The sequence below is a fragment of the Salvelinus alpinus genome, chromosome 20 (genome assembly GCF_045679555.1).
Source record: "Salvelinus alpinus chromosome 20, SLU_Salpinus.1, whole genome shotgun sequence".
Lineage (NCBI taxonomy): Eukaryota > Metazoa > Chordata > Actinopteri > Salmoniformes > Salmonidae > Salvelinus > Salvelinus alpinus.
This window is the reverse complement of record NC_092105.1, coordinates 26,329,599-26,451,494: the sequence shown is the minus strand read 5'-3', so window position 1 is coordinate 26,451,494 and position 121,896 is coordinate 26,329,599. Positions and strand designations below refer to the sequence as shown.

The window sequence follows — 121,896 nt, the reverse complement described above, 5'->3', positions numbered from 1 at the left end:
TTTGTGCCTTTGACCTTTGATAAAACATTTATTACACAAAGACATAGCTCACTCGCTATTTGAACTTGGAGTTTGGAAATTCAGAGCTTATTTAAAAATAGCTTATTTATCTAAAGTTATCATTCACTTCATCATTTGTTGAGGAACACCCACAGAGAGGCTTCTTGCGTCTGGTTTGAAAAGGGCATTCATTTACCACAGAAATTTCAACGCAACATTAAATACAGGAAGTAAAGATATCCTCCAACCCACTCCTTGCTCAACAAGTTGACCGTTTTACAGCTGTGTTATTTCAGATGTCATACGACAAAAAGACTCAGGTTCAACCATGTCCTTCATTTTGGAATCATACAAAATGGTGAGTACTTTATAGTTTGACAGAGTATGAAATAGTTTCAGAGATTCTAAAGGGGATCACATCTGTGATTGTTCTGATGGTTTCAATACTACTTGTAGGTGTATCTTAACTTCAGTATAAATATAGGTTTGATGTCCCCATTGATATATTGTTCATTTGTAATATTCTAATGACAGTAAAAAAAATCTAAATATCCAAGTGATTATTATTAGAATAATTCTGTATAATTTCAGAAGCTCTACAAAGTCAATGTCCTTCATGTACATCCGTCAGTCAAACAGTGAGCTCTGACCTGCACTTGATTGTCCAACTCTAATATGGACTCACAGGATATCAAAAAGGTTGGTGTTCATGTGGAAATATCCCCCTTCACAATAGAGATATGGTTGTAATATTAATATATTTTACAACTTTTTATTGTATCTGCCTTAATGGGAAAGTGTCATATGAAGTCAAATCATCTGTCAAATGAACTTGTAATGTTGGAGATGAGAATATATTCTGTGAATACTAACTCAAACAATGCCACCATGCAAGTCTTATACATTTCAAGTTGGTCTGAATATATATTTTCTGCTGGTAGTTTCCATTCAGGAAGTATAACAAGAGCAGTTGTCTTGAAGGAAATTGAGGTATAATTGCGTTCATAAAAAATCTCTCTCTCTCTGTGTGAAGGTGGTCAGTCGAGGCACTGCCTCTCCTCTACGGAAGTCAAACTATGTGAGCTGGTATGTGGACACTGTCCCCGCATCCCCCTATCTAAGTCCACCACACGGACACTGCACCGACACAGAAAGCAGCGGGGAAGAAAAGAGCACAGAGCAGTCCTCTCATGATGATGATGATGATGAAGGACACTTTAAGAGTAATGAAGCACCAGGGAGTTACTCAAACAGGGAGGACCCCTCTCTGCTGACCCCAGGTGATGACCAATATCACCTGCCCAGAAGTAGCCCCGTTATCTCCCGCAGGAGGAAGTCCTTAACATGGCATGGAGATACAGGGCTGTCTCTGTCTGCATTGCCCCCTACTACTGTGGCCCCTCTGGGTCTTAGTAGTGACCCCCCATCAACATCTGACCGATATCATCTTCATCTTACTGAGCCCCCACTGGCAGCAGAGAGGTCAACTGGTACTGTAAAGGCAGAGTCTACCCCCTGTCCCTGTCCTGCTATATCTCAGTCAGATAAGCCACGCTGTGTCTCCATCTCTGCCAACCTGAACCGCCTGCTTACCAGCGGGCTCCATCTGCCCTTCAGGGGCTCCCAGGGGCCAGGGCTGGACCAGGAGGAGGGTCCCCGACTACGCTCCACCTCTGATGCCCATCCACAATTAGGTAACCTTTTCAGCTGTCCTGATATGGTAGACTTTACAGGTCTTTACAGGTGCAGAGGGAAAATAAGAAAGTGAGAACTCAAGGTTCCTTATGTCTAGTTCACTGATTGATATGTTTTTTCATTGTGCTTTGACATTAAAGTGCCTATTAAGGATAAAAGATCAAGTGATATTACACACTGCTCTGCAGACATTATCAAGACTGGCTGTGACCTGGACAAGGTAAAGTACCCTCTCTGAAACATATTTGATTATTTATATTTGCTTATTTATATTTTGTTTATTTTTGAAGCATCTACAGTGCCCTCGGAAAGTATTCAGACCCCTTGACTTTTTCCACATTTTGTTAAATTACAGCCTTGTTCCAAAATGGATAACATCTTTTTTTCCCTCAGCAATCTACACACAATACCCCAAAATGACAACACGAAAACCGTTTTTTCGAAATTTTTGCTAATTTATTGAAAATAAAAACAGAAATACCTTATTTACATAAGTATTCAGACCCTTTGCTATGAGACTCGAAATTGAGCTCAGGTGCATCCTGTTTCCATTGATCATCCTTGAGATGTTTCTACAACTTGATTGGAGTCCACCTGTGGTAAATTCAATTGATTGGACATGATTTGGAAAGGCACACACCTGTCTATATGAGGTCCCACAGTTGACAATGTATGTCAGAGCAAAAACTAAACCGTGAGGTTGAAGAATTGTCCGTAGAGCTCTGAGAGAGGATTGTGTCGAGGCACAGATCTGGGGAAGGGTACCAAAACATTTCTGGAACATTGAAGGTCCCCAAGAACACATTGACCTCCATCATTCTTAAATTGAATAAGTTTGGAACCACCAAAACTCTTCTTAGAGCTGGGCACCTGGCCAAACTGAGCAATCGGGGGAGAAGGATGGTCACTTTGACAGAGCTCTAAAGTTCCTCTGTGGAGATGTGAGAACATTCCAGAAGGACAACTAACTCTGCAGCACTCCACAATCAGGCCTTTATTGTAGAGTGGCCAGATGGAAGTCACTCCTCAGTAAAAGGCACATGACAGCCTGCTTGGAGTTTGCCAAAAGGCAGCTAAAGTCTCTCAGACCATGAGAAACAAGATTATATGGTCTGATGAAACAAAGATTGAACTGTTTGGACTGAATGCCAAGCGTCACATCTGGAGGAAACCTGGCACCATCCCTATGGTGAAGCATGGTGGTGGCAGCATCATGCTGTGGGGATGTTTTTCCGCGGCCGGGACTGGGAGACTATTCAGGATCGAGGCAAAGATGAATGGAACAAAGTAAAGAGAGATCCTTGATGAAAACCTGCTCCAGAGCGCTCAGGACCTCAGACTGGGACGAAGGTTCACCTTCCAACAAGACAACAACCTGAGCACACAGCCAAGACAATGCAGGAGTGGCTTCGGGATAAGTCTCTGAATGTCCTTGAGTGACCCAGCCAGAGCCCGGACTTGAACCCGATCGAACATCTCTGGAGAGACCTGAAAATGGCTGTGCAGCAATGCTCCTCATCTAACCTGACAGAGTTTGAGAGGATCTGCAGAGAAGAATGGGAGAAACTCCCCAAATACAGGTGTGCCAAGCTTGTAGCATCATACCCAAGAAGACTCAAGGCTGAAATCGCTGCCGAAGGTGCTTCAACAAAGTACTGAGTAAAGGGTCTGAATACTTATGTAAATGTATTCAGACCCATCCTTAGAATAAGGCTGTAACATAACAAAATGTGGAAAAGGTCAAGGGGTCTGAATACTTTCCAAATGTACAATATGAACTCTGACATTATGCTTTATGCCTGGTGTGTAGGAGAATGCTCATTTCATAGTGGTAGACATGGTGCTGGAGGCCTTGGAGGGGGTGAAGTGGGCTGTGAGTCTGAGTCAGAAGAGCTGTGGGGCTATGGGGAACCATACAGAGGCCTCAGAGGACTCAGGGGCCCAAATCTGCATCCACCCCTCAAAGACACACTCTCTTGTTTCCACTGACAGCGGATATGAAGGTAGGGAGCAAGAGGATGTAGTAATGGAAGAGGGCTTTAAAATAGTAATGAATTGTCATGAAATTGTCATTAACATTTTGAATGCTTTTTTCTCATCTTGAATGCTTTCCTTTCATTGCCAACCAATGTTCTTGGTGTGTAGAGAATTTATATAAACACAACCAACCCACCCGGTCATATCAGATGCGTGGTCATAGAGGATTTAGATATACAGCCATTTAGGGGTGTGGGAGACAAGGTCCTGACAGAGAAGGATGTGTCAGTGGGACCATGTGAGAGAAGAGTGTTCTCTGAGTTAATGTTTTTCATATCACCTCTGTTTGCATTGTAGGTTGCGGCACAAACAATAGACCAATAACCAGAGGCGCTAATATGTCCTTTAAAAGGTAGAAACAAACAAACAGCTACAACCATCACACCTCTGATTAACTGTCATAGTATTCATCATAGTCTTCATACAACAGCCTACAAAATCATTCCTATTCATCTTGAGTCTTGTTCTTACCCCCATTATGTCCATACTCAGTTCCCTGGGTTTTCCCATAATGCGCTGCTCTGCTGAGGGCCTAGCCCAGCAGCTGGTGTGTGACTTCAGGAAGCAGTGGTTTCCCACACAGGAGCTGAAACGTGGCCGTCAGAGCATCAGAACCTCGCTGCAGGAAGTGAGAATCCCTGTGGTTACAAAATGTGCCCCTGCAGTCAAACACACAAATACAAAAGCACATTTTAACAGGCATACTTTTTGTTGACAGTTCTATTCCGGCTAACTGGAAAATTGCAAAAGAGTAGATTTGTGAAATATCGTCACTGACACGAGGAATGACTGTGAGATGGAAATGACTTCAATAGGATGTTTACACCAGACAGGAAGAGTGTTTACCAATCAATGTAGCAATTTGACTGATTGTCCTACTCAATCCCCAGCTTCCTGGTGGGGTTTGTATGGTGAGTGATGTCCGTCTTAGTCTGAGTGAGGAGATCAGACAGAGAACCAGGATGAGGGGAACTCTGAACTGGGCCCCGCCCCGGTTCCAGATCATCTTCAGCGTCCACCCCACCCAGAGGTCAGTATAGTGTCACACTGACTTCACTGATGATGACTATTCCTACAGGGGATGGGCGTGTGCAAAAGTTTAACATTATTCTCATTGTGTCATGGTATTACTCCCTTTCACTCTCTGTACAATACATTTGTTCTCTTCATTTGTATGTGAATCAATCTGCAATAAAAAGCAATAATTCTGTCTCCTGCCCAGGCGCAGTGAGGTTGTTGCCTCCCAGCACTTCCTCTGTGCAGGCTGTGGAACTGAAATAGAACCCAGTAAGTACTACTCTAGTCCAGGGAGCTGGACACTCTGGGTGATCCACCTGGAGCCACAGCAAGCCCTTTAATGTCAAAACTGAGGCAGAGCTCTGTACATATTTCCTTTGCTGTGTGGCGCTCTGAGTTTTCATGTTTCTGGGTGGTTGTGGAGGAATTCTCTGACGTGTGTGACTGGATGATTTACGGAGCTCACCTGCTGTATATTACCTGTGAGAGGAACACACACACTTCATACAGTCTCACTCTTTCTCTCTCTCACACACACACACACACACACACACACACACACACACACACACACACACACACACACACACACACACACACACACACACACACACACACACACACACACACACACACACACACACACACACACACACTGCAGGGCTTTCACTGACAGAGGCCTGCTGGTCTGCTAGGAGATTATGTTGTTGTTATGGTTGAAGATCCAAGTTTAACTGTAGCCTTTTTACTCCACCTCGTGAATTAATTTCTGAACTAAACAAAAATCATACAGTGTTGCAGTTATCAAAGCCTTAGTATGATCTATCCTGTTGCTTTCTACATTCTACATTATATGAATATCAGTCCATCTAGATAGCATTGCTCTCATACCTCAGGATACATCAAGAAGCTGCGCTACTGTGAATACCTGAGCAAGTACTTCTGTGACTGTTGCCATGGCGGTGCTGAGTCTGTGATCCCAGGCCGGGTGCTGACCCAGTGGGACTTTGGAAGGTACCCAGTCAGTGATTTTTCCAAGCAGCTGCTGGACTCTGTGTGGCACCAGCCTCTCTTCGACCTGCCCTGTGTTGGCAAGACCCTTTACAGCAGGGTGAGAGAACTGGACAGGTTCAGGGTAAGTAGACTCCTATAGGAGCTAAGGTGCTGTATACATGGTTTCAACTAGTCTGGGGTCAGTTCTTATTATTGTGCTTGAGTGCGGTGTGACTGTCGACTGAGAATATAAACTGGGCAGGTCAGTGGTTTAGGTTCAAGCTAATAGCTGCAGGTTTATAGACAATGAGAGATATGGTCTGGGATCAGTTTTACAGCAGTGGTGAATCCTCTTCTTCAGCAGTGTCTGGGGTGCTCATGTCTGTACGAAGAGGAAACTCAGAATAGGGATCTCGGAGTCACTGGGAGAATGTGGATTAGTCTGTGTCTTTGATTAGTTCTCTAATGTTCAGTGGTGACATGCAGGGAATGTTGCCAAGGCAAATCCTCACACACATATTGATTACATTAACACTCTTTTCCCCTCCCTAGGACCTGCAGGAGCAACTACTAGGCATTAAGAGACTGCTGAAAGCATGCAGATTATCTGAGGGGTAAAGACATCCACCTAATGATTCTCCCTTCACCACTCTCTCTCACACTCTACTTTCTCATGCCAACCTCTCCACCACACATGTCACTTTTCGCCTTATTTAGAGATAAACTGCATCAATCTGTTGGCTGTTGGTTGCAGACAGCAACCTTCCAAGTATTAATCAATTGAGCCATAACTCGCTGTACAGATGAAGTTAAGAACGTTTTTATCTGGACAGATAAAAGGTTATGATCTAGCCTGGGTATTGATTTAGATTTATTATGAATAAATCTAACCCCCCCCCCCCCTTGTGCTGTTGTTATTATGCTCAGGGTCCTGAAGGAGTTTGAGCAGCTTCCTGATCACCTGACACAAGAGCCACACCTGTTCTCCATGGATGACCTCCTGAGGGTTAAACGGGGTCAGCTGGTGCCGCTGGCCAGGGCTGTGCTCCGGGTGGCCATCACCCATGTGGAGAACTGTCAGGTATATCCACCAGTTGCAAAATCACAGATGGACAAATAAAGTTATATTCTAATATCTTGACTTCACCTATAACCTCAGTAGTTATGCAGTGTTCAATTGTTGAGACTAAGATCTGTTGCGTTTTACCCCAGGTCTGCCTGGCTAGAGGCTTCATCTGTGAGTTCTGCAAGCAGAAGGATGTGTTATTTCCCTTCCAGAGTGAGACCTGCACACGCTGTCAAGGCAAGTGTTTTTCTGATATGACAGAGACAACCCGCTTTTCACCTTGACTTTTTTTTTTTTTATCCATATAAATCTGATAACGATGCATCTCTCTCGTTTTAGTGTGCAAGGCCTGTTTCCACAAAGACTGCTTCAGAGATGAGGAGTGCCCTAAATGTGCACGGATCCTATGTCGAAAAAAGCAGATGAACACGACCTGCCTCTAGAGTACATGTTGGAAGTGTGGGAAAATATCCTCACATTGTTACATGTGTTTGTCTTTTGAATCTGAATACAGAGTATTCCAAATAATAAAATGCTGTGCATTAAAATGTAACAGTATAATGTATATTTGAATTGACTAAGCATGTCACATGAAAGGAGCAGGTACTGAGTCAGGTACGGACCCTCCCCATTTTACCAAGAAGAGAAGATGCTGCTTAGACCGAATATTAGAATGGGTTTTATGAATCTGAGTGGTATTGTGTTTATCTATCATTTTCGGAATTACAGTACTGTACCTTCTGCTCAGTATTACAACAAAAAATGTGGAACATAGCGACATCTGTTGGACATTTGAGTGAATCACCTCACATTCTAATGGCCATAAAACAATGCCATGCACTGATGTCAGAGTGATATAATTTCTACCTCTATTCACTCATTATGCCGTATCCCAGGACTGTAACATTTGTATTGGGTGAAATAGCTTAAAGCAGTCTGCTGAATAACCCCAGTTGACATGCCCTGATATCAAGCTTTGAAATATCATCCACTTTACAATTGACATTGTCTTGTAACTATCACAATAAGACATGTCACCTACTGTATATTGAAGGATGAAAGGTCCAAAAGTATTGTCAGAAGTGGGATTCGAACCCACGCCTCCATGCAGAGACCAGAATGCTCCTTTCCAGGAAGGATTTTCACCTTGAGTCTGGCGCCTTAGACCGCTCGGCCATCCTGACAACTCTGAGAAGTGAGAGAAAACAGAGCATCTATTCATTCAACGATCAGTGATTATCGAGATAATTTCTTAAAGTTAATAATTTTCATGATAGCTACAGTATATTTTCACAGCCAAAATACGTGAACATTACGATATCGCTAGCTAACCATTTCCTTTTTGTTAGCAAATCTAGCTAGCTAGTTAGCATTTTGTTTGGAAATAGCTACCGTTAGCTAGATAACGTACTACTAGTGATATTGCAAACATACATATAACATATACACTGGAAATTAAGAAATAATATATTATAATAACTTAAGTTGTAGAATAACATTTTATTTGGTATGATGTATGCATTGTCAGTGGTTGAGCTTAGTTTAAAATCAATATTATTCAAGATATGTCACTTCATCGCCTTAGCTCTTAAGGGTTGATAAATTGTCGTTGGTTGCTGTTTTTAACTTTTTTTGTCCCCGAAAAAAAAGTATTGTCAGAAGTGGGATTTGAACCCACGCCTCCATTCGGAGACCAGAAACCCCATTACTATGGAAGGTTGAACCTTGAGTCTGGCGCCTTAGACCACTCGGCCATCCTGACAACTGAACTTTTAAGAGAGCAATATTAGTTATAAACATAAATATAGCAGCAGCCATTTTAGATCTTAGGTAATAATTAGATTTGTTCGGGTTCTAGGTTCGCTACACAGTTTACTGTTCATTAAACACGTACCAATATTTACACATTTGTTATTTTAGCTGTATTTAACTAAAGACAGAGGTTTGCGTTACCCCATGTGACTGTGTTTTCCCCACCCGCATTGGACGACGTAACGAGTCATTCTTATGAAACGTAAAAAGAGGCGTGTTTTGTCTAGTGTTGTTATGCAACGTTACAGTAGCTATATAACTCTACTTAAAATAATTATCCAGCTAACTAGCTAGCTATCTAAAGATGTCGTTTTACAGAAGTGCCGTTTGGTTCGTTAAAGGACTTCAAGAATACACAAAGTGAGTATCGGTTTTTGCTTGCTAGTGTTGCACAAAAATAGAAGGTTGGAATTTTAGAGGTTTGAGTGGCTAACAGGCACACATGCCTTCAAAGTACATATTGATGTTACGAAAGAATCCATGTATTTGTTAGTTAGTAGTCATACAATTACTATGCTGACAACCTCAATATAACTGCCTTTACTTTGCCTTTTTAAACATGTGTTTGCTTTATTTTATCTCAGTTCCTTAATCACCATTAATCTTATGTTGAGATTTTTATTTTGTTCAACAGAAGCGGATATGAAGCAGCAGCTAAGCAGTTTAATACTGGGGACCTGGACGTGAACCTGAGTGGCAGGTCTTTTGTAATCACTGGGGCCAACAGCGGCATTGGAAAAGCTACAGCCCATGAAATAGCCAAAAGAGGTAAGGCAAAGGCAATGCCCTATGAGTGTTTAAAACAACAATGAATATGGTTTTCACTAATCTGTAATATAACTGTTGCCCATTGTTTGTACACATTTTTAGATTCCATTACAGTGAGTGAAAGGCTAGTTGATGATTAACAGTAGATTTATGAGTGAGTGCTAGTAGGTGTGCCAGATGGCAACTAACCTCAAGGTGAGGTCTCAGAGGTTTATATAGAGACTCACAGACCAATCATGAGGACAATATGGTGTTCAACTCCTCAGGTGGCTGATCATTAGTTGTGAGAAGGGGTTCTTTGAGGTCACTATAGTTTACCCAGTGTTTGATATAGGGTTGTGGTTTTATTGCAGGAGGGATTGTCCACCTGGTGTGTCGTAACAAGGAACGGGCACAGGAGGCGAAAGAGGAGATAGTGGAACATAGTAAAAACCAGGTAACGAGGACTGAATGACACAAAGAAAGAATCAGTACAGAAAGAAACCCCACACACGTTTATTCATGCCCAGCAACTGTCTGGTGAGGGATGAAGAGCAAGCCATTGAGTAAATTGTGAACAGCTTTGTTCATGGGGTCACAATGTGGCATATTCATGGAGTCATCATGAGTTAGGTGCTGCACAGATTAGCTAGGCTAATCTAACAATGATAAGGATCTTTTATGCTCAGTTGGGTGGAAGTTGAGGTGATTTACAGATGAGATGATCTGATTCCTGCCTTGCTTAGACTGATTAATGTGGCCAAGCACTTAGTCAAACAGAAACAGAGGATGGTTTGATAATTCCTGCACAGTCATGTCTGGGGGTTGTTACGCCTCTGGTTTGGTAGAAAAGTAACACTGCTGTGTCTATACTCAAGTCCCCGGCTCACACTCCCAAAATTCCATGTTTGGCTTCTTTGTGAGCAAATTTGAATACTGTAATCAATCTTTCCAACTGCCAGCGTAATAGTTCAGAATCAGACTTAATGTGGTTCTGTTTATTTTTCTTTGACATTTTCTTTGTCTCTGCAGAATGTCCATGTTCACATCGTTGACATGTCTAGTGCAAGACAAGTGTGGGAGTTTGCAGAGAGCTTCTCAAAAAGCAACAGCATTCATGTACTGGTAAGGTATCTGTTAGGTGGGTGAATCATCTCCAAGCCCCACACATGGGTTAGTCCATTGAATAGATTAAAGGGTTGATGGGCTGCTAGTTTGAATAGGATGATATATGAATGATTCAATATGAGCGATTGGGTATGATTCAACATGAGTGATTAGATTCATTGAATTAATTCAATACAAGTGTATTAATTATGATTCTTTATCCCCCAGATCAACAATGCAGGGTGTATGGTAAACCAGAAAGAGCTGACAGAGGAAGGTGTAGAGAAGAACTTTGCTACTAACACTCTCGGTAAGTAAGATCAACCCAAGGGCAGTAGTCACGTCTCATTGGAAACAATGCACACCACTTACTTATATAGGTTGATATGTTTTCTCACAATGTTCTTCCTCATCATTACTGTTCACTTGGTTAGGTACCTTCATCCTAACCACAGCATTGATACCAGCCCTGAAACAGGCACAGGACCCACGAGTGGTGAGTAATGTCCTCCATTAGTTCTGTTTGTGTTTGTATTAATGTCTAATTGACCAGCAGAGGGCCTAGTGTGTCTGAACAAATGCATCAAAGGAATCTATTACATATTACAAAAACAACAAAAGGACATGTTCCATCTGTCTAGCAGTCTAACAGCCCATATCGTCATGATGATAATCACCCCTCTCCTCCAGATCACAGTGTCTTCAGGGGGCATGCTGGTCCAGAAGATGAATGTAGACGACCTGCAGTCTGAGAAGGGGACGTTCGACGGCACTATGGCCTACGCTCAGAATAAAGTTAGGACATGGTGCATCTCTACTTACCCCTGAGCAAATGCATTATCTAGCCTATGACTGCAAAATAAAACTGTAAAAAATGATGTTACAGTTCTGTTATATTCTCTGTGAAAGTGATGTGCTGTGTGTTGTGGTGACAGAGACAACAGGTGATACTGACCGAGAGATGGGCGTCCCAGCATAAAGAGATCCACTTCTCATCAATGCACCCTGGCTGGGCTGATACTCCAGGTACTAACACTTATCTTAAGTAAGAAATCTAGACAAATATTCATCAGTACAAGCCTCCATGCATTTCTAAATGATTGTTCTGTGTTGAAAAAAACTCCCTGCATCTGTGTTGACTTGCTAATGTATCTGTGTCTCTGTGTTCCCTGTAGCTGTCCAGTTGTCCATGCCTGACTTCCATGCTAAGATGAAGAACAAGCTGCGTACGGAGTCCATGGGGGCCGACACGGTGGTGTGGCTGGCCATCTCAGCAGTGGCCTCCAACCAGCCAAGTGGACTCTTCTTCCAGGGTGAGACACAGGGATGGAGAGGGTTGAGGGTGGAACAGGAAGGGGAGGGGGTATTTTTGCTTAGAAATGGCTCCTTGATAGATAGCTGTTCAGATACCGTCCTGCTATCTCTTACATCTACTCCTCTATTTCCTTTCCCATAATGCCCCAGACCGAATGGCGGTGCCCACACACCTTCCGCTGGCTTTATCCAGGTCCTCTCCGGCCGATGAGGAGAAGCTGCAGGCAATACTGGAGCAGCTCGCACACAAGTTCAAACCTTGACCTCTCCTACAGCCGTCAAAAGGTTATGAACAGACAGACCCTCCAGCCCACGTGTCCGTTGACAAACACTCCTCATTATAGATATGCACTGTATAAAGCGGACATAGCGGTAATATTTTTACAACCATTTTCTATTTATGATGATGATGATGATCTGTAAATGGATTGCTTGCTATTGCTATGATCAAAGTGTAGCCACACAGAACATTTTAATGGCTCATGTTTGGGGTAGAGGCCTTCACTGGTCGTTCTGAAATGGACCTGCGGCTTTCCCATCCAGACCTGATATGCATAAATTTCTCCCAAAAATAATAGAGGCCCGTTCCCGAAAGGACCCGTGGACAACTAGACCCGTTCCGTATAGACCTAGTCCGATCCAGACCCGGTCCGTTCCGAGTAAGACAAGCAGCAGAAAAGTCAATTTTAAGATACTTTATTAGCCGGAGCTGATAGAAAGGGGAGGTAGAGAGAGGTTACGCTCTAGCAGGGGCCGTGCTGTGTGTGTGAGCGAGTGACATGAGGAGGAAGGAGAGAAACCGCAACCAACCAGTTGTATTAGTACTGTACAAAGTTAGAGGTGCGCTATTTGATAGATTTCCCTGCTCCCCCTACCTCGGGCTTCCAGTGGGGATACCTGAGTCAACCTACCCCCGCCCCTTCCCCATCTTGTACTTCTGAGTGTGAAACCTTCCCAGGCAGTTGCCTGCCTAGCTCACAAACTAGAATCAGGGCGCCCACTCCCACACGGTGACATGATATCATTGACGTGACGTGCAAATGAGTGATAGAAAACCGATTGCGCAAATGTCACCATTCGGACTATTATTATTAAAATTAAATTGTGCGGCCGCCCCCGCAAGATGCTGGCCATATCGCCTATGCCTAAATCCGCCACTGAACACATGGTTTCCAGGTGTTTGATGCCATCCCATGCTCTGTTCCAGCCATTATTATGAACCGTTCTCCCCTAAGCAGCCTCCACTGCTCCATTCAGAATATAAAGTAGCAGCCTACCTGTGGGCTCTTTGTCGTTGTAGCCTATCCTTCTCCTTTTAACTTAATTCCACTTTAATTCAATCTTCTATTGATTAGATATCTCCTAACTTTTGCCCCACACGGAGGCTCTATGACTGTAGCCTATTGCCGCTTTGATTACTTATGATTGGCCAACAACAAGCTACACGCGCCACTCTCGTGAAGAGCAGCTGCATAAATTATACCATTTCTCTCTACTGCAGCAGTCGCGTTCAGATCTCTATGGGTCATTCTGGACAAGTCAGTTAACATTACACATACCCGAGACCAGTGACAGTCAGATCCAACCCAGACCCGTGACATTATTTAGAATTCTGGATCTGGACCCGTTCGGGTCCTGGATCGGGTATCAGGAATTCGGGTACAGGGGGATCTGTGAAGAACTCTAGTTTGGTGTCATCTGATGCTTCATAACTTTTTACACCATACTACTTCCCTCTAAAATTCTTCTACAAAGCCTTCTCCATTAGCTTGAATCTTGCATACTACGTACAGTTCAGTACTAATACAGTACATAGTGATTACGTCAGAACTTCTATGGAAACTGGACCTTCCGTTTCAGAATGTGCTCTAGCCAGGCTTAGGTTGATGGATGAATAAATCATGTTTTACTCAGATTTAGCAGTGTATACTGTCCACAGCATTTTTACAAAATCAAATTTTATTGGTCATATACACAAAGGTTTTCATCAGGGTTTAACAAGGGCTAAAGGTGCTTCTGGCTGTTGTCAGCAGTAATAGTGTCATTACTGTTTTGTATTCTGTTATTATTAGTTTACTGTACAACCAGAACAAACAGTCAGTCTTTATATTTGACTTGTCCAGAGAATCGTTGAGATACTGTTCTTAAAGCTACATGTTGTTTGTCTTGTTTTACACAGTTTAGTACTTTGACATACTTTCTTTAAAATTATTTTATCCTTGTTAATCAAACCAGGACCTGTGAGCAGAAATGTGTTTTATTAAGAGCACAAATAAAGCCAAGGCTATTATTACACTTTTTATTAACATACCACTGTACACACTCTAGTGTAGAATGTCCGGTGCATTAAAAACAGTTAATCAACTTCAAGTAAATAATAAAAGGCACCAATAAATATTTCAATCTTATATTTTCAGCATGCCTTCTAAAAGCTTGATTTGTGTCATGATTTGTCATGCAAATTACTTATAAAACATAGGTGTATATATTTTTTTGTGGGGGGGTTCTTTAAGCTAACATGAAATTAAACCTTAAATGTAGTGCTTAATTTAAAGTAAGTCAATCATTAACTTCAATAAATGTTGATTAAATCAATCTCAAGAACCTTCATCAGAACAACTTTGACAGCCAATTTAAGGCCATTCCTCCTACTTTGGGAATTATTCCCTGGAGAACCAACATAGCGCCATCCAGAGCCTTGCTCATAAATGAAGGCCTATTCTCTTCCTCTTGTGCATTTGCTTCCTTAAGAGCATCTATCTCTCTTTGCATTTGTGCTCTGTCATCAAACCCTTGCTGGAAAGGGTCATTCTGCTCCTGAAATGACAAACACAATGTCACAAAAACACTATATATACAGTAAATCACATACACACCACAAACAGTATACGCCTGACAAATACAGTGTACACATCACAGACAGACACAGTTGATCTTACTTCTATAGTTTTACATTTACATTTACATTTAAGTCATTTAGCAGACGCTCTTATCCAGAGCGACTTACAAATTGGTGCATTCACCTTATGATATCCAGTGGAACAACCACTTTACAATAGTGCATCTAACTCTTTTAAGGGGGGGGGGGTTAGAAGGATTACTTTATCCTATCCTAGGTATTCCTTAAAGAGGTGGGGTTTCAGGTGTCTCCGGAAGGTGGTGATTGACTCCGCTGACCTGGCGTCGTGAGGGAGTTTGTTCCACCATTGGGGTGCCAGAGCAGCGAACAGTTTTGACTGGGCTGAGCGGGAATTAAAGTTTTAAAGTGTTCTAAAAGTTTTTACCTTGAGTCTGGCCTGCAGAACTCTGTCATGCTATGCTATGGCATTTCTACCTTCTCTGTCTTTCCTCTCCATCAGCTGGTTCATATTCTCCTCAGAAGTCCTCTGTTGGTCCACTCTCAACTTCTCCTGGACTACCAGCTACTCCTCCATGGCTTGACTCCCGCTCAGAATCCTCCCTTTTTGTTTGCGCCGCTGCAGAGAGAGAGAGAGAGCAAAAGAGAGTTAAGACTGGTGGTCATTACAATGTTGTTGTCAAATCATCAAATTGTATTGGTCACATGTGCCGAATACAACAGGTGTGGACTTTACAGTGAAATGCTTACTTAGAGGCCCATTCCCAACAATGCAGTGTTTAAAAAGACAAATATTTGCTTACTAAAAAAGGAAATAGTAACACAATAAAAACAATAACGAGGCGATATACAAGGAGTACCAGAACCGAGTCAGTGTGCAGTGGGTACGCGGTAATTGAGGTAATACAGTATGTACATGTGGGTGGGGGTAAATGTGTATTGTCATTTGGATTTTATCACACTGATTTGGCAGATTTGAGTTATATCTATTATATCACCTTATGCTCTCAGCTTCAGTGAGGGACTGGTCTGCTTACAGGATGGCTTGGCCAATTCTGGCCTTCCTTTCCAGGTATTCCTTCAGTCTGGAACCACAACACACTGTATGTTTAACTTTCAACATCACATCAGTTCAACATATTTCACGTTTCTAATTTTGACAGAAAGTTGTTTTCATTTCATGTTAATAGTTTTAGCTAGTTAACGTTACGTGTATGATCTTATTATTCGTATCTCAGAGCCATTTGCGTTGCTAGTTAACATTGTGTGTTCTCATGATTTCTGGATAATCATATAGTTGTCCATCGTTATTCAATAATGTTTTAACCCAGATAATACTGTTATCAAACCTGTTCTAGAAAAATAGACTTCTTGTATATCTATGTGGGGGAAATTATTGTTGTACATGAGGTTCCAAGTTAGAAGTACTTGTTTATGAAAGTTAGCAAGTTTAATAGGGATCTTACCCACATCAAAGTTGCATTTGAGTAAGAATTCTAGACCACCAATCTGTTTTGAAAATTAAATGAGGGATTATATTCCAAATGCAATCCTTATTTCCTAAATAGTTTTGTGCGAAATTGTAATCAGTAACGTAACTTTTGGATTACCCAAACTCAGTAACGTAATCTGACTACATTCAGTTACTTTTAGTTTACTTTCCCCTTAGGAGGCATTAGAAGAATACAAAAATGTCTCATTGATTCGAGTTGAAAAATAAACGCTGTGCTCATGGAATGGCATGCTTTGAGCACTACTGAAAGTGCTATTTCCATGTGAAAAATGAATGCCATATGCTGCATTTGCTATAGGCCTATTGTTTACCTTTTTGTTGGTGACACTTTGATATCTTGATAATATGCAGCTGTTTAAAGGGCAAATCCACAAATGAAACAATAACAAAATGAACGTCTGCCTCTGTTTTGCTGAGGGATGGGCCTGGAGAAATGTAACCACTCTCAAATTAATATACAGCTACGGATGCAAGGACTGACCATCCATGATATAAAAAGTATTGTTTTAATCATTTTGAGGCTATACAGTGTTTGTTTACATTTACAATGTTTACAAACATTGGAATAAAAAACGCTTATATTTTGGGTTCTCATGGAGTGTGACAGTTGAACTAAGCTCATGAGGCATTTATAAGTTATATTATTCAAGAATCAATAGATATATATATGTCCAAAAATAGATGTAGCAACTACATATTGCCCCTTCAAGTCTATCAAAAGTGCGCAAGTTTGAGCATGTGTCCAACCACAATTCGTAATGCGCAAATAGCTAAATGAGAGAGCAGCAGTGTGACACATCAATGCGCTATGGAGATATCAATAATACGTGATATCCGTATCGCCGTAGACTACACCACTGCTGTCATCTTTACCTCCAAACGTTAATTCAAGTTGGATAATCTTTGGATGCCGACAGCAGTCGCACCATTGGAAGACATAGCTTGGACTTTAGCCTACATTAAGCTATTCCTGCTCTTTTCCAGCGATCCATCATGTGTCATCATAGGGGTCTCTGACTTGTGGTCAGACTCGCTCAGGTGGAACAAACTTAAACTTTCGCTTTTTTAAAATGCAGATTTTAATGTCATTGAGAAAACAGAGAAGTTTCAAATATTTTTTTTCGCAAACATCCTTAATGAATTACAAAGTAATCCTCGAAGTAATCTAGTTTTTCAAAAGTATCTGTAATCTAAATTCAATATTACATGTAATCCGTTACTCCCCAACCCTGTTCCTCCATATGAAGTTAAATAGTAAACCAGTTAGCTTTGGTGCTTGACTACTGTTGTTAGGACAGAACGCTCGGATCAACCGTTAAAGACATGGGTGAGGCTAAAGCTTTAAGAGGGTGTGAACGATGCTGAATGGGTGTAGACAAAGAGCTCTCCTATATATATATTTTTGTATTCATTTTTTTTTAAATCCCAGCCCCGTCCCCGCTGGAGGCCTTTTGTCTTTTGCTAGGCCATCACTGTAAAAAAATATATTTGTTCTTAACTGACTTGCCTAGTTAAATAAAGGTTCAATATTTTTATTTATTTTTATTGAAGTACCAAAACATTCAAGGCCATTTTCTCAAAAGTGAAGTTACAAGTTTATCAACTTTCAAAGCAGAATTACTTTCCCATTGTTCCTCAAATGCAGTGTATGTAGCTGTGTGTGTGTCTGCTTTTATCCAATGTAAAAAAAAAAAACGTTTCAAAATTTGCTACATAAGACCGAATCAAGGCGGTCGGTCACATATACTAAACAAAAATATTAAACGCAACACAAAGTGTTGGTCCCATGTTTCATGAGCTGAAATAAAACGTTTCTAAATACTTCTACATCAATGTGGATGCTACCATGATTACGGGTAATCCTGAATGAATCATGAATAATGATGAGTGAGAAAGTTAAATGCACAATACTCCCATGACATGCTAACCTCTCACCACTACAATTACAGGGGAGGTTGCATTTTTCTCACTCATCATTATTCACGATTCATTCAGGATTATCCGTAATCATGGTAGCATCCACATTAATGTAGAAGTTTAGAAACATACTCAATTCTTATTTACAATAAGTGACTCAAAATGACATACAATTACATTCTATTGGACAGAAAATAATCTGAAACACAATCATAAAAAAACTACAAATGTGTTGGATACATTTGCTGAGTCACAAGCTTGATGTAGTCAGTCATGCTATGTCTTTCCTAAATACTTTTGGTCCCCTAAAATGGGGGGAACTATGTAAAAAAAAAAGTGCTGTAATTTACCCTCAAATAAAATCTCCGTCTGCACTTTAACCTCATAGTCACTGTATCATTTAAAATACAAAGTGCTGGAGTAGAGAGCCAAAACAACAATAAATGTGTCACTGTACCAATACTTTTGGAGCTCACTATAATTAGAAAATATTTGACCAATCTCTTAAGTTGTATGTAAAATGCATATCAGTTTATGAATAAATTGTTTTGAATACACTTTTAATCTGTTTGTGTTTATGTAATTAAGTAGTAGTCTGTAATTGACTCACATCTGGAAACCTAATTCATGCCTTTGTGGCTTGACGTTCTTCTTACTATAATCACAGATAACGTTCCACAATTTGGTGTTCAAATAGTTCAGACTAATAATCAATCAGTTTGCACTCGAGAAATAGCCATTGGCTACTGTCTTTTCTGACAAAGAGGAGCAAGAGTGCCCTGGCTGAGCAGAAGTGAAGGTGGAGGCAGAGAAACAGCAACAGTTAGAGAAACTGATCCAGGAGAGGGAGAGAAGTCATCAGGAGGGCATCCGTCATCTTGAGGTATGGATGGACACTGGAAACCTATAGTATACCATGTCTCCTAAAATAATATTTTCTTTCTTTATTTTTACTATAACCACAGATTGCAGTAACTGAGGGAGGTGAACACAACAGTGTTTAGGAAGATGCCGCTTGTAAATCCATAACCAGGATGTCTGTATTGTGTTGTCCCTCTGTAATTCTAGGCTGAGATGGTCCAGGAGGCGAGAAGCAACAGAAGTTGGAGACAGCGATAGATAGCAATCTCCAGGAGCAGGAGAAGCTGTTGGCTAAGGGCTTCACAGAGAAAGAGCACAGGGTATCGTAGAGGGTGTAAGCAATGGCTTTGGTCACTACTTCAACTATAGGAAAGCCTGTGAGGAACTCAAGGCGCTTGTGTTAAAGTCGCAGGTCAGATCCTCTACTCCCAAACTCAAAACAGGAGCAGTTGTCAATGGCATTACCCCTGGCTCAGACAAACGGGTGTTACTGGCCCTTCCACCGCCCCAAACACTTTGAATTTGCACAGTTGAAAACTTCCAATTGATGCCCCCATTGTCATTGCTAAGAAATATCCACAACAATATAAACATCAAACTTGTTGACCTATCATACTGTTGCAGCTACTGAACCAATCATTGATGAGGTACACTGGGGCTAAATTAAAAGCCTCACTTCATTTGAGAATGTTCTTCAGTTTATAGACATACATTTTTCATACAGATTTTTAAAAAGAAACTTATATTGGCTCAAAGCGTGACTGGACAAAGCGTGATTGATTGACAGATTGAACAATGGAGAGAGCTGATGAGCTGAACAGCTTGTTTTAAATGAAGACTTCAGCTGAATCTCTACATGAATACTAGGCATTCACATGAAGAGACATCCTGTCTTTCAGTCACCTCATATACATTTTATGAAATACAAATATGAGTACATCAGCAGCAATACAACAAGGGGAAATACAATTATGGAATGATATGAGCACACATCTCTACTCAAATGACTTGTACCCAGATCAGCTTTAGGACTAGGATGAGACATGCAGGAATGATATTCTTAAAGACTAGAAAATCTCCAATAATCTGCTGCTTGGACAAACTGCACATTAAGACCGGAGGGAAATGGCACAGAGCAGGATCAAGGAGTTAACTACCTTGCTTTGATACAGATATACTGTAGCTCTTGATTTTCTGATTCCAGATCCTGCTTTGTGATAAACCCCCCTGGGTTACATACACACAGTACAGCACCAACCTGTGAGAATCATACTGCATCACATAAAACCGGTATGCCTAGGTGACAGACTGACAGTTCATCCATTTAACAATACTAGTATTAGTGTTTCCAATGACAACATGCTGATGAAAGCAGAGAAAGAGACTGGTATCCAGGCTACATAACATAACACGATAAACTTATTTCAAATCATATCAGCAGTCATTCAGATATTGTAAATCAGTCTTGGTTTATGAATCAACATGGAACTCATACCTTTTTGCCTCCCAACAATGATAACTGTAGAGGTCATTAAATGAGGAAACGGATAGGAATAGTATAGATCTCAAGTCAGTGATTGACTACTACAGTAAATAGCATTAGAGCCCCATACAGCCATTCTCCACCAGTAGATATGTATTAGCTTAGGCCCAAGATATGTGACGGATTAATCAACATGCTAGTATTCATGACAAATTACCATGGCTAATCATGGTTGTATAACACAAATATAAACATGCAGACAGGTTGTTGTGGTTGTGGTTTTACAATAGTGGCTCTGCCTAGAAAACAAATCCAGTGCATGCACTTAACTTGAACTGTAGTTATATCCAGGATATGACACCTATCATAACCATCAATACACTTTGAGAATGTTAAAGCATAAAAAACAGTATGTATCACACAAAAGTCCTGATTCATAGCAACACTATCAGTCAATGATAATGACCTTGATGACATGTGTGTGTATTACATGAGAGATGTCTATCTTGGAGGCTACAGTAACACACACACAGCAATAAATAAACTCATCATAACACAAATACATTTGACACACACATCCACTAACAACTGATCACCAGTCTGGTATATCCCTCACCTCAATGGAAAATACATATTTGTAGCCTGTAGACAACATATGTAAGTGTATGTATTGGACAATAAAAAGTGCTTTGTTATGATTTTGTTCTCTGAGAAATTGAACCGTAACAACTGAAGTGCAAATAATCTAGAAGAGACTACAAGTGGTAAATCATGTTTAAGTAAGGCTGCAACATTTCGGGAACTTTCATTAAATTCCCTGGTTTTCCCGAAATTCCGGTTGGAAGATTCCCGGAATAGGCAGGAAATCCGGTATCCAACAACCAACCACTATTTCTGGAAAACCAGAGAATTTATTGAATGTTTCTGGAATTTTGCCACCCTAAGTCCACTACCGAAGTCAAAAGTGTAGTAAGTGACATTTCAATAACTCTACAATAAAGTAAAGTAATGAACAGGTTCTTTATGATTTACAATTTCAATTGGCAAGCCTAAACTAGAACTTCAGTTTGTAATACAGTATTCATAAAAAATAAACAAATGAAAAACATTTATTTCTCCAAGTCCCCCACATCTGTGGCGGTCAACCATTACCTGACAGTGAGATACCACATGTAGACTTGTTCACCAGCTGTGTGTGTATGTGTGATGACTTTCAGAGAGCCTAGAAGCTATACAGTAGTACCCTCAAATTCCCCTCTGGACCTCATTGCTCCCCTATAATCAGGGACTGATTTAGACCTGGGACACCAGGTGGTTGCAATTAATTATCAGGTACAACAGGAAACCAGCAGGCTTCGTACCTCGTACGGTAAGAGCTTAATTCCCCTACATTAGGCTATGACCCTCCTGACACCAACTGAAACATGGTCCACCTAGAAACAGTGGTATTTTGCCCTCTGCAGACTGCAACAATGTTACAGCAGCTTAAAAGCAAAGAGTCAATCCAATGAGCCTTATAAGGTCAACTTTGGGACCTTCTGGAGTTTCATGAATATATTAGAGTACTCCATCTTGCTGCTGTACATACAAGTTACATATCTAACTGGTATTCACAACCCAGGTACATTTCGTGCTTCAATTTGTTTTAGAACTATTGGTTCATTCTTTCTGTTTACCGGAGGGAAAGCTATAAGAAGATAAGAGGAAGGCACTTCAATATAAGCTTTATATTTGCCCACCTAGCTGTATATGTTCAGTAGGTAAACTGAGTTCCCTTTACTACAAAACTATTGTTATAAATATAATAATAAATCAAAGAATATAGGGAATTAGTTATGCAGCCAGTGTAAAGCTTTTCACGTTTAGTCACCAAGAGGGACGAGGACAGGCAAGAAAGGCCTGGTGTTTCTAGGTTCTGTGGATGTTGCTCTGCTGTTGTAAGTTGTTTAGCTGTTGTTGTTCTTGTTGACATTCCCTCTTCCTCTCAGGATGACAGCCACCAGGCTGTAAGCTCTACCCTGATAGGTGGATGGAGCTCCATGTTGCTGACTGTCAACGATGACCCTCAGGAGACCACTGGAGTCATGTCCCAGAGCTGTTGACACACACACACAAACTGTATAAAAAAAACAGACTCCTTCATACACATATACGCACCCAAGAAAATACTTTGTATCTAATACAGGAGGATACATTTACACAAAGTGTCTGGTCGTGTCCGTCTCACCTTGACGACTTTGTCGGCCCCAGAGGTCAGCAGCCAGCCTGTGGTGGGCTCGTAGTGCATGTAAACTATGCTGTGCTTGCTGTCATGGAATGTCGCCGTGGGCGCCCGGCTGTAAGACGAGGGGAAACAGTTATCACCAAACGTATAGGATTTTTTTGGGGAGTACCTTAAATGACATTTTAGGCAAAAAGGCAAACTCTGCTCCATCCTTCATTGAATCAAATGGCTAATTCATCACAAAACCCTCTGATACTGCCTACTACTTGAATAACTTTATCTGTTACGAATCCCTTTGGCCCGGCAGTCTAGGGCGGGGATGGTAACGAGACCCGTAACATAACTCATGCAATGTATAATAGTGACAAAGTATCAGTGAGAACGAAATACCACAGACAACTTAAGTACCGTCAAACACTCAGGGTTTATTTGAAAACACACGGTAAAGGGGGGCAGGAAAAGGGGCTGAGCTGGACCCAAGGAAAGAAACAAATATCCAAAAACACCCCTAAGCTAGACTAGCCTACTACTATACAGCTGACTAACCAAAAATACAGTGGGTGGTCCGCCCAGTTCTACCTAGTGTTCTTAGACAAAGTAGTCCTACAGGTAGTGTATGCCCATGGACAACTTGTCTTGGTTCCCCCTTTTCCCAACATCAAACCACATAACAAAATAACAATACTCACAGGTGGGGACAAAGTGACATGTAGTAGCGAAAACTAAACCAGAGAACTACCGAGAGATTGACAGAGAGATGGAGCTCCAGAGAACACAACTGACAGGGTTTTTAAACCAAGGGAAAGGGGAATGATTGGGTAAGTGAAACAGGTGTGTCTTCTGATTAGCGACTGATTGATGACTGATTGGGGAATGATGATTGCCACCTGTGTGAAGGGGAGAAGGAGAGAAAAGAAACACACACAGGATACACACAGAATACTTGTATCCGTAACATTATCATTAGCCAAATTAGCAAACTTACATGCTGACCACACCGCTCGCGTTGCAAAATAAATGTACACATACATGTTATTCAATCATTGCACCCACGCTGCTCGCAGGCGTCAGCGAGCATCTACGTGGCCAGGCGCTAAAATAGAAATTGGTTTTATTTTATAATGCTCAATGCGTTGCAAGTCCGGCCTCTCCCATCTCCTCATTGGTTTTTAGGAGCATATACCCACTTGCCATCTCCTCATTGGTTTTTAGGAGCAAATACCCACGTGGGTGATTGAAAGATGAACTTAGGTCCACACTCTGGTTGGTAGGTTGTAGTAATGATGTAAAGTTGGTTGCCAACCGCAATAGAAAGTCCAAAGAAGAAAAATAAGCCTTAAGGAAGGAGGAAAGATGACGAGAAACTAATTTGGTTGACCGCTTTATCTGTGGATTAACTGTCGGAGTTGAGGACCATGTGCAGTTCAGGTAAAATAACAACCCAATGTTTACATACCAGGATAAATTAACTAGCAACAGCAAGCTAGCTAGCTAAATTGCCATAAATGTTTAATGCTTTTTCACCTGTCCCCAAATTAATATAATTGGTTCAGAGTTTGTTTTGATATTTCAACTTGCGTGTCCTGATCGCTTCTGGTGTGAGTGAACAAAATCAACGTGCGCACAATGGCCGGTTTGGTCAGCATGTTAGGCATGACATGCCAACAACAAACTCAGTCTTCATATTCATGCAGAACTGACCTGATAATGAAAGACAAGCTTTGTAATTTTGAATTCTGTAAAGTGAGTGTGGAAGAGGTGTGTGACCTCAGACCTGGAGAGAAGCAAAATTCATTCAGCTACCCAAGAATAGCAAAGCACCCTTTACCCGGTTCAAACACCCGACCAATCAGCCTACTACCGGCTCTTAGTAAACTTTTGGAAAAAATGGTGTTTGACCAGATACAATTTTATTTCACTGTAAACTGATTAACAGCAGCATGCTTTATGGGGAAGGTCGCTTAACATGTACAGCACTGACACACCGACACAAAAGACCGATGATTGGATGAAAGAAATTAATAATAAGATTGTGGGGGCTGTATTGTTAAGACTTCAGCTTTTGATATTATCGATCATAATCTGTTGCTGAAAAAAAGTAGGTGTTATGGCTTTACATACTCTGCTATATTGTGGATAGAGAGCTACCTATCTAAATAAGTATTTTGTTTTAAAATATACTTAAGCATCAAAAGTAAACGTAATTGCTCAAATATACATAAGTATCAAAAGTAAAAGTATTAATCATTTCAAATTCCTCATATTAAGCAAACCAGACTGCACTAATTTTTTTATTTATTTAAGAATAGTCAGGGGATACACTCCAACACTCAGACATAATCTTAACGCTACAGTATTCAATGACATTCTAGATGATTCTGTGCTTCCAACTTAGTGGCAACAGTTTGGGGTAAGGCCCTTTCCTGTTTCAGCATGACAATGCCCCCGTGCACAAAGCGAGGTCCATAAAGAAATGGTTTGTCGAGATCGGTGTGGAAGAACTTGACTGGCCTGTACAGAGCCCCGACCTCAACCCCATCGAACACCTTTGGGATGAATTGGAACGCCGACTACGAGCCAGGCGTAATCACCCAACATCAGTGCCCAACCTCACTAATGCTCTTGTGGTTGAATGGATGCTCCAATATCTAGTGGAAAGCCTTCCCCGAAGAGTGGAGGCTGTTATAGCAGCAAAGGGGGACCAACTCCATATTAATACCCATGATTTTGAAATGAGATGTTCGACAAGCAGGTGTCCATATACTTTTGGCAATGTATTTTTACTCAAGTACTTTACACCACTGATGTTATTAGCTTTTTTTGTGCACAGTTGTGTGTGTTACTCACTCCTCGTCTGTGATGGACTCATGGCAGCTGTCACACACCCGCACCTCGAACTCGAAGCCCATGAGAGGGATGGTGGAGCGCTTGGCAGAGCACTTTCCACACACAGCCTGCCCACACTTCCTGCAGTGGTGCTGGGGGAGAGGAGATAGGAGACACTGAGGCTTGTGTTGGGCCTACTCGGCTGGCAGATAACGACAATGTGCATATATCTCACTCATGTAGACTCACAAACAGGCGAGGCCACACCAGGGCTGTTTTTCTGTATTTCACCATGCCATAGGAAGAACATAAAATAAGGACTTCTCCTGCCCTTTTGTGAACTACACCCGAGAGTTATAGTGACAGTATGGAGCCCACTGTACCTGGCGCAGGCCGATCTTCTTACTGTCCCACATCTGTTTGAAGTTCCAGAAGAATGGTTGCTCACACTTCTGACACGAGTCACTGTCCAGCCACTCTGGGGTCTGTGGGAACACACAGATAGACAGGTTGCAAACAAACCTTAAATACAGTAATTCTCAGGAATCAGCTTTCCCTTTCTCAATCCTACCTTTAACCATTTGAGTTAATAAAGGGAACTGACCCATAATCAGTGCTTAGGTATAACCTAAGTGAGAGATGGTTAGAGCCAAACAAAGCCATAGGTAGTCTACACAGATTCAGCAAACTATCTGCCATGTTGGCACTGAACACCTCATTTGCATTCAGTACATGAACATTCAAATTTTCATTCAGAGTTTGTCATTATCTCTGTCTGTGCATCTATGGCTGTGGTTTAAAGCCACTCGGTCTGTTTCAGGTCTCACCCCCCCCCCCCGCCATCCCTCACGGCCTTGAGGTTTCTCTTCCTCCCTCCTCCTGCTCCATCCCTCTATCTTTATCAGTCCATCCCTCCCTCACCTCCTGTCTGGTCACGTCCATGTTCCAGATGACGATGCCTCCATCTGAGCTGCAGGAAATCAGTTGACGTGTGTGTGGCGCATAGCACAGGCCCTGGACCTTATCACTGCATAGTTAACACACACACACACACACGGATGCAGTATATAAAGCTTGATTTGATGATTACATTTCATACATTCTATCCACAAGTGCTCTCGGTTTTCCATTTTGCGGACTCAGACACCTTCTCCAACTGCATGACTATACATGTATCAGCCTAAAGTTATGGATCATTACTTAACAGAAACACCCCTTAGGAGACTACTAGAGGCATTTCAACAGTTTCTAAGACTGTATCATCCAGATGAATACATTGGGGTTTTAATACTACATTGGGATTACATTTGAAGACTATATTGGACGACCATGTTGACGTTCAGTGTGCAAGTCTTACTTGTGTCCCTGCAGTTCTATGGCGGTGCCTTTGCGTCCCCCGATGTCCCACATGATGATGGAGTGATCTGAGCTGCCAGAGAACAACACTCTCTGGGCCGGGTCCCAACACAGTGCCGTCACGTTGCCTAGAGACAGCAGAACACTTAACACACATTCTTTAGATCGTACTGGAGATAACAAACATTCCCAGCCACTGGATCTTTAACTTGACCTGGTCAAGGCTGCACCAAGTGGAACAAACTAAAGAAACAAACTAAAACGGCTCACTGAGTTTCTACTTCTTGGTAAGACAGCAAATGCACATCCACCCCCCCCCATAACAGAAGGACAACTTGATTATTTACTTGTAATTTTAAAATATGCTGCAAATTCATCACGTCAAATATAAGCCAGTACACCAGGCACCAAATATTATCTATTGTCCTCTTAACACCCACTCCCGTCCTGTAGCTCTTCCACCATCCCATGTACATACAACTGTTTATTATTGTGAAGTTAAATTACCACCAAAAAGTAAGAAAGAGCAGAAAAGTAGGGTCAAAATAAAAAAGTGGAGAAAGAGAAAAATGATTTAAAGAAAATAGGGAGAAGTCAAAACAGGACAAAACAAGAGACGACCAGACGGGACAGGAGGGGAAAACAAAGTACCAGACTAGTGGATAAGTTGCCAGTTAGAAGAGATATAATAATTAGGTAGGAAGTGCCATATTTGGGGTTGCCTGGGGGCAGTGTCGGATATAAATGGTTCCAAGATTGTGTAAAAGTCCTTCAGTTTGTTATTTAGTTTGAAGATGGATATCTCCAGGGAGGCTAGGTCAGACCATAAACTAAGCCAGTGTATGGTTGAAACATTGGATCTGCTTTTCGAGTTGAACAGTATCCCTTTATTTCAGATTGTTAATGAGATCAAAATAGTCATTAGAAGAAACACAGGGGTCGTCATCATCAAAATAGTGTAGTATACAGAGTGAAGGGGATGAAAACATAGTGTAGTATACAGAGTGAAGGGGATGAAAACATAGTGTAGTATACAGAGTGAAGGGGATGAAAACATAGTGTAGTATACAGAGTGAAGGGGATGAAAACATAGTGTAGTATACAGAGTGAAGGGGATGAAAACATAGTGTAGTATACAGAGTGAAGGGGATGAAAACATAGTGTAGTATACAGAGTGAAGGGGATGAAAACATAGTGTAGTATACAGAGTGAAGGGGATGAAAACATAGTGTAGTATACAGAGTGAAGGGGATGAAAACATAGTGTAGTATACAGAGTGAAGGGGATGAAAACATAGTGTAGTATACAGAGTGAAGGGGATGAAAACATAGTGTAGTATACAGAGTGAAGGGGATGAAAACATAGTGTAGTATACAGAGTGAAGGGGATGAAAACAGTGTAGTATACAGAGTGAAGGGGATGAAAACATAGTGTAGTATACAGAGTGAAGGGGATGAAAACATGGTGTAGTATACAGAGTGAAGGGGATGAAAACATAGTGTAGTATACAGAGTGAAGGGGATGAAAACATAGTGTAGTATACAGAGTGAAGGGGATGAAAACATAGTGTAGTATACAGAGTGAAGGGGATGAAAACATAGTGTAGTATACAGAGTGAAGGGGATGAAAACATAGTGTAGTATACAGAGTGAAGGGGATGAAAACATAGTGTAGTATACAGAGTGAAGGGGATGAAAACATAGTGTAGTATACAGAGTGAAGGGGATGAAAACATAGTGTAGTATACAGAGTGAAGGGGATGAAAACATAGTGTAGTATACAGAGTGAAGGGGATGAAAACATAGTAATATGGAGGATGACAGACAATGCTGAGAACTTGTTTCCAGTAATCCTCAATGATGGGACAAAGCCAGAACGCAGTCTTTTCTTTTTGGCAGAAAAGACACACAAGCGAATCAACAAGCCCCATCAGCCACCAAGTTCCATAGATATTGTGGAATTTATGTAGGACTTCATACTGGATAAGTTTAATTTTCTTATTACATGAGATGCTGTGGGCGGTGGTAAATACTTTCTTCTGGGCTTCCCTGTTAAGGGAGATGTCCAAATCGCTGGTTCCATTTCTCTAGGGAGGATAGAGCATCACCTACTCCTGTCAGTTTTTTAAACATTTTGGAAGTAATATTTATTGAACTCCGGTTGGCTAAGAGCAATCGGCTTAGCTCTGAGATACGTTGTTGCTTCGGATTGAATTGCAATTTAGATTTAAGTAGCTGTTTAATCTGTAGGTACTGAACACTTGAGGAGCTATTCAAATGATTCATTTTCTGTATCTATACTGAACAAAAATATAAAACGCAACAATGTCAACGATTTTACTGAGTTATAGTTCATAGAAGGAAATGAGTAAATTGAAATAAATTAATTAGGCCCTAATCAATAGATGTCATGACTGGGCAGGGGCGCAGCCATGGGGAGCCAGGCCCACCCTATCAGAATGAGTTTTTCCCCACAAAAGGGCTTTATTAGAGACAGAAATAGTCCTCAGTTTTATCAGCTGACCGGGTGGATGGTTTCAGACGATCCTGCATGTGAAGAAGCCGAATGTGGGGGTCCTGGGCTGGTTACATGAGGTCTGCGGTTATGAGGCCAGTTGAACATACTGCAAAATTCTCTAAAACGGCGTTGGAGGTGCGATACGGTAGAGAAATTAACATTAAATTCTATAGCAACAGCTCTGGTGGACATTCCTGAAGTCAGCATGCCAATTGCATGCTCCCTCAAAACCTGGAGACATCTGTGGCATTGTGTTGTGTGACAAAACTTCACATTTTAGTGGCCTTTTATTGTCCCCAGTACAAGGTACACCTGTGTAACGATCATGCTGTTTAATCATCTTATTGATATGCCACACCGGTCAGGTGGATGGATTATCTTGGCAAAGGAGAAATGCTCACTAACAGGGATGTAAACAAATTTGGGCTCACAATTTGAGAGAAATTAGCTTTTTGTGAGTATGGAAAACTTCTCGGATCTTTAATTTCAGTTCATGAAACATGGGACCAACACTTTACATGTTGCGTTTATATTTTAGTTCAGTACTTAAATTAAATGTCCTTTATCAAGTAACTGGTGGATGCTTGTCCATGCTTCCAGTGTATTTAATGTGAAGGGATTGGAAAAGGGCAGTTTTTCAACAGATTGAAAAATATAGGGAAGATCTTGAATTTTAAGTGGTTTTACGCAGGAGTCTTCTATATCAATCCAGGAAGGTGAGTTTACACTTATATAATTGAGCCATTTGGCTATGTTATTAATTTCAAAGGCCAAATAATAATTTAGAAAGTCTGGTGCTGCTAGTCTGCCTTTGGGTTTACAGTATTGTAATATAGTAAGTTTAATTCTCGCCTTTCTCTGTCTCCAATAAAATCTTGAGATTTTATGAATGGTTAAGGGTATCAAACCATTTCTGTGGGGGGGATACTGGAATCATTTTAAATGTATTAATACGACCGGCAAGAGACAGAGGAAGAGGTCCATCTTTCGAGATCTTCTTTGACCAATTTCAATAGTTGAGGGAAATTATATTCAAACAATTTATCTAGCCTGTGTGGTACTTAATTTAATTAAGTTGGAGTCTGGCCTGTAATAGTCGCTTAGGAATATCATTGGTTTGAATGGATGCAAGGAGGGTATCAAGAGCATTGACATTTTTCTCAAGTTCCTATTTTATTTTCCTTCTTTGCTGAGCAGAATGAGAATTTTTACTCTAAGTACAACTTTAGCAGTTTCCCAGATTAGCATTGGAAATTTGGGACATCAAAGATGCATTACCGATGGAAAGGTCTATACGGGAATACGTTTTATGATGAGGTGAGAAATAGGTATACTCTCTCTTGTCTGGATTGAAGTGAAGCCAAATATCCACCATACCTTGTTCTATCATGTATCCTTTAATGGTCCTGTGGCGCTTGTTGAATGCATGTGCCATGGGACCTGTCAACTAGTGGGTCAAGAACAGTGTTAAAGTCCACAATTTAGAATTCTTGTAAATGCTTGAAGATTAAATACAAAAATTGAGGACAGCCAGTATTGGGACCATATAAATTCAGTATGGTGTATGATTGATTGTACCATGAATTAAGATGAAGCGCCCTTCAGTCTTTAAAAAAAATACATGAGTTTAAATAGTGTTTATTTTTTGAGGATGGCAACCCCTCTGCTCTTGGGAGTTAAAGGAAGAATAGTAAAATTGGCCTATTCACTTTGTGTGTAATTTTTCATGTTCAAAGTCAGTTAGATGTGTTTCTTGTAATAAACATATCTGACTTGAACTGCCTGAGAGGGGAGAGGATTCTCAACCATTTTTTGGGGGGTGAATTTATTCCTCTAAAGTTCCAAGAGGATGCAGTTAGAGTTGCATCACTCAGTTTAGGTTGGCATTCAAATATATGTGGTATTAATACAGTATTATACATGTCTATGATCGTCAATGTAAATGTTGCTGAGAATATGGCATACCAGGGATCCCATTAATCTAACAGGCAGTTTGATCAGGCAGCAGCTAGAGAGTAAGACAAAAAGGATCGACCTTCGAAACATATAACGCACAACTAATGACATACACATTCAGTAAGCAGGACAACAGAAAACAAATACAATGATGCATTGAATGAATGTTGAAAAAACTTAAAGTGAATTGCCTCAGGCCACTGGGGGTTTACGCTCATGTAAATGATGTGAAATGGCTAGCTAGTTAGCGGGTACGCGCTAATAGCGTTTCAATCAGTTACGTCACTTGCTCTGAAACCTAGAAGTAGTGGTTCCCCTTGCTCTGCAAGGGCCACGGCCTTTGTGGAGCGATGGGTAACGATGCTTCGTGGGCGACCGTTGTTGATGTGTGCAGAGGGTCCCTGGTTCGCGCCCGAGTTCGGGGCGAGGGGACGGTTTAAAGTTATACTGTTACATTGATGCTGTTGACCCGGATCACTGGTTGCTGCGGAAAAGGAGGAGGTTGAAAGGGGGGTGAGTGTAACGGATGTGAAATGGCTAGCTAGTTAGCGGGTACGCGCTAATAGCGTTTCAATCCGTTACGTCACTTGCTCTGAAACCTAGAAGTAGTGGTTCCCCTTGCTCTGCAAGGGCCGCGGCTTTTGTGGAGCGATGGGTAACGACGTTCTGCTGCCTGCAACATCCTCCAGCATGACCGGTTTGGCGGTGGGTCAGTCATGGTGTGGGGTGGCATTTCTTTGGGGGACCGCACAGCCCTCCATGTGCTCGCCAGAGGTAGCCTGACTGCCATCAGGTACCGAGATGAGATCCTCAGACCCTTTGTGAGACCATATGCTGGTGCGGTTGGCCCTGGGTTCCTCCTAATGCAAGACAATGCTAGACCTCATGTGGCTGGAGTGTGTCAGCAGTTCCTGCAAGAGGAAGGCATTGATGCTATGGACTGGCCCGCCCGTTCCCCAGACCTGAATCCAATTGAGCACATCTGGGACATCATGTCTCGCTCCATCCACCAAAGCCACGTTGCACCACAGACTGTCCAGGAGTTGGCGGATGCTTTAGTCAAGGTCTGGGAGGAGATCCCTCAGGAGACCATCCGCCACCTCATCAGGAGCATGCCCAGGCGTTGTAGGGAGGTCATACAGGCACGTGGAGGCCACACACACTACTGAGCCTCATTTTGACTTGTTTTAAGGACATTACATCAAAGTTGGATCAGCCTGTAGTGTGGTTTTCCATTTTAATTTTGAGTGTGACTCCAAATCCAGACCTCCATGGGTTGATACATTTCATTTCCATTGATAATTTTTGTGTGATTTTGTTGTCAGCACATTCAACTAAGTAAAGAAAAAAGTATTTAATAAGAATATTTCATTCATTCAGATCTAGGATGTGTTATTTTAGTGTTCCCTTTATTTTTTTGAGCAGTTGTATTAAGTTAAAATAAAAGTGTTCATTCAGTATTGTTGTAATTGTCATTATTATATATATATATAAAATAAAAATCGGCCGATTATTCGGTATCGGCTTTTTTTGGTCCTCCAATAATCGGTATCGGCGTTGAAAAATCATAAATCGGTCGACCTCTACCCTATACAGTGCATTTAAAAAGTATTTTAGACCCCTTGACTTTTTCCACATTTTGTTATGTTATTCTAAAATGTATTAAATTATTTTTTCCCTCCTCAATCTACACACAAAAACCCATAATGATAAAGTAAAAACAAAGGAATTGTCCGTAGACTTCCAAGACAGGATTGTGTCGAGGCACAGATGTGGGGAAGGGCACAGAAACATTTATGCAGCATTGAAGGTCCCCAAGAACACAGTGGCCTCATCATTCGTAACTGGAAGAAGTTTGGAACCACAAAGACTCTGTCCTAGAGCTGGCCGCCCGGGCCAAACTGAGCAATCGGGGGAGAAGGGCCTTGGTCAGGGAGGTGACCAAGAACCCGATGGTCACTCTAACAGAGCTCTAGATTCCCTCTGTGGAGATGGGAGAACATTCCAGAAGAACAACCATCTCTGCAGCACTCCACCAATTAGAACTGTATGATAGAGTGGCTAAACAGAAGCCACTCCTCAGTAAAAGGCACATGACAGCCCGCTTGGAGTTTGCCAAAAGTCACCTAAAAACTCTCAGACCATGAGAAACAAGATTTTCTGTTTTGATGAAACCAAGATTGAACTCTTTGGCCTGAATGCCAAGCGTCACGTCTGGAGGAAACCTGGCACCATCTCTACGGTGAAGCATGGTTGTAGCAGCATCATGCTGTGGGGATGTTTTTCAGCAGCAGGGATTGGGAGACTAGTCAGGATCAAGGCAAAGATGAACGGAGCAAATTACAGCGAGATCCTTGATGGAAACATGCTCCAGAGTGCTCAGGACCTCAGACTGGGGCGAAGGTTCACCTTCCAAAAGGTGAACAACACTAAGCACACAGCCAAGACAACGCAAGAGTGACTTCGGAACATCTCTGAATGTCCTTGAGTGGCCCAGCCAGAGACTGGAACCTAATTGATCATCTCTGGAGAGACCTGAAAATAGCTGTCCAGAGCTTGAGAGGATCTGCAGAGAAGAATGGGAGAAACTCCCCAAATACAGGTAGTCCAAGCTTGTAGCGTCATACCCAAGAAGACACGAGGCTGTAATCGCTGCCAAAATGTGCTTTAACAAAGTACTGAGTAAAGCGTCTGAATACTTATGTAAATGTGATATCAGTTTAAAAAAGTATATAAATTAGCAAAAACTGCACTTTTTTTTTTTTTTTTTTTGCTTTGTCATTATGGGGTATTGTGTGTAGATTGATGAGGGGAAAAACGAGTTAATTAATTTTAGAATAAGGCTGTAACCTAACAAAATCTGGAAAAAGTCCAGGGGTTTGAATACTTTCAGAAGGCACTGTATCCTAGCCTACTCTTTCAGGTAATACATTCAATGTATTAGCCTTATGTTGAGCTAATTAATAATGGGTTATGCATTATAAGCTTCTAACTTTTAGCCTCTGTCTCTTGCGCAATACGCAAGCACCTGTGCTGTCACGCCCTGACCTTAGAGATCCTTTTTATGTCTCTATTTTGGTTTGGTCAGGGTGTGAGTTGGGGTGGGTATTCTATGTTCTATTGTTTTGTATTTCTATGTTTTGGCCGGGTAGGGTTCTCAATCAGGGACAGCTGTCTATCGTTGTCTCTGATTGAGAACCATACTTTAGGTAGCCCTTTTTCCCACCTGTCTTTGTGGGAAGTTGACTTTGTTTATGGCACATAGCCTTTAGCTTCACGGTTTGTTTTGTAGTGTTCATTGCTTTGTTCGGCGTCTTTTCTCATAAAATAAAAATGTACGCTTACCACGCTGCACCTTGGTCCAGTTCTTACGACGGCCGTGACATGTGCTCCGCTGGCCTCTCCTTAAAAAACACTCCTTAACTCTTGGAGTCCCATGCAGGAACAGCTACACTAGAATAGCTTGCTGGACATCATTTCTTTAGCATTTCTTATACCAATAGACTATTCGAGGAGAGATGCAAGCTGTTTTTTGCTGAATGTTAAATACAGCAGCCAATAGAACTCATGGGTAGTTTGAAAGAAGAGTGAATGCACGATGGCGGTAGGCTATAGCAGTTATTTATTCAGACCCATAACCATTCAATCTTCGTGAAGAGAAGTGAATGCCTTCTGCATCTAATACTAGTCCTATATTATTCAAAGACCCCATTAGAATGATGAAGATAAGGACAACGAAATGTATTTCATTTAAATGTTGAAAGCAAGGAAGGAATGAAGCAAGAGAGAGAGAAAGGTAGGCTAATAACATTAGAGGAAATATTATGAAAGGTATAAATGAGTCAGCCTATTAATTATACAAATAGGCCTTATTATATTTCAAAATTTAAATCAAATTCACTAGCCTATACTTGTAAATTTGTTGGCAGCGTGTTCTCTTCTACTTTATCATGGTTTGAACAATGTGCGTAATTTCAATCCATATAATTCAGCATGTTAATGTAGGGCTCATAAAATGTATTTAATTACTGGATCATCAGACTCAGGTAGCATCAGGTTTGAATTTTCATGCTGATCAAAGCCCCAATAAAACCCAGACATATTTATATGCTTCATAATGCTTTTGAATGACACTTCCGGTTTTGTTGGGAAATACTTGGTTACCCAGGAGAAAAGTGATTTATTCTCAGGATGGAACATTTGTAAAATATAGGGAAAATATTCAACCCTAATGTGTAACTCTACTGATAAGAGACAGGCCTGGAATAGTGGTGCTGTCAGCAGTTGTCAGTCACACGCTCTTCTGTCAATATAGGAAGTAGGAGATGTGACTATGCTACAACAGCTGACCCCAGATCAAAACATAGGGTTTGTAAATAGCTGTGAGGGCTCATTAGCTCTGTCACTGCTAGCAGGGGATTGAGTGGTCGGAGGGACAGTCAGTAGGTAACAGATCTACATGATTTTTCCAGACCTGGGTTTAAAATAGTATTTGTGTTTTCTTTCAAATATTTAGGGTCACTTTATTTGGTTTCCACTGCGTAATGAACCAATGGAGTAGTCCAAAAAGGGCAACCCCCCCAGCTGGAGTTTTAAGGCTGGTGGAGGATGGGATAGTAGAGGACGAGTGTTGTGTTCCAACGTGGGATGTAGTAGTAGTACCTGTGTGTCCTTTGAAGGTGGTGACCAGACTACAGCTGTCCTGCTCCAGCTTCAGGATGGTCACCTGACCAGAGTGGTCACCCACAAAGGCGTGCCTTGTCTCCACATCAAACCTGGGAGAGGTTGTGTCAAGGACGGTCTCCAGCAAAAACATGACAGTGGCAATGACTGATTTAAAGAGGCAATCTGCAGTTGCTACATTCATTTTTGGCTATATAAATGAATGATATGTACCCATAGATTATTGAAGAATATAACGTACAAATGCCTCATGACCTTAGTTCAACTATCGTACCACATCAGAACTGAAAATAATGAGCTTGTTTGACTCCAATGTTAGTAAATAAAGTAAATGTATTTGTTTTTTAAAGAACATGGTTAAAACTATAATTGTGATATCATCAATGGTCAGTCCTTGCATCCATAGCTCTGTCTATGAATTTGAGAGTAGTTACATTTCTAATCTTTTTACCTAAACATGGGCGGGAAAATACTTTATTGTTTAACTACAGATTGCTACTTTAACTGAACAATTTGCATCTGAGCAACTTCACACACATTTACTATATTCTCAAAGTGTTACCTTGTTGAAACCTACTGGATCTGATCTGAATGTGGTTCATTCTAGTCAGAGAAAGGTTGACTGCATATCCAACAAAAACTAAACATCCCATTTCAGTAAACTTACCACAACAATCAACTGTTCATTAGCTACAAAATCATATATACTTAGTCTCTGAGCTCAAGAGAGTCCTTTCAGTGACCTTCTGAGGGCGCAGCCAGGAACACAGTTCTCCCTGTGACCTGGATACAAGAGGCCAGAACAATTAGTCAGAGAGAAAAAAAGACAAATCTTCTCACTTAGCATAATGTAATTTCTCCTTCTTCTGAAAAAGGTTGCTGTACTAATCTGACCCTAGGCCAACTCAGAACTGTGGCTGTTATGGAGAATTAGCTGGATGACATACTAAAGAAAATACACGTTCCAAGTCGATTTCTTTAAATTTCAACAATTTTGGACAGTGCCTCCTTTAGGTTTGTAATAAGGCAAACAAAGCAAAAAAAATGGCTGCCATATGAATGATGTCAGCTGAAATCCAATGTCGTTTTGCTGTATTTAACATGGGAAGTGTTTATCCCTGGCTTTGAAGAAGCAGTCAGTCTTATGACCTCACAGAGCTGGTTGGTATTGAGTGCCCTCCACAGTGGAGTGGACTCAAACCTTTCCTCTCGCCATTACAGAAAACTCTCTGGACCGTTGCCTTGGTGACCGCATGACTGAAGGCTGTTGTTAGCATCCCCCAATAAGAAAAACTACTTGGACGCTAATCTGGCTCCCTCTCTGGTCTACCCCACAGCGCTTCGTTGTTATAAAAACATACACTTGTTTGAGGTGAAGGAGACAGTCAAAAGCCATTACCACTTGAAATATGTTTTGTGGCTTTACATTTCACTTAAGTATCTGTTAAGATAAAGTGCCTTCAGAAAGTATTCATACCCCATGACTTATTCCACATTGTTGTGTTATAGCCTGAATTCAAAATGGATTAAATGTATTTATTTTTTCCTCGTCCATCTACACACAATACCCCATCAGTTCCAATTGGCTCATTCACCCCCCTCTCCCCTGTAACTATTCCCCAGGTTGTCAACTTACTGGGTAAAATTTTAAGGGTTAAATAAACAGGTGAAAACATGTTTTGACATTTTTGAAAAAGGTACTGAAAATGAAATACAGAAATATCTCATTCACATAAGTATTCACACCCGAGTCAATACATGTTAGTCTGCGTAAGTCTCTAGGAGCTTTGTACAGCTGGGTAGAAAGATATTTGCCCATTCTATTCCAAATACTTCAAGCTCTGTCAAATTGGTTGTTGATCATTGCTAGACATTAGACAACCATTGAAGTCTTGCCATCGATTTTAAAGCAGATGTACAGTACCAGTCAAAAGTTTGGACACACCTACTCATTCAAGAGTTTTTTATTTTAACTATTTATTTTTTTACCTTGTAGAATAATAGTGGATATCAAAAATATGAAATAACATATGGAGTCATGTAGTACCCCAAAGAAGTGTTAAACAAATCAAAATATATTTTATATTTGAGATTCTTCAAAGTAGCCACCCTTTGCCTTGATGACAGCTTTGCACACTCTTGGCATTCTCTCAACCAGCTTCACCTAGAATGCTTTTCCAACATTCTTGAAGGAGTTCCCACATATGCTGAGCACTTGATGGCTGCTTTTCCTTCACTCTGCGGTCCAACGCATCCCAAACCATCTCAATTGGGTTGAGGTCGGGTGATTGTGGAGGACAGGTCATCTGATGCAGCACTCCATCACTCTCCTTCTTGGTCAAATATCCCTTACACAGCCTGGAGGTGTGTTGGTCATTGTCCTGTTGAAAAACAAATGCTAGTCCCACTAAGCACAAACCAGATGGGATGGCATATCACTGCAGAATGCTGTGGTAGCCATGCTGGTTAAGTGTGCTTTGAATTCTAAATAAAATCCCTGACAGTGTCACCAGCAAAGCACCCCCACACCATAACACCTCCTCCTCCATGATTCACGGTGGGAAACACATATGCAGAGATCATCCGTTCACCTACTCTGCGTCTCACAAACACACGGCGGTTGGAACCAAAAATCGCAAATTTGGACTCAGACAAAAGGACAGATTTCCACCGGTTTAATGTCCATTGCGCGTGTTTCTTGCCCCAAGCAAGTCTCAGCTTCTTATTGGGGTCCTTTAGTAGTGGTTTCTTTGCACCAATTCGACCATGAAGGCCTGATTCACGCAGTCTCCTCTGAACAGTTGATGTTGAGATGTGTTTGTTACTTGAACTCTGTGAAGCATTTATTTGGGCTGCAATTTCTGAGGCTGGTAACTCTAATGAACTTATCGTCTGCAGCAGGGGTCTTCCTTTCCTGTGGCGGTCCTCATGAGAAACAGTTTCATCATAACGCTTGATGGTTTTTGCGACTGCACTTGAAGAAACGTTAAAAGTTCTTGACATTTTCCGCATTGACTGACCTTCATGTCTTAAAGTAATGACGGACTGTCGTTTCTCTTAGCTTATTTGAGCTGTTCTTGCCACAATATGGCCACGGTATTTTACCAAATAGCCCTATCTTCTGTATACCACCCCTACCTTGTCACAACACAACTGATTGGCTCAAACACATTAAGGAAAGAAAGAAATTCCACAACGTACTTTTAACAAAGGCACACCTGTTAATTGAAATGCATTCCAGGTGACTACCTCATGAATCTGGTGGAGAGAATGCCAAGAGTGTGTAATGCTGTCATCAAGGCAAAGGGTGACTCAGCCACTCAGGAACATTCACTGTCTTCTTGGTAAGCAAATCGTGTAGATTTGGCCTTGTGTTTTAGGTTATTGTCCTGCTGAAAGGTGAATTAATCTTCCAGTGTCTGGTGGAAAGCAGCCTAAACCAGGTTTTCCTCTAGGATTTTGCCTGTGCTTAGCCCCATTTCTTCTCCCCAGTCTTTAACAATTACAAACATACCCATAACATAGCCACCACTATGCTTGACAATATGGAGAGTGGTACTCAGTCATGTGTTGGATTTGCCCCCAACACAACACTTTGTATTCAGGACAAAAAGCTTTATGCTTTGCCACATTTTTTTCAATATTACATTAGTGACTTGTTGCAAACAGGATGCATGTTTTGGAATAATTACAGATAATTGTATGTGTGGGGTACAGATGAGATAGTAATTCAAAAGTCATGTTAAAAACTTATTGCACACAGGAGTGAGTCCATGCAATTTGTGAGATATTATTAAGCACATTTTTACTCCTGTACATATTTAGGCCTGCCATAACAAAGGGGTTGAATACTTATTGACTCAAGACATTTCAGCTTTTCATTTTTAATTCATTTCTAAACATTTAAAAAAAAACATTATTCCACTGACATTATAGGGTATTGTGTAGGCAGGGATTTTTATTTTATTTAATACATTTTAAATTCAGGCTGTAACAACAAAATGTGGAAAAAGTAAAGGGGTGTGAATACTTTGAAGGCATTGTACAGTCGTGGCCAAAAGTTTTGAGAATGACACAAATATTAATTTCCACAAAGTTTGCTGCTTCAGTGTCTTCAGATATTTTTGCCAGATGTTACTATGGAATACTGAAGTACAATTACAAGCATTTCATAAGTGTCAAAGGCTTTTATTGACAATTATATGAAGTTGTTGCAAAGAGTCAATATTTGCAGTGTTGACCCTTCTTTTTCAAGACCTCTGCAATCCGCCCTGGCATGCTGTCAATTAACTTCTGGGCCACATCCTGACTGACGGCAGCCCATTCTTGCATAATCAATGCTTGGAGTTTGTCAGAATTTGTGGGTTTTTGTTTGTCCACCCGCCTCTTGAGGATTGACCACAAGTTCTCAATGGAATTAAGGTCGGGGGAGTATCCTGGCCATGGACCCAAAATATCTATGTTTTGTTCCCCGAGCCACTTAGTTATCACTTTTGCATTATGGCAAGGTGCTCCATCATGCTGGAAAAGGCATTGTTCGTCGCCAAACTGTTCCTGGATGGTTGGGAGAAGTTGCTCTCGGAGGATGTGTTGGTACCATTCTTTATTCATGGCTGTGTTCTTAGGCAAAATTGTGAGTGAGACCACTCCCTTGGCTGAGAAGCAACTCCACACATGAATGGTCTCAGGATGCTTTACTGTTGGCATGACACAGGACTGATGGTAGCGCTCACCTTGTCTTCTCCGGACAAGCTTTTTTCCCAGATGCCCCAAACAATCAGAAAGGGGATTCATCAGAGAAAATGACTTTACACCAGTCCTCAGCAGTCCAATCCCTGCACCTTTTGCAGAATATCAGTGTGTCCCTGATGTTTTTCCTGGAGATAAGTGGCTTCTTTGCTGCCCTTCTTGACACCAGTCCATCCTCCAAAAGTCTTCGCCTAATTGTGCGTGCAGATGCACTCACACCTGCCTGCTGCCATTCCTGAGCAAGCTCTGTACTGGTGGTGCCCTGATCCCGCAGCCAAATCAACTTTAGGAGACGGTCCTGGCGCTTGCTGGACTTTCTTGGGCGCCCTGAAGCCTTCACAACAATTGAACCGCTCTCCTTGAAGTTCTTGATGATCCGATAAATGGTTGATTTAGGTGCAATCTTACTGGCAGCAATATCCTTGCCTGTGAAGCCCTTTTTGTGCAAAGCAATGATGACGGCACGTGTTTCCTTGCAGGTAACCATGTTTGACAGAGGAAGAACAATGATTCCAAGCACCACCCTCCTTTTGAAGCTTCCAGTCTGTTATTTGAACTCAATCAGCATGACAGAGTGGTCGCCAGCCTTGTCCTCGTCAACACTCACACCTGTGTTAACGAGAGAATCACTGACATGATGTCAGCTGTTCCTTTTGTGGCAGGGCTGAAATGCAGTGGAAATGTTTTGGGGGGATTCAGTTCATTTGCATGGCAAAGAGAGACTTTGCAATTAATTGCAATTCATCTGATCACTCTTCATAACATTCTGGAGTATATGCAAATTGCCATTATACAAACTGAGGCAGCAGACTTTGAAAATTTATATTTTTGTAATTCTCAAAACTTCTGGCCACAACTGTATGTGGCATAGCAACATCATGTGAATAGCATAGAAAGAGTAGAATAGGTTGTTTCTAACTGATGAAGGATACTGCAGTCCAGAGACCCAGGCGGTGGTGCGGTATAACCCCAGCTGTGTTCCACTCTCAGAGCAGTGCCAGGTGAGGTTCTTGTCCTGTCCTGTACTAAGGACCCACTCCATCTCCAACACAAACAGCACCACTGTCACTTTGCCCTGGTGGGCTAAAAAACACACACACATGAAACACGTCATGATAATAAAACAGTTTTAAAAATACAGGTAAATATGACCAAACATAGTATACAGTAGATGGACTGGTTCTTTGCATCCTCAATCTTAGCTTATTGCTTTTAGAGGTCTTGCAGATAAAACCAAGCAAAGTGCCATGAAGATAAAAAAATCCATTATTTTGACTGGTTTAATCCCTTCCTGCCATTGACCGGAGTCAGCTGAGTCACACAGAGAACACAGCCTGTGTCTACACTTCCCTTCTCACCCTCATAGGTTCTTTCCGGGGTCATCTTGTTGTAGTCTTCAGACAGGATGAACTCCTGAAACACAGGAAGTATGTCACTCACTGGTTTTCCCAATAAGTAGTGCAATATTTATTTCATATGGGACATACTTTTGGGACAAAATTGCCCAGCGCTTAAAATAACCTTACGATGAGCCCTAAGCAAAAAGTGCTTAGCTTTAAAATGATATCCATGTTATTTTTAGACAGGCAATGTATTCTGCAAATAAATCCCATAATCTACACATAATGACAAAGGTTTTACAGCACCCCAGGCCTACACATCCAATGAGATCACCAATTACAAAAATGTGAGGGCAATTATTCTATAACTCGCTTCAATTTCCCAGTGAAACTGCCTGGGTGACCAAGCCATTCCTGAAGATGAAAGCATATTTACTATCCCAGTGTTGATTGATCCACCTAACTGCTTAGCCAATCATGCAAGAGATTACTCAGAGATGCAAACCCTCTGGGAGTATCGATCAGTGCTGGGTGTCTGGAGAAGCAAAGACTCGGTGAAAGATTAACACAGTAGCTACTCAGTGACCCGCTGATGTGAAACCATGACAACCAGCCCCCAATCTGACCCTGGCACTGGGGTACAAGCTTTGGTAGCCATATGCGTGTCAGGATTGAGGCTGGATGCTAAGTAGAAAAGTATGTAACGCCCATTCTTGAGTGTATGTTAAAACTACAGAAAATGTCACTTACAGAGATGGTTCCATTCTCCATTCCCACAGACAGCCTCCTGGTCTCTGGGTTAAAGGACATACAGGAGCATGAAGCTACAAAAAGAAAGAAATGACAAGTCTAAGAAAAGTTGGTGTGTATATAAGTGTGTGGGGGCAAAAAGGCACCCAGCAGGGCGTTACAATGAAATATATCCTAACCGGTTGTGTACTTTATTAAAACGAACAGATGCTAAAACAGATTCCATACAGACAGAATAGCTAACGACAGCTCACAAAATGAGGCCAATGGAGTTGCTAGGCCTAGATGCTTAACTCCATGCATGCATAAGTAGCTAATGAGAGATGAGTACTAACCTGGCATAGTGTGATAGATGCTGGGCCAGTACTGGCCACTGTCTCTCTTCAACCATATCCGGATCGTCCTGCGGGTCAGATGCAAACTTTGGTAACGATATTACGGTAAAATCTACCTTAGGTTTTTATGCGACCACGTTTCCCAAAAACTCTTAAATATCTGCTCCGAATTAATATTCAAAAGATGTCTGCAGAAAGAATGGGGTGTCAGCTATAACATGGCACCTTGAGTTTGGGGGAAAAAAACAGCAATTTTGTTGAAGTGGATTTAGACCCGGTAACGAAATTGCATCATGGGTCCCTGATCTGTACTACACAGAAACTCATATTTACAGATCATCACCGATCCGCCACCAAATTTCACAGTGGGTGCGAGACACTGTGGCTTGTAGGTCTCTCCAGGTCTCGCACCCACGGTGAAATTTGGTGGAGGATCGGTGATGATCTGGGGGTGCTTCAGCAAGGCTGGAATCGGGCAGATTTGTCTTTGTGAAGGACACATGAATCAAGCCACGTACAAGGTTGTCCTGGAAGAAAACGTGCTTCTTTCTGCTTTGACAATGTTCCCCAACTCTGAGGATTGGTTTTTCCAGCAGGACAATGCTCCATGCCACACAGCCAGGTCAATCAAGGTGTGGATGGAGGACCACCATATCAAGACCCTGTCATGGCCAGCCCAATTTCCAGACCTGAACTCCATTGAAAACCTCTGGAATGTGATCAAGAGGAAGATGAATGGTCACAAGCCATTAAACATAGCCGAGCTTCTTGAATTTTTGCACCAGAAGTGGCATAGTCACCCAACATCAATGAGAAAGACTGGTGGAGAGTATGCCAAGACGCATGAAAGCTGTGATTGGAATAACCCTGATTTTCACCAAATATTAATTTCTGAACTCTTCCTAAGTTAAAACATTAGTATTGTGTTTGAAAATGAATATAAACGTATTTTCTTTGCATTATTCGAGGTCTGACAACACCATATTTTTGTTATTTTGACAAGTTGTCATTTTCTGCAAATAAATGTTCTAAATGACAATATTTATTTGGAATTTGGGAGAAATGTTGTCAGTAGTTTATCCAAACACATACCTATAAATAGAAAAACCAGAGAAACTGATAATTTTGCAGTGGTCTCTTAATTTTTTCCAGAGCTGTATGTGAAAATGGAGCGTTTTCTATGTTTTGTGGAAAAAATGAGGGGAATATAAGTGTTAACAATTTCATCCTGTTATTTTAACCAATTAGAGTAGGCATTGCCTACTAAATTGGTTGATTCTGTCATTGGAAACACTTATCTTCCTCTATCTTTTTTAATACCAAACATAGAAATGTGCAATTTTCACATACTGTATAATGTTGGGCTGGTGAGATGATGAATATGAAGTTGAACATTTTTGAAATTTCCCTTTAATAATTCATAAAGAAAATGAACACGAGTAAAATCACAATAACTAATTGATAGGTCTATCATTACTTGTTACTTATGTGACCTTTGAATGACTGGAATGAGCATGAGGTTGAAAATGTGGGAATTTTATTACACACTAGAGAGAGATGACCAGTGGGCTTTCATGTCAGCTGACTGACAAGCCCGGTTGTTTTTATACAACGTTTGCATGACAGTATATCAGTGGTCGATAAACAGACATACAGTGTAGAAGTCAGGTTTCTGATAAGATACATCTCTCTCTCTGCCTCTCTCAGCGGGGTGACATTGGTACACATCAAGACCAATGTGTACAAGTCTAACGGATCAAAGACACTAGGTGACCATGACCAGCCACAAAGAGCCATGACGACATGCTGCAAATAAAATAAGCTCAAGCTGACTAAACTCCATGGTGTAGGAAGTTTTTGATGACCTCAACCAACGGAATTGAGCAGAGACCAGGCTTTGTGGAATTCAGCTTTGGATACAGTGATTTCACCCAAGGTCAATCCTTTTTTTAAATTATTATGAAAATGCTTGTGCCTAATTTTGTCTTCTGTAGTTGCATGCCTTTGTTTGCTGAAATCCATACTTTTTCAATAAATGCTACTCAAATATAGCATCTTGGGAAAAAGATATTTGCCCTTTCAGATTCTGCATATTTTTTTATACTGAATGTAACCAGATCTTCAACCAAAACCTAATATTTGATAAAGGGAACCTGAGTTTACAAATAAATAAATAAAATAAGTGTTTTTTTCTGTTAACAAATTTCTGCAACACCCAATTTCCCTGTGTGAAAAAGTAATTGCCCCCCTACACTCTCAATAACTGGCTGTTCCACCTTTAGCTGCAATGACTGCAACCAAATGCTTCCTGTAGTTGTTGATCAGTCTTTCACATCACAGTGGAGGAATTTTGGCCCACTCTTGCATGCAGAACTGCTTTAACTAATTTTTGGATTTTCAAGCATGAACTGCTCATTTTAAGTCCTGCCACAACAACTCAATTGGTATTAGGTCTGGACTTTGAATAGGCCATACCAAAACGTTACATTTGTTGCTTTTTAGACATTTACATGTAGACTTGATTGTGTGTTTTGGATCATTGTCTTGCTGAATGACCCAGCTGCGCCTCAACTTCAGCTCACAGACAGACGGCCTGACATTCTCCTGTAGAATTCTCTGATACAGAGCAGAATTCCTGGTTCCTTCTATTAAGGCAAGTCGTCCAGGTCCTGAGGCAGCAAAGCATCCACAAACCATCACACTTGACCATTGGTATGAGGTTCTTACTGTAGAATGCTGTGTTTAGTTTTTGCCAGGCATAAATGGGACCCATGTCATCCAAAAAGTTTACAAAAAAAAAAAAAGCACCTGGACTATTGGAAGAATGTTCTATGGACAGATGACTCAAAAGTATAACTTTTTGGACAATATGGGTTTTGTGGAAAAATATACAGCAATTGATACTGCATTGATTCCATGTGTTATTTCAAAAAGTACAAATAAAGAAAAACCCTTGAATGGAGTAAGTGTCCAAACTTTTGACTGGTACCGTGTGTGTGCTATATATATTATATAAAACATACACAGTTGAAGTCAGAAGTTTACATACACCTTAGCCAAATACATTTAAACTCAGTTTTCACAATTCCTGACATTTAATCCTGGTAAAAATTCCCTGTATAAAGCCAGTTAGGATCACCACTTTATTTTAAGAATGTGAAATATCAGAATAATAGTAGAGAGAATGATTTTTCAGCTTTTATTAATTTCATCACAATCTCAGTGGGTCAGAAGTTTACATACACTCAGTATTTGGTAGCATTGCCTTTAAATTGTTTAACTTGAGTCAAACTTTTCGGGTAGCCTTCCACAAGCTTCCCACAATGTTGGGTGAATTTTGACACATTCCTCCTGACAGAGCTGGTGTAACCGAGTCAGGTTTGTAGGCCTCCTTGCTCGCACACGCTTTTTCAATTTTGCCCACAAATTTTCTATGGAATTGAGGTCAGGGCTTTGTGATGGCCACTTCAATACCTTGACTTTGTTGTCCTTAAGCCATTTTGCCACAACTTTGGAAGTATGCTTGGGGTCATTGTCCATTTGGAAGACCCATTTGCGACCAAGCTTTAACTTCCTGACTGATGTCTTGAGATGTTGCTTCAATATATCCACCTAATTTTCCTTCCCTCATGATGCCATCTATTTTGTGAAGTGCACCAGTCCCTCCTGCAGCAAAGCACCCCCACAACATGATGCTACCACCCTCGTGCTTCACAGTTGGGAGGATGGCTTCTTCCCTCGTGGCTTCTTCCTTGCAGAGCGGCCTTTCAGGTTATGTCGATATAGGACTCGTTTTACTGTTGATATAGATACTTTTGTATCCGTTTCCTCCAGCATCTTCACAAGGTCCTTTGCAGTTGTTCTGGGATTGATTTGCACTTTCCGCACCACAATCGTTCATCTCTAGGAGACAGAACGCGTCTCCTTCCTGAGCGGTATGACGGCTGCGTGGTCCCATAGTGTTTATACTTGTATACTACTGTTTGTACAGATGAACGTGGTACCTTCAGGCGTTTGGAAATTGCTCCCAAGGATGAACCAGACTTGTGGAGGTCTACAATTTTTTTCAGAGGTCTTGGCTGATTTCTTTTGATTTTCCCATGATGTCAAGCAAAGAGGCACTGAGTCTGAAGGTAGGCCTTGAAATACATCCACAGGTACACCTCCAATTGAGTCAAATTATGTCAATTAGCCTATCAGAAGCTTCTAAAGCCATGACATCATTTTCTGGAATTTTCCAATCTGTTTAAAGGCACAGTCAACTTAGTGTATGTAAACTTCTGATCTACTGGAATTGTGATATAGTGAATTATAAGTGAAATAGTCTGTCTGTAAACAGTTGTTGGAAAAATTACTTGTCATGCACAAAGTAGATGTCCTAACCGACGTGCCAAAACTATAGTTTGTTAACAAGAAATTTGTGGAGTGGTTGAAAAACAAGTTTTTATATGACTCCAACCTAAGTGTATGTAAACTTCCGACTTCAACTGTATACACACACACACTAGTCTAAGTGAAGGAGGGGTAAACGGTGGGACAGATGTGAATGATCATTATGCTCAGAGCTTAAATTTATCAATCTACACATTGGTTGTTGTATGACAGTACAGATGCTCATTCTACTTTGTTTGATATTCTCCCCATTGTTATTTATTACTGCATTGTTGGGTTTACAGATTGCAAGAAAGGCATTGCACCGTACTTGTGGACGTGACATTCAAACTTGAAACATGTTTAACAGATATCTTGCTTGTCTGGATGGCCTCTTCTACTCCTCTTCTGACCAATTAGTCTGTATATAATGTAATCACACACACAGTTTAATGTTGTGTGAAAAGCACAGATGCTCATTCTGTTTTAGTTTGATATTAATAGGCATTTTTTTTGCCACTTAAGATATGCACCTACTGTAATGACACCTGCTTGTATGAAATATTATACCTTCGCTGCTAAAACAAAAATTGGGCCAACCAAGAATCTATTTTGGGGAAGTGGTTTGTTGTACACATTTATGAACACCTGCAATCTCACCTTTGCTAGAGTAGATCGGGAAGGTTAGCCGCCACCACACACACTTTGTGTAGCCTAAGGGAGGGGTAAATCTAGTGAGTCTAGCATAGAAGGTGTGGGAGGAGCTGCGAATGGAAATTTCCCCATTGAAAGTCTATGGCCTTTGGAATGCATTAAATTGTATGCATATTTTGCTATGGTTTAAAAAGTAGAAATAGTATCAAAAATATTTTGTCAGATAATCTAGTCTGAAGTAGTCAGTAATGTTAGCTTGGTGTCTCTAGCTTAAAGTTTTTTGAGCAGCGGTGGGCAAAAGAAAAATAATATGAGTATGTTGACTCAAATTACATAAGAGTTGCTGTTATAAACACACTAAAACCCTAAAAGTATTACCTCTGGTTAGTTCAGTAGCATATGTGTGTGATTAAATGCATTAGATCAAAATAAATAACTTGAATGTCAATGATTTATTGTGTACAACATGAAATTTGCATAAATTAACAGCTAATTTGCATATTACATGACAATGTGCACATTTCATTTATTTATCCTTTATTTAACCAGGCAGGTCAGTTAAGAACAAATTCTTATGTACAGTGACAGCCTACCCAAGCCAAACCCAGATGACGCTGGGCCAATTGTGCGCCGCCCTATGGGACTCTCAATCACGGCCGGATGTGATACAGCCTGGATTCGAACCAGGTACCAGGTCTTGCAATGAGATGCAGTGCCTTAGACCACTGCACCATTTGGAAGCCCAAATGCATACATATATGTGTTTAATCCCAATTAATTTTAAAATGCACATTGTATAACCCTGAATGTCATTTTGATAGGAAATTCATATCCTGAAATGTTTGTTAGTTAATCTGAGCCCACCTGTGTCATTTTGGTGCCATTTTTGTTAAACACTTTCTCTAGCGACCTTCGACCCAGAATTCAGACACACAAATTGTATTATCACAGCAATGGTAAGATTTTCTTCAACTGTATTATTGACTGTATCTTTTGTTTATTCCATGTGTAACTCTGTGTTGTTGTATGTGTCGAACTGCTTTGCTTTATTCTTGGCCAGGTCGCAGTTGTAAATAAACTTGTTCTCAACTTGCCTACCTGGCTAAATAAAGGTGAAATAAATTACATGCATGAAGCAAAGTGTACTATGCTTCTGAGATTCTGTTGTATCATTGGGTATGCTCAGTTCAAGCGATGTTCATTTTACCCCCCCAACACCCTACTACAGAGGACAAACATAAGAACAAGGTAAGCGTTATATATATATATATATATAAAGTATTAACCTTTACCGAATCGATGTCGTCGAAACTGAATTACACAAAGCCTGGTCTCTGCTCAGCTCAGTTTGTGGAGTTAATAAGAAATGTTATTCACCATGGAGTTGAGTTTAGTCAGCTAACGTCACATAAATAAACTAGAGCAATGACCGAGCGGTCTGTTCAGAGGGAAAACCCACTGAGCGATAGGGATCTTCTAGCATCAGTAGCGACATGTTTGCATAGAAATTGTGCAAAATGCATGTAACATTGTAAGGTTAGCTAGTCACATATTTGAAAACATGGCCTCATAAAAGGGTATAGTAAAGCAGTATCATCCTACCTGTCATCAGACACGCTGATCACCCCGTCCTCCTTTGGAATTATAACCGCCGTGTTCACAACATCTTGGGAAGCCTCGATTTTATTGAGCAGAACAGGCGTCCGAGTCTGCGGTTTGGGTTGTATTTCTGCCGCCATGCTGGAGGTATAGCTCCTTCGCCAGTTTTGGCTCTCCGTAACATAACACCCTAGTCGAGCCGCATAGGTATTCTAGGTTGTAGTAGCTAGAAACTGTTTGAACACAGCGACCCGTGTGTTGCAACAGCCAAAGATGCTGCTAGTCAGCTGACAAGACATTCACCTACTACGACGCCCATGTTCGAATCATAGACATGCGCGAAAAAACTAGAACGCAAGGCTACCGGAAGTTGCAATATTATGAATGTTTTACTTGTTACTGTATATACAAATGATTAAAACAAAATAGAAATCAGCACATACCGATGAAATCACATCAGTTATGTGATATTCATCATTCTTACTATGTAAACAGTTCTGCAAAAAAATGCTAAACAGAGAGCAATATTAATGGCGTATTTTTGTAGGCACTAACGGAGGCAGGCTAACATTTGCAATGGCTCATAGGTCAAAGCAATGACGTTTCAAAGCCTATGGGGAAATGCAAAGCCGGAGGTATTTAGCTCCTTCGTAACATAACACCCTAGTAGAGCCGCATAAGTGTTCGAGGTTGTAGTAGCTAGCAAGCTAGAAACTGTTTGAACACAGCGACTCGTGTGTTGTAACAGCCAAAGATGCTGCTAGTCAGCTGACAGGACATTGAACAACGACGCCCATGTTCGAGCCATAGATATCGAATGTAAAGGCTACCGGAAAATCAATATTATAAAAGTTTTACTTGTTACTGTATTTGCAAATAGTACAAATTATTAAAATGATCACATACTGATGAAATCACATCAGTTATGTGATATTCAGCATCCCTACTATGTAAACAATTCTGCAAAAAAATGCTAAATAGAGAGCAAGATTATTGGCGTATTTTTGTAGGCACTAACGGAGGTAGGCTAACTCCGTCTGCCATGGTCAAAGCAATGACATATGACATTTCAAAGCCTATGGGGAAATGAATGGGGGTTTTGTAGGGTTTTTGGATAAACGCCGAAAATAATGTCAGTGTTAAACACAGGCTTAGGAGATCTTATACGTTTTGATCTATGAGATAATCTTCATCAGCTAACATCACTTTTTGTGAATTTTGAAGCATTTATGTAATCAAAACAAGCACAAAGGATTCATAAAGGTCATGTTAACTGAATGCTATTGTCTCATATAAAACAAAACGTATAAAATCTCCTAAGCCTGCAGTTAACCTCAAACCTAATTTCTGGTGATTATCCCAAAACTCCATTATTTTCCCATTAATTTCACCTATAGGAATGTTCAACGAACCAGAGGTAGAAAATGCTAACTAATTTCCGTTTTTTAGGACTACAAGCTGGCAAGGTCTATTGATTGGCTTGAATAAAACATTTCTGAATAAATTAGGCTAAGCAGCTGCAGTATTATTATCCCATTGAAATAACTAAAAATATGAAATTTGAAAATTATGCACAAAAGAGAACATCACAATCGTATGGTAATGAGGAAACCTTCAAAATAAAATCTAGCATTTCATCACATTGCAATACTGATATTGCATTTTAATCAATGGCCACTTTTTTAAGACCAGTAATGAAAGTTACAATGTTGAGACTGGTATGTTGATAATATTGGGCTGTAGAGGAAACATCTGTCTTAGCTAAAGTGGGGTGGAAATTATTCAGTATGGTCTCTAGTTCTAACCAAATATGTTTTTAAAATTATATACGTGTATATTTATTTTTTTACAAAGACATATGTTGTTGTTTTTTAGTGGGACTGTGTGGCAAGGCCTGCTGCGGCTTTATACTCCGCCCCCTCCATTGCCCCAATGTAATACTGTATATGGAATACATATTGGGCTGTAGAGAAAAAACCTTACTACCTATCCCAGCTAAAGTGTGGGTCTCTACTAACCAAATATGTTTTGTTTTTGAGGGGGACCGTGAACTGTGTCATACATATCCAGCAGTACTCCGTACTCTGCTCCCTCCATTGCCCCCAATGCAATACACATATGGAATAGGCTACATGGGTTGTAGAGAAAAAACGTTACTAACTATAGCTAGGTTTCCATCCAATTGGCGACAGATTTTCATGCAAATATTGTAAAATCTACATAAAAAAGAGCACTTTCTCACCAGAAACCACGTTTCCATCCAGTTTTTATGTGGGTAGTCATACCCTATATAAAGAAAATAATGACAGCTGTGATGAACAGGTCGTTTTGGTACAATAAATGCAGACAGATAATTTTTACATTCCAAGGTAAACAAGGTGACTTTTCACAGAGTACACCTACTTGGAGCTCGGATCGACAAGGCCAAGGGTTCCAGACCTATCATCAAAAAATTTGAACACTACCAACAAAAGGAGCTAAAAGGGACCAAATTCTGTCTCAATTAACAATTTCCACAGGAGATAAACGAACGTCGCAAGAGACTGTATCCTGTACAGAGGCAACAGAGGGAGAGGGGTAAGCGTGCCTGCCTCATTGTGGACAAACTCTTTATAAATGGACAGCTATTCTGAGACAGCTCCATAACACCATGGCTGTACTAAATTCTACAGTGACTTCAGGTTACGAAAAAAAAAAGAATGTTAACTGTAAAAATGTGAACACTATGAAGTTGATATGAACACACACACACTCAATTACATGCTCGCTTACACATACGGACTTATACATACACATACACACCTGATCTCTCTCTCTTTCTCTCCCTCTCTCCCCTCTCTCTATTGCCGAGAAGTTTTCTATAATTTAATGTTTTTTATTTGTCTATCTTTTCTATGTCTTTGTCTACATGTTTATCTATGTTTACAACAAGCCAGGGGAAGATATCAGAATGGGGAAGATATCAGAACAGGAACGTTGTGGAATAATAACATATTGTACGGGATACATTTGTACTGTAGTGAAGCCGTCTCTATAGTAATGCAAGGTCTCTTTCATGATCATGTAAAACGTCAATTGCTATGGCAATGCTGGGATGTGTTTTTCTATGAAAATGATGTTAAAGGTAATTATGATGCAACTATGATGGTGATATGATATGGATTACAATTATCACCCTATAGGCTATACTCACTTCATGTTACACACATAGACACTCAACCATGCAAATTGTCTGGGTTACTATTTATTTGGACATCACACATTATAGTCTTACTCTAATCCAGACATCATACACACTCTCACTAAATCACATCCAATATCATACACATCAACCTACTCAGATTTACTACACACATAATATCTTGACCCAATTGTCCAACATCTGTGGCATTGGCTCACAGGCAAACAGGCAAGGGAATAAAACAAATATTGCTAGAACCTGTTTCTTGAATTCTAAATATCAGACATTTGAAATCTCAAATTTTGACTGTCATAATACCTCTTATGGCAGTAACTTTACAAGCACTAATTATGGTCAATTTAGACTGAGAATAGTATCTAGTTATGGTAAGAGGTGAAATAAGTATAGCCAGTGATAATTGTAACAGTTTAGCAGATTATTAAAAAAATAAGATCGGTCTTTATGTGGCTAAAAGAAAAGGAATATAACATATACTGTTTACAGGAAAATTGCTCTACAACCTTAGATGAAGTTGCGTGGGAAAAGGAATGAGGTGGTGAAATAATTTTCTGTCATGGACAAAGGAACTCAAAAGGTGTGATGATATTAACAAAAATGTTGATCTGAATGTGCAAATAGTCAAGAATGATTCACAAGGAAGGTGGATCTTTCTGAATATGAAAGTGGATGAAAAAGAGATTTGGCTCATTAATTTATATGGTCCAAATCAGGATGATCCATACTTCTTCGAAAATATTTATACCAATTTATTGAACTTACAAATCAAATCATTATGGTGGGAGATTATAACACAGTGTTTAAGTACCTCAATGGACCGAAAAGGAAATCACTCTACAAACTATCATCACCGTGCCCTTAAGGAAATCACAAATATTATGGAAATAGTGGATATTTGGAGACTATAAAAACCCGACCTAGTGAGATATACATGGAGGAGACTTAATCAAGCTAGTCGTCTTGACTACTTTCTTGTCTCTTTCTCTCTTGCATCATAGGTTAAAAAGTTTTAATAGGAGACAGAATGCGATCGGATCATCTAATTGGCCTTCACATAACTCTTATAGAGTTTCCACGTGGATGGGGATATTGGAAATGTAATCAACGTTTACCGGAGGACAATTTATTTTTAACGAAGACATAATAATTTATCACTGAATTCTTCCAGTATAATATAGGTTCAGCAAATCCCCTTATTGTTTTGGATACCTTTAAGTGTACCTTCAGAGGTCATTCAATTCAATGTCCATCAATAATAAAACAGCAGTTTCTGGCTAAAGAGACAAGACTAACAAGGGAAATCCATGAACTAATAGTACAGGTAGATATCAATAAAAATGATACTACAGAGATACAAAATAAGTTAGAAGAAAAACAAAAAGAACTGGAGAAACTTATTCAAGAACGATCTAATGTAATCTATTACATAAATAAAGCAAACTGGAGGAAATATGGAGAAAAATGCACCAAATTCTTCCTGAATCTCCAACACAGGAACGCTAACAAAAGGAATTTGCAGAAACTCGTTACTGAAAAGGGAGTCATCTATGATTCTCCGAATTATATTTTAAAAGAGGAAGCTAAATATTTTAAGCAGATGTTCTCTTTTCCTTCTCATCCTCAACCACTGAATTATGATTATTGTAAGGAAGGATTTCTTTCCAAATAATAATAACAAAATAAAAATTAACAAATGTACACAAAAATCAGTGTGAAGGCCAAATTACAGAGGAATAACTTTGAGGCTATTAAATCCTTTCAATCTGGAAAAACCCCAGGACTTGATGGATACTGGTAGATGTATATCAAGCCTTTTTTGATAAACTCAAAGCTCCATTGCAAGCTTGTTTTAACTACTCCTGTAGAAATGGTAGTCTGTCAGGTACTCAGCAGTAAGGTCTGATTTCACTATTATTAAAACAAGACCCAGATGGCAAATATAAAGACCCAGTCTATATAGAAATCTGGAGGCCTGTCACGGCCGTCGTAAGGAGGAGACCAAGGCGCAGCGTGGTAAGCGTACATTCTTCTTTATTAAAAGAACGAACACTGAACAAAACGAACAAAATAACAAAACGAACCGTGAAGCTCATATGGATAGTGCAGACAGGCAACTAAACATAGAATAAGAACCCACAAAACCAAAAGGGAAAATGGCAACCTAAATATGATCCCCAATTCAGGCCACCATAGACATACATATGCCTAGACTTACCAACACCCCTAGACATACAAAAAACCCTAGACAATACAAAACAAGCAAACCCACCCTGACCTAACCAAAATAATAAAGAAAACATAGATAACTAAGGTCAGGGCATGACAGTGGGGAGGGTACGGGTGGGCATCTACCCTCGGTGGCGGCTCTGGTTCTGGACGCCGCCCCCCCTCTTTACACCGATCTCTCCGCCTATGTAGATCCGGACCGTGGATCATCGCCGGAGGCACCGGACCGGGTACCCTCGCTGGAGACCCCGGGGACCTTCGCTGGAGACCCCGGGCCGGGGACCGTCGCTGGAGACCCCGGGCCGGGTATCGTTGCTGGAGGCTCCGGACTGGGGATCGTCGCTGGAGGCTCCGGACTGTGGCCCGTCGTTGGCGGTTCCAGACTGTGGCCCGTCGTTGGAGGTTCCGGACTGTGGCCCGTCGTTGGAGGTTCCGGACTGTGAAACGTCGCCGGAGGCTCTGGACTGGGTACTGTCGCCGGAAGCGCTGGACTGGGTACTGTCGTCGGAAGCGCTGGACTGGGTACTGTCGCCGGAAGCTCTGGACTGGGTACTGTCGCCGGAAGCTCTGGACTATGGAAGCGCACTGGAAGCCTGATGCGTGGTGCCGGAACTGGTGGTACCGGGCTGAGGACACGCACCTCAGGGCGAGTGCGGGGAAGAGGCACATGCCGGTACTGGACTGTGGAGGCGCACTGGAGGCCTGTTGCGTGGTGCCGGAACTGGTGGTACCGGGCTGAGGACACGCACCTCAGGGCGAGTGCGGGGAAGAGGCACAGTCCGTATAGGACTGTGGAAGCGCACTGGAGGCCTGATGCGTGGTGCCGGAACTGGTGGTACCGGGCTGAGGACACACACCTCAGGGCGAGTGCGGGGAAGAGGCACAGGCCCTACTGGACTGTGGAAGTGCACTGGAGGCCTGGTGCGTGGTGCCGGCACTGGTGGTACCGGGCTGGGGACATGCACCTCAGGGCGAGTGTGGGAAGGAGGCACAGGATACACTGGGCCGTGGAGACGCATTGGAGATCTGGAACGTAGAGCTGGCTCAATGCGTCCTGGCTGGATGCCCATTCTAGCCCGGCAAATGCGAGGAGCTGGAATAGATCGCACCGGGCTATAAATGCGAACTGGAGACACCGTGCGCATTTCTGCATAACACGGTGCCTGACCAGTCACATGCTCCCCATGGTAAGCACAAGGAGTTGGCTCAGGTCTCCAACCTGACTCAGCCAATCTCCTCTGTGCCCCCCCCCCAAAAAAACTTATTGGGGCTGCCTCTCGGGCTTCCGTGCTAAACGTGTCCCCTCATATCGTCGCCGTTCATCCCATGCTATCGCCACCTGCCTCCATGGTAGGCGATCCTCTCCTGACAATATTTCCTCCCACGACCAGGATCCTTTACCGTCCAAAATCTCGTCCCATGTCCATGCTGTCTGCTCCTCCTGAACACGCTGCTTGGTCCTTTTATGGTGGGTTCTTCTGTCACGGCCGTCGTAAGGAGGAGACCAAGGCGCAGCGTAGTAAGCGTACATTCTTCTTTATTAAAAGAACGAACACTGAACAAAACAAACAAAATAACAAAACGAAACGTGAAGCTAATATGGATAGTGCAGACAGGCAACTAAACATAGAATAAGAACACACAAAACCAAAAGGGAAATGGCAACCTAAATATGATCCCCAATCAGAGACAACGATAAACAGCTGCCTCTGATTGGGAACCAATTCAGGCCACCATAGACATACATATGCCTAGACTTACCAACACCCCTAGACATACAAAAAACCCTAGACAATAGAAAACAAGCATACCCACCGTCGTCACACCCTGACCTAACCAAAATAATAAAGAAAACATAGATAACTAAGGTCAGGGCGTGACAAGGCCTTTTACACTTCAATGTTGTGATGCAAAAATACTAGCGAAATGCATAGCACTCAGAATTATAAAGGTTTTACCAGGTATTGTTCATCCTGATCAGACAGGTTTTTTACATGGACAATGCATTGGCGATAATATACGACAACTACTAGAAATAATAGAACATCATGAAACATCTAAGAAGCCAGGCCTGGCATTTATAGCGGATTTTGAAAAGGCCTTTGATACAATAAGACTGGATTTTATTTATAAATGCCTGGATTTTTTAAAGTTGGGTGATTCTCTTATAAAATAGGTAAAAGTAATGTATAACAACCCCAGGTATAAAATAGTAAATTGTGGCTACTTCTCAAGAGAGTTTTGAATTGTCAAGAGGAGTTAAACAAGGGTGTCTGCTGTCACCATATCTATTCGTTATGGCCATTGAAATGCTAGCTATTACAATCAGATCAAATAACAACATTAGAAGATTAGAAATCCAAGGCTAAAAACAAAGGTGTCCATGTATGCCGATGACTCAAGTTTTATATTAAGTGTACAAGCTAGATGTTATTTTGTTCAAGTGTTTTTTTGAGAATAAATCATGAACTCTTACCATGCTGCGCTTTGGTCCACTTCTTCATGCAACGATGACCGTTACACACATGCGCCGAATACAACAGGTGTAGGTAGACCTTACAGTGAAATGCTTTACAAGCCGTTAACCAACAATGCTTTACGAAGTTTAAAAAAAAAAGTGTTAAGTAAAAAATAAAAATAAAGTCACAAATAATTAAACAGCAGCAGTAAAATAACAATAGCGAGGCTATATCCAGGGGGTACCGGTACAGAGTCAATGTGCGGGGGCACCAGTTAGTCGAGGTAATTGAGGTAATATTCACATGTAGGTAGAGTTAAAGTGACTATGCCTAGATAATAAACAGAGAGTAGCAGCAGTGTAAAAGAGGGGGTAGCCCTTAATTTGCTGTTCAGGAGTCTTATGGCTTGGAGGTAAAGCTGTTAAGAAGCCTTTTGGACTTAGACTTGGCGCTCCGGTACAGCTTGCCGTGCGGTAGCAGAGAGAACAGTCCATGACTAGGGTGGCTGGAGTCTTTGACAATTTTTAGGGCCTTCCTCTGACACCGCCTGGTATAGAGGTCCTGGATGGCAGGAAGCTTGGCCCCAGTGATGTACTGGGCCGTACGCACTACCCTCTGTAGTGCCGAGCAGTTGCCATACCAGGCAGTGATGCAACCAGTCAGGATGCTCTCGATGGTGCAGCAGTAGAACCTTTTGAGGATCTTAGGACCCATGCCAAATCTTTTCAGTCTCCTGGGGGTGAATAGGCTTTGTCGTGCCCTCTTCACGACTGTCTTAGTGTGTTTGGACCATGATAGTTTGTTGGTGATGTGGACCCCAAGGAACTTGAAGCTCTCAACCTGCTCCACTGCAGCCCCGTCGATGAGAATGGGGCTGTGCTCGGTCCTCCTTTTCCTGTAGTCCACAATCATCTCCTTTGTCTTGATCACGTTGAGGGAGAGGTTGTTGTCCTGGCACCACACGGCCAGGTCTCTGACCTCCTCCCTATAGGCTGTCTCATCGTTGTTGGTGATCAGGCCTACCACTGTGTCATCTGCAAACTTGATGATGGTGTTGGAGTTGTGCCTGGCCATGCAGTTATGAGTGAACAGGGAGTACAGGAGGGGACTGAGCACACACCCCTGAGGGGCCCCCGTGTTGAGGATCAGCGTGGCGGATGTGTTGTTACCTACCCTTACCACCTGTGGGCGGCCCGTCAGGAAGTCCAGGATGTAGTTGCAGAGGGAGGTGTTTAGTCCCAGGGTCCTTAGCTTAGTGATGAGCTTTGAAGGCACTATGGTGTTGAACGCTGAGCTGTAGTCAATGAATAGCATTCTCACATAGGTGTTCCTTTTGTCCAGGTGGAAAATGGCAGTGTTGAGTGGAATAGAGATTGCATCATCTGTGGATCTGTTGGGGCGGTGTGCAAATTTGAGTGGGTCTAGGGTTTCTGGGATAATGGTGTTGATGTGAGCCATGATCAGCCTTTCAAAGCACTTCATGGCTACAGATGTGAGTGCTACGGGTCGGTAGTCATTTAGGCAGGCTACCTTAGGCAGGTTACCTTAGTCTTGGGCACAGGGACTATGGTGGTGTGCTTGAAACATGTTGGTATTACAGACTCAGTTAGGGACAGGTTGAAAATGTCAGTGAAGACACTTGCCAGTTGGTCAGCGCATGCTGTGGTTACATTCCCAAGTAGCCTACCGAATAAGAAATACTAGTTAATTGGGTTTCCATCTCATTTTCAACTCCACTGATGGTTTGTCTCAAAAATGTTTGGCTTATATAGGCTAGTGAATGTGCCCACCGGTATTGGTGCTGCACTAGCCAACAGCTCACAGATAGGCTACACTGCATATATAGCCAATAGTATACATGATAAGATTATTATGGACAAAAGAGAGAGATTATTTATATTTTTCAAACGACTGTCAAGCATCGACATTATGTCAACAGAATAAGACCCTCGATATTTCTTGGAAAGGAGCATCGAGCTAAACAGCGTGCAATTTCACCACCGTGAAGTTCATCATAACATATTTTATATGTAGCCTAATAAACTCCACGCTTGACAGAGTCAAGTGGGAGGACCACACAACATATTATATCAACATTTGTTCTTGTATAATTTATTTTACCTACACAAAAAGAACCCACCTTATCTAGCATATTTTGTTTTGTCAACATTTGGAAATTTTACTGGCAAATGTGCTGTTTCTATCAGGCCTCTTTTAGGCCTACTTTACTCGCATATAATGTAGGATGGAAACCTGGTTTAGTCTCAGCAAAACTGGGGTGGTAATTATTAATTGAGGTCTCTACTAACCAAATATGTTTTGGTTTTTGAGGGACATTGTGTCACACGGTCTGCTGCATGGCTTTTTACTCTGCCCCATGCCCCAATGCAATACACTGAATATAGGCTATTGTATAGAATAGGCCTACATATTGGGTTGTAGAGAAAAAACCTTTCAACCTGTCTCAGCTAAGGTGTCTATTTATATGGCCCCTGTGCCCTATGCCTCTGTCATAGAATTAGATAGAATATATTGGTCGAATTAATAATAGAATGTATGATTTCTTTGATTATTCTTTTTTGATTTTTAAAGAAGAGACTTCATCTCTGAGTTGCCATGGAGATTCCTCTCGGAATTTGCCGCCCAGGACGGCATTCTGGGATTACTGGGTCTCCCCAAACTATCATGGCGTCCTGTGAAGATGGCGACTACCATTAAACAGGCGTTGCTGGATTTCCTAACTATTTAAATTCAAGGAATTGGAGCCATAGGTAAAAAAAAACAAAAAAAAAAAACGGTGTACATATGTGTTATAGCGCAAGCATCGGTTGTCTGCATACATATTGTTGGTTTTGTGCGACGAGTCAAGTAATCTACCAACTGCTATCAAGCTAGTCGAATGAATGAGGCCGCGGGTGCTGATACGGCGTGTCTTTGTTAGATAACCCGTAGTGGCTAACTAGCTAGTTACGTTAGTCATTTTAAAGTTCACAAGTATTAAAAGTTGTTACGCTTAAGACTGCTAACTTTTTTGGGGTTTAAAAACGACACAATCCTCTCGTTGATAACTAGCTAGCATTAGCGTGCCACGCTAGCTAACTATACGCCAACTAGCTAACGTTAGTGCTAGCGGGGTAACGTTACTTTACTTAGCTACTTTGGTTGCTATGTAGCTGCCCAGCAAAGTACCTTTCTAACTATTAGCCAGTGTCCAGCACAGTTGTTTTTATGTAACGTTACCTAGCAAGTGTTATTGCCAGTTGAGATGGACGATTACAAAAAGGTTGCATGTAAGTGGGTCATTGGTTATGTAATACTGCTGCAGTGTGTTTCTTTTTGTTGTGTGCTCAGACTCAGTGTAACCAAGAGGACATTTATGGCTGTTTGTTTAACGGTAGTAATGTAATTCATTTGTATTGTCTTGACATTCTGAAACAGCCAGGGGTACATTCATTAGTCAGATTCAGTTGCAAAACGTTTTGCAATGGAAACCGTTTATTCTAGAAAGTAGGAACCACAGAAAAGGGAGGGGCCTACCTGAATTTGTCCAATAGAAACACTCATTTTCGTTGCAAAGGGTTTCAGTTCAGAGTAGGCCTATAAATGGTTTTGCAACGGAATCTGACTAATCAACACATCCCTGTTGAGTGCCCTGGAGTAACTACTGTTTTTCCTTATAGAGTGAGAGACGAGGGCCAGGAGAACAGTGCTTGGGGCCAGAGGTTTTCAGGCCATCACTCACCCCCACACAGAGCTGATAAAATGGAGTGTGCGATGGACACTCGGCAAGGTGTGTTATCAAGATTTACTATAGATATATGCCTGTAATGCGATGGATGGTTATCCTCACATAGAGGGTTATACCTAAATACTGGAAATTCATGACCAAAACAATTTTACTTGGCAATGCTTCTTAAATTCTCATTTGGAAAGCACCGGTGTCTTATAAACGCCTGTTTCTAGTTGCTGGTGGAACTCCAATAATTAGGAAATATTCAGAAGTATATTAAATCCACGTTTTGTACCAAGTGAGAGATGCTTCTCGTGTGTGATGTAGATCTTTGTTTGGGTTGTGCTGTCTCCTATTTATACACGTGGCCACATCTTTTAGAAATAACTAGTTCCAGCTTAGATGTTGGGAAATGTGATATGTCTGGCAGCTAAGATGACGAGGGATCTCCTCACTCAGTACAAAAGGTGGATTTAATATCTTTCTGAATATTCTCTGGTTATCAGAGTTTCACCAGCAACTGGAAACACACCCATGCCCAGACATGCTCCGAAACTTTGGCGGTTAGTAAGTATTTTTTAGACCTCCCGCTTTGGGCTGCATGTGTAAATGTGCAGTATATACAGTATCAGTCAAAAGTTTGGACACACCTACTCATTCTAGGGATTTTCTTTATTTGACTATTTCCTACATTGTAAAATAATAGTGAAGACATCAAAACTATGAAATAACACATATGGAATCATGTAGTAACCAAAAAAGTGTTAAACAAATCTAAATGTCTTTTATATTTGAGATTCTTCAAAGTACGTAGCCACCCTTTGCCTTGATGACAGCTTTGCACACTCTTGGCATTCTCTCAACCATCTTCATGAGGTAGTCACCTGGAATGCATTTCAATTAACAGGTGTGCCTTGTTAAAAGTTCATTTGTGCAATTTCTTTCCTTCTTTTAGAATTTTGAACGTTAGCTTGCTAAGTTAACGTTACCTGCCACTCTTGTCCCTGCTCCCCCTTCCTCTTCTGCTGCGGCTGGAAATATTTCAAACTCACCCGAGGGAAAAAATTAAATTGAAGACAGATAAATGTAGCTATCTTGCTTGCACTTTATACAGTTCCAAACAAACTAGCTAGCTAACTTGCTAGACTAGTAATGTTAGTTAATCATGTTTCTATCATCAACATACTTGTGGATATTTGATAGCTAATTGCCATTACAATTGTGGCAGCAATATTATAGAGCTAAATGATGTTAGTTTTTAGGTTATATCTAGCTTATGTAGTTAACTAGTTGGCTAGCTAACGTTAGTCAAACAACCTAACTTACCTTTCTTGCAGTTTCTCATGCAGGATCACTGAGGGGATTCAAGTGAATTGTGTTTCACGCCACAGAGCTTCTGTACTGCGCACTGGTCACTCACGTACTGGTCCCTGGCGTGCCGTTTCTCGCACAGGTGCATTCTGAAGTGATTCAAGTGAATTGTGTTTCGCGCCATACAGCGTCTGTATCGAGCATGGGTCACTCGTGCACTTTCTTGAGTTGTAGGCTGCCTGCCACTGCTCACAAAGCTAAATAACCTTCAGAACTGTGTTGAACCCAGACAGATTATCTTTTTACGAAGAAAAGTGAATGTGCTTTACAGAACTTGATTGAAACTATGTTTGGTAGAAAGTTTATTTTGGTATGGTGGATATTATTCTGCCGTGGAGCAGTGCAACACTTAAGTGAACCTAGAGGAAACACTGCCGCAAGTAAATGTTTGTTGAAAGTTTCTTTGCCGTGCTTTCAGTAGACTATCGTCTCGACCTCAAGATAGCTATAGCTATGCTGCTGGAGGTGCGAGCTGGATTGGCTAGATCGTGAAATGCCAATGACACACCCACCAGGTTGCCAATTCTCTTCCTGGCCACCTTTTATTAGGAATGTATGTCCTATGTTGCTGATGAAATTCACCATACTCGTAATTTATCCAGACAAAGAAATGCGATTGGTTAATCTGTAAATAAGGAATATGATTGGTTAATCTGTGCAGGTGTGGACGAGGCAGCAGAGAGTGAACACACTCTAGAGGAAACGTCTGCAAAAGAAGGAAGTGAGATGCCGCACAAGAAGAACAAGAAGCACAAAAAACACAAGGTCAAAAAGAAGAAGAAGAAACGCTGCAAGGGAGAGCGGGAGACCAGCTCAGAGTCGGTCCCAGAGTCCGACGTAGAGAAGCCACCAGTCAGAACCAGAGCAGGGTGAGGCTCCTCCCATTAGAACCAGAACATTGTTTGACTCCTCCCATTAGAACCACAACAATGAGGAAGTTAGATTAAGCTTAAATGCTGTGCACGTGCTTAACCTATGTCACTTTTGTTTTGAGAAGACTTCATCGTCAGCCAGAGCAGGGCACCTGGCTCACGCCCGGGAGGCAGCGCAGTTCCAAAACGAATGCAATTACTTTTCACCCGGCGCATACTCCTCCCACCAGAGCAACATGGGCCAAATAATTGAATGCACTCACTGCTAGACTCTGCCCATTACACCCAGACCTGTGCTAGACAGAACAGGGTGTTGCCTGGTCACCTCTAGATGGTTCCTTCACTGGAATATAGGAGACAAAGCAGCAGAAATGTTGCACTAATCAGCCAACAGGCTCTTGTTTGTCTTTATACTACTGGGACAATTGTGAATATTTGCTGTTATAATAAATGTTTTCTTTGTTGTTTTTAGCTTGAGGACTCATGGCCTAGTGGCTTCTGATGCAGGAGCAAGCACAAAAGATGAGGCAACAAAGGGCTTGATCACAGGTAAGGAGTGTGGCTCTGGGTTCAGGTGTAGGAAATTAACAGATGCTAAAGTTATTTGTTGCTAATGCCTGTGTACCGGTCCAAGCAGGTAAACCTGAGGTATGTGATGCTAAAGCCAGAAAACACAAAAGACATGTTGGGAAAAAGAAGAAAAAGAGGAGGAGAAAAGGGGAAGAGAAGCAGGAGAAGAACTCACCTTTACACTCCCCATCAGAGAGCGAATCTATGTCAGGGTCAGATTCTGAGTCTGAGGAGAAGCCAGCTGGCACGGTTGTGCAAGCAGTTCCCATCCTGTCTAAGGCCAGACAAGAGGAAAGGGTGTCCTCCCTACGCCTAACTCTCGGCCAAAAAGAGGGATCTCTGAAAATGTGTCAAACCTCGGATGAGCAGTCTGCGGATGCACGAGGAAAGACAGAAGAGAAGGCGCCCCCTGCTGACAGCGAGGAACAGACAGTCTCTGTCATAAAGGCAGACGATTCACGGAGCGACAGGTGCTTCAGTCACACCCAGGAGCTTCCGGACATCATCCCCAAGCAAGGCGGCCAGAGAGAGGAGACAAACGCAGGGCAGAGGTCAAAGGTGAATAACCATGCTCCCTCACGGTCAAGGTCACAGTCACTGACGGACACTAAAAAAGCCAGATCGAGTCTTAGTCATTCGACAAGCTCCAAGCAGTCCAGATCAAGCCGCAGTCGTTCACAAAGCCCCAAGCGATTGTCTGGTCTGCCTGTGTCTAGCAGGGGCAGGTCTCGATCCTTCTCAAAGAGCATGACTCCCAAGAGGAAGCAGTCTAAGTCCCTTAAAAGGACAGGACGTAAGTCCCTTTCTTTGTCCCCTAGGAGAGGATACAAGTCTCCTCTGTCCCCCAGGAGAGGAAGCAAGTCCCCTTCTCTGTCCCCCAGGAGAGGATGCAAGTCCCCTTCTCTGTCCCCCAGGAGAGGACGCAAGTCCCCTTCTCTGTCCCCCAGGAGAGGACGCAAGTCCCCTTCTCTGTCCCCCAGGAGAGGACGCAAGTCCCCTTCTCTGTCCCCCAGGAGAGGACGCAAGTCCCCTTCTCTGTCCCCCAGGAGAGGACGCAAGTCCCCTTCTCTGTCCCCCAGGAGAGGACGCAAGTCCCCTTCTCTGTCCCCCAGGAGAGGACGCAAGTCCCCTTCTCTGTCCCCCAGGAGAGGACGCAAGTCCCCTTCTCTGTCCCTCAGGAGAGGACGCAAGTCCCCTCCTCTGTCCCCCAGGAGAGGACGCAAGTCCCCTCCTCTGTCCCCCAGGAGAGGATGCAAGTCCCCTTCTCTGTCCCCCAGGAGAGGACGCAAGTCCCCTTCTCTGTCCCCCAGGAGAGGACGCAAGTCCCCTCCTCTGTCCCCCAGGAGAGGACGCAAGTCCCCTCCTCTGTCCCCCAGGAGAGGACGCAAGTCGTCTCCTCTGTCCCCCTGGAGAGGACGCAAGTCGTCTCCTCTGTCCCCCAGGAGAGGACGCAAGTCGTCTCCTCTGTCCCCCTGGAGAGGACGCAAGTCGTCTCCTCTGTCCCCCAGGAGAGGACGCAAGTCGTCTCCTCTGTCCCCCAGTCTGTCCCCCAGGAGAGGACGCAAGTCGTCTCCTCTGTCCCCCTGGAGAGGACGCAAGTCGTCTCCTCTGTCCCCCAGGAGAGGACGCAAGTCGTCTCCTCTGTCCCCCAGGAGAGGACGCAAGTCGTCTCCTCTGTCCCCCAGGAGAGGACGCAAACTGTCTCCTCTGTCCCCCAGGAGAGGACGCAAACTGTCTCCGTCTCCAAGACGAGGGCGGCGGTCTGCGTCCAGGCCTCGCGGTCGCGTCAGGAGGTCGAGGACCAGAACCCCTCCCCCTCGTCGTGGTAGACCCTCGAGGTCCCGCTCGCCTGTGAGGCTGACTCGCCGCTCACGCTCCAAATCTAGACGGCTCCGTCATTCCCGGTCGCTGAGAAGAGGCCGGAGCTCCAAGAGCTGCTCCCCGTCTCACAGGAAGAGGTCCCCCCCCAGGACACGACGGTCCCGGTCTCCGGTCAGGAGAGGCAAGCGTACTCGCTCCCGCTCTGTCGTGATCCTGAAGAGGAACAGGAAAGGCTCACTGTCCAAATCCCCAACCGGCAAGAACACCAAGTCCCGCTCCAGGAGCTGCAGGAAATCCAGTTCACCAGTACAGAAAATACTTTCCAGATCACCAAAGCGGGGCAGGACAAAGTCCAGATCCCCAAGACGCAGTAAACCATCAAGATCACCATTGCCATGTAACAGGTCTTGTACTCCTAAAGCCAAATCCCTGAAAAGAAACAAGTGTTCACTGTCAAAATCGCCCAAAAGAGACATATCGAAATCCAGGTCTGTCTTAAGCGACAGGCAATCTGACAGCGTATCCCCAGAACGCTCAAGATCCAGGTCTACTGCCAAAGACCTGAAGTCTCTGAAATCGGTCAAACATACTGCAGACAAAACTGTGAATGATGAAGCACCTACCAAGCCTGTTGGGGAGGCTGTAGCAACAGCTGCAGCAGGGCCCTGGAAGCCCCTCCCTTGGGCTGCAGCCTCCAGTTCTATCATACAGGGCAAGCCAGTGGCTGGGCAGGCTGACGAGAGTAGCTCTGAGATTCCATCTGAAGACCACGACTCTGCAGCAGAAGAGCCAAAGGGAGCAAGAAGCACAACAAGCTCCTCTGAAGAAGAGCCAGATGAGCATGCTATCTCCAGGTCTGTGTCACCAGAGACCGTTTGTGCTGATCGCCGCTACAGGGCATCATCTTCTAAATCCTCCATCAAGAAGGCATCATCCTCGAAGCAACGTCAGTCCTCAAAATCAGCATCTCCTGCCAGGAAGTCCCACTCACCTGCCGGCAGAAAGACGTCCACCTCTCCCTCACGGAGGTGCTCCCGGTCCAAGTCTATCTCTCCTTCTCAGTCCAAGTCTGCCTCCAGAAGGAGGCGATCTATGTCCCCATCCAGGAAAAGGAAGTCTGTCTCTCCGCCTGCCAGACGGAAGAAGAGGTCCAAGTCCAGAAGTCCTGTCCGGCGCAGGAGATCACACTCTAAGTCACCAGCACGGCGCAGGAAGTCACGTTCCAAGTCCAGGACCAAGCACTCAAAGTCCCGCTCCCCGGCCAGAAGGAAGAGGTCCAAATCCACAGACAGGAGCAAACGCCTCAAGTCTCGTTCTCCAGGCCGGAGGAGAAGGTCCGGGTCGCGACGGCGCCGACCCATCATGCGAAATCGCTCATTTGACCGCCGCGACCGATGGAAACGGGAACCAAGCCATTCACCCATCCTCATCCTCCGCAAGCGCCGGTCCACATCTCGAACCCGCCGCAGTGCCAGCAAGACCCCTCCTCGTCTCACTGAGCTGGGTAAGACTACAAGTATGGAGTTCTTTGGAACCCTCTTCCCGACAGCTAAAGCTACGAAGCTTCTGCGCATGTGCAGGATCCTTTATTTTCCACACAATCTGTGCTCTACTTGTTCAGCTGTCCAGAGAACAGGCTACTTTATTAAACAAGCACCATTTGCCAGAGTAGCCTGTTCTCTGGACAGCTGAACAAGTACAGCAGAGACTGGGTGTAAAGTAGAGAATCCCACACATGCGCAGAAGCTTAGGACCTTTAGCTGTCGAGAAGAGGGTTCCAGAGAACTTGGATCCGCAGCCACTCCGTATATACATACACCAATCCAATGTATTGTCATAGTTAAGTACCCTCAGTTTAATGGTGGCTATTCTAGGCACCTTAGAACAGATTAGTTGATAGTGATAATGTAGTCTAAAATTCCACTGTTGACAGATGTGTATTCTCCCCTTTCCTCTCCCCTTTCTCTCTTCACAGACAAAGACCAGCTCCTGGAGATAGCGAAGGCCAATGCAGCAGCCATGTGTGCTAAAGCAGGTGTGCCCATTCCAGAGAGTCTGAGACCCAAGGCCATCCTCCAGCTTCCCCTGCCCAACCCAGCCCCAACCCCTCTGAATCTGCCTCTTCCCCTGCCCTTGCCTCTCAACATGCCCGGCATGGGAATGCCCAACATGAACATGCCCAACATGAACATGTCCAATATGGCCATGAGTGCTGCCATGGCCAGTATGAAAGCTGCCACCATGACTGCAGCCCTCACCAACATGGCCCAGATGTCAAACATGCCCCAGATGGCCCCCCTCCCCACCATCACCAACAAGCCCCCTCCTAGCCAGGCTCCCCAAACAACCCTTCCCCCCCTCAACCTGGACCACATAGAGGAGGTGAAGAGGAAGGTGACTCAGCAGGCCAACATCTACAGCATCAAGGAGCTCACTGAGGTAAGACTTACAAGAGACTTGTACTGTATGTAATAACAAAGATTTACTTTATCAATTGTGGATGTAGACCCCCCATAATGTATTACAGCTAGCGTCAAACTTTAGCTCAGACTCCCATTTTGTATTCTTTTATGTAATGATTTTGGCCATTAAGCCCTTTATCTGCTTCCCCAGAGTCATGATCTTGTGGATACCATTTTTATGTCTCTGCATGCAGTTTGAAGGAATTTGCTAACTGTGCAATTGCTAATTAGTGTTACCGTCATGCCTGGAAGTCTATGGTAACTGCTAGCATGCTAGTAGATGCCATAGTCTTCCAGTCCATTGCGCTAATGCTAGTTAGCATTGGCTCCCAAAACCACCTCTAACTTCCTTCATACTGGATGCAGAGACCTGACCCTGGGGAAGTAGATAAAGGGCTTCATTGCCAAAATTGCGAAGTATCCTTAAAGGTTACAAACATGAAGAGAATGAACCTGCATCTTACTGACGAGTCAACCGCTTCCAGATGTATTATGTAGTGTCTTGAGGTTACAAGCACGACAAGACTCGAATGTGAAGACAACTGTGTTGTTTGGGGTGTTCTCTTGTATTATTCTGACTGTGTTGACTTCACAATGATTTGTGTGTAGAAATGTAAGATGATAGCGGCGAGTAAAGAGGAGATGGCCATAGCGAAGCCGCATGTGTCTGATGACGAGAATGAGGACAGGAAGCCCTGTGGCAAGAGCTTCTTATTAAGTGTAAGAACTCCCAAGCTTCATTCTAGCATTCACCCACCATACATTCAAACATTCACGCATATTAGATGAATGATGAGTAGTAGAGTGATTTAGTAACTTTTCTCTCTATTCTGCAGTAACTTTCTTTGGGGCACATCAGAGGTACTCCCCATGGATACCATCACCAGGTGGACAGAAGTCAAGGTTGTTGTGGTTATAGAGCAGGAACCTCATCAGATACTGCCAGCCCTTGTTCTCTGGACAATCGTTCCCTCCCCAGCCCCTCCCATCAGTACTCTAGCTGTCTGGGGAAGTGTTTGAAACGTCAGTGATCCTGTGTCCCATTGGACAGACTGGCCTGAGTGTTCTTGTGTGTCATTGGATGGATTGCAGTGTGTACAGTGTGGTTATCCCTAGCTTCTACACTCTGCTCAGACAGAGCTCTCTGGACAATGACTGAAGCAAAATGATATAGGAACATATTTTCAATGTTTTGTCAACCCTTTCTAATGTTAAACTTCTGTTTCTTTTTTATTGTGTTCAGTAATAATATTTCCACCTCATGGTTCCTTTAGTGACATTTTAACCTGTAATTAAGTGAACTGCTCGGTCTGCCCTCAGCACGCACGGGCACACAAATACACACATCAGTAATATGATGGTCAGGTGTGTCTTTAGTGACGGGCAGACCGACCAGGTCTCTCCATTGAGAAGACAAACTTATCAGGTCTTTGTAGGATCCACTCTAAATGTTTTGTCACTTCTCTATATATTAACTGATGTAATCTTTAGCTATTTTAATGACAAATACATTTTAGGATTTCCTTGATCAGTAGTAGAATATTATTTGTCTGACTTTGTACATAATGTGTTGATTATTAAAGGAAACCAGAAAATCACCTGTTGTCTAATGTTCTTTATGTAGGAGCCTAACTGTTAAGGTCCCCGTTTTTTTTCTAAATCTTTACCTTGTGGTCAGTACTGCAGGGGTGTATTCATTACGCCGATTCTGTTGCAAAACGTTTCTCCAATAGAAACTTGTTTTAATTGTTTGGATTAATTACCGCCGATGTACTATATATTCTTTGATTCTAATCAGAGACTGATTCAGACCCGGAACACAAGTTTTTTTTAGTTTGCTTGAATGCTTGCTACATTTTGAAACAGTTTCTAGTGAACGATACTTTACACCAAAATGTTCTTGAACAGACTTTGAGGTACGTTTGCTCTCGTTTGGTGAGTGTGGCGAGGTGTGGCTTGAGGCAATGAGTGGCGTATTTAAAGGGCAGTGGCCATGCTGACAGTATTCCCCAACCCACAACCCCTCCCTGTTTTTCATCTGGTTGTTCAGTACAGCACCATTTCCGTTCAATTTAACTTTCCTAACTTAAAAATGTATTGAACGTAGCTCAGGTTTGTTATTTCTGACCTCGCAGCTATATGACTAACTCTGAGCTGTGTAAGTAAGTTTAACCTCGTTCCCATTGCAATGTACAACACTATTGACCTCAGTAAGGGATCTAGTGCTAATGGGTCCTGAGGCACTGGAGGTCCTTCTGCCGGGCACTTCGTTGGGTTCTAAAGATCCACAGTTCATTGTTTTACTGGCCCTTATTTGGGCTTTTCAGACCGCACTTTCAGAGCAGGGCCAGGGGTGTATTCATTATTCAGACTGTTGCAACGATAACCATTAACCGTTTATTCTAGGAACCAAGAACGGAAGCAAACGGAGCAAACAAAATAAAATGTTGAGGGACCTACCTGAATTTGTCCAATAGAAACTTGTTTTCAGTTTGGGAAAAAACGGTTTCTGTTGCAAAATGTTTTGCAACCGACTAAATGTTTTGCAACAGAATCAAAGTAATGAATACACCCCAGCTACGATCATGCCGTTGTGACCATGGTGGCCCAAAGGCTCATGGAAGCTCTTTAGTATAAAAAAAAAACGATGATGGTGGAACACTTTCGACATCCGGACCATAGTGCCAGGAAAACAGGTCACACACACTCATTAGTCAGCTCCAGTCAGTCCGCTAAATTCTGGTGGAGAGATCAGAGCTGAACTGTTCTCAGAGTTAGATAGTGAAAATGACAGACTTCTGAGGAAGGGCTGGACCACTACCTCTTTAATCAAGTGAGGGTCATATGCTGCTACGTAGTGTGTGTGTGTGTGTGTCGTGGTTATCGTGTGTGTTGATTATTGTGTGTGTGTTAGGTGGACCTAGTGGTACCGGACAGTGGACAGGCGTGTTGAGGTTCTGAAGGTGGTCAGAGATCTGACCGCTAAGGTCAGCAAGATAGATGGATGCCTCCAGTCCATTGCCCACGCTGGAGTCAACAACGAGAACATCAAGATAACACAACGACTTTGATATCTTTCACACAGTAGCCTTCAATATGTCAATCTCAGAATTATGGGATCTCTGTGTGTGTGTGTGTTCAGGACCAGCCTGCCGTGGTGTCTAAATGGGGCCACTGTGCTTGTGTGTGTTAATATTGTGTGTGTGCCTGTGAGGGGTCTGATGATTGTGTGTGTAGGTCCTGACTCCCAGCCTGGTATTGGTGAGTGTTCCGGTGAGAGGGTTGATTGGATATCATGAGCATGTGACTTGTCAGTGAAGATCACAGGAGGTTGGTGGCACCTTAATCGGGGAGGACGGGCTCGAGGTAAAGGCTGGAGTGGAATTAGTGGAATGGTATCAAATACATTAAACACATGACTTTCATGTGACTGATGCCATTCCATTTACTCCGTTCCAGCCATTCATGAGCCGTCCTCTCCTCGGCAGAGATAGTATTCTCTGACTGGCTCACTCCTCCCTACTCCTATCCACGAGCCAGAGAAACTCTACCAATGGCTGAAGCTGGAGAGCTTCACAAGACCCGCCCAGGACTTGCAGGTAGGATGTCTTAAAGCAGTTCAAAGAGTTAGCCAGTAAAATGTTTTAAATATTCTCAAATAACTCTATTGATCTGCATGCGTTTGTATGTTTGTCTTTTATAGGATGCCAAAGTGTGTGGAGGGAGACATTGTTTGTTGTTGCCATAGAGACGGTGGAAGGTGTGATGGAGGCGGAACTTGTTCCAACAGTGGAGCTGATCAACTATTATCAGAAGAAGGCCCACTGGCCCCACCTTCTGCAGCGCTGGCCAACCACAGAGAGAGCTCACTGCATCAAGGTCAGCTGGGAGTCATGCTTACTAACTCCTACTTCCCTACACCTAAAGGACTCTCAGACCATGAGAAACAAGATTCTCCGGTCTGATGAAACCAAGATTGAACACTTTGGCCTGAATGCCAAGCATCACGTCTGGAGGAAACCTGGCACCATCCCTACGGTGAAGCATGGTGGTGGCAGCATCATGCTGTCGGGATGTTTTTCAGCGGCAGGGACTGGGAGACGAGTCAGGATCGAGGGAACGATGAACGGAGCAAAGTACAGAGAGATCCTTGATGAAAACCTGCTCCAGAGTGTTCAGGACTTTGGACTGGGGTGAAGGTTCACCTTCCAACAGGACAATGACCCTAAGCACACAGTCAAGAGAACACATGAGTGGCTTCGGAACAAGTCTCTGAATGTCCTTGAGCGGTCCAGCCAGAGCCCGGTATTGAACCCAATCAAACATCTCTGGAGAGACCTGAAAATAGCTGTGCAGCGATGCTTCCCACCCAACCTGACAGAGCTTGAGAGGATCTGCAGAGAAGAATGGGAGAAACTCCCCAAGTACAGGTCTGCCAAGTTTGTAGCATCATACCTAAGAAGACTCGAGGCTGTAATCGCTGCCAAAGGTGCTTTAACAAAGTACTGAGTAAAGGGTCTGAATACTTATGTAAATGTGATATATCCGTTTTTAAGTTTTATACATTTGCAAAAAAATCTAAAAATCAGGTTTTGCTTTGTCATTATGGGGTATTGTGTGTAGATTGATGACATTTTTTTTTTTTAATCAATTGTAGAATATGGCTGTAACCTAACAAAATGTGGAAAAAGTCAATGGTCTGAACATACTTTCCGAATGCACTGTAAAACCAATACAGAGTGTGTTGAATGTCCTTATTAAACAAGTCACAAGTGTATTTTTTCTTTACTGAATCAAGTTTTGAGTTTATTATGTTGCATACATTATTGCGTCTGTTGAAATGTCAGTTAAAAAGTTTCATAGATTTGAATTTTCATGTAACACATATCAACTGCTTCTACGTTTATGATCCAGCAGAGTGCAGCATCGCTCCACTCCCTGTGTGTCAGCAAGTAAAATGTTATTTGTCACATGCTTCGAAAACAACAGGTGTAGATGAACAATGAAATGCTTACTTCCGGCTCTTGCCTACAATGCAGAGAGTAAAATAATAACACAAGGAAGAAATACACAATTGTTAACAACACCTTGGCTATATACACAAGGTACCAGTACCGAGTTGATATGCAGAGGTACGAGGTAATTGAGGTAGATATGTACAGTACCAGTCAAAAGTTTAGACACACCTACTCATCCAAGGGTTTTTCTTTATTTGTACTATTTTCTAAATAATAGTGAAGACTTCAAAACTATGAAATAACACATATGGAATCATGTAGTAACCAAAAAAGTGTAAAACAAATCTAAATGTATTTTTGATTCTTCAAAGTAGCCACCCTTTGCCTTGATGACAGCTTTGCACACTATTGGCATCCTCTCAACCAGCTGCTCCTGGAATGCTTTTCCAACAGTCCTGAAGGAGTTCCCACATATGCTGAGCAATTGTTGGCTGCTTTTCCTTCACTCTGCGGTCCAACTCATCCCAAATATCAATTGGATTGAGGTCGGGTGATTGTGGAGGCCAGGTCATCGGATGCAGCACTACAACACTCTCCTTCTTGGTCAAATTGCCCTTACACAGCCTGGAGGTGTGTTGGGTCATTGTCCTGTTGAAAAACAAATGATAGTCCCAATAAGCGCAAACCAGATGGGATGGCGTATCGCTGCAGAATGCTGTGGTAGCCATGCTGGTTAAGTGTGCTTTGAATTCTAAATGAATCACTGACAGTGTCACGAGCAAAGCACCATTATACCACCTCTGCCATGGTTCACGGTGGGAACCACATATGCGGAGATCTTCCGTTCACCTACTCTGCGTCTCACAAAGACACGGCAGTTGGAACCAAAAATCTCTAATTTGGACTCATCAGACAAAAGGGCAGATTTCCAACGATCTAATATCCATTGCTCGTATTTCTTGGACCAAGCAAGTCTCTTCTTATTATTGGTGTCATTTAGTGGTGGTTTCTTTGCAGCAATTTGACAATGAATAATAAAATTTTTAATAATGAAGCCCTGATTCACGCAGGCTCCTCTGAACAGTTGATGTTGAGATGTGTCTGTTACTTGAACACTGTGAAGCATTTATTTGGGTGGCAATCTGAGGCTGGTAACTCTAATGAACTTATCCTCTGCAGCAGAGGTAACTCTGGGTCTTCTTTTCCTCTGGCGGTCCTCATGAGAGCCAGTTTCATCATAGCGCTTGATGGTTTTTGCGACTGCACTTGAAGAAACTTTGAAAGTTTTAGAAATTTTCCAGATTGACTGTCCTTCATGTCTTAAAGTAATGATGGACTGTCGTTTCTCTTTGCTTATTTGAGCTGTTCTTGCCATAATATGGACTTGGTCTTTTACTAAATAGGGCTATCTTCTGTATACCACCCCTACCTTGTCACAACACAACTGATTGGCTCAAACGCATTAAGAAGGAAAGAAAATGCACAAATTAACTTTTAACAAGGTACACCTGTTAATTGAAATGCATTCCAGGTGACTACCTCAGGAATCATGTTGAGAGAACGCCAAGAGTGTGAAAGCTATCATCAAGGCAAAGGGTGGCTCTTTGAAGAATCTAAAATCAAAAATATATTTTGATTTGTTTAACACTTTTTTGGTTACCACATGATTCCATGTGTTATTTCATGTATTTATTCAACAATGTAGAAAATAGTAAAAAATAAAGAAAAACCCTTCAATGAGTAGGTGTGTCCAAACTTTTGACTGGTACCGTACTTATACAGTTGAAGTCGGAAGTTTACATACACCTTAGCCAAATACATTAAAATCAGTTTTCACAATTCCTGACATTTAATCCTAGTAAAACTTCCCTGTCTCAGGTTAGTTAGGATTGCCACTTTATTTTAAGAATGTGAAATGTCAGAATAATAGTAGAGAGAATTATTTATTTCAGCTTTTATTTCTTTCATCACATTCCCAGTGGGTCAGAAGTTTACCTACACTCAATTAGTATTTGGTAGCATTGCCTTTAAATTGCTTAACTTGGGTTAAACGCTTCGGGTAGCCTTCCACAAGATTCACACAATAAGTTGGGTGAATTTTGGCCCATTCCTCCTGACAGAGCTGGTGTAACTGAGTCAGGTTTGTAGGCCTTGCTCGCACCCGCTTTTTCAGTTCTACCCACAAATGTTCTATAGGATTGAGGTCAGGGCTTTGGGATGGCCACTCCAATACCTTGACTTTGTTGTCCTTAAGCCATTTTGCCACAACTTTGGAAGTATGCTTGGGGTCATTGTCCATTTGGAAGACCCATTTGCGACCAAGCTTTAACTTCCTGACTAATGTCTTGAGATGTTGCTTCAATATATCCACCTAATTTTCCTTCCCTCATGATGCCATCTATTTTGTGAAGTGCACCAGTACCTCCTGTAGCAAAGCACCCCCACAACATGATGCTGCCACCCCTGTGCTTTACGGTTGGGATGGTGTTCTTCGGCTTACAAGCCTCCCCCTTTATCCTCCAAACATATCAATGGTCATTGTGGCCAAACAGCTCTATTTTTGTTTCATCAGACCAGAGGACATTTCTCCAAAAAGTACAATCTTTGTCCCCATGTGCAGTTGCAAACCGTAGTCTGGCTTTTTATGGCGGTTTTGGAGCAGTGGCTTCTTCCATGCTGAGCGGCCTTTCAGGTTATGTCGATATAGGATTAGTTTTACTGTGGATATAGATACTTTTGTACCTGTTTCCTCCAGCATCTTCACAAGGTCCTTTGCTGTTGTTCTGGGATTGATTTGCACTTTTCTTACCTAAGTACGTTCATCTCTAGGAGACAAAACGCGTCTCCTTCCTGAACGGTATGACGGCTGCGTGGTCTCATGGTGTTTATACTTGCGTACTATTGTTTGTACAGATGAAAGTGGTACCTTCAGGCGTTTGGAAATTGCTCCCAAGGATGAACCAGACTTGTGGAGGTCTACAATTTATTCAGAGGTCTTGGCTGATTTCTTTTGATTTTCCCATGATGTCAAGCAAAGAGGCACTGAGTTTGAAGGTAGGCCTTGAAATACATCCACAGGTACACCTCCAATTGACTCAAATGATGTCAATTAGCCTATCAGAAGCTTCTAAAGCCATGACATCATTTTATGGAATTTTCCAAGCTGCTTAAAGGCACGGTCAACTTAGTGTATGTAAACTTCTGACCCACTGGAATTGTAATACAGTGAATTATAAGTGAAATAATCTGTCTGTAAACAATTGTTTGAAAAATTTCTTGTGTCATGCACAAAGTAAATGTCCTAACTGACTTGCCAAAACTATAGTTAGTTAACAAGAAATTTGTGGAGGTGTTGAAAAACAAGTTTTAATGACTCCAACCTAAGTATATGTAAACTTCCGACTTCAACTGTAGGTAGGGATAAAGTGACTAGGCAACAGGATAGATAATAAACCGTAGCAGCAGCGTATGTGATGAGTCAAGAGTTAGTGCAAAAGGGTCAATGCAGATAGTCTGGGTAGCTATTTGGTTAACTATTAAGTAGATTTATGGCTTGGGGGTAGAAGTTGTTTAAGGTCCCGTTGGTTCCAGACTTGGAGCATCGATACTGCTTTGCCGTGCCGTATCAGAGAGAACAGTCTAGGACTTTGGTGGCTGGAATTTTTGAAAAAGTTTTGGGCCTTCCTCTGACACCGCCTGGTATGGAGGTCCTGGACGGTAGGAAGCTTGGCCCCAGTGATGTACTGGGCAGTACGCACTACCCTCTGTAGCGCCTTGCGGTCATATGCCAAGCGGTTGCCGTACGAAGCGGTGATGCAACCAGTCAAGATGCTCTCAGTGCTGCAGCTGTATAACTTTTGGAGGATCTGAGGACACATGCCAGATCTGTTCAGCCTCCTGAGGGGGAAGAGGCGTTTCTTTTTTATTGAACCTTTATTTAACTAGGCAAGTCGGTTAAGAACAAATTCTTATTTACAATGACAGCCTACCCCGGCCAAGCCCTAACCCGGACAACTCTGGGCCAAATGTACGCAGTGCTATGGGACTCCCAATCACGGCCGGTTGTGATACAGCCTGGAATCAAACCAGGTCTGTAGTGATGCCTCTAGCACTGAGATGCAGTGCCTTAGACCGCTGCGCCACTCGGGAGCGTTGTTGTGCCGGCTTCTTCTCAACTGTGTTGGTGTATGTGGAACATGTTAATTCCTTAGTGATGTGGACAGCAAGGAACTTGAAGCTCTCAACCCGCTCCACTACAGCCCCGTCGATGTGGATGGGGGCGTGCTCGGCCCTCTGTGTGTGTGTGTGTGTGTGTGTGTGTGTGTGTGTGACACCTGCAGATGAGATGAGCTTTCCTAAAAGGCCACAGCAGGGAGCTAGTCCTCACATTGCCTCATAGCAGACACCTGAGGCAGGCTTTATATTGGGAGACATACTGAATGACAAGGACTGCACTCGGTCCTCCTAGGCACCCTTTTTAGGGATTTGTGTGTTTATAAAAGTACCCTCATGCACTGTACTGTTTTGGGCTTATGTTTGCATACACTGTTTTTGGTTAATGTTTTTCTATGTTTGCTGAGAAGGTGAAGAGAGGATGGCGGGAACACAGGGAACTGAGCGGATGGAGAGAACGTGTGGAGGAAACTAAATGTGTCTGACATGGTGAATGTTCCCAAACACACACAACGGTACACACAACGGTCCCAAACACACACACACACAACGGTATTTCTAGTATAGCTGTTACCATTTACACCTCTACGTCTTCAGGATCCCATCCATACTGAGGCCTACTGCTCCTACCAGCGTTCTAGCTCTTGGGGGCCGCAAAGTCAGATTTGTGCAGTGTATAATTTGTTTATAGAACCAGATCGTCTATGTAAGGAGAATCAGCTTTGTTGTGTGGCATCGTGGGTTAGGGTTAGAGTTAGGGTAGCGTCATGGGAGGGGACATGAATCACTGAGCTGACATTAAGGGTTAGGGATTGAGGTGACTGGGTGAGTCATGTCATTTCTCTCTCACTCAAACACACACACACTGTCCACCGGAATGGCCTCAGAAAATAATACAGACATAGGGTAGTTATTGGAGACAGAAAAACACACTAATGTGATGTCATCTTGTGACTTAGTTTGATTGTTTGATTGAAGGTTTTTTTGTCACGAAGCTGTGTGTGTGTGTGATTGTATGTATTTTACCGTGGTGCTGCAATGATACAATGTGTGGTTTTAGTATTTTGAAGATATTCCATTTATGTTCCATCTTGTCTGAGACACAGTTCTCCCAACATGGATTCAGAAGCTAAGATGGGCTGTGTTGTTGTGATTACTGATAGCCTGTCCTGTGGTGTGTGTGTGTGTGTGTGTGTGTCCCAGCTGATGAGGGTGCATGAATCTATTGGCTGCAGGCTCCATTCAACACTGTCCAATAGCATCTGGAGAGAGACAGAGAGAGAGGGAGAGGGAGAAAGAGAGCGAGAAAGATGTGAACGTCGTAGTTTTTTCTTCTGTTAACGATAATCACGTCCTGTACCGTATTCAGTTGTTGCGGGGTTCAGACCACAAATACTTAGCCTATTACCGGGAGCTTACGGCAACGGTGGAATTTACCCCAGGCACGTCGCTGGTGCACGAGGCTCTGCAGTCATCGACACACGGTCCCAGGATTTCTCTCACCGCTCTCCTGTCCTCTCTCCCCATCTTCTTTTCAGTTTTCTTCGCAGTGAGGGATGAAACGCTCTGTCAGCTGACATTTTTACTGCAGCAGCTGCGTGAACAGACCAATGGAGCAATGACGTGTGTCGGTGAGTCTCATTTATCACCATGTTCTACTGTGTGTGTGTGTGTGTGTGGGGGGGGGTCCTGTGGGCTACAGTACGCTCATTACTATTCATCTGATGTTGCGCTTCACAGTCAAATTGTTGTGACTAAAACCCCGCTATCGAATGTATTTCACTGTTGGCTGTATATAATAGATATATAGCTGGATTTCAGATGGATAACAGGTTGATTTTCTTTAGACATGTCCTGAGTCTAAACGTCATGATTTAAGCAACACAACCGGTGTCATGGCCCCTGTAGCACCTGGGGGTGTCACTGCAGCGAATGGAGAGGAATGGGCTCTGATTTAAATATCCAGCCATATGCAGCTGATACAGGTCCAGATATAGGATACCTGATGATGCAGCTGCAGTACCAGTCACAGCCAAGAGATAACATTTAAATGTTACATATTAATTTCTCTCTCTCGCGCGCGCGCTCTCTCCATCTCTTTCTCTAAAATCGATTCAATTCAAATTACCTTTATTGGCACGAATGGGAACGACCAATACAATATCAATGCTATAGCAACAACAACTACTTGTGCGGACGTTTTAAACATTCATACTAATTTCCCCAAAAGGGCAGGGGGGTTCTGTGATTTAGAAACCTAGGACTGATATTTAACAAAAATTACAATAAGGAAATTACATTAATGACAATTGCAATAACTAGCACATACTGTGCTGCTAGCGCCAAGACTGTTGGCATGTCGATTTTGAATGTAGGCACAAATTATTATTCCACTGAAATAATAATATAGATCATTACACTGAAGTTAAGTGGTAAATGGGCAAAACAATGCCCTAATGATGAGTAACTATAACTTGTTACCATGATATTGCAATGCTATAACCATTTTATCCTGTGCTGTAGTCAGTGGCGATTTAAGCATGTAAGTCTTGGTGGGGCTAACTCCCCACATTTTTTTTTAGATGCATGCCAGCAAAGCCACTACACAACACAACACTAAACAATACATTAATTGCACTATAACGGTGACAAACGGTGCCCACAAACTGTTAGGGCCTACATAAAACTGTCGCAACAGCAGAGCTTTCTTTCCAGCACCATGGAGTGAATCCTTACCACTGCTACACCTGGCTATCAGTGGAGCCTTGTCTGGCAGCGAAACAGTTCATTCAGCCTCATAGTAAATGAGTAAAAAATGCCTTTTTAAAAACATAGCTGATATGGTTGACTTGCTTAAACAAATGTGATTTCTACTGACAATTGAGATGTACAAACTATGGCATAAGGGAACGATGAGCGGATAAGAGGTAATCCGTAATTTCGATTAAGACATTTAATGAACGAGCTAAGACGGACGTAGTCAATACAACTATTTGTTCAGCACTTTTGAAATGTACAGCGACAGAATACAGATCATGGGCCGTTCTTAACGTATTCTCCCTGTACACCAAGTCAGAACCTTAGGATAAATAAAGGGGGCATATAAGCAGACAATGAAAGCTATTTCAATATTCAATGATGACATTTCTCTAAAACAGGTTATAGGCTACATGTGCACCACTAAGTCAGAACAGTAGGCTAAGTTCTGAGGGGGAAAGGGACCAAATCATTAGGGTGTGGCACATGGGCTACTAACAGCTTACTACACAACATACACTTAGTATTACTTTCTTAGCTACAGTTTACATATCTCCCTAGCAAATTACATTATTTATGCAGCAACGTACAATACATTTTTGGAATCACTGTTGTGCTGTGCTCACTTGAACAGGAATGTGGGGCGGCGGTCCTTCTTGTGGGCAAATTTTGTCATGATGATGACTGCTTGTCTAGCTTGCTAGCTAAGATTTTGAAAGTATTATGTTGACATGATCAGTTCAATCAAAGCTACGGTAGATATAATGTGATTTGACGTCATTTTATCTGTGGCCAATGACCTTGAGCCTTCTTGGATGTGCACTTCAAATGTAAATCAATGACAGCACCCAAGAGGGCTTGAAATTTCTAGCTCTCCCTGTAGATTTTGAGGTGATGTAGTGTCCCCATGAGTGACAGAACACTTAGCCAATCACGGCACAACTAGAGAAGATGACCAACCCCTATGCTCTGTATTTTCCGCTAGCTGCCCCTACACCACAGAAAGCACTGAGCTAGGCTGAAGCACTTGCATGTTTGTATGTGGCTTTATTAACTCAAATTTTTTTTATACATTGTTTGCCAAAATAACATGCAAAACAGGCAACAAAAAAACAAGTGGGGCTCAAAATGACAGGTCGCCACTGGCTGCAATGTAAAATTATACCAAGATTGCTCTCAGTTTCTCTTTAGTTGGAGCATGAGAGGAGAAAATGTCTCTCAGTTTCTACCACTCTGCACCTTGAGAGGTTGCAGCCTGTTCTCTCTGGCCAGTCATGTTGTTTTAATGGGGTCTTCATGTCTATACTTTAAGTCCGCCTTTATTTGTGGTATTGTACTCTTTCAGAGTAGGCTGTGTCAAAAATGTTCCCAGTTCAGCCCACACGCTTGGAGGAGAACCATTGTACATGCAGTATGTATATATAATTCAAGCTCTGTCTCTGCTTTTTCTCTCTCTCCGTCTGTCTCTGTCTCTCTCCCTCCATCTAGGCAGAACAGTGTGACTGTACGAAGAGAACCGGAAGGTGACTGGCTGACCCAGGGAGGAGAGAGACATATTCTGAGACAAACACACACAAAAAACTGAGCAGGGCTACGTGAGTGTGTGTTAGACTCTCAGACGGAGTCCTGGTCTAAACCGAACGCAGACACTCCCACATGTCTCCCCCGTCTACCCCCACCCCTATCCCCTCTCTGCCCTCCTATCTACTGTGTGTCCTCTCCATGTTCCTGTCCCTGTCCAGACTGAGGGGCATCCTCCCCCCTCTCCTCTCCCTTGTCCTGTCCCTCCCCCCTGCTGCTAGCCAGTCAGTCATCACCACGTCCCAGGGCAGACTGAGGGGTCAGTTGACCCCCCTGCCTTCTGACCTGCTGGGCCCTGTGGTCCAGTACCTGGGGGTCCCCTACGCCCGCCCCCCCACCGGGGAGAGACGCTTCCAGCCCCCCGAGCCCCCCCTGTCCTGGCCAGGGGTGAGGAACGCCACCCAGTTCTCCCCCGTCTGCCCCCAGCCTGTAGAGGAACACAGCCTGCTGACAGAGATGTTACCTCTCTGGTACTCTGCCAATCTGGACATAGCCAGCACATACCTGTCACAGCAGAGTGAAGACTGTCTCTACCTCAATATATACGTCCCTACTGAGGAAGGTATGTAGTGTATACCACACACACACATACACACACACACACACAATCAAATCAAAGTTTATTTGTCACATGCTTACTTACAGGCTCTAACCAATAGTGCAAAAAAGGTATTAGGTGAACAATAGGTAGGTAAAGAAATAAAACAACAGTAAAAAGACAGGCAATATACAGTAGCGAGGCTATAAAAGTAGCGAGGCTACATACAAACACCGGTTAGTCAGGCTTATTGAGGTAGTATGTACATGTAGATATGGTTAAAGTGACTATGCATATATGATGAACAGAGAGTAGCAGTAGCGTAAAGAGGGGTTGGCGGGTGGATGCATCCATCTCTACATATTTATGCATGCGCCCACATATGTTTCTTTGCATATTGCAAGAGCTGTTGAACGCTCTGCAAATCTGGCTTGTGTGTGTGTGATTCCAGACATCCATGATGAGGGCGGTCTGCGGCCAGTGATGGTGTATGTCCATGGAGGTTCTTATTCTGAAGGGAGCGGCAACATGATGGACGGCAGTGTCCTCGCTAGCTATGGAAACGTCATTGTCATCACAATCAACTACAGGCTGGGAGTACTGGGTTAGTCAACTTCTTCATCAGCGTCGTCGTCATCTTTACCATCATCATCGTGAGATTCCGCCTAATCACCTTTCTGGCTTACTCTCTCACTGGTTGAAATGTCACCGGTCTGTGTTGCCACTGAGAAGCTAGCAGCCTGTACACAGCCAGATTCACTGTGTGTACGCCTGGTTAGAGGGGAGCCATCAGCTTTGTGTTTATGGCTCACAGTAGGTAGGGTTAAATTAAGCTTTATGAGAGAAGGAGGAGAGAGAGAGACTAGACACATTGGAAAGAATTAACTAAAAAACTGAGCAAACTGGAATGCTATTTGACCCTAAATAAAGAGTACACAGTGGCAGAATACCTGACCACTGTGACTGACCTAAAATGAAGGAAGGTTTTGACTATGTAAATATTCAGTGAGCATAGCCTTGCTATTGACAGAGGTCGCCGTAGGCAGACCTGGCTCTCAAGAGAAGACAGACTATGTGCACACTGCCCACACAATGAGGTGGAAACTGAGCTGCACTTCCTAACCTCCTGCCAAATGTATGGCCATATTAGAGACACATATTTCCCTCAGATTACACAGAACCACAAAGAATTCGAAAACAAATCAAATTTTCATTAAAAAAAACTCCTTTATCTATTGGGTGAAATACCAGTCTGCCATCACAGCAGCAAGATTTTTGACCTGTTGCCACAAGAAAAGGGCAACCAGTGAAGAACAAACACCATTATAAATACAACCCATATTTATGTTGTTTTATTTTCCCTTTTGTACTTGAACTATTTCCGCATCGTTACAACACTGTACATAGCCATAATATGACATTTGAAATGTCTATTCCTTTGAAACGTTTGTTAATGTAATGTTTACTGTTCGTTTTTGATCATTTATTTCACCTTTAAAAAATCTATTTCATTTGCTTTAGCAATGTAAATATATGTTTCCAATACCAATAAAGCGCTTTGAATTAAATTGAATTGAGACAAGAGAAGCAGGGTGTGAGGCAAGGAAGGGGAGGGAATAAGAGAGAGGGTAAGAGAGGAGGAGAGGAGGTGATCTAGGGAAAGAGGTAGTGCGGGAAGGGTTAAGAGGAAAAGAGTGGGAGGGGAGGAGGAGGAAAACAAGAGGGGAGAAGAGGAGGGCTAAGTGATCGGATTTATAATCATTGAAGGTCACATGTATCTTGTGGCTCAGCCCTCAGTAACACACACACACTCCAGCTCATCCTGTTAGTGACACACTCATGTCTCTAGTGTGGCGTGTGAATTAGTGACACACTCATTTTGCGTGTGCATGTGTTCAGTGACACATGGATGTTCTGCTGTCCCAGGTCTACCCCAGGTCTGACTGAGGGTGGTGAGCAACGGTCACATGACATCATCAGTCACTGAGTCATGTCACCACATTACCCAGGGTACTCAGGGTTTGGCTACACTGTAAAACATGTCTGTCAATCTGTGTGTAGACAATTAATTTGTTCTACAGTATAAGGGTTAGTGCGCAACTTTAGCCACTTACTGGATTAGGTTTAGGTTATAACGGAATACTGTAATACTTGTTATTATTTATTTATTAAGTTCATTAATGAGAGATTTATAAGTATCTGCCGTATTAACCAATCCCCAGTGAGCCTACTAGTCCCATAATTGTAAGGAATCAAATCTAGTTGGAGATCTAAGTGGAGATCGGCCTTTAGTTCCAAGTCCATATTTACATCCTGCTGTTCATGTCTTTGATGGAAAGTATTTTTTAAATACGATACAGTGCATTCGGAAAGTATTCAGACCCCTTCACTTTTTCAACATTTTGTTACATTACAGCTTTATTCTAAATTGGTTTAAATAAAATGTTTCCCTCATCAATCTACACATAATACTCATAATGGCAAAGCAAAAACAGGTTTTTAGAAATGTATGTAAATTTATAAAAACAACCAAACAGAAATACCTTATTTACATGAGTATTCAGACCCTTTGCTATTAGACTCGAAATTGAGCTCAGGTGCATCCTGTTTCCATTGATCATTCTTGAGATGTTTCTACAACTTGATTGGAGTCCACCTGTGGTAAATTCAATTGATTGGACATGATTTGGAAAGTCACACACCTGTCTATATCAGGGCCCACAGTTGACAGTGCATGTCAGAGCAAAAACCAAGCCATGAGGTTGAAGGAATTGTCCGTAGAGCTCGGAGACAGAATTGTGTCAAGAACACAGTGGCCTCCATCATATTAAGTGGAAGAAGTATGGAACCACCAAGACTCTTCCTAGAGCTATCTGCCCGGCCAATCGGGGGAGAAGGGCCTTGGTCAGGGAGGTGACCAAGAACCCTATGGTCACTCTGACAGCGCTCCAGAGTTCCTCTGTGGAGATGGGAGAACCTTCCAGAAGGATAACCATCTCTGCAGCACTCCACAATCAGGCCTTTATGGTAGAGAGGCCAGAAAGAAGCCACTCCTCAGTAAAAGGCACATGACAGCCCGCTTGGAGTTTGCCAAGTAGCACCGAAAGGAATCTCAGACCATGAGAAACAAGATTCTCTGGTCTGATGAAACCAAGGTTGAACTTTTTGGCCTGAATGCCAAAAGTCACGTCTGGAGGAAACCTGGCACCGCTCATCACCTGGCCAATACTATCCCTACGGTGAAGCATGGTGGTGACAGCATCATGCTGTGGGGAAGTTTTTCAGTGGCAAGGACTGTGAGACTAGTCATGATTGAGGGAAAGATGAACGGAGCAAAGCACAGAGCGAACCTTGATGAAAACCTGCTCCAGAGCGCTCAGGACCTCGGACTGGTGCGAAGGTTCACCTTCCAACAGGAGGACAATGACCCTAATCACACAGCCAAGACAACGCAGGAGTGGCTTGGGGACAAGTCTCTGAATGTCCTTGAGTGGTCCAGCCAGAGCACGGACTTGAACCTGATCTAACATCTATGGAGTAGAGGTCGACCAATTATGATTTTTCAACGCCGATACCGATACCAATTATTGGAGGACCAACAAAAGCAGATACCGATTAATCGGCCGATTTTTATATATATATTTGTAATAATGACAATTACAACAATACTGAATGAACACTATTATTTTAACTTAATATAAAAAATCAATGAAATCAATTTAGTCTCAAATAAATAATGAAACATGTTTAATTTGGTTTAAATAATGCAAAAACAAAGTGTTGTAGAAGACAGTAACAGTGCAATATTTGCCATGTAAAAAATCGAACGTTTAAGTTCCTTGCTCAGAACATGAGAACATATGAAAGCTGGTGGTTCCTTTTAACATGAGTCTTCAATATTCCCAGGTAAGAAGTTTTAGGTTGTAGTTATTATAGGAATGATAGGACTATTTCTATACCATTTGTATTTCATTTATCTTTGACTATTGGATGTTCTTATAGGCACTATAGTATTGCCAGCCTAATCTCGGCAGTTGATAGGCTTGAAGTCATAAACAGCGCATTGCTTGAAGCACAGCGAAGAGCTGCTGGCAAATGCAGGAAAGTGCTGTTTGAATGAATGCTTACGAGCCTGCTGCTGCCTACCACCGCTCCGTCAGACTGCTCTATCAAATCATAGACTTAATTATAATATAATAACACACAGAAATACGAGCCTAAGGTCATTCATTTGGTGAAATCTGTAAACTATCATTTTGAAAACAAAACGTTTATTCTTTCAGTGAAATACGGAACCGTTCCGTATTTTATCTAACGGGTGGCATCCCTAAGTCTAAATATTGCTGTTACATTGCACAACCTTCAATGTAATGTCATAATTATGTACAATTCTGGCAAATTAATTACGGTCTTTGTTAGGAAGAAATGGTCTTCACACAGTTCGCAACGAGCCAGGCAGCCCAAACTGCTGCATATACCTGTCACGTCTTCTACCGAAGGTAGCTCCTCTCCCTGTTCGGGCAGCGCTCGGCGGGCGGCGTCGCCGGTCTACTAGCCATCACTGATCCCTTTTTCCTTTTCTGTTTGTTTTGTCTTTGGTTCTTTTTCATGCCTGGTTTCATTTGTGTTAATTTCTGTGTGTATAATTGTAACCTGTTGCCTGCCTAAGTTTGTGCAGGATTAGTCTTTTATTGTGATGTGCTCGGTTAGATTATACCGTTATTTCTTTTCACGGATTCTTAAGTGTAATCGTGTCGGAACTTTGTTTGTTCCTCCGTGCGTTTGTACGGGTTCTCTGTTGTCGAGGGCGTTGTACCTTTTCGATTGTGCCATTCCTGTGTTGGTGGACTTTCTTATTAAAACACGCTTCTCAGACATCCCTGCTCTCCTGCGCCTGACTCCTACACCTACCACCTAGACGCACATTATCACAATACCCTGACTCTGCTTGCACAGAACGCAAGAGAAGTGACAATTTCCCTAGTTAAAAGAAATTCATGTTAGCAGGCAATATTAACTAGATATGCAGGTTTAAAAATATATACTTGTGTATTGATTTTAATAAAGGCATTGATGTTTATGGTTAGGTACACATTGGTGCAACGACAGTGCTTTTTTCGCGAATGCTCTTGTTAAATCATCACCCGTTTCGCCCATTCCGATTAATTGGTCGACCTCTGCTCTGGAGAGACCTGAAAATAGCTGTGCAGCGACGCTCCCCATCCAACCTGACAGAGCTTGAGAGGATCTGCAGAGAAGAATGGGAGAAACTCCCCAAGTACAGATCTGCCAAGCTTGTAGCGTTATACCCAAGAAGACCCAAAGCTGTAATTGCTGCCAAAGGTGCTTCAACAAAGTACTGAGTAAAGGGTCTGAATACTTATGTAAATGTGATATTTCAATTTTTAATTTGCTAAATTGTAAAAAAAACTGTTTTTGCTTTGTCATTATGGGGTATTGTGTGTAGATTGATGAGGAAAAACAACAATTCAATCGATTTAAAAAATAAGGCTGTAACGTAACAAAATGTGGAAAAAGTCAAGGGGTCTGAATACTTTCCGAATGCTCTGTATTTCTGTTTGTTGTGTTATAATAATTTTTTACTCTAATATCTACTAGACTTTCCTTCTATATTGTTGTGTATTTTATATGTGTTATTCCCTCAGGTTTCCTCAGTACGGGTGACCAGGCAGCTAAAGGCAACTATGGTCTGTTGGACCAGATCCAGGCTCTGCGCTGGGTGAAGGAGAACATTGCTGCATTCAGCGGAGACCCAGACAGAGTCACTGTGTTTGGCTCCGGGGCTGGAGCCTCCTGTGTCAGCCTACTAACTCTGTCCCACTACTCTGAGGGTAAGTAACCTCTAACCCCTGAACCCAACCTCTGAACCCTTACCCTTGACCTTTAACTTCTAACTGTTAGCCTGGTCACACTTCTCAAAGAGTCACCTCCAATTCTTGACCCATAACCTCTGACCTCTAACCTCTGTCAGCATGCTGTGTATCAGATCTGTTCCAGAAGGCGATCATCCAGAGTGGGACAGCCCTGTCCAGCTGGGCGGTCAACTACCAGCCAGGGAAGTATGCAAGGCTGCTGGGGGACAAGGTGGGCTGCAGCCTGGAGGACTCATCAGAGCTGATCGTCTGTTTGCAGGGGAAGACCTACCAGGAGCTGGTGGAACAGAATATCACTCCAGCTAAATACCACACCGCCTTCGGACCTGTCATCGACGGTGATGTCATCCCTGATGACCCCCAGATACTCATGGAGCAGGTGAGAAAATATAGAAGCCTCTATGGTTTATATATATTATACATGTATTACAAGTTATTCTTAAAATGTTAGACCTGGACATAGCACCATTTCAGCAGCTACGTTTGTCTTAAATTATATATTAAATTGCTTAGATCATAGGAATAACTGTGTTACCATATTTATAGACCTATCCAAGGCTTTTGATACTGTTGACCATCGCTTACTCATTCAAAGGTTGTCTGTAATGGGCCTTGACCAGGTGTCTTGCAAGTGGTTTAGGAACTATCTGTCAGATAGGACACAATGTGTGCATTCTGATGGTGTCAAGTCAAGTTTCCTCGATATTACTAAAGGTGTCCTACAGGGGTCGATTTAAAGCCTAGGCAGCAGCTACTCCTAGGGTCTGGCAAAATGAAAGCAGTTTTACCATTTTAAAAACATTACAATACATTCATTACAGAATTCACAACACAATAAGTGTGGGCCCTCAGGCCCATACTCCACTACCACATATCTACAACCCAAAATACATGTGTACGTGTGTGTGTGTATAGTGCGTATGTTATCATATGTGTGTATGCATATGTCTATGTCTATTTGACCATGCTGGTCATTTATTAACATTTGAACATCTTGGCCATGTTCTGTTATAATCTCCACCCGGCACAGCCAGAAGAGGACTGGCCACCCCTCATAGCCTGGTTCCTCTCTAGGTTTCTTCCTAGGTTTTGGCCTTTCTAGGGAGTTTTTCCTAGCCACCGTGCTTCTACACCTGCATTGCTTGCTGTTTGGGGTTTTAGGCTGGGTTTCTGTACAGCACTTTGAGATATCAGCTGATCTAAGAAGGGCTATATAAATACATTTGATTTGATATGCCTATGTTTGTGTTGCTTCACAGTCCCCGCTGTTCTATAAGGTGTGTTTTTTATCTGTTTTTTAAAATCTGATTCTACTGCTTTAATCAATTGCCTGATGTGGAATAGAGTTCCATGTAGTCATGGATCTATGTAGTACTGTGCGCCTCCAATATTCTATTCTGGACTTGAAGAGACCTCTGGTGGCATGTCAAGATTTAGTTGAGGTTTAGGGTTTAGTGAATGATTTCTCCCAAATACAATGCTTTTATTTTTTGAAATATTTAGGACTAACTTATTCCTTGCCATCCATTCTGAAAGCTCTTTGTTAAGTGTTTGTTAAGTGTTAAGTGCAGTCATTTCAGTTGCTGTAGTAGCCGACGTTTATAGTGTTGAGTCATCCGCATACATAGACATACTGGCTTTACTCAATATCGTTAGTAAAGACTGAAAAAAGTAAGGGGCCTAGACAGTTGCCCTGGGGAATTCCTGATTCTACCTTTATTATGTTGGAGAAGCTTCCATTAAAGAACACCCTCTGTGTTCTGTTAGACAGGTAAATCTTTATCCACAATATAGCAGGGGGTGTAAAGCCATAACACATAAAGTGTTTCCAGTAGCAGACTGATTGATAATGTCAAAAGCCGACTAACAGTCGAACAAAACAGCTCCACAATCTTTTTATCATCAATTTCTCTGAGCCAATCATCAGTCATTTGTGTAAGTGCTGTGCTGGTTGAATGTCCTTCCCTATAAGCATGCTGAAAGTCTGTTGTCAATTTGTTTACTGTAAAATAGCATTGTATCTGGTCAAACACAATTTTTTCTTCAACTTTACTAAGGGTTGGTAACAGGCTGATTGGTTGGCTATTTGAGCCATGAAAGGGGGCTTTACTATTCTTAGGTAGCGGAATTACTTTTGCTTCCCTCCAGGCCTGAGGGCACACACATTCTAGTAGGCTTAAACTGAAGATATGGTAAATAGGAGTGACCATATCGTCCACTATTATCCACAGCAATTTCCCATCCAAGTTGTCAGACCCCGGTGGCTTGTCATTGTTGATAGACAACAATAATTGTTTCACCTCTTCCACACTCACTTCACAGAATTCAAAAGTACAATTCTTGTCTTTCATAATTTGGTCAGATATACTTGGATGTGTAGTGTCAGCGTTTGTTGCTGGCATGTCATGCCTAAGTTTTCTAATCTTGCCAATGATTTTTTTTTAAATAGTTGGCAATATCAGTGGGTTTTGTAATGAATGAGCCATCTGATTCAATGAATGATGGAGCTGAGTTAGCTTTTTCCCCCAACATTTCATTGAAGGTGCTCCAAAGCTTTTTACTTCTTTGTCATTTATCTTTCATAGTGTAGTTTCTTCTTCTTTTTATTCAAATCAAATCAAATCAAGTTTATTTTATATAGCCCTTCGTACATCAGCTAATATCTCGAAGTGCTGTACAGAAACCCAGCCTAAAACCCCAAACAGCAAGCAATGCAGGTGTAGAAGCACGGTGGCTAGGAAAAACTCCCTAGAAAGGCCAAAACCTAGGAAGAAACCTAGAGAGGAACCAGGCTATGAGGGGTGGCCAGTCCTCTTCTGGCTGTGCCGGGTGGAGATTATAACAGAACTATGCCAAGATGTTCAAAATATTCATAAGTGACAAGCATGGTCAAATAATAATCATGAATAATTTTCAGTTGGCTTTTCATAGCCGATCATTAAGAGTTGAAAATAGCAGGTCTGGGACAGGTGGCGGTTCCATAACCGCAGGCAGAACAATTGAAACTGGAATAGCAGCAAGGCCAGGTGGACTGGGGACAGCAAGGAGTCATCATGCCCGGTAGTCCTGACGTATGGTCCTAGGGCTCAGGTCCTCCGAGAGAGAGAAAGAAAGAGAGAATTAGAGAGAGCCAAGATTTTCAAAATGTTCATAAATGACAAGCATGGTCAAATAATAATCAGGAATAAATATCAGTTGGCTTTTCATAGCCGATCATTAAGAGTTGAAAACAGCAGGTCTGGGACAGGTAGGGGTTCCATAACCGCAGGCAGAACAGCTGAAACTGGAATAGCAGCAAGGCCAGGCGGACTGGGGACAGCAAGGAGTCATCATGCCCGGTTTGCCGTGACGTATGGTCCTAGGGCTCAGGTCCTCCGAGAGAGAGAAAGAAAGAGAGAAGGAGAGAATTAGAGAGAGCCAAGATTTTCAAAATGTTCATAAATGACAAGCATGGTCAAATAATAATCAGGAATAAATATCAGTTGGCTTTTCATAGCCGATCATTAAGAGTTGAAAACAGCAGGTCTGGGACAGGTAGGGGTTCCATAACCGCAGGCAGAACAGCTGAAACTGGAATAGCAGCAAGGCCAGGCGGACTGGGGACAGCAAGGAGTCATCATGCCCGGTTTGCCGTGACGTATGGTCCTAGGGCTCAGGTCCTCCGAGAGAGAGAAAGAAAGAGAGAAGGAGAGAATTAGAGAGAGCCAAGATTTTCAAAATGTTCATAAATGACAAGCATGGTCAAATAATAATCAGGAATAAATATCAGTTGGCTTTTCATAGCCGATCATTAAGAGTTGAAAACAGCAGGTCTGGGACAGGTAGGGGTTCCATAACCGCAGGCAGAACAGCTGAAACTGGAATAGCAGCAAGGCCAGGCGGACTGGGGACAGCAAGGAGTCATCATGCCCGGTTTGCCGTGACGTATGGTCCTAGGGCTCAGGTTCTCCGAGAGAGAGAAAGAAAGAGAGAACGAGAGAATTAGAGAGAGCATACTTAAATTCACACAGGACACTGGATAAGATAGGAGAAGTACTCCAGGTATAACCACCTGACCCTAGCCCCCCGACACATAAACTACTGCAGCATAAATACTGGAGGCTGAGACAGGAGGGGTCAGGAGACACTGTGGCCCCATCAGAAGAAACCCCCGGACAGGGCCAAACAGGAAGGATATAACCCCACCCACTTTGCCAAAGCACAGCCCCCACACCACTAGAGGGATATCTTCAACCACCAACTTACAATCCTGAGACAAGGCCGAGTATAGCCCACAAAGATCTCCACCACAGCACAAACCAAGGGGGGGCGCCAACCCAGACAGGAAGATCACGTCAGTAACTCAACCCACTCAAGTGACGCACCCCTCCCAGGGACGGCATGAAAGAGCACCAGTAAGCCAGTGACTCAGCCCCTGTAATAGGGTTAGAGGCAGAGAATCCCAGTGGAGAGAGGGGAACCGGCCAGGCAGAGACAGCAAGGGCGGTTCGTTGCTCCAGAGCCTTTCCGTTCACCTTCACACTCCTGGGCCAGACTACACTCAATCATATGACCTACTGAAGAGATAAGTCTTCAGTAAAGACTTAAAGGTTGAGACCGAGTCTGCGTCTCTCACATGGGTAGGCAGACCGTTCCATAAAAATGGAGATCTATAGGAGAAAGCCCTGCCTCCCGCTGTTTGCTTAGAAATTCTAGAGACAATTAGGAGGCCTGCGTCTTGTGACCGTAGCGTACGTATAGGTATGTACGGCAGGACCAACTCGGACAAATAGGTAGGAGCAAGCCCATGTAACGCTTTATAGGTTAACAGTAAAACCTTGAAATCAGCCCTTGCCTTAACAGGAAGCCAGTGTAGGGAAGCTAGCACTGGAGTAATATGATCAAATTTCTTGGTTCTAGTCAGGATTCTAGCAGCCGTATTTAGCACTAACTGAAGTTTATTCAGTGCTTTATCCGGGTAGCCGGAAAGTAGAGCATTGCAGTAGTCTAACCTAGAAGTAACAAATGCATGGATTAATTTTTCTGCATCATTTTTGGACAGAAAATTTCTGATTTTTGCAATGTTACGTAGATGGAAAAAAGCTGTCCTTGAAGCTGTCCTTGAAACAGTCTTGATATGTTCGTCAAAAGAGAGATCAGGGTCAAGAGTAACGCCGAGGTCCTTCACAGTTTTATTTGAGACGACTTTACAACCATCAAGATTAATTGTCAGATTTAACAGAAGATCTCTTTGTTTCTTGGGACCTAGAACAAGCATCTCTGTTTTGTCCGAGTTTAAAAGTAGAAAGTTTGCAGCCATCCACTTCCTTATGTCTGAAACACAGGCTTCTAGCGAGGGCAATTTTGGGGCTTCACCATGTTTCATTGAAACATTATTCAGTTTAGTCACATGATTTCTCAATTTGCAGTACGTTTGCCAATCGGTTATGCAGCCAGACTTATTTGCCATCCCTTTTGCCTCATCCTTCTCAACCATACAATTTTTCTATTCCTCATTAATCCACGGGGAGTTAACCGTTTTTACAGTACTTTTCTTAATGGGTGCATGCTTATTAGTAACTGGGATAAGCAATTTCATTTCAATTTTAAGTGCAATGTCTGTTTGCTCCTCATTACACACCACGGACCAACAAATATTATTTACATCAACAACATAGGAATCACTACAAAACTTATTGTATGACATCTTATACACTATATTAGGCCCAGCCTTAGGAACTTTGGGTTTCCTAGATATGGCTACTATATTGTGATCACTACATCCGATGGATCTAGATACTGCTTTCAAGCATATTTCTGCAGCATTAGTAAAGATGTGATCAATACATCTGGTAAATTTAATTTCTGTGCTGTTTGTAACTACTCTGTTAGGTTGACTGATAACCTGAACCAGGTTGCAGGCACTGGTTACAGTTTGAAGCTTTTTCTTGTGTGGGCAGCTTGATGAAAGCCAAATTTGAATCACATTTTAATCACCTAGAAAATATACCTCTCTGTTGATATCGCAATCATTATCAAGCATTTCACACATGCTATCCAGCTACTGATTGTTAACACTCTGTGGTCTATAGTAGCTTCCCACAAGAATGGGCTTTAGGTGAGGCAGATGAACCATATTACTTCAGCAGTAATTTACATGAGATCCTCTCTAATCTTTACAGGAATGTGGTTCTGAATATAAATAGCAACACCTCCACCACTGGCATTTCTGTATTTTCTGTAAATGTTATAACCTTGTATTGCTACCACTGTATCAATAAAGGTATTGTCTAAGTGAGTTTCAGAGATAGTCAGAAAATAAATGTAATCTGTTACTACAAGTTATTCATTTCATGAACCTTGTTTCTCAAGATACATATGTTAACATGGGATATTTTGAGCACTTTTCTGGGAGGCTTGCTTCTTTTCATTGCTTTACTGGGAAGCTTAGCAGAAGTAGATATTCTCATGGTATTTATGTTAGTGCAGGGTGAGCTGCACACAGTGGACTTCCTACTAGGGCACACCGCCTCATTGCTAACAGCATAAATCTGGTTCATAGACACATGATTGCTGCATACAATAGCTGTAGGGTCAGCAGAGGCATCAGGGCAGTTAGAGGGACATACATTAGGTTACTTACATTGTGTCTACCAATGCCCCTGGTATAATGTACATTTGCTAAAGCATTATGATGACTCAGCGACAGAATGGTAGGAATTAACTGAGCTGGGCTTGGGTCATTCATAGGTCATTGAGCAGGTTCTCGCCTATAAATATCTGGGCTTTTGGACTAATAATAATTTGACGTTTAAAATACATATGGATGAGCTAGTTAAGAAGCTGACATTTAAAGTAGGCTTCTTTTATAGAAATAGATCATGCTTCTCCCTGAACAACAAGAGGCAGATTGTATAGTCAACTTTCCTGCCAGAGCTTGACTAAGGTGACACCATTTATTGGAATGCAGCAGGCACTACTCTTAGCCCTTTGGATGCCGTCTACCATAGCACCCTTCGTTTTATCACAGGTGATAGTTTTAATACGCATCACTGCATCCTGTATTAAAAGGTTGGCTGGTTCTCATTAAAGTCCCGTAGATCACTTCATTAGTCCCATTTTGTGTTCAAAGCTCTACTATACAAGCTCTTGACTTACCTAACTTATTTTTTTAAAGTATAAAAACATGAGATACCAAACCCGTTCACAGGGTTGGTCTCCACCGAACTAGGTATATCTGTTTTTTGTTTTAATGCTCCACATTTTTGGAATCACTTACAAAATTGATTACATATTTGGATTCCCTGGTGCCACTAGGGCAGTTTAAAACTCTGATGATGAATGAGTTCACTGAGGTGTGCAATTGTTTTGATTGACTTTAATAATTTGTTAATGATGCCTGTGATGTTCTAATGTAATGTACTTGTTTTTACATTCTATTTTATGTCCTCAGGACACCATTGAAAAAACAGAGATCACCCAAGAAGAAATATTAGATAGTGTTAAAACATTCACATGGAGAAAAGCATCAGAAATGGATGGCTTTCACATAGAATTCTATTCAACATTTTGGGACAAAAATAGCCCCACACAAATGACAAAGCACATGTCACTCAATTCAATACTTCCTAGTTTCATGTATCAAACGGTTATTTCAGTTATATTAAAACCAGGAAAACTTGGAGAGTCCCCTGCTGATTATAGACCCTTAAGTTTAATCAATTGTGACAATAAAATAATAACAAAGCTTATAAACAATAGAATGGCAAAAGTCTTAACAGACTTGATACAGTATATATTAATTAAACAGGGTTATTGAAAATATACAAGAACATGTTTCAGTTTAATACAATACCCCAAAAAACAAGATTCACATTTATCAATAATGGCTGTTGATGCCGAGAAGGCTTTCGACCATCTTGAATGGTCTTTTCTATTCACAACTTTGGAAGCTTTCAACTTTCCAGCTGAAATAATACATTTATAAAAATATTGCATGAATGTCCTAAAGCCCAAATATACACAAATAATACATTATCTGCTGAAATTGCTTTAGAAAGGGGCACAAGACAGGGATGTCCCCTCTCCCCACTCCTGTTTGCACTGGCTATTGAACTGTTTGCACTGGCTATTGAATTCTTTGCAGAAAGAATTAGACAGGACCCAAACGTAACAGGTATCAGTATTGGTAAACATTAATAAAAATATTAACTTATTTGCAGATGATCTCCTGATATACCTGACCAATATTGAAAACTCAATGCCCCCTTTTGCTAAAAATATTTTATGAATACTCAAAAATCTCAGGATCAAAAATGTATGTGGGAAAAAATGAAAAAATGGCATTAGGAAAAAGTAAAAGAATAAGACACGATCTACAGGAATCCTTTTAAGTGGACCACAAAAAAAAAGAAATGAAATACTAAGGATGCTTAATAAATAACAACAAATATATAAAGATAACTTTATTCCATTACACAACAATATGAAAGCAGGTCTAATTAAATGGAAAAATCTTCCCATAAATCTTACAGGTAGGATAAACCTCTTTAGAATGGCATGGCTGCCAGTGATTTTGGATTTAATACCAAGTACCCCACCGAAGACATTCTTTAAAAAAGTATACTTGGTCATAACAGACTTTATATGGCCAAATAAAATGTATAGAATAAAAAAAGAAAGTTTAACATCTTCCTAAGTCTGAGGGTGGTTTTAACCTTCCAGACATGGAATTGTATCAACTCACTACCCAAGGCTTTTATTTGCAACATATGGTTAAATGCACTAAAGAGGAACAATGGGTACATATTGAAGATGCAGATGCTCATCTCCAGAATCAACTTCATAGTTAAGAACACTATAACAATATTGAAGAAAATGAAACATATTCTACAAGAAACAATATCATTCCCTAAAAACACAACCTTATTGATCAATCCTTGGATGGCTTTTCAGAATTCACAGATGAATTGGTCCACATGGAAAACTAAAGGCATAGAAACCCTAAATGACTTGGTAACAGAAAATAAATGTATTTCCATGACAGAATTAAAAAGTCATTTTGGACTGACCAATGAAGATACAGTAGTTTTAAATATATGCAACTTAAAAGTTACGGAAACAGATGCTCAAATGATAGGGAATATACAAAACCTTGCAGAGGGCATATCCAACTGACCGTCTCTTAGAAAAATATATAAACTATTGCAACCAAGACTTATAAAGAACTGATGTTGGTACAAGATGGAGGTATAAACTACTGTATAGAATTTTTTATACAAGATACAAAATTCATGTCTTACGTGTAAAACTAATAATGGCTGAATAATCCATGCTTTTTGGGAATGCTATAAAGTCCGGAAGTTGTGGGTGGAGCTATAAAGTTTGCTGTCAGAAGTATTTCAATGTAACTTACCTTTAATCCGTCTGTCTGCATATTTGAAGACATGGCATATTGGGCTGGGCTGGACAATTCTCTTCTCCTCACTTGAAAAAACTTATTGTAAAAACTTGGAAATAAATCAATCCGCCATCATTAACACAATGGAAAAATCGAATGATTTATTATTAAAATATATAAATAGCATTGGCGACTGAGAAAAACAAATCGATACAATTGCAGGCCAAGTAGCAAACAATAATGCAGGCACTAGGGATGGGGGTGTGAGCATGCGGGTCCGGGCAGATGATATGTGCTCATTTTTTGTGTGTCTGTAAGTTGATGTTCGTATGTATAATTTGTATATGGAGTAAAAAAAGAATAATAATATAATTGGGCTCCCCTGATTAAATAAAAGTTAATAATAAAACATGGTTTATTAGATTTAGCAAGATTTGGTTCTGAGTCAGGGTTAAGGATGCATAATATTGTTATTGTCAACCCTGTTCGTCACACATAGGGAGAGTTCCTCAACTATGATATCATGCTGGGTGTGAACCAGGGGGAGGGGCTTCAGTTCGTTGACGGGATGGTGGACAGTGAGGACGGTGTCTCCAGCGACGATTTTGACTTTGCCGTGTCGGACTTCGTGGACAGTCTCTACGGCTACCCAGAGGGGAAGGTAGGCTGTAGGAAAATGTATATGCCCATCCAGTGTTTCTACGCCAGGTGCTGGAGGGCAAAGAATATGTTCAGCAAAAAGTAGAACTACACTCTGCATACTGCAATCTGTCTATGCTCTCATGTGCTTTATTGACAAGGTCTTTTTTTACCTTGTTTTTATCCTTGCGGCAGGACACGCTGAGAGAGAGCATCAAGTTCATGTACACAGACTGGGCCGACCGGGAGAACCCTGAAACCCGGCGGAAGACGCTAGTCGCCCTGTTCACTGATCACCAGTGGGTGGCGCCGGCGGTGGCCACAGCAGACCTCCACGCCCAGTACGGATCGCCAACATATTTCTACTCCTTCTACCACCACTGTCAGAGTGACGCGTCGCCCGCCTGGGCTGACTCCGCTCATGGAGATGAGGTGCCGTATGTGTTCGGTCTGCCGCTGATCGGCCCCACTGACCTCTTCAACTGTAACTTCTCTAAGAACGATGTAATGCTCAGCGCCGTGGTCATGACATACTGGACAAACTTCGCCAAGACAGGGTAAGAAAAATCTCTTGTCTAACTCCTTTGCTAAGAAATATCTTACTTTCCTCTAATGAATGGTAAAAGTAAGCACAGTTCACTTTTAAGATCACGTTTTCTGATTGTGTTTGTGCTGTGTCCCAGAGATCCTAACCAGCCGGTGCCCCAGGACACCAAGTTCATCCACACCAAACCCAACCGTTTTGAGGAGGTGGCCTGGGCCAAGTACACCCCCAAGGAACAGCTGTACCTGCACATCGGCCTGAAGCCACGTGTCAGAGACCACTACAGGTAGATCAGATAATCACAGACCACTACAGAACACTACAGGTAGATCAGATAATCACAGACCACTACAGAACACTACAGGTAGATCAGATAATCACAGACCACTACGGACCACTACAGGTAGATCAGATAATCACAGACCACTACAGGTAGATCAGATAATCACAGACCACTACAGACCACTACAGGTAGATCAGATAATCACAGACCAATACAGAACACTACAGGTAGATCAGATAATCACAGACCACCACAGAACACTACAGGTAGATCAGATAATCACAGACCACTACAGGTAGATCAGATAATCACAGACCACTACAGGTAGATCAGATAATCACAGACCACTACAGAACACTACAGGTAGATCACATAGTCAGAGACCACTACAGGTAGATATTTCTTTGCCTACCTTTCCAAGAGCAACAGATATCTTGCTGCTTCCATATCTTGTTAAATTATGTATAATGAACCACTTTGCAGTGTTAGCACTTCATAATAGCAGCACTTGCCACTTTCCCCTTCTGACTGTTTAATGTATAATAACTATAATTTATAATGTATGATGTTATCTTACGTTATTGTGTATATTATCCGATTCCTTGTGAAATGTATTTTTTCTTTGTATGGATGATGATTCTGACTCCAGAGCCGCCAAGACAGCTTTCTGGCTACAGCTGGTGCCCCACCTCCACAACATCAACGAGTTGCTGCAGTACGTGTCCTCTGCAACCCACAGCCCTCCCCAGGACACCACCCCCCACTCCTACACCAAGCGGCTGTCTAAAGGCCTGGGCTTGGGTAGCACGCGCCACCCCAACCCCAACCCCCCGGCCACGCCCCAGGCTCCAGCACTGCAGGGGGAGGAGCTCCAGGTCCCCCACCCCGTTATGGAGGACTACTCCACTGAGCTGAGTGTTACCATTGCAGTGGGAGCCTCACTCCTCTTCCTCAACATCCTGGCCTTTGCAGCTCTGCTCTACAAGAAGGACAAACGCAAGATGGAACACCGGAGGCTGCCACGCCCACCTCCACGCCGTGACCTCATGAACGCTGACATCACACACCAGCTGCAGGGGGAGGGACTTCTGAAGCAGCTGGAGGCTGAGGCTCTGCACCAACACAACACGCTGGAGATACACGACACACACAACATACACCACACACTGGAGGCTCTGGACACGCTGGACACACAGGACATCTACAACACTCTGGACACCCTGCGACTGACCTGTCCACCTGACTACACCCTGACCCTGAGACGTTCCCCTGACGACGTGCCCTTGATGACCCCCAGGTCCCTGCCCATGACCCCTGGTTCTCACCCTGCCACCCCCATGACCCCTGGATCTGTTGTGGGGGTGCAGCCCATGCAGGGCTATAGTCCTTACAGTAACACTCACCTGCCCCATACACACACGCACACACACCCCAACACACACACACATTCTACCACACGCGTATAACCACAGACAGAGATGGGGCAGAACGAAGCAGGATAGTTTCTCCAGCACCTAAGATGGCGGAACGATCCAGTCTGCCGTGTTGCATGAATAGAACAATGAGGGAGCAGAAGTGATGAACTCTGGGAGATTAAGTAATGTGCATCAGTAAAAAGAACATAATAAATGAGAACATCCAATATGGCTGCCAATTTGGTCCATACATCATGGAAACATTGCTTCTATAAGCTGCGTCCGAAATGGCCGAAGTTGCCATGTGATTTGCCCTGGAGCGGGGCTGCTGTGATGTCCAGATCAGACTACTGACTGAACCCTCTGGGAACAACTTGAAGAACCTGTGAAATGTGAATGTAGAATATTTCAATTGCAATGAAATCCTTCAGAGGATCAACGTTCCCTGTAGCTCTGTGCTCAGCCAGGCCAGGGATGTGGTCTGAAGGACAGACAGACAGACAGACACCGACAGACAGAGAACAACAGATGGACAGGGACAGAGACAGACTGTATTCATAGCACCTGGGACAAATTCCCCTGAATGGTTCAACAATAACAAGTTCAACAGTCCGGAGATCTACCAACCAGCAGTCTGTTCAAATATGTAAATAACTTGTAAACATAATGGAGAAAAGATGGTAAGATTTAAAGCTTTTAGTGCTTTATTGCATTCAAATATGTTATTTAACGACCGTAGGTTTTAATTTGAGTTGATTATAAATTTATAGGTCCCCAGAACAAGATGTCATTTGACGCTTGACTAACCCTGACCACATCTAACAAGATGTAAACCCTGACCCTAACACTAACCCTGACCACATCTATGCCCAACCTCTTCTCTGATCTGAAACTTGTACTGGGACATGGAACTGGGTCTGTTTTTGGCCCCATCTCTCAGCCATGGACCCTTACTTTGGTCCTTACCCCTGACCTGTAACCTTTGACCCTGATCTCTAACCCTATCCTCATCCTAACTTTGACCTACATCCTAACTTGGACCCTCAACCTGTCTATGAACTCTTATTTCAGTCCTTACGCTTATTGACCCCTTACCTCTAACCCTGTCTTCTAACCCTACCTGCTTCCACCATGTCTCCCAGAGACAAAAGTGATCAGTTGACCTGAGACCCTAATTCAATCATACTGAAGTCTAAAACGTTGCGATTAAAATCCGTCCCGACACAAATCCTGCATTTGTGAGCTTTTTGAACCATAAAATAAAACTAATATGAAATCATACACTGAAAGCTGAAATAGTGGATCTGAAACAATTAATCTTATTTGAAATACTACCATAGGCTAGATTAAAATATTAATTATTTTCAAAATATTTTCAGTTTCTGCCTTAACGGATGGAAGGAGTCTTTGCTGTATGTACTGTATGAACTTTCTGCTCCATTTTGTTAAATAAAGTATCAGTATTTTACCATTTATATGTTTCTCATATACAGTGCCTTCGGGAAGTATTCAGACCGCTTGAATTTTTATACATTTTATTACGTTACAGCCTTATTCTAAAATTGATTAAATCATCCCCCCCCTCATCAATCTACACACAAAACCCTATAATGACAAAAACAAAAACAGGTTTAGACATTTTTGCAAATTTCTTACAAATAAGAAATGGAAATATCACATTTATATAAGTATTCAGACCCTTTACTCAGTACTTTGTTAAACACCCTTTGTTAGCGATTACAGCATCGAGTCTTCTTGTGTATGACGCTACAAGCTTGGCACATCTGTATTTGGAGAGTTTCTCCCATTTCTCTGCAGATCCTCTCAAGCTCTGTCAGGTTGAATAAGGAGCGTTGCTGCACAGCTATTTTCAGGTCTCTCCAGAGATGTTAGATCAGATTCAAGTCCGGCTCTGGCTGGGCCACTCAAGGACATTCAGAGACTTATCCCGAAGTCACTCCTGCATTGTCTTGGCTGTGTGCTTAGGGTCATTGTCCTGTTGGAAGGTGAACGTTCACCCCAGTCTGAGGTTCTGAGTGCTCTGGCGCAGGTTTTCATCAAGGATCTCTGTACTTTGCTCCGTTTGTCTTGACCTCGATCCTGACTAGTCTCCCAGTCCCTGCCGCTGAAAAACATCCCCACAGCATGGTGCTGCCACCACCATGCCTCACCGTAGGGATGGTGCCAGGTTTCCTCCAGACGTGACGCTTGGCATTCAGGCCAAAGAGTTAAATCTTGGTTTCATCAGACCAGAGAATCTTGTTTCTTGTGGTCTGAGAGTCTTTAGGTGCATCTTGGCAAACTCCAAGTGGGTTGTCATGTGCCTTTTACTGAGGCGTGGCTTCCATCTGGCCACTCTACCATAAATGCCTGATTGGTGGAGCGCTGCAGAGATGGTTGTCCTTCTGGAAGGTTCTCCCATCTCCACAGAGGAACTCTAGAGCTCTTTCAGAGTGACCATCGGGTTCTTGGTCACCTCCCTGACCAAGGCCCTTCTCCCCCGATTGCTCAGTTTGGCCGGGCGACCAGCTCTTGGAAGAGTCTTGGTGGTTCCAAACTTCTTCCATTTAAGAATGATGAGGCCACTGTGTTCTTGGGGACCTTCAATGCTGCAGCAATGTTTTGGTATCCTTACCCAGATCTGCACCTCGACACAATCCTGTCTCGGAGCTCTCGGGACAATTCCTTGGTTTTTGCTCTGACATGCACTAACAATTGTGGAACCTTTATATAGACAGGTGTGTGCCTTTTCAAATCATGTCCAATCAAGTTATAAAAACATCTCAAGGATGATCAATGGAAACAGGATGCACCTGAGCTCAATTTCGAGTCTCATAGCAAAGGGTCTGAATACTTACACTACCGTTCAAAAGTTTGGTGTCACTTAGAATTTAAAAAATATATTTTTTAAGAAAAGCACATTTTTTGTCCATTAAAATAACATAATATTGATCAGAAATACAGTGTAGCCATTGTTAATGTTGTAAATTCAATTAAATCTTTTTTTTAATGGAATATCTACATAGGCGTACAGAGGCCCATTATCAGCAACCATCACTCCTGTGTTCCAATGGCACGTTGTGTTAGCTAATCCTAGTTTATACATTTTAAAAGGCTAATTGATCATTAGAAAACCCTTTTGCAATTCTGTTAGCACAGCTGAAAACTGTTGTGCTTATTAAAGAAGCAATAAAACGGGCCTTCTTTAGACTAGTTGAGTACCTGGAGCATCAGCATTTGTGGGTTTGATTACAGGCTCAAAATGGCCAGAAACCTGTCAGTCTATTCTTGTTCTGAGAAAGGAAGGCTATTCCATGCGAGAAATTGCCAACAAACTGAAGATCTCATACAATGCTATGTACTACTCCCTTCATAGAACAGTGCAAACTGGCTTTAGCCAGAATAGAAAGAGGAGTGGGAGGTGCACAACTGAGCAAGAGGACAAGTACATTAGTGTGTCTAGTTTGAGAAACTTTTTTTATCGATTTTTGAATAAGGTTGTAATGTAAACATTTTTGGAAAAAGTCAAGGGGTCTGAATACTTTCCAAAGGCACTACATATACTATACTCTCATAGGTATACTGTCTTCTGGAATAAAAATCCTGATGTTTATAAACAAACCCACTGTTTTTCAGGACACACACACACACACTCTCTCTCTCTTTCTCTTTCTCTCTCTCCACTAAATGGCTGTGTGGTTATCTGATGCCCTTCAGCTGATCTTGAAGGATCACAGTAGCTGAGGAGCAGACCAGCCGTTTTCAGAGAAAAACCTTCAAACTGAATCAGTCATGATTTCTCCCCTCTGCCCTGGAGAATACCAATGAGACCTGAGTGTAAAATAGGAGATATTGCACTGTAACACATTTAATGTAAAATGTACAGTAATTTATGGCAGCAATTGGCCGGGAAGTTACTGTCATTTATTTGACAGTAATCCATTTTATGGTAATCTAATTTACAGTATATTACTGGAATTACCCATGCAGCAACATATTACCCAGTGTTCTTTGCATGTTTTAATATTTACATTTTGGTCATTTAGCTTGGCATTCTTACAGTCAGTGCATTCAACCAAGGTTGATAAAAAAAAAACATATCACAGTCATAGTAAGTAAAATGTTTCTGTAACAGTGACTCAAAATGTTGTTGTAGTTAGGGATACATTGGTCTTCAAAATAACTGTAATTACAATTAGATACCTTATGATATACAGTGCATTCAGAAAATATTCAAACGCCTTGACTTTATCCACATTTTGTTACGTTACAGCCTTATTATAAAATTGATTAAATAAATGTTTTCCATCAATCTACACACAATACGCCATAATAATAATGACAAAGCGAAAACAGTTTTTTAAACATTTTTGCAAATTTATCAAAAATTAAAAACAGAAATACCTTAGTTCCATAAGTATTCATAACCTTTGCTATGAGACTTGAAATTGAGCTCAGGTGCATCCTGTTTTTTATTGATCATCCTTGAGATGTTTCTGCAACTTGATTGGAACCACCTGTGGTAAATTCAATTGATTGGACATGATTTGGGAAAGCACACAACTGTCTATACAAGGTCCCACATTTGACAGTGCATGTCAGAGCAAAAATCAAGCCATGAGGTTGAAGGAATTGTCCGTAGAGCTCCAAGAAAGGATTGTGTTGAGGCACAGATCTGGGGAACAGTACCAAAAAAATGTCTGCAGCATTGAAGCACCCCAAGAACAGAGTGGCCTCCAATTTGGAAGCACCAAGACTCTTCCTAGAGCTGGCCTCCTGGAAAAACTGAGCAATCAGAAGAGAAGGGCCTTGGTCAGGGAGGTGACCAAGATCCCAATGGTAACTCTGAAAGAGCTCCAGAGTTCCTCTGTGGAGATGGGAGAACCTTCCAGGAGGACCGTCATCTCTGCAGCACTCCGCCAATCAGGCCTTTATGGTAGAGTGGCCAGATGGAAGCCACACCTCAGTAAAAGGCACATGACAACCCACTTGGAGTTTGCCAAGATGCACCTAAAGACTCTCAGACCATGAGAAACAAGATTCTCTGGTCTGATGAAACCAAGATTTAACTCTTTGGCCTGAATGCCAAGCGTCATGTCTGGAGGAAACTTGGCAACTTGGCACCAAACTTGACTGTATCACAACCGACCGTGATTGGGAGTCCCATAGGGCGGCGCACAATTGGCCCAGCCTCGTCTGGGTTTGGCTGGTGTAGGCCGTCATTGTAAATAAGAATTTGTTCTTAACTGACTTGCCTAGTTAAATAAAGGTTAAATAAAAAATAAATAAATACAGTGAAGCATGGTGGTGGTAGTATCGTGCTCTGGGGATGTTTTTCAGTGGCAGGGACTTGGAGACTAGTCAGGATCGAGGGAAAGATGAACGGAGCAAAGTACAGAGAGATCCTTAATGAAAACCTGCGCCAGAGTGCCCAGGTCCTCAGACTGGGGCGAAGGTTCACCTTCCAAAAGGACAATGACCCTAAGCACACAGCCAAGACAATGCAGGAGTGGCTTCGGGACAAGTCTCTCAATGTCCTTCAGTGGCCCAGCCAGAGCCCGGACTTGAACCAGATCAAGCATCTCTGGAGGGACCTGAAAATAACTGTGCAACGACTCTCCCCATCCAACCTGATAGCGCTTTAGAGGATCTGCAGAGAAGAATGGGAGAAACTCCCCAAATATAGGTGTGCCAAACTTGTAGCATCATACCCAAGAAGACCCGATGCTGTAATCGCTGCCAAAAGGTGCTTCAACAAAGTACTGAGTAAAGGGTTTGAATAATTCTGTAAATGTGATATTTCATTTTTTATTATATTTTTTATATGGTCAAATTTATGAAAACCAGTTTTTAATTTGTCATTATGGGGTATTGTGTGTAGATTGATGAGGGGAAAAAACTATTTATGTCAATGGGTGTAATAGAGGCGAAGTCAGATGCAGGAGAGTAGAGTGATGTAAACAGGCACACTTTTATTTTAGTTCCAAAAACGAGAGCACTACATAAATCAAACGCGCTCAAAACACGGAACATAACAAAAGTAAAGCGTGTAATAAAACACCACAATAACATGAAACAATTACACACAAAACATTATGGGAAACAGAGGGTTAAATACAAGTAGATTGATTGGGGAAATGAAAACCAGGTGTGTATGGAACAAGAAAAGACAAATGGATATATGAAAAATGGAGCGGCGATGGCTAGAAAGCCGGTGACGTCGATCGCCGAACGCCGCCTGAACAAGGAGAGGAGCCGACTTCGGTGGAAGTCGTGACAATTTAAGCAATTTTAGAATAAGGCTGTAACGTGACAAAATGTGGAAAAAGTTAAGGGGTCTGAGTACTTTCCGAATGCACTGTATATTCAATTCAATTCAATTCAATTTTATTTTATATAGCCCTTCGTACATCAGCTAATATCTCGAAGTGCTGTACAGACACCCAGCCTAAAACCCCAAACAGCTAGTAATGCAGGTGTAGAAGCACGGTGGCTAGGAAAAACTCCCTAGAAAGGCCAAAACCTAGGAAGAAACCTAGAGAGGAACCAGGCTATGAGGGGTGGCCAGTCCTCTTCTGGCTGTGCCGGGTGGAGATTATAACAGAACTATGCCAAGATGTTCAAAAATGTTCATAAGTGACAAGCATGGTCAAATAATAATCATGAATAATTTTCAGTTGGCTTTTCATAGCCGATCATCAAGAGTTGAAAAACAACAGGTCTGGGACAGGTGGCGGTTCCATAACCGCAGGCAGAACAGCTGAAACTGGAATAGCAGCAAGGCCAGGCGGACTGGGGACAGCGAGGAGTCACCACGGGCGGCAGTCCCGACGCATGGTCCTAGGGCCCAGGTCCTCCGAGAGAAAGAAAGAGAGAAGGAGAAAATTAGAGAGAGCCAAGATTTTCAAAATGTTCATAAATGACAAGCATGGTCAAATAATAATCAGGAATACATCTCAGTTGGCTTTTCATAGCCGATCATTAAGAGTTGAAAACAGCAGGTCTGGGACAGGTAGGGGTTCCATAACCGCAGGCAGAACAGTTGAAACTGGAATAGCAGCAAGGCCAGGCGGACTGGGGACAGCAAGGAGTCACCACGGCCGGTAGTCCCGACGTATGGTCCTAGGGCTCAGGTCCTCCGAGAGAAAGAAAGAGAGAAGGAGAAAATTAGAGAGCGCCAAGATTTTCTAAATGTTCATAAATGACAAGCATGGTCAAATAATAATCAGGAATAAATCTCAGTTGGCTTTTCATAGCCGATCATTAAGAGTTGAAAACAGCAGGTCTGGGACAGGTAGGGGTTCCGTAACCGCAGGCAGAACAGTTGAAACTGGAATAGCAGCAAGGCCAGGCGGACTGGGGACAGCAAGGTGTCATCATGCCCGGTAGTCCTGACATATGGTCCTAGGGCTCAGGTTCTCAGAGAGAAAGAGAGAACGAAAGAATTAGAGAGAGCATACTTAAATTCACACAGGACACTGGATAAGACAGGAGAAGTACTCCAGGTAACCAACTGACCCTAGCCCCCCGACACATAAACTACTGCAGCATAAATACTGGAGGCTGAGACAGGAGCGGTCAGGAGACACTGTGGCCCCATCCGAAGAAACCCCCGGACAGGGCCAAACAGGAAGGATATAACCCCACCCACTTTGCCAAAGCACAGCCCCCGCACCACTAGAGGGAAATCCTCAACCACCAACATTACAATCCGGAGACAAGGCCGAGTATAACCCACAAAGGTCTCCACCACAGCACAAACCAAGGGGGGGCGCCAACCCAGACAGGAAGATCACGTCAGTAACTCAACCCACTCAAGTGACGCACCCCTCCTAGGGACGGCATGAAAGAGCACCAGCAAGCCAGTGACTCAGCCCCTGTAACAGGGTTAGAGGCAGAGAATCCCAGTGGAGAGAGGGGAACCGGCCTGGCAGAGACAGCAAGGGCGGTTCGTTGCTCCAGAGCCTTTCCGTTCACCTTCACACTCCTGGGCCAGACTACACTCAACCATATGACCTACTGAAGAGATAAGTCTTCAGTAAAGACTTAAAGGTTGAGACCGAGTCTGCGTCTCTCACATGGGTAGGCAGACTGTTCCATAAAAATGGAGATCTATAGGAGAAAGCCCTGCCTCCCGCTGTTTGCTTAGAAATTCTAGGGACAATTAGGAGGCCTGCGTCTTGTGACCGTAGCGTACGTATTGGTATGTACGGCAGGACCAACTCGGAAAGATAGGTAGGAGCAAGCCCATGTAACGCTTTATAGGTTAACAGTAAAACCTTGAAATCAGCCCTTGCCTTAACAGGAAGCCAGTGTAGGGAAGCTAGCACTGGAGTAATGTGATCAAATTTCTTGGTTCTAGTCAGGATTCTAGCAGCCGTATTTAGCACTAACTGAAGTTTATTTAGTGCTTTATCCGGGTAGCCGGAAAGTAGAGCATTGCAGTAGTCTAACCTAGAAGTAACAAATGCATGGATTAATTTTTCTGCATCATTTTTGGACAGAAAATTTCTGATTTTTGCAATGTTACGTAGATGGAAAAAAGCTGTCCTTGAAACAGTCTTGATGTGTTCGTCAAAAGAGAGATCAGGGTCAAGAGTAACTATCTCTGTTTTTCCGAACTCACTTCACTCGTGCATAACATAAGAGGGAGGCTTGCGCTACCAGTGCTGGCATATGCGCAGATCAAATACACCACTGGATTGCCATTTTCATGTCCTATTAATTTGAAAGATTGGTTAGGAAACCAGGTGTTTTAATCGGCGTATGCTTACTTTGATTATGACCTTACGCCGATTAGGATACACAGAGTAAAGTGTTTACATGACTATTGCCATACTCGGCCTACTGCCATAATCAGTTTAATACCGTATTATTAGGGTGCATGTAACTGTACTCGATACAGTAAAAGTGACTATTAAACTGTAAGATTTTTTTTTACAGTATTTTACTATAATTACAGGGGATTAGAGAAAGCAAGCAGGTTGGCTGTAGGTATTTACATATTACAGCACATTAATGAATACTAGATGTTTTGTATCACTTTAATTTCCAGAGGCCTAACAAAGGCTTCCAAACTGATTACAGAGCAAAACAGATCAAATGGGAAATATTCAACCATTACATTTTTTAAAACCCAATACACTCTGATCTGGTCCCTATATACAGTACATTTAATTGTTAGAGAACTACTATACCATATCACTTAAATTGGCACAGGACTCAAATATAGCCACCTACAAGGCACGCCTTAAAATATGTTAATGAGCCAACGATTATTTCTCCTCCCACAATATTTTTCCAAAATGCATCATCATTTACAGTATGCTGAGGTAGCAAATACAGCAAAACAGCAATACATTACTTTATTGTTGAATTGTATTGTAAATAAAATCAGCAATTGCTAATAGTGAATATTTTATTATATATTACACTATACCAACTGATGTTGGTGTTGAAAATATCACTTGCAATTTAGGCCTTAACAAAAGCTTCTAGACTGACAGTGACTACAGGGCAAAACAGATCAAAAGGACATGTCTAGCCACTCAATCAATAAAGGCTTGAGACTTTCTACCACTCTGATCTGTCCCCTAAATACATGGAATGAATAGGGAACCACATATCACTTCAATTGATAAAGCACTCTCCCTAACAGGTGCAACAAATACAGTATAGCCTCTTACAAGACACACCTCAAAAAAATGAGAGAGAAACAACAATACCATGCACTCACTAGCATTCAAAAGGTTTTTGGAACTCCAAAAATGCAGTATGGTAGTGTATTCTGAATTACAATAAATGACTGGCATCAATTGGCCAGTAAGTTACTGTAAAGTTTCAGGACAAGGTTTGTAGAATTCCTAAAATACAGTATATTACCATATTCTGTGGGGGTACAGCATTCTCACTCATGGGACTCTTACAAGACACGCCTTAAAATATGTTAATTAGCCAGACTATTTCCCCACAATGCACCATAATTAATACTGTAAAACACATTTACTGTATTTTACTGTGCATTATACAGTGTTTTACTGTTGAATTTACAGAAAGGTCTTAGAGTGTGCTGTAAAACAAATGTACAGTATTTTATTGTGCATTCTACGGTAATCTTCAATTTCCCGTACCTGCTGTCTTGACCTCTAAAATCCTTGGCTATGAAAAGCCAACTGACATTTACTCATGAGGTGCTGACCTGTTGCACCCTCTATAACCACCGGTCATCTATGAATGTTTGAACATCTTGAAGAACGATCTAACCTTAATGGCCATGTACTATTATAATCTCCACCGACACAGCCAGAAGAGGACTGGCCACCCCTCAGAGCTTGGTTCTCTAGCTTTCTACCTAGGTTCCTGCCTTTCAATTGAGTTTTTCCTAGCCACATGCTTCTACATCTGCATTGCTTGCTCTTAGGGGTTTTAGGGTGGGTTTCTGTATAAGCTCTGTGAGACATCTGCTGATGTAAAAAGGGCTTAATAAAAACATTTGATTGATTTAAGTTACATGTTTAAAGACCCTTTGCTCCTCTCCTCTCCTCTCCTCTCCTCTCCTCTCCTCTCCTCTCCTCTCCTCTCCTCTCCTCTCCTCTCCTCTCCTCTCCTCTCCTCTCCTCTCCTCTCCTCTCCTCTCCTCTCCTCTCCTCTCCTCTCCTCTCCCCTCCCCTCCCCTCCCCTCCCCTCCTCTCCTCTCCTCTCCTCTCCTCTCCTCTCCTCTCCTCTCCCCTCCTCTCCTCTCTTCTCCTCTCTCCTTAACATGTCCTGTGTGCTTCATGAATTATGAGAAGAAAATCATCAGTGCTCTTTGTGGTGGAAATTAAAGTGCTGTTCTGGAGAGGAATTGAGGGAAAATGTGAAGCTGGAGATGTAGTGATTAAACATTTGCTCCTTCCTCCAATCTCTCTTTTCTCACTCATCACTAAGCCTCCCCCTCTGCCTCACTATTTTCGGATTATGCCCTCCTTTAGATGTGACCAAGAATGATGCTGTGACCTTGCAAAAAAAAACACTATTTCCTCCAGACAAACACTGAAGGTGAGTTTTCTAACAACAGGGATGAGAAAAAAGGGGGCTTTTCACATTGCACATTTTCCTGCCTATTCCAGCACTGGAACCTAACCTACCCTGGTCCGTTACTGTCTATTTTAGGCTAGCCCTAGAAATTACCCAAAATTGCCAGTGTGAAATGTTCAAATATTTGTTTGGCGTCAACATTTATTGTCAATTACACTGCACCACCATTACTACATTTTAATATTTTCTCATAATAATTTGTTAGCAAGGCTGGAGTTGTCACAAAAGACTCAAAACTTCTCCATTTCTATTTCTCTCGCTCTCACCATCCCTCCCTTCTCTCTCACTTCCTGGCAACAGTAACTACACAAAGTGACCTGAACACAATGCATTTTCTCATGGAGCCCTTCTCTTCCCTAGATAGATACTGCTGCACACACATGCGCACAGACACATGCGCACACGCACACACGCACACACACACACACACACACACAAACCACAGTATATTTACATACAGGTTGGGTGCAGGTGCTGAATGTTGCCTGAGATTGAAGTGAAACTAGTAATTACATTATTATATCTGAGATTACATTTTCATTAGGTATGAAATGGTAATGGAGTAATTCCATGTTAAATCCTTTGAGAATCCTTATTCCCTTATTTTGAGTTTGTGTTTAATTGTTGCCTGAGGCTCAGTGACTGAGCTGTGCTTTGATGTTACTCATTAAAACCACCTCTCTGTTCTATTTCTGTTCTGATGCCGCAGCCGATACAAGAACAAAACATATTTTTTAAAGATTAAATGAAACTGCAGACGTACGCCAAACCTCTTGGTGCCGTGGCCCCCTAAAGGGCTTATAGGCCCTTTATTGAGATACCCACTAGTCCATCAGGTCTACAAACAATTAGAATAACAAAGTTACTAGTCCATCTGGTCTACAGACAATTAGAATGACAGTCATTAGTCCATCAGGTCTACAGACAATTAGAATAACAAAGTTACTAGTCCATCTGGTCTACAGACATTTAGAATGACAGTCATTAGTCCATCAGGTCTACAGACAATTCAATAACAAAGTCACTAGTCCATCAGGTCTACAGACAATTAGAAGGACAGTCATTAGTCCATCAGGTCTACAGACAATTAGAAGGACAGTCATTAGTCCATCAGGTCTACAGACAATTTGAATAACATAGTCATTAGTCCATCAGGTCTACAGACAATTAGAATGACAGTCATTAGTCCATCAGGTCTACAGACAATTAGAAGGACAGTCATTAGTCCATCAGGTCTACAGACAATTTGAATAACATAGTCATTAGTCCATCAGGTCTACAGACAATTAGAATGACAGTCATTAGTCCATCAGGTCTACAGACAATTTGAATAACATAGTCATTAGTCCATCAGGTCTACAGACAATTAGAATGACAGTCATTAGTCCATTTACATTTACATTTAAGTCATTTAGCAGACGCTCTTATCCAGAGCGACTTACAAATTGGAAAGTTCATACATATCACAGCTAACTCAGTAGTTATGACATTTATGAACCATTCGTCCATCAGAGATAATCTGCCTGGATAATGTAGTTTATTAGTCCATTAGAGACATATCCACCAAATAGAAAGACACAAATACAGAAAACTTAGGTCTAAAATGCCATCCTAAACTGTACATATCAATATTCACACCTCACACACTGACAAAAAGCTCCATAGTCCAAAGATTATTGTATTAACACTGCATAAAGGGACACTAGGTTCTACGCGCTATATGTTTTGACCACAGGTGGCTGCTGGCACCTTAATTGGGGAGGAAGGGCTCATAGTAATGGCTGGAACTAAATGAATGGTATCACTTTATTACAGATATTATTATAAGCTCTCCTCCCTTTACCAGCCTCCTGTGGTTTGGACTTCAGTTTCAAAATAAATAAATAAACCATTCAAGTGATTGTTGAACTAACTGTGTGCTTCTAATATCAACAAATGCCACTAGATGTCATTCCTGCGTCATAAACCCAAGAGGATGTTACTGCAATAAAGCCAGTGAAATGGTGGAGAAACGCACAACTGCACAAGAGTACAATATCAAACATTTTATGGTACTCTCAATCTTTTCAGCTCAGCCTAAAATGTTTAATAATTATTCAAAAACATGTCACATTTTATACAAGCCTTGAAGGGTTTATATCAACAATAAAATGGCAGGACCTACAGCTTCACAGACTGTGTGTGTCTATGTTCGGTTCACATGGCTGTGCCTGATGTGTGTGTTCCTGCTGGTGTACGTGTGTACCGTTCACACGTCCTGTCTTCTGGTTGATGTGTGTGTGTACCGTTCACACGTCCTGTCTTCTGGTTGATGAGTGTCTGTACCGTTCACACGGCCTGTCTTCTGGTTGATGTGTGTGTGTACCGTTCACACGGCCTGTCTTCTGGTTGATGAGTGTGTGTACCGTTCACACGGCCTGTCTTCTGGTTGATGTGTGTGTGTACCGTTCACACGGCCTGTCTTCTGGTTGATGAGTGTGTGTACCGTTCACACGGCCTGTCTTCTGGTTGATGTGTGTGTGTACCGTTCACACGGCCTGTCTTCTGGTTGATGTGTGTGTGTACCGTTCACACGGCCTGTCTTCTGGTTGATGAGTGTGTGTACCGTTCACACGTCCTGTCTTCTGGTTGATGTGTGTGTGTACCGTTCACACGGCCTGTCTTCTGGTTGATGAGTGTGTGTACCGTTCACACGGCCTGTCTTCTGGTTGATGAGTGTGTGTACCGTTCACACGACCTGTCTTCTGGTTGATGACTGTGTGTACCGTTCACAGGATGTCTGTGTGTGTGGGTGCATGTGCGTGTGTTGTCCTGGCTGATGTATGATCACTCGCTGTGTGTGTGTTTGCATGCGTGCATGTGTGTGTGTGTGTGTACTCTCATTCAGACAGGAAGGAAGTTTGGATTTTCAGCTTTACTCTCCTCATGGCAAACACTCCATATGTCCAAGTCAAGACACACACACACACACTGTCCCATCTGAATAAAGAGAGGGGACCTCTACAGCAGTGGGAAAACTACTGTATCAGTAGACATGAAACAGGAAAGTGGGGGGGTGGATCGAGACAGAGGGGAAGAGAGATAGAGACAGAGATCGAGTGATACAGAGACTGGATTTACAGAGGTCAGAGGTGATTACCTTTATAAAGACAGAGTAACTCCACCTACTGAGGTCAGAGGTGATTACCTTTATAAAGACAGAGTAACTCCACCTACTGAGGTCAGAGGTGATGACCTTTATAAAGACAGAGTAACTCCACCTACTGAGGTCAGAGGTGATTACCTTTATAAAGACAGAGTAACTCCACCTACTGAGGTCAGAGGTGATGACCTTTATAAAGACAGAGTAACTCCACCTACTGAGGTCAGAGGTGATTACCTTTATAAAGACAGAGTAACTCCACCTACTGAGGTCAGAGGTGATTACCTTTATAAAGACAGAGTAACTCCACCTACTGAGGTCAGAGGTGATTACCTTTATAAAGACAGAGTAACTCCACCTACTGAGGTCAGAGGTGATTACCTTTATAAAGACAGAGTAACTCCACCTACTGAGGTCAGAGGTGATTACCTTTATAAAGACAGAGTAACTCCACCTACTGAGGTCAGAGGTGATGACCTTTATAAAGACAGAGTAACTCCACCTACTGAGGTCAGAGGTGATTACCTTTATAAAGACAGAGTAACTCCACCTACTGAGGTCAGAGGTGATTACCTTTATAAAGACAGAGTAACTCCACCTACTGAGGTCAGAGGTGATTACCTTTATAAAGACAGAGTAACTCCACCTACTGAGGTCAGAGGTGATTACCTTTATAAAGACAGAGTAACTCCACCTACTGAGGTCAGAGGTGATTACCTTTATAAAGACAGAGTAACTCCACCTACTGAGGTCAGAGGTGATTACCTTTATAAAGACAGAGTAACTCCACCTACTGAGGTCAGAGGTGATTACCTTTATAAAGACAGAGTAACTCCACCTACTGAGGTCAGAGGTGATTACCTTTATAAAGACAGAGTAACTCCACCTACTGAGGTCAGCCTCTACAACTTTCACCTCTGATATCTTAGCCATATGTGTGTGTGTGTGTGTGTGTGTGTGTGTGTGTGTGTGTGTGTGTGTGTGTGTGTGTGTGTGTGTGTGTGTGTGTGTGTGTGTGTGTGTGTGTGTGTGTGTGTGTGTGTGTGTGTGTGTGTGTGTGTGTGTGTGTGTGTGTGTGTGTGTGTGTGTGTGAAATTCTGTCAGGTAGTTGTCTTCCTTCGGTTCAGTGTAACACTCACATAACCCACTCTGGAGGAGTTGTATGTGGCGGTAGGGGTAGGGTTAGTTTTAGGGCTAGGTGCCCTGGGACGTGGTCAACTCTGGTGTGGGGCGTCATTCAGATGGTGTGTGTTGCAACTGCTAAACAGCTGTTAGGGGAGGAACTGTCAGTGATAACATACTGTGAAGTGTTTCACTCACTAAATCATCACACACCCACAGACACACACAGCCAGCCTCTAGGTCAGGACTCAGGAAAGGAGAGCATCACTCTTCTTGCTCCAAAGACATATGACAGCTCTAGCAGTAAAGGTTTTGTGTGTGTGTGCGTGTGCGTGTGTGCGTGTGTGCGTTTGTCTTTATATTTTTACTTAAGCGTTCAGCTGTCCTGCTTTCTCCTGCTGACACACTCCCTCTTCTCTTTCTGCTCCTTCCTCTCTTTCTGACTCTCCCTCTTCTCTTTCTGCTCCCTCTTCTCTTCTCTTTCTGCTCCTTCCTCTCTTTCTGCTCCCTCTTCTCTTCTCTTTTTGCTCCTTCCTCTCTTTCTGCTGCCTCCTCTCTTTCTGACTCTCCCTCTTCTCTTTCTCTTTCTGACTCTCCCTCTTCTCTTTCTGCTCCCTCTTCTCTTTCTCTTTCTGCTCCTTCCTCTCTTTCTGACTCTCCCTCTTCTCTTTCTCTTTCTGACTCTCCCTCTTCTCTTTCTGCTCCCTCTTCTCTTTCTCTTTCTGCTCCTTCCTCTCTTTCTGACTCTCCCTCTTCTCTTTCTGCTCCTTCCTCTCTTTCTGACTCTCCCTCTTCTCTTTCTGCTCCTTCCTCTCTTTCTGACTCTCTCTCTTCTCTTTCTGCTGCCTCCTCTCTTTCTGACTCTCCCTCTTCTCTTTCTCTTTCTGACTCTCCCTCTTCTCTTTCTGCTCCCTCTTCTCTTTCTCTTTCTGCTCCTTCCTCTCTTTCTGCTTCCTCTTCTCTTTCTCTTTCTGCTCCCTCTTCTCTTTCTGCTCCTTCCTCTCTTTCTGACTCTCCCTCTTCTCTTTCTCTTTCTGCTCCCTCCTCTCTTTCTGACTCTCCCTCTTCTTTCTGCTCCATCCTCTCTTTCTGACTCTCCCTCTTCTCTTTCTGCTCCTTCCTCTCTTTCTGACTCTCCCTCTTCTCTTTCTGCTGCCTCCTCTCTTTCTGACTCTCCCTCTTCTCTTTCTCTTTCTGCTCCCTCCTCTTTTTCTGACTCTCCCTCTTCTCTTTCTCTTCCTGCTCCCTCTTCTCTTTCTGACTCTCCCTCTTCTCTTTCTGCTCCTTCCTCTCTTTCTGACTCTCCCCCTTCTCTTTCTCTTTCTGCTCCTTCCTCTCTTTCTGACTCTCCCTCTTCTCTTTCTGCTCCTTCCTCTCTTTCTGACTCTCCCTCTTCTCTTTCTGCTCCCTCTTTCTCTTTCTGCTCCTTCCTCTCTTTCTGACTCTCCCTCTTCTCTTTCTGCTCCATCTTCTCTTTCTGCTCCTTCCTCTCTTTCTGGCTCTCCTTCCTCTCTTTCTCCCTCTCCCTCTTCTCTTTCTGCTCCCTCTTTCTCTTTCTGCTCCCTCCTCTCTTTCTGACTCTCCCTCTTTTCTTTCTGCTCCCTTTTCTCTTTCTGCTCCCTCTTTTTCTGACTCTCCCTCTTCTCTTTCTCTTTCTGCTCTCTCCTCTCTTTCTCCGACAGTCCCTCTCCTCGTTTTCTATCTTACAGAGAGGTTCCATCCAACCCACATGAACAGTCCGATTTTAAGGGTTTATGACTCAAGCTGATGTTAGCACATGTCCTACACTCACTCACTCACACACGCACGAATGCACGTACACGTACACACACACACACACACACACACACACACACACACACACACACACACACACACACACACACACACACACACACACACACACACACACACACACACACACACACACACACACACACACACACACACAGTGTTCGATGTCAGTCTGATGTTTCTAGACTAGAATGCCAGTGTGTCTGTCCAGGCTGGAGTGTGTCTGTGCATCTGTCCAGTGAAAGGTTTTGCTGTCATGATTCAGTGTGAGCCATCACACATGGAAAGGTGCTTTATATGTTGGATGACGGACAGATGGAGCCAATCATAAATTTTTCTGCCTGTCCTGTCCTGACCTAACCTAAAGAACTCACAACCATGCACGTATGTGTGTTTGTTTGTGCGCGTGTGTGCGTGTGTCACGACTTCCACCGAAGTCGGTTCCTCTCCTTATTCGGGCAGCGTTCGGCGTCACCGGTCTTCTAGCCATCTTCAATCCCCTTTTCATTTTCCATTTGTTTTGTCTTGTTTTCCTACACACCTGGTTCTCATTTCCCTCATGAAGTGTTGTGTATTTAACCCTCTGTTCCCCCCCATGTCTTTGTGTGGTATTGTTTGTTGCAAGTGCTTGTGCACATGGTTACTGGTGCGCGTCGGGTTTTGTACCCATGTTGGTTATTTGTTTAAATTAAACTGCTCCGGCTATTACCTAGTTCTGCTCTCCTGCGTCTGACTTCACTGCCACCAGTTACGCACCCCTTACAGCGTGTGTCGCGCCAATCCAAACTGTACCCCTTGGCTCATCTTTGTCATATTTTCAAAAGGGGCTGTACTACCTGAAATTGAATTGTACTACCTTGTCCAATAACAACTAAAATTAGGGTTTTTCTGCTTCAAATTGTTTTGCTACAGTGTTTGCTACGGAGACCTACTGAACAAAACCAGGCAATTAGCCGGTTGAAGTAGGCCAAAGCAGGCTATAGGGCCTTGTAATATGCAGGGTTTTGGACCTCCCCAGGTTGAAAGTCCTTCCTTGTGTGAATCATTAGTTGTTGGTGGTCAGCAGAGTTGTCCAGAATACCATTATGGTTTCTATAGCCACATCTGCCCGGAGTAATATAACAATATCTTGGGATTAAGTTTAATTACAGTCAAGCAGAGCCCCTTACTAACAGGCTAATAACACTCTGCCTCTTATTAACTCTGGCCTCATTCATTATCCTTTCTTCCCCTCCAGTGGCTTCTACGGAGTACGTTTACATGCACACGAATAACTCAATATTAAACTGATTATGGGAGTAGGCCGAGTATGGCATTAGTCATGTAAACACCTTACTCTTCTTATCTTAATCGGTTTAAGGTCATAATCGAAGTAAGCATACACTGATTATAACACCCGGTTTTCTGAGCAATCTTTCAAATTATTAGGACATGTAAACAGCTTAATCAGAGTTCAAGCGGTGTATTTGATCTGCGCATGTGGCAGAACCAGCAGCGCTGTTCAGAAAACTGAAAGCATGCATCTTAGAAATAGTTTGCACATACAGACTTTATATGCCCCAACTCAGAATCAACTACGCTTCCCAAAAATAACATTTATCAAAGTCCCATCTGGTACAATGTTTTTATATATAAACTCAGCAAAAAAATAAATGTCAATTTTTCTGGACCCTGTCTTTCAAAGATAATCCGTAAAAATCCAAATATCTTTACAGATCTTCATTGTAAAGGGTTTAAACACTGTTTCCCATGCTTATTCAATGAACCAGAAACAATTAATGAACATGCACCTGTGGAATGGTCATTAAGACACTAACAGCTTACAAACAGTAGGCAATTAAGGTCACAGTTATGAAAACTTAGGACACTAAAGAGGCCTTTCTACTGACTCTGAAAAACACCAAAAGAAAGATGCCCAGGGTCCCTGCTCATCTGCGTGAACGTGCATTAGGCATGCTGCAAGGAGGCATGAGGACTGCAGATGTGGCCAGGGCAATAAATTGCAATGTCCGTACTGTGAGACGCCTAAGACAGAGCTACAGGGAGACAGGACGAACAGCTGATCATCCTCGCAGTGGCAGACCACGTGTAACAACACTTGCACGGGATCGGTACATCCGAACATCACACCTGCGGGACAGGTACAGGATGGCAACAACAACTGCCTGAGTTACACCAGGAATGCACAATCCCTCCATCAGTGCTCAGACTGTCCGCAATAGGCTGAGAGAGGCTGGACTGAGGGCTTGTAGGCCTGTTGTAAGGCAGGTCCTCACCAGACATCACCGGCAACAACGTCGCCTATGGGCACAAACCCACTGTCGCTGGACCAGACAGGACTGGCAAAAAGTGCTTTTCACTGATGAGTCACGGTTTTGTCTCACCAGGGGTGATGGTCGGATTCGGGTTTATCGTCGAAAGGAATGAGCATTACACTGAGGCCTGTACTCTGGAGCGGGATCGATTTGGAGGTGGAGGGTCCATCATGGTTTGGGGCGGTGTGTCACAGCATCATCGGACTGAGCTTGTTGTCATTGCAGGCAATCTCAATGCTGTGCGTTACAGGGAAGACATCCCCCTCCCTCATGTGGTACCCTTCCTGCAGGCTCATCCTGACATGACCCTCCAGCATGACAATGCCACCAGCCATACTGCTCGTTCTGTGCGTGATTTCCTGCGAGACAGGAATGTCAGTGTTCTGCCATGGCCAGCGAAGAGCCCGGATCTCAATCCCATTGAGCACATCTGGGACCTGTTGGATCGGAGGGTGAGGGCTAGGGCCATTCCCCCCTGAAATGCGGGAACTTGCAGGTGCCTTGGTGGAAGAGTGGGGTAACATCTCACAGCAAGAACTGGCAAATCTGGTGCAGTCCACGAGGAGGAGATGCACTGCAGTACTTACTGCAGCTGGTGGCCACACCAGATACTGACTGTTACTTTTGATTTTGACCTCCCCTTTGTTCAGGGACACATTATTCCATTTCTGTTAGTCACATGTCTGTGGAACTTGTTCAGTTTATGTCTCAGTTGTTGAATCTTGTTATGTTCATACAAATATTTACACATGTTAAGTTTGCTGAAAATAAACGCAGTTGACAGTGAGGACGTTTCTGTTTTTGCTTAGTTTATATGTATATTTTTTATTTTATCTTTATTTAACTAGGCAACTCAGTTAAGAACAAATTCTTATTTACAATGATGGCCTACCAAAAGGCAAAAGGCCTCCTGCGGGGACGGGGGCCTGGGATTTAAAAAATTAAATAAATACAATATAAATATAGGACAAATCACACATCACAACAATAGAGACAACACTACATAAAGAGAGACTTAAGACAACAACATAGCAAGGCAGCAACACATGACAACACAGCATGGTAGCAACAGAACATAACAACAACATGGTAGCAACACAACATGGTGGCAGCACAAAACATTATTGGGCACAGACAACAGCACAAAAGGGCAAGAAGTTAAGAGACAACAATACATCACACAAAGCAGTCCATGTAAACATTGTTCTTCTTGCAAAGAATTTAAACATTTAAATCAAACTATTAAATTAATCTCCATAATAATTGTATTATTGTGTGCATGTAACCACACTCACTGTTTCTCTGCTTTTCACTGGCAAAGTAAATTAAATGACTTGATTTACTGCACTTTAAAAGAAATCTGAATATCAATTCTGAAATCTATTAGAAAACCATTAAGAAGTAACACACACAGAAACAAAAATATACTGTAGTTGTTCATAGGCTGCAACCATCACAGTGTAGAAACCCAGGGAGGAGGCCTTTATGACTTTACCATCCTCAAGACTAGTCTACATCCCCTGCTACCACAGATAACTATTGTCACCATTGCAACCAATGCCAGGTCTGTCTGAGTGCTATTACAACTGATGTTTGAGTGTTGTAACTGTATTGTGAATGTAAGTGACTGTAGTCACGTAATTCATACAGTACACAGTTGCAGTTGAGGCCTGATTTCCTATCACTTCTGTGTTGAAAAAAGCACTATCGTGATGTGCTATTATTGGTAGTAACTAAAGTAAAATGGTGTTAGTGGTTACAAAAACTAAACTGCTCTTTAGGTAGTTCAGGGTAATT

General features: G+C 42.4%; 5 protein-coding genes, 1 non-coding gene and 1 pseudogene across 15 annotated transcripts; 5 read left to right on the top strand and 2 right to left on the bottom strand.

Annotated features, from left to right (window-relative positions):
* The first annotated feature begins 203 nt into the window (after positions 1 to 203).
* Positions 204 to 7,361, top strand: rubcnl (rubicon like autophagy enhancer). Of its 3 annotated transcripts, none has more exons than XM_071355129.1 (14): positions 204 to 358; positions 592 to 699; positions 1,034 to 1,694; positions 1,884 to 1,915; positions 3,506 to 3,698; positions 4,030 to 4,084; positions 4,225 to 4,360; positions 4,623 to 4,762; positions 4,955 to 5,019; positions 5,646 to 5,884; positions 6,295 to 6,356; positions 6,670 to 6,823; positions 6,955 to 7,045; positions 7,148 to 7,361. In XM_071355129.1, the coding sequence occupies exons 2-14, from the start codon at positions 676 to 678 to the stop codon at positions 7,249 to 7,251; spliced, it is 1,956 nt and encodes a 651-aa protein (XP_071211230.1). In that variant the 5' UTR covers positions 204 to 358; positions 592 to 675; the 3' UTR covers positions 7,252 to 7,361. The 3 variants fall into 3 exon arrangements, with proteins under 3 accessions (XP_071211230.1, XP_071211228.1, XP_071211229.1); XM_071355127.1 differs by having other exon boundaries at positions 1,836 to 1,915; XM_071355128.1 differs by having other exon boundaries at positions 251 to 358; positions 595 to 699; positions 1,836 to 1,915.
* Positions 7,362 to 8,461: 1,100 nt separating this feature from the next.
* trnal-caa (transfer RNA leucine (anticodon CAA)) lies at positions 8,462 to 8,570 on the bottom strand. The gene is made up of 2 exons: positions 8,533 to 8,570; positions 8,462 to 8,507 (listed from the first exon to the last, which is right to left on the bottom strand). It is a non-coding gene; the product is annotated as a tRNA-Leu (tRNA).
* Positions 8,571 to 8,825: 255 nt separating this feature from the next.
* Positions 8,826 to 14,204, top strand: dhrs12 (dehydrogenase/reductase (SDR family) member 12). The gene is made up of 10 exons (XM_071355126.1): positions 8,826 to 8,980; positions 9,255 to 9,388; positions 9,742 to 9,824; positions 10,400 to 10,492; positions 10,703 to 10,784; positions 10,909 to 10,970; positions 11,165 to 11,269; positions 11,410 to 11,500; positions 11,650 to 11,787; positions 11,939 to 14,204. The coding sequence occupies exons 1-10, from the start codon at positions 8,925 to 8,927 to the stop codon at positions 12,049 to 12,051; spliced, it is 957 nt and encodes a 318-aa protein (XP_071211227.1). The 5' UTR covers positions 8,826 to 8,924; the 3' UTR covers positions 12,052 to 14,204.
* Positions 14,205 to 21,420: 7,216 nt separating this feature from the next.
* On the bottom strand, positions 21,421 to 50,119 carry LOC139546580 (WD repeat and FYVE domain-containing protein 2). Of its 3 annotated transcripts, XM_071355123.1 has the most exons (12): positions 49,783 to 50,119; positions 43,156 to 43,223; positions 42,821 to 42,894; positions 42,089 to 42,143; positions 41,663 to 41,813; positions 35,961 to 36,073; positions 26,827 to 26,953; positions 26,391 to 26,496; positions 25,853 to 25,954; positions 25,491 to 25,621; positions 22,647 to 22,755; positions 21,421 to 22,514 (listed from the first exon to the last, which is right to left on the bottom strand). In XM_071355123.1, exons 1-12 carry the CDS (start codon positions 49,917 to 49,919, stop codon positions 22,485 to 22,487), a joined length of 1,203 nt encoding a protein of 400 aa, XP_071211224.1. In that variant the 5' UTR covers positions 49,920 to 50,119; the 3' UTR covers positions 21,421 to 22,484. The 3 variants fall into 3 exon arrangements, with proteins under 3 accessions (XP_071211224.1, XP_071211225.1, XP_071211226.1); XM_071355124.1 differs by lacking the exons at positions 21,421 to 22,514; positions 22,647 to 22,755 and adding an exon at positions 23,049 to 23,530; XM_071355125.1 differs by lacking the exons at positions 21,421 to 22,514; positions 22,647 to 22,755 and adding an exon at positions 25,143 to 25,322.
* Positions 50,120 to 60,276: 10,157 nt separating this feature from the next.
* Positions 60,277 to 70,087, top strand: LOC139546579 (serine/arginine repetitive matrix protein 5-like). 5 transcript variants are annotated; one of them, XM_071355119.1, is made up of 8 exons: positions 60,277 to 60,434; positions 61,344 to 61,453; positions 63,426 to 63,633; positions 64,109 to 64,185; positions 64,274 to 67,531; positions 68,003 to 68,466; positions 69,099 to 69,209; positions 69,326 to 70,087. In XM_071355119.1, the coding sequence occupies exons 2-8, from the start codon at positions 61,426 to 61,428 to the stop codon at positions 69,326 to 69,328; spliced, it is 4,149 nt and encodes a 1,382-aa protein (XP_071211220.1). In that variant the 5' UTR covers positions 60,277 to 60,434; positions 61,344 to 61,425; the 3' UTR covers positions 69,329 to 70,087. The 5 variants fall into 5 exon arrangements, with proteins under 5 accessions (XP_071211220.1, XP_071211218.1, XP_071211222.1 ...); XM_071355117.1 differs by having other exon boundaries at positions 64,271 to 67,531; XM_071355120.1 differs by having other exon boundaries at positions 60,433 to 60,953.
* Positions 70,088 to 70,717: 630 nt separating this feature from the next.
* On the top strand, positions 70,718 to 79,173 carry LOC139547096 (protein mab-21-like 3; annotated as a pseudogene).
* LOC139546577 (neuroligin-4, X-linked-like) lies at positions 78,861 to 104,300 on the top strand. 2 transcript variants are annotated; one of them, XM_071355115.1, is made up of 9 exons: positions 78,861 to 79,251; positions 81,866 to 82,520; positions 82,948 to 83,100; positions 88,163 to 88,348; positions 88,489 to 88,769; positions 98,269 to 98,430; positions 98,604 to 98,965; positions 99,092 to 99,238; positions 99,885 to 104,300. In XM_071355115.1, the coding sequence occupies exons 2-9, from the start codon at positions 82,034 to 82,036 to the stop codon at positions 100,699 to 100,701; spliced, it is 2,595 nt and encodes an 864-aa protein (XP_071211216.1). In that variant the 5' UTR covers positions 78,861 to 79,251; positions 81,866 to 82,033; the 3' UTR covers positions 100,702 to 104,300. The 2 variants fall into 2 exon arrangements, with proteins under 2 accessions (XP_071211216.1, XP_071211217.1); XM_071355116.1 differs by having other exon boundaries at positions 78,862 to 79,251; positions 88,504 to 88,769.
* Positions 104,301 to 121,896: the final 17,596 nt, after the last annotated feature.

Bases quoted from the DNA above. Each gene is read 5' to 3' on its own strand.
- LOC139546577 (XM_071355115.1), top strand. From the start codon at position 82,034: ATGTCTCCCCCGTCTACCCCCACCCCTATCCCCTCTCTGCCCTCCTAT. The intron at 88,770-98,268 runs GTGAGAAAATAT...CGTCACACATAG, and splicing joins CCCAGATACTCATGGAGCAG to GGAGAGTTCCTCAACTATGA. The intron at 98,966-99,091 runs GTAAGAAAAATC...GCTGTGTCCCAG, and splicing joins ACAAACTTCGCCAAGACAGG to AGATCCTAACCAGCCGGTGC.
- dhrs12 (XM_071355126.1), top strand. From the start codon at position 8,925: ATGTCGTTTTACAGAAGTGCCGTTTGGTTCGTTAAAGGACTTCAAGAA. The intron at 10,493-10,702 runs GTAAGGTATCTG...TTTATCCCCCAG, and splicing joins GCAACAGCATTCATGTACTG to ATCAACAATGCAGGGTGTAT. The intron at 11,788-11,938 runs GTGAGACACAGG...ATAATGCCCCAG, and splicing joins AAGTGGACTCTTCTTCCAGG to ACCGAATGGCGGTGCCCACA.
- rubcnl (XM_071355127.1), top strand. From the start codon at position 676: ATGGACTCACAGGATATCAAAAAG. The intron at 4,763-4,954 runs GTCAGTATAGTG...TCTCCTGCCCAG, and splicing joins AGCGTCCACCCCACCCAGAG to GCGCAGTGAGGTTGTTGCCT. The intron at 6,357-6,669 runs GTAAAGACATCC...TATTATGCTCAG, and splicing joins GCATGCAGATTATCTGAGGG to GGTCCTGAAGGAGTTTGAGC.
- LOC139546579 (XM_071355117.1), top strand. From the start codon at position 61,426: ATGGAGTGTGCGATGGACACTCGGCAAG. The intron at 64,186-64,270 runs GTAAGGAGTGTG...TACCGGTCCAAG, and splicing joins AACAAAGGGCTTGATCACAG to CAGGTAAACCTGAGGTATGT. The intron at 68,467-69,098 runs GTAAGACTTACA...ATTTGTGTGTAG, and splicing joins GCATCAAGGAGCTCACTGAG to AAATGTAAGATGATAGCGGC.
- LOC139546580 (XM_071355123.1), bottom strand. From the start codon at position 49,919: ATGGCGGCAGAAATACAACCCAAACCGCAGACTCGGACGCCTGTTCTG. The intron at 25,622-25,852 runs GTACAGTGGGCT...CCTCTCCCCCAG, and splicing joins AGAAGATCGGCCTGCGCCAG to CACCACTGCAGGAAGTGTGG. The intron at 22,515-22,646 runs GTGAGACGGACA...GTGTGTCAACAG, and splicing joins GGGCCGACAAAGTCGTCAAG to CTCTGGGACATGACTCCAGT.